Here is a 141021-nt window from a genome sequence, read left to right as displayed (position 1 = left end):
AGGGAGAGTCAAGGGGCATCTACCAGGACACATGAAACACAGATCCAGAGACAAGGTCTGGAGACCTAGCCAGAGAAACAAAACTGCGATGTTCACCATCCTGCCACAATCCTGGACTCTCGTCTACCTAGGAACTTTTCAGAGGCCTCTTTCTCCTCTGCAGAGTCTTGGAGTGCTAGTTCCCACCCCATTAGCCTCCTCTACTTCCACCTCCCACTTCCCCTGATGAGAATGACATCAGCTCTAGTTGCCACTGTCCTCAGAACCACTGCTGATGTACTCTCCCAGGAGTGCAGCAGAGGCCAATCACCCCGGCCCTACCCATTCCTCCTCTAGTCCTGGAGGGAGCTGGAGCTTGAGGAGGCCAGTACCCTGCAGTGGGAGTGGGAGGAGGCTGTACTGGGAAGGCTACTGCAGGACATGGTGGGAAAAGAGGGGCAGGGGCACCAGGGGGAGGGAAAAAGAGAAGCCTGAGGGGGACACGTGAGGAGAGAAGCTGCTGCAGTAAATCACCCTGTGGGGAGACTCCCTCTGCCTCAGCTCAGTGGGGTGAGGAAAGGAGAGACATTTGGGGGGTGGGGGGAGAATGGGGAATCGCCACATCTGGCAGGCAGGTGTCTGGCACTGTTCAGGCTGTAGTCACTTTCCCAGCCAAAGTGGATGAAGGGAGAGAAGAGAGGAGGGGCCTCTCCTAGGGTTCCCTTGGGGAGAAGGAAAGGCTCACAAACAGAAAGACAAGCCCACAACCAGACAGAAAAAGACCAGTGAGGGATATCATCAAACTGCTCTCTGTCTCTGCTTCGGTCAGTGCTGAGTTTATTCATAGTCCTGAAAGAAAACTGCTAACCAGAGGACTAGGCAGACCAGGGGACCAAAGTCCCAGTCCTAGCGGGAAACAGAGGTAGAAGAAACTGGAGCTCAGAGAATTTCAGGTTTGAGAACTGGGTACAATTCCCCACTCCACACCATCATTGAACACAAGCCCTTGATTTCAGCACAGACACCATCTTCCCAAGGCCATCCTAGGCAATAAGAAGCAGGTTAGGACCTTAAGGCCGGCCCTGCTTTTCTGTAGCTCAGAAAAGCAAAAACAGAAGGGATCCTAGCTCTTCTCCCACCCCTGTACACCTGCTTTCAATGCAGGCCTGCAAACAAGGGTGGCTCCGTCGAAAATCTTTTCTATTTGCTGAGAGGGATCTCAGGCCCAGGTGTCCCACACTAGCTGAGCTTAACCACGTTCCCATAAAGGAACAGGCAAGATTGGGCAACTCTAGGCTTTGTGTACCGCTGCTGAAGAGGCTTTCCCATTCCTGCACCTTCTTCCCTCATTCTTTCCTATTTGAACCACTAATTCCATCTCTTGTGCATTATCCTGGAATTGCAGACCTATTTCAGGAGCAGTAGAGGTGACTAAGGAGACCCTTCAAATTACAGTGGAGAGGAGGACTCCCCACACTCCCCCCTCCTTAAAATCCTGCAGAGGAAGGGGGAAAGAAAAACCAAAGCATTCTCCTGTCGCCGCGGCAACCATAAAACCCCCAGCTAAATCCATCTTGTGAGCTCACCGCCCCATTAAGATGCAGGGCCAGGCTCTGCGCCAGCCCAGCCACATTCATTTGTGCGAATAAAGGTGGAGGAGGGGGAGGGGAGCAGGCTCTGGAGGGATGGGGAAATGGCGAGAAGAGGTTATTTACACCACCGTCCTGACCTTCTGGAGCAGTGCTGGCTCCGATAAATAACCCGCTCAGCGCCGTTTCAGAGCAGGAGTGGGAGGTGCAGGAAGGGAGCAGGGGCTGGAGGAGAGCCCCCACGCAGGTGCGCGTCTCCGGGTTACTAATGGCTGAGGCGGGAGCAGGCAGCTGGCTTTGGGGGTGGTGGTGGGGGGGAACTCTGTTCCCTGAGACTCCCACTGAGAAAATACCATCCCCACCCCACCCCTGGCGCCAATTTCCAGGCGAGGGGACGGAGAGATGCCAAGGAGGCAAACAGCCCCGTAAATTAGGGATTGGGGGGGGATTGCTGGGGAGTCTCTGAGGTAGGAGGGAAGAAATATAAGATGGAAAGTTGGGGGGGGGGAGCTGGAGGAATAGGAGTAGCTGCCAAAAAGAGAGGAAGAGGAACAGAAACATCACACAAAGGCAGTTTGGAAAAAGAAATATTTTATTCGTCTTTGCACAGAGGGGTATAGGAAGGTGGCCATCTCGTAACTCTGTACATTTCTTGCACAAAGATGCCCCTCAAATATGCCCAGCTATGTGCTCCACTTCAGTGTTGGAGAACTGGCAGTTATGGTTGGAGCAGAATACTTAAATCTCAGGAAGGTTTTTCTAAGACATTTTTGTAGGGAGGGAGTTTTGGGTGAAGGGCACAGAACAGGTCCAAGAGTAAGTGCTGCATCCCCTATCTTCCTGGAGAAATCCCAATCCCAAAGAAAGGGCACCATTCTCAGACACCTAAGTAGGAGGGAGCCCAGCCCTCTGCTGAGGCAGACAGGATAGGGTTAAGCAGTCCCCAGGCTGAGAAGCAAGTGCATGTGGGAGAGTTGAGGGGGACGAGAGCCTCAGGCCATTCCTTCCCCAGCGCTGAGCAGAAACTGTTCTTCTGAAGACTAGAATATAGTTTTAGTTTCAGGGATTGGCTTTGCTCCGGGGAACACAAAGAACAAACCAGACAAAGAGCTCATAGGTAGTAAAGGTAGAGGTAAGGTATAGACCAAAACATTGACAGTCTTAGAATGACCACTCCCAGGCCACAGCAAGTTTTACATTATGTACACCAGGATCAGGGTTGAGAATGCATTTTATAAGTTCTGTCCAATAACATCTAAATCACTGTTTTCCACCATACTGTCCCCTCCCTATAAACTGTTTCCAATCTCTTTTCCACGGCAGAGGACAGGGCAATAAGAAAAAACAGGAGAAAACACTTAGGCCAGTAAGTGGGGTTGATGCTAGATGCATCCCTAACCATACCCCCCCCCAAGTCATGCTACAGAAAGAATCCTCCCCCATGTTGCTGGACATATGCGCTGCTGGGATGAAGGCCCGGTAAAGGCAAAAGGAGGAAAACACTCAGCACATTCTTTCTCCTGCTTTGATCTGAAGTGTAGCTACAGCAAAGACAAAGAAGTTGAGAAAATATGAGGATAAGAGAACATGGAGCATAATACAGTCTGGGAAGGAAAAGGGTGCTTCCCCTTCTTGCATCCAAACCTGCTGGAATTTTACTCCCAGAAGAGAGTGCAAAGGAACAGGAAAGAATGGAGATTTAAGGATCCCTTATGATCCCCAAGATGACCCTGAGAGCATTGGTTGGGGACTGGATGAGAAGTCATAGCAGACATGCAGATTTGGGGGGGCGGGGGTGAGGAGGAGCCAGCCACGGGGAGTCTTCACCGAAGGAGGGACCACTTGATCTGTTCTTTGGCTGACTGCAGCACCTGCAGAGATAAGGGCAGCACTGAGGGAGGCTTGCAAGGGGTAGGGTGGGAATTGGATGGGACTTTCCTTCCCCTCACTTGCCTTCCCTCTCCTTAGAAGAATGGGGAATAGAAAATTCCCGAGTTTAGAAGAATAGGAAGAAACTCTCTAAGACCCTAGAGGATTGTCAGTTTGGGAAATTCCCCCAAAATTCAAATCCACTGGGGGGATGAAGAGAGAAGAGGTATACCTGGGAGGAAAGAAAAAAAACTGGGAGTTACTGAACATATGTTAAAAAAAAAAAAAAAGAGAGAGAGTTATACATACAGATGGTCTCCCTGGTGAGGATTCCAGGTGAGTTAAAATTAGCACCCCTCCTTTCCCCACCACATCAGGTAGACAATCTACTTGCAGTCAAAGTACCAGGATGGATTTGCAAAACCTGCATATTCTAGAATACGCATTTCCAGTTTAGCCCTCATTTGAATAATAAGAGAAAAGAGAGCGTGCTCACAAGCACAGAGACCATCTGCTTAAGGCAAGTCTCTGCTGGGGAATAAATCACTGAATGAGGCATCAGGCAGGGAGGGTTTGAAGGGTACAAGGCAAGGCTGACAGACGCTGCTCACAGGAAACTAGGAGGGGAGTGGGGACGGAGGACACCAAGCCTTCCAGGTGTTTCGAATAAGGGGGAGCCAAGGAGGACAGACAACTCATTCTGTAGTCTCAGACTTGGCGGGTTGGGGTAAACTGCTAATCTAGCCTTTTTAGTAACCCTGCTCATCTGGAGAGGAAGAAGGGAGAAAGTCATACCTGAGACACAGTCTGCTCCGTAAGGGGGACGTCTTCACCCTATGACAGAGAAACATAAGCATTTAGATTGGAGTCTGGTAGTGGATAAGAAAGAGGTGGTCCTTTAAGCCAAAGCAAAGGGCATATGTCCCTTCCAGGGACTGAGCCACAATTTTGCTCAACCAGAGGAACTGTGAACACAAAAGGGTCATTTTATCCATCCTCCATTTTAAGGCAGGAGGACTTCTTAAAAGATTTATTCCATTCCAAGTAATCAGCAGGTTATCTGATCTTCAACTCCCTCAACTTGGGGGTGGGGGACCTGATTCCCTAGTCAGAGAAGACTTTCCCTGAATATCAATATCACTGGGGAAAGGACGAGGGGGAGCTAGGGGTAGTTTAATGGATCCCGCAAGGCCTGATGGGTAACGACAGCATGTTAATTTGAAGAAATAAACTGCTGCAACAGCAGCCTGGGAAGAGAAAGGGGGAGTCAATGGGGGAAGGGGACCCTCTCTCTTGCCACAGAGACATATGTTAGAGGAGAAGATTAAACTATGCAAATGGAGCCCACAGCAGTTAAGGGAGAAGATTTCCCATTACCCAGCACTGTAAGCTTTTACTCTGTGGAGGTCAGAGCTGGGACATTCTGTGAATGGAGGAGATCTGCTTTACTCAGACATTTCTGTACCCCACAATTTGCAGGTGGCCTGTCTCTGCATCTCTGCACCCACCATGATCTCCCCAGCAGATTCAGAGTCTTCTGTAGTTAAGGCAAAGGCTCCTTTCTGGTATCACTAGCACCAAAGAGGACTGAGGTGCTGGCAAATAAGTATTTCCTGATGGATTACATAAGACTTTAAAAGACAGAAAAGACACTCCTCTGCCTAAGATGATTTCTCAGAGAGGGAATAAGCCAACCTCAAGTTCCTTAAGAGTTTTGGAACTATGAATATTAAAGTTTTTAAAAATTTCATCATTCATTCAGTATGTGTACACTAAGGGTTCACTTTGTTTACTATATGAGATGCTAAGCACCATGTTAGGGGGAGAAATAAATTCCTCTGCTTCATTCTTTGGGACACTGAGATGGAAAGGGCAGAAGGTCAAATGTATTTGACAGGAAAAGAGAAAGTAGTATATATTCTATGAGCCCAAACCCTTAAGACACATTCATTAGGTCTGTCTCTGGAGAACGTTTACAGTCAGATAGGAGATGCAGGGAAGCATATTCACACTTACCCTTAATGCCACCCGATGTACCACTTGCTGGGGATCATTCTCTAGGATCACTCTACAAAAACAAAGAAGAGATCATTGTTCACCCTCTCCTGAAGAACAAACTTACTATGAAGACAGGACCTCTGGCCACTCAGCCTCCTTCACTTAGGACAAAGGCAGCCACCCTGCCTCCCCACTCCAGATCCAGGCAAGGCAGAGAACTCACCCTCCATCTACGATTTCATCCACAGCCAAGAAGAGCCCCTCCATGTTCTCCAGCAGAGCTCGTTTTTCTACATTTTTCCTGAATCCCCAAAAGAGAAAAACCAGCCTGTGTGTGAGAGGAATTCTAGGACATTGTTTGGATAGAAGATCCTAAACTAGACCAAAAAATGTCTCCACCAACTCCATGAGAGGTAAATAAGGTGAAGAACTTTTCAACTAATTACTCTGAACCTCTTCCTATTCTTGTTTGATGAGTAAGGATTAGGAATGCCAAGAAAGGGTTGGGGATACAGCTCAATGATAAAGCGCTTGCCTAGCATATCCCAGGCCCTGAGTTTGATCCCCAGCACTGCAAAAAAAAAAAGGTCAGGAAAGAGATTCAAAATATACAATTTCCCACAATTCAACTATCCAGCGTTATTGTTTCTTTTCTACCTGTCATGATGCTGCTTATGACATTGCTTATAAACACAGACATCAGTAGGTAGAAAAAAGAAAATAAACAGAGCTAAAACTCAGTCTGGAGGTGGTGGGAGGTGGGAAGGGTCTGAATGCATCCTATCTGCACTAAAGCCCTGACAAACCTCCTAAGTCTCTCTGTCTCTCCTCATCTCCCTGCCTCACCAGCTTAGCTCAGGCTCTAAAAAGAAGTCCAACAAGGGAGCTAAGAAGAGTGAGGGTCCACACCCACCAGCCACAGATCTGGTGGTTGGTGCACGTGGCCTGTCACATCTGTCAGTTTGACTCTTTCACTAGATTACCCAGAATTAAGTCTATTCATTCACCTAGCCAAGTAATAAATCATCCCTCTTCCTGAGGAAACCTGAGCCTTTGCCCTGCTGGTTTTGTGGGGCTGACAATATCTGCTGTTCTGCTACGGATGGCTGTCTGAACTGAGTTCACTTGGGAGCTGCTGGAGGGATGAGTTCAGAGCCCTGGATTTTTTTTTTCTTTTTTTTTATTTTATCATGTTTACATTTACTTACATGTGTATACATTATTTGGGACACCTTTCCCCCCCTTTCTTTCATTTTTAGTATTATACATTCATTGTACAGGGGGATTCATTATGCCAATTCTAGATAGTCTTACATTGTACATTGGTTAGATGGTCCCCCTCACCATCTCCCCCCTACATAATCCCCTCCCCACCTCATTAAAAGAAATTGCAAGAGGTTTGCCCTGGATATTTTCAGGAAAAGTATCTATATCTCTTTTCTTGCCCGTGTGCAAGCGAGGACATGGAAAAGCAGGAGAGGGCAAATGGCACATTCATCCTCCTGTTCTATAGAAGGGAAAACTAACAGCTAAAGTGGAAATTGAAAGTGTTGCCTACATTCCTTCATTGCCAAGGTACAAATGTTTCATCTGGGACACTTACTTATTGTTTGCCCTTCTAATGCAAAGAATGAAGCCCAGAAAGCACCTGGTGAGTGTTGAAAACTCTGACAGCGCTGCTGGGGATTACAAGAGTAGATATGGAGGTCTACTGTTCCTCAGTAGGGGGCTCTCCTTCCTTAGAAGGGGATTATTCTACAGGAGGGATATGCTCTCTATCTAGTCCTCCCCCTCAGTATAAAACAGTAAGCCCAACTTCTTAACTAAATCAACTCCCCAGAGTCTCTGCCAATCCCCCACAAATCCCTGGATCTAAAGAATACTTTCTCAGCCAATCACCAATAGTTCATGCCTGTAATCCTAGCTACTTGGGAGGCTGAGATTAGGAGGATCACAGTTTGAGGCCAGTCCAGGCAAAAAGTTTGAGACCATATCTCAACCAATAGCTGAGTACACGGTCGTATGCTTATCATCCCAGCTATACAGGAGACTAAGATCAGGAAGATCATGGTTCCAGGCAAGCCTAGCAAGAAGTTTGCAAGACCCCATCTCAGTGGAAAAAAGCTGAGCATGGTGGCACATGCCTGTCATCCCAGTGATGGTGAGAAGTTTATAGTAGGATCGCAGTCCAGGACCAGGGTCAAAAAGCGAGACCCTGTCTCAAAACTAACCAGAGAAAATAGGGGTGACAGCATGGCTCTAACAGCAGAGCGCCTGCCTGGCAAGCAGGAAGCCTTGAGTTCAAATCACAGTTCCACTCTCCTCCTGTCCCCCTTCCCCAAAAAAGGATACTTTCTCTTCCAAACCAACATCAAGAACGGCTGCTTACCTTAGCATCTGGCTCAAAGAGTCAAAGAGGCAGTTTAGAACAGCCATAAGCATCAGCTGTTGAGAGACAGAAGAAGCAAAAGAAAAGGTTCAAGTTCCTTGAAAACTGCTATTCACAAACAAAACTCTCCAATTCATTAAACATCAAAACACACAGGCTTTTACAAAGGACCAAAAATATAAGGTATGAGCACAACAGGAAGAGGATCTGTGGTTTCTTTCTTTCTTTTTTTTTTTGTGGTACTGGGGTTTGAACTCAGGGCCTTCACCCTGAGCCACTCCACCAGGAGCCCTATTTTTGTGAAGGGTTTTTCAAGATAGGGTCTCGTGAAACTATTTTCCCGAGCTGGCTTCGAACTGCGATCCTCCTGATCTCTGCCTCTTGAGTAGCTAGGATTACAGACATGAGCTACCAGTGCCCGGCTGTGGTTTCTAACAGAGATGAATCCTTGCCAGACTTGGTGGTGTACATCTGTAATGCCAGCAACTTGAGAGGCAGAAAGAGGAGGATCTCCAGTTAGGGGACTAAAGGTTGAAGGCAGGGAAAAACTTAGTGAGACCTGTCTCAAAAACAAAGCATAAAACAAACGGGCTGGGAGTGTGGCCCAAGTGGGAGACTGCTTGCCTAGCATGTATAAGGCCCTGGGATTCACTCCTTGGTACTGAAAAAAGAAAAAAAATAGTGAATTCTTCTACATGACCCCTAAATTTGAGATCTCTTTTAGCCAGACGTTCAGAGAGAACTTTGGTATCATAGTCTTCTACATGTCTTCACCAATCATCTATTTGTTACCTAATGTCTAAAAAGAGAAATCATTAACCAAGCAACAGCTGACATCAGGGAAGGAAGCAGAACTAGTAGAAAGAGCATGAGCTTTTTTCTTTTCCTTTCTTTTATGTGGTGCTGGGGAGCAAACCCAGGACTTCAAGCATACTAACTGCAGACTCCACTGGGCTATACCTCCAGCCTGAGCATGGGCTTTTGAATCAGAAAGGTCTGGGCTTGAATCCCAGCTAAGCCATTTTCTACATGGGTGACCCTGAAAGGGTTATTAGGCTAAACCACATGAAACTGCTACTTTTGTAATTTAACAAAAGTTAAATACAAGCAATTTCATATGGTTTCTTGTGGTTTGGTTTCCTCATGGGTAAAACAAAAGTTTTAATGCCTTCAACTCATAGAAGTGCTGCAAGGGTTTTTGTTTGTTTGCTTTTTCTTATTTGTGCTGCAAGGTTTCGTTTTGTTTTGTTTTAGCAGTACTGGGGTTTGAACTCAGGACTTCAGTACTTGCTAGGCAGGTGCTTGATGCTTGAGCTACATCCCCAGGTAGAATGCTTCAAGGTTTAAATAACAGTAATAATAATAATATACTTTACCAAGCATGCACAACAATAAGAACTCAGCAGGAGGTGGCTCTCTCAAACTCTTACTTTGGCATAAAATTATCTGGGGGTTTATTTTTACCTTATCTACTCCCATGGAAGTTGCTACCACCTGAGGTAAATAGTTTTTCCTTCCTTTCCAGGAAGCAGGTAAGGATTTATACCCACAGTTTCATTCACACTGTATGACTTTATCAAGTGACCCCTTCACACAGTATGGCTTCAACAAGACCCAGAATATCTGCTAACTGGCTCAAATTCATCAGCAGAAGCTAGTATCCCACCATATCACTGACCACACCTCAGAAATCTACCTTAAACAGTATGCAGGGAAGGGTATTAAAACATATTGTGTCTTCTACAGAGATAAAATAAAAAATAAAAATTTAAAAAAGAACACTAAATCTGATAAAACCTCCTTTCTACGCTGATTCATTTGCTGGGCCACGTTTGTGAGGCTGGTGGAGAGTTTTGACCACTTTAATTAGCTTGGTCAGAAGCCACATGGGCCATGCACTAGTGGCTCACGCCTGTAATCCTAGCTACTCAGGAGGCAGAAATCAGGAGGATCACAGTTCTAAGCCAGCCTGGGGAAATAGTTTGCAAGACCCTATCTCGAAAAATATCCAACACAAAAACAGGGTTGGTAAAGTGGCTCAAGCGGTAGTGTGCTTGCCTAGCAAAAGTAAGGGCAAAAATAAGGCTCTGAGTTCAAGCCCCTGTACTGACAAAAAAAAGAAGCCATGGGTTGTGGCTCTGCAAAGCCCCAAATCAATGGCTATGTCCTGCCTGTGGTTTAGGAAGTGCATCAGAGATAGCAAAGAGGGGTGGCAATTCTCACCTCGTTTTCATAGGAGCTTCCAATCACATAGAAGTAGAGATCAATACTGCTTTTATATACCACTGTCAGGCCTTCCAAGAGGGCAATTTCACCTGGGGGGTGTGAGGGAAACATGGAAACAGTGAGTAGCCTGAGAAGAGGAAGTAGAACAGAAAGAGTTACCATGAACTCCTGGTGTCCAGCTCTTTGGGTTGAAGTAAAGCAGGCTGTAACGACCTACAAAACTGAAACTGACCTGTTCTTTTTGGGTGGCAGCACAAGGGATGTATAAACTTGGGGGAGTCTAAACATATCTTCTCCTCTAACCTCCCTCCTCCATTCCTGCTCAGTACACTTATTTCCCTCCGTGTATATGAGACAGGATACTAGTCGATCCTTCGGAGGTGAAAATGCAGAGCGGTCACCTTTACAGACTTCCATTTACCTGCCCTAATGGATGCGGTACAATAAGCAGAGCTGCAGTTAAATTTGTCAAGTGAGGCTCATAAATCCAGGGACTAGACAGGTAGCTAACAGCCAACCTTCCAGCACGGTATTCCCGTGTGAGGTACACTCACCTCCCCATTACATTTCTGAAGAGTTTATTATATGAGGGGAGGAGGAAAAAAAGAAAAAGGAGACAGTCATTTTATCCTTTTTCTGTAGCCCTGTTGTCATCCACAACTCTCCATGGTTCCTCCTAACACAGGGGTAGTGAAAGGAAAATGACCTACTGTCAGTCCGATGAGTCTTGTTGAAAATGTTCTTCTCAAAGGCCTTTTGCTCCTTGACACTGGGGTAGGTGTCATCATAGTACTGGTCAGAGAGAAAGGAGACAGAGTTGGGTCATTAGAGTTGGGAGCTCAGAATGATTAGTGACTATGTTTTGCCTTGGGATCTTGGATTTCTCTCCTTCAAGACCTGGGACAAGGAAGAAATATTGACACGGAGAAGGAAGGACTGCAGAGGCTAGGAATAGGCAGCAAGTAATCAAATTTTTAAAAAAGAAAAGAAAAAAAAAACTAAAGGACTATGCTGTAAGTAACCCTACTTCTTATTTCTAAGACTATTTGAAGGCAGAGGTCTACCAGCCCTCTGATGAGGCTCTGCTCATGTCTGCATTTAAAGAGAGCTCTCCTAAGAACAGTCCTATCAAGTGCTTCCTAGGAGCTGCCCCATGTGAGGGACTAGTGCCAGAGAAAGCAACAAACACTAGAAGCACAGGACACTTCCTAAGACCCTCTCTTACTGCACAAAGACCCATTCTTCACTCACTGAAGAATGGAAAAGGGCTGTAAAAATCTCCTGTAAAGCAAGGCAAGTCCTGCCCTGTGGGCTCTCCTATCTTAGCTTTCATTTCTGCAAACTGAAAAAAGCAGGGGGCAATCTAGCACATTGCTGAGCCCACTCCCAAGTGTTCCCTGCCAAGGGGGTGGAGATGCAGGCTGCTAAATCGTTCTGCTCTTTAGGGGCTAATCCGTCGCAGTCAGCTGAAGACCTATGACAGGTCTGGCATTTAGTAACTGGATAACTGTTTCAAAAGGTGTCCTGCATAGTTACATCCAATTACAGGGAGGAACAGCTGGTGAATTCTAAACTAATCTCTACCTGCTGATTGATTTATGCTACACTTGCCCAGAGTTAATACACCAGGGACAGAAAGAAATTTCTACAGGAGGGGGAGAATATGGAGGGAGGAGAAGGGTGTTTTTCTGCTCTCTTTCAATAGGTCCAAAGTTAGACACATCACAATGGGGAAATCAAGAAGTAAGAAACTTGGTGAGTATTGCAAACCTAAGGCTGGGACCCTGGAACTACAAGAGAATTCCCTGGAAAAACCCAGGAGGGAAAGGGACAGGAGTGATGGACATGGGTAGACTGCTTCTAACATCTAGATAATGCTTTGTTCAGGAAGCAAGGTTCCAAAGTTTTTCTCTGTTCTGATAAAGGTAACAAAGGAGGTCAAAGTATGAGGCTAGCAAGCAGGGAAGCAGTACAACTAAGAGACACAAGAAAACTTAGGTTTTGTTGGAGTAGTCAAAGTAAGATGGAAGAATTCTCAAAATTATACTACTGAAGAATGTGAGCTAATAGAGTGAATCCCAAGACTCAAATCTAAGAATGTCTTTGTTCTGCTACTAAACTAATTTGAAAGGAAATCTCACCTTGGCAAAAAGTCGATCTCCATCATTGTCCAGAATCAGGATGGCTTTGACAGTATACAGGGACGGTTCCTAAAGAGATATGAACATATCTTCAGTCTTGAAAGGTCCCACCACCACTGGCAAGCCAGATAACTTCCCCTAGCCACACTGGGGCTGCAAGGGTTTACAGAGGGGCCTCTGTATGTCCCCTATCCCAATATAATTGGATTTTAACATTTTCCATTAAGGATGACTAAATAGTGGGTGAACAGAAGGAGGGTGCATTTCAACAAAGGACTCCAAAGCAGCATCAGAGAAACAGTGTCTCTCACTCATGGAGGGCTTAATCAAGGTAGGTCGGGCAGGTATTTCCAAATATTATGCTGCAGTTATTTTCCAAGTTGCCCTCCCTCCCTCCCTGATCTCCCATGCATAGGTGAGTATGGAATGTGACTATATTAATTAATAAGCACTGCACCACGTGACTTGAAAATAAGATTAAATGTCTTAGTATACTTAGAAGTTTCTGCAGTCCCAATGCAGGAGCAATGCAGAGGCATAAAGCAAGCCTTTTCTAAACCACCCACACACTGAGCAGAGGAAAATGAGTGTTTACACAGGCATGCATGCAGATGGACTCACATTCTCTCTCTCTCTCCCTCCCTACCTCCCTCTCTCCCACTCTCCAGTTCTGAATGCAAAGAGACAGACATTATCCAAATCTGTCCTATGAAACCCAATTCCTCCACTATATTCTAAACACTACCACTTAACCTGTTAGAACAAAAACCATGAATTTTGGGGGTCGTAAGCAGTAAGAAATATCCTGGGGCCTGGAGGTAGTGAGCAGGAAGGAGTTTTATTTCACTAAGAAACCTTCACTAACAATCAAACTGAGGGGCTGGAGAAACAAAAAACTGAACGGAGGATACTGGCTCTCATAAAGGAATCACAGCCTCAACTTTAATGGTTACATTTAACTTCCTTCTTCAACTACAAACAAGCAAAAGCTGCAGTGACCTGGTGCTCTCCTCTACCCCTGCAACTTCTAGGGAACCAGCTAAGAAGGACATGAAAAGGGAAATAAGGGAAGGCAGTGGTAAGTGAACAGTTGTCTCACACTCCTTGTCTCTCTATTCAACATTCATTTGCAATGAATACCCAGTATGCTATGAGACAAGGCTGTTGCTTTGCTACTCTCTTTCCTGGTATTATTTAGGAAGTCCAGTCTTAAAAGGGCCCAAACACATTCTGCAAGCATGTGTTTAACAAAGACCCAAAGGGAAGAGGAAAGAATCATTGCTAAGGATCTAGAAATTGCAGGCCCTAAAAAGGGAGGTTCCAAGAGGTGCATGGTTCTATGCAAACAATCAACCCTAGCTTAAACTAAGAATAGGAGGAAAGGCACTAGGGAGGTGGAGGTAGGAAGATTAAAAGTTCCAGGCCATGTAATTCTAGCTACTTGTAAGGCTGGGATCAGGAGGATCATGGTTCTAGGCCAGCCTAGGCAAAAAAGTTTTCAAGACTCCACCTCAACCAATAGCTGGATGCAGTAGCATGCCTGTCATCCCTGCGATGGCAGGAAGCTTAAAATACTAAGACCAACCTGGTCCAGGCTGGCCTGGGAAAAAAGGGAGACCCTATCTCCAAAATAACCAAAGCAAAAAAGGCTGGAGGTGTGGCTCAAGTTTGCAAGTATAAAACCCTAAGTACCACCAAAAGAGTTCTACACCAGCCTGGGCTATTGAGTAATACACTGTCTCAAACAAACAAACAAACAAACAAATGGGAGTAAAGTGAAACCCATTGTTTTCACAACAAGGCGATAAGTAATGTAATCTTTCCCGATTAGAATTCTTGGGGATAGTGATTGTTGTGTTTTGTTCACTGATTTATCCCAAGTGTCCAAAACAATATCTGACACATAATAAATGCTCAACTGAGAGAAGGAAATTTGAGAATAAAATAAAAATATCTTGATGTGATGACTTATTATAATTAGATTTCACGAGTCGATTTTGTAGTGTGACCATTTGGAGTGATACTACCTAATTCACCTGTCCTCTGCCACATTCATTAGAGCTGCCCATCCTATATACACTCTGAAATAAACAAGATGGGAAGACTCCCCTCTCCAACTCAGGAACTCTGCTATCTGGCAGAAGGAAGTCCTCGAGTCCAATCTAAAAGTTCACAAATAGAAGTAGCTCTTCTAATTCCTAGTTCCTCACAGAAAGATCTTCCTGTAAAGCTGGCTCTGTTCTACAGCACCTTGGCTCTTCAATTTACCAAAAGGTAGACACAAATGGACATGAGTTCTCTTAGCAGAAGGAAAATAGAAATAGAAGGAAATTAAAAAGAAATATTTTTCCTTAACTTTTTCCCTAAAAATCCATGGTTTTGTCCCTCTATCCTAATTCATAGCAACCTTAGAAAGCTGCCCACCAGTTCAAACAAGGCCTTAATCTGGTATAAATTATTGGTTCTTGCAGCCAGAGAATCTGGAATCCCTAGAAGGAACAGGAGCCCCTGAAAAAGAAAAGCCCTAAGGGCTACCAGCCAACTGGAAGAGCCAACAATGTTCTTGTGGCCAACACAGTGTGAATGCCTAAACAGCCATGCTGGCAGAGAGAAACATCCCTGGGTTCTGCTCCTGGCTTTTTTCACTGTCTTCCTAGAAGACATGACCAAAGAAGTCCCCAAACAGAAGCACTGTGTCTTCTTGGGTAAGGTAAAAGATACCCCAGGAAGACAAGGAATAAAACCAGATTTGAGATTTTAAAGCTCTGGAAGAAGAAGGAAGGCATTATGGAAAAGGCTATTTCAAACTTCCAAAGAAGCAGATTTTAAAAAGCTGAGAATGTAGGCCACAGCATATAAATGCTGTGTGATTGCTACTGTAGCAGGAACCAGAAGCTTCTCCTTTACGTCTCCTGCCACCTCCCGACTGCAGCTGGTTCCACTTTAGCCTGGGGCCTTTACCTCTCAGGAATGGGGATGGCCAGCAGTTCCCCTCATGCCATAAAACCAGTCAGTTTAAAGACCTCAGAAGCCCTTACAGATAATGTAATTTCACTTCAAGTTTTTGCAAAGGGTAAGTTTATAAATAACTCCCAGCTACAGAGAAATGGGCTTCCTGGACAATGGAGTAGGTTTTGCCCTTGTAATGCATTAAATGCTGATTGTTGAGAAAGATCCTACATGCTTAGGGCATTATTCAAAGAATTTAAAAGATCTATTCTTTGCTCCTACTCCCAAAATGGGTAGCTGCTAGAAAGCTTTCGAGACAAAGTTCTGTGATGCACTGACTTTCAGAGAGCCACAGCCTGAGTGTATAACAGAACTTCACCTCAAATGCTAACGGTGCCTGGAAATGATGTATAGGCAGATTGCTTTGTGGGAGGAGTGATTCAGATAGATTTTCATGTCTGTTTTTATTATCAAGAAAACTAGAAAGCTGTCCTCAAGATAGCTGAAACACCATCAAACAAACAACTAGGCTGCTGCAAATGGGTCTTTGATCTCAATCAAGGGCTTCAGAAGTCTGGTAAGAAACATCTCCCAGAAGTCCCTCCTGTGCACACAGAGGAGAGGGGACAGTCATTCCTAGTGCTGCCCCCTGTGGGCCTTCTGGGTGACCTGCAGCTTCCTCAGGATTATTGTCATTGGCAAAATTATCAAAAAGCCAGTTCTGCCTTTTTGACTGCAGCTATTTGGGCTGCGGGTGTAGCTTGCTGGTCCCATTCCCAGCAATGGAAAAAAAAAAAAAAGTTATGTGTGTGCCTTTTAAATAAGACTAGGAGAAATAGGTAAACACTTTGAGGTAAGATCTTGAAATGCCACCAAAGGATTGGAGGAAGTGCTTATAGCAAGTAGATAGGATATTTCTGAACTATTTGATTCATGTAGGAGGACAAAAACCAAGAAGCCTTTATGGAGTTAGATTTTTATCCACAGATAGAGCACAAGTAAGAATAGGTAAGATTCCTGGAAAGTTCTTCATTCTCTACTTAAAAAGAAATCCTTAGGGCCACACCAAAAGGGGCTACCCTGGTTTGGCAATAGGTCTTGAACAATTAGAAACTGCAACATTGCTTTTCTGGCCTTTTGGCTAAGATCAAGTGTAAAAACTGTAACAAGATCCTCCTCTCTCAATTCTATTTATAAGGTAAATAAAGTAAAATTACTACAAGAGTCTGACATGATGGTGCACACCTATAATTCCAGCACTCAGAAGAATGAGCAGGAGGATCAGGCCTGGGCTTTTTTTTTTTTTTTTTTTGCAGTAATGGAGTTTGAACTCAGGACCTCATGCTTGCTATGCAGGTACTCCACCACTTGAACCACTCTGTCAGCCCTTTTTTGATTGCATATTTTTCCAGATAGGGTCTCTTGAACTTGCCTAGGCTGGCTTCAAACCATGATCCTCCATATCTCTGCCTCCTGAAAAGCTAGGATTACTGATGTGAGCTACTGGCACCTGGCTCAGCCTGAGCTTTGTAATGAGTTCCAGGCCAGCCTAGGCTACATAAATGCTGTCAAAAAAAAAAAAAAACTAGAAGAGGAAATTCCTAGGTACCACTCTAAGATACACATGGCTAAGCAGGTATTTTGCTCCCTGACTCTTTGCCAACATTTTTAAAGTTACAAGCTCCTCTGGGGTTGAAGACTCCAATTTGCTAGCCAGAAGCTTATGGAATTCAAATGAAAAGAAAAGAAGAAGTAGCTAAAGGCTTTGATAAGGACAAGCAGTTAAGATTCCAGAAGCATAGTTCAGGGGTTGGGGATGTAGTTCAGTGGTAGAACATGTGTTTTGCAGGCACAGGCCTTGGATTTGATCTCCAGCACCGAAAATAGGGGGAAAAAAAAAACACACCTCAGGAAAGAATAGGACCCACAGGTAACACAGAACATTACTTAGCTGACATGAGACCAAATCTGGTCACAAAGAAACTGAACTGATGGCAGAAGAGACACAGAATGAATCTTCCTAGCCAACATAGACACAAGACATGGAAAGCAAGGCTGGTGGAATGGCTCAAGTGGTAAGAGTGCCTGCCTAGCAAGTGTGAGGTCTTGAGTTAAAAAAAAAAAAAAAAGACATGGAAAGCAGACACCAAGAGTTCTTCCATTACAGGAGAAAATGTCTCTGAACTCCTTCAATCCCTTTCTCTGAGACTCAGCTTCCTTGGGAGAAATGAGATACTTGATCAGTTAAGGTTAATACCTTTTTGTTGTTATTGTTGGTACTGGGGCTTGAACTTAGGGCCTCACACTAGCTAACCAGGTGCTTTACCACTTGAGCTACTCCAGCCCAAGGTTAACACCTTATTTGAGTTACAACAGATCCCCTTTGATAAGCTGATGAAATCTATGAACCTTGTTTTCAGCAAAATATGCATTTACAAATTTCAAGTTCACAGACTCAGATTTTGAATCAAATGAATTTCTCTCTGCAGATAATTAATATGGAAGGGAGAAAAACAAGGGGAAATGAATGATACTTTTATAAGTTACCTCCTCTTCCCTCACACCCAAAGACTGTAATAAATGCATGTGGCCTTCATAAATTAAAACTATAACTGAGAAAATTAATATAGCCAGCAGGGGGAGTAAAGGTCAGCACCACACCCCTCCAGCTTTCAATGGCTGATTTTGGTAACTGAAATAGAATAAGAATGACCAAACCTCAAGCTCTTCAGGAATGCAAAGTCTCAGGTCCTTTTTCTTATTGGCGGTATTGGGGTTTGAACTTAGGGCCTTGAACTTGCTAGGTAGGTACTCTACCACTTGAATCACACCCACACCCCCAGCCTTCTCAGGTCCCCTTTTTTTTTTTTGATGGGACTGGGGTTTGAACTCAGGGCTGCACCCTTACAAATGAGGCACTCTATTCCTTGAAGGTCCCTATTTTTTTTTTTTTTTTTTTGGTGTGGTGGTACTGGAGTTTGAAGCCATGCCTTCTTGCTTGGTAGGCAGCTCTACTGCTTGAGCCATCCATGCCTTCAGCTGAAATTCTCTTTTTTTTTTTTGGTGGGCCTGGAGCACCATACTTGCAAAGAAGGTGCTTGAACACTTAAGTCACATTAATCCATTTTACTCTGGTTATTTTGGAGGTGGGGTCTTGGGAACTATTTGCCCAGGCTAGCCTTGAATGGCAATTCTCCGGATCTCAGCCTCCCAAGTAGCTAGGATTAGAAGTGTGAGCCACCAGTACCCAGCTGCAGGTCTTTTCTTAAAATTCAGAAAGCCTGTCGGTGGGAGAATTTTTTGCCCAGTGGTCAATAGTCCTTAACTCTTCAATTATCACTTAAGTGAAAGATTCACAGAAATGAGAAGCAGCACTGCTGGGAGGAGGTGAACAGAACAAGCTGAAATCAGACTGAATTCTATATCCAAGCCCTCAAGAAACACTAGAACCTCCTGCCATCTGAGTTTGGCAATTCAGAAGCCCTCACTTGAGTATCTTGAGTGATACTCAAAGAAAAAAAAAAAAGGGCCTAGATCTACTTCTTTTGTTTTGGGACAGGCTCTCACTATGTAGTCCAGGCTGGTCTCAAACTCTCCATATCCTGTCTCAGCCTCCAAGAGGCTCCTTAGCCTTACTAAGCATCTAAATTTGAAAGTTTAAACTTTTTTTTTTTTTTGTAGTACTGGGGTTTGAACTCAGGACCTCATGCTTGACTAGGCTAGCACTCTTATCACTTGAACCACTGTGCTAGCCCTTTTCTGTGACTTTTTTTTTTTTTTTTTTTTTTTGAGATAGGGTCTTGTGAACTATTTGCCCAGGGCTGGCTTCAAACCTTGATCCTTCTGATCTCTGCCTCCTAAGTAGCTAGGATTATAGGCATGGCGGCCTGGCAAGTTTAAACTTTCTTTTTTTGCAGTACTTGGGTTTGAAATCAGAGCCTACACCTTGAGCCACTCCACCAGCCCTTTTTTGTGAAGAGTTTTTTCAAGATAGGGTTTCATAAACTAATTTTGTCTAGGCTGGCTTTGAACAGTGATCTTCCTGATCTCTGCCTCCTGAGTAGCTAGGTTTACAGGCATGAGCCCCAAATGCCCAGCTAAGTTGAAACTTCTTAAAGTGAATTTCACTTTTTTTGAGACAGGATTTCACAATTTTGCTCAGGTTGGTCTCAAACTCCTAGGCTCAAACGATCCTCCCACTTTAGTCTCCCAGCACCACACACAACTTAGATCCATTTCTGATGAATCCTTGTTCATAATTTAATTGCACTGTCCCCACTCCCATTTATTCCTGAAGACAAAAAGCTAGTCTCTGAAAGACTGAATTGACAGCCTCTGTGTTATCTTTCAGTCTATTTATACCTTCAAATCTGCCAATAGTGAATTCCTCTCCTCTCTGCTTTGTCTCCCTCTAAAGCTACAAAATAGAAAAGGAGTGGGAAGCCAGGGCTGGAGGTCCATGCCTGTAATTCCAGTGCTCTGTAGGCTGAGGCAGGATGATCTCAAGTTCAAGGCCAGCCTGGGCTACGTAGACAGAACCTGTCTCAAAAAAAAAAGAAAAAACTGGGTGCTGGTGACACACAGCTGTAATCCTAGCTACTCAGGAGATCAGGAGGTGAGATCAGGAGGATTTCGGTTCGAAGCCAGCCCGGGAAAATAGTTTGAAAGACTCCATCTTGAAAAACCCTTAAAAAAAAAGGGCTGGTGGAGTAGTTCAAGGTGTAGGCCCTGAGTTCAAGCTCCAGTACTACAATAATAATAATAATAATAAAGAAAGAAATTGGTGAGTATTGGCTGACAAGAGCTATGCAACTGGCTGTAGATGGGGACATTTGCACTGACTGTGGGAGGGTTTAAAAAAAAAAAAAAGCCAAATAAAAACACAGGCCTTTACCTTCAGCATATGTGGTTTAGATTAAACAACATAAAGGACTTCCTGAAGGGATGGAGGTGGCCAAACACCAGCAAAGGTGACAGAGACTGGACAGTCAGTCTAAGAACAGGAGAGACTCCTCTAATAATTTGAAGTGAGAAAAAAACCATTCTGCCCAGAAACAGGAGAGGCAAACAGTGAGAGCCCTTTCCAACATGGGCATCCCAAAAGTGTGCAGATTCAGCCTCAACTTTCCCAGCTGTCCCATGGCACTCTTCCTAATTATCCCAGCTTAAGTGGGTTCCTGTTCCATCTTTTTTTGGGGGGTGGGGGTGGGAGGTGTTACTGGGGTTTGAACTCAGGGCCTATACCTTGAGTCACTCCACTTCAAACCACAATCCTCCTGATCTCTGCCTCATGAGTAGCTGGGATTACAGGTGTGAGCCACCGGTGCCTGGCTGTTCCATCTTTTATTTGCCTCCTCCAGTTCCCCTTTCCACTAGCCTTCATGTTAATATCCTGATTCTAACCAAGTCATGTCAATGGAATAAAGTAAGAAACAGCAGCAAATACCCAGATGAGAAAGACCCTACACCTGCTAATTGGCTCCCTCAAATATATAAATAACTGCATTCATCTTCTGCCTCCTGTGGAGGTCCTGGCTTCTCCAGGGTCTGGTTTTCTTCATATGGAGGCCTCCTCCTCCTCTTTTGACCATGTGATAGCTCCCCTAGACCTTTGATATAATTTATACCTTGCCAGGGACCAACACTTTCCCACCACTATGAAAGAGAGGGAAAAAATATATATATAAATATGTCGGAAATCTATAACAAGGTCTTCTTGGAGGGCAAGACATGGGGAGAGTTAGAAGCAGCGTCAATTGCTCTTTGGGGGTTTTAGTTCAAGCCAAGGTCTGCTTCCAACAATCAACCATTAAAACAAGCCGGCCAGAGTAACAGCACAGTTTATTCTGATCATTTAATTTGAAGCGTCAATAAATTAAACTTCAATCAATTAAACTAGGTGTGCAATAACCCAGATGGACACCCCGACACCAACATAATCACAATAAAAATTTTTATGGCTGCCAGGGACCTCACCGGGGGCAGTGCTGGCACTGCTCGCGCCCTAGCTGAGAAATATGTCTCCACAGCGCACGGACGAGGAGATTGCTTCTCCTAACGAAATGGAGGGGCCAGGCACCGGCAAGGACGCAGCTGGGAGAGGGGCACAGGGGACTGCCAGGAAGGAGATGGGAGTGCTTTGGGGACTTAATGTAATTGATACCTTTGCCCAAAGCAGGGGGAGGGGGCATTTAGGCCAAGTACCTCTACTGTTAGTGCCAAAGGAATTTAACAAAAGCCCCATTAAGATGATTCAGGGAGCAAAGGCCATAGAGCAATATCAACCTTTAAGAGTCACTGATGTATTCTGCAGTTTCCTCCTCCATATATACACAAATCCTTGTGCACTTTGGATAGTCTGATTTTTGAATGAGGCTTTAGAAATCAGGATTTTGTCACTGTTTTAGTATAAAATATTAAGGGGAGAAAAAGGATAGACGTCTAGTCTGTAAAGCACTGGAAAAGTACTCAGAAGGTGAATCCAGAGAAGACTAGGAAAAATGAAACCTAGGTATGAAGATTTTTAAGGTTCTAAACTGCTAGGGTAATTCAGCTTTGAGGGGGGGAAAGGAAAGGAGGAAGGAAAGGATAAGTCATTATCTTTAAGATCCCATAGATTATTACGGAGAATGGTGACCTGCAGAGATTCCTTTCCATTCATAACTAAAAAAGGGAGAAATGGCAGGAAAGGGAAGCTGAGTCCAAAGGCACAGCTGAAAGCACTATTATTAAGCACTGGGAACTGGAAGAGAAGAAAGGGTCTCTCCTTTAGAGACTACTGACAAATCTGCTTGAAAGCTAAAGCTGGATTACTTAATTCAAGAAAGAAATGTAACCCATTGTAAAGTGCCTTAATGAAGGGAACCTACTGTTATTTAGAAATTCCCATAATCAGAGCAAATTTTTATTGACGTTTCTTCCTGACTCCCTCTACCATACCCTTCCCTTCTCAACACTGTGCCTTGTAGACTAGAGGCATGGCTAAAGTGGTAGACAACCTGCCTAGAAAATATAAAGCCCTGAGTTCCAACCCCAGCACCACCAAAAAAAAAAAAAAACCAAAACAACATTGTGCCTTATAGAGATCAGGATAAAAGATTGCTTTGATCAGGTTTTCCCACAGGTCTAGCCAAACCAGCAAATAGAAATGTGAAAGTCAGGCTTAGTGGCTCACACCTGCAGACCTAGCCACTGGAGAAAAGGTTCAAGGCTAGCCTAGGCAAAGACTCCAAAAGACCCCATCTCAACCAATAAAGAGCTAGGTATGGTGATGCACACCTGTCAGCACAGCTACATGGGAATCATAAAGAGGAAGATCACCCTCCAGGCCACCTGGGCATAAAAGCAAGACCCTATCTGAAAAATAACTAAAGCAAAAATGGCTGGGATGTGACTCAAGTGCTCAAGTGGTAGAGCACCTGCCTAGCAAGTAAGTGTAAGGCCCTGAGTTCAAACTTCATACCACCAAAAAAAAAGAGTGAAAGGATGAAGACTAAAGAAACTTCGGAATTTGCCCTCTCTAATGAGTAGCTTGCTAGGGCTGGCAGAGTGGTTCAAGAAGTAAAGCACCTTCCTAGCAAGTGTGAAGCCCTGAGTTCAAACCCCAGTACCAAAAAAAAAAAAAAAAAAAGGGATTAGCTTGCTAAATGCTATCTGGGTACTGTAAACGCTGACTCAGTAGTGATCTAAGGGATTCCTTATACTTTTTTTTTTTTTTTGGTGGGCTTGAAATCAGGGCTTCACTCTTACAAAGCAGGTGCTCTTCTACTCTTGAGCCACATCTCTAGTCCATTTTGCTCTGGTTATTTTGGAGATGGGGATCTCTCAAACTATGTTCCCAGGCTGGCCTTGAGCTACATTCATCCCAACCTCACCTCCCAAGTAGCTAGGATCACAGGTGGGAACAATGGCACCCAGTTCCTTGTACTTTTCATAATGAAGATGAAGACCTAAGAAACAGGAAATACTGCTGTGTAGATAGATGAAGGATGAGAGAAAAAAGAGTAGTGTGGAAAGGTGATTCTGGATCAGATGGAGCTGAGTTTTGTGGGCTAGGATGAGGGGTAGTAAGAGGTAGAGATTTAGAAAGTATCATCTAATTCTCAATTAAGGTTCTTTATCTGAACCATAGAATATAGAAGAATATTTAAATAACCATTTCTTACTTCTCCCAAGGATGGTACAAAAGAAATACCATAATACAGAGAATACTACAAGGCAATAAGGCTTATTTCTATCACAGAACTCCAGTTGAAAAAGGCTACAATGGTGAGAAAAGGTCTATAAACTCTTAATTGGGAGCCCAAAATTAAACTGAATTGTAAAGAGAAAAAAATGGCCACCAGCCAGGGCACCGGTGGCTCATGCCTGCAATCCTATCTACTCATGAGGCAGAGATCAGGAGGATCACGGTTCAAAGCCAGCCTGGGCAAATAATTCACAAGATGCTATCTTGAAAAACCCTTCACACAAAAAAAAGAGCTGGTGGAGTCCCTCAAGGTGTAGGTCCTGAGTTCAAATCCCAGTACTGCAAAAAAAAAAAAAAGTTGGAAAGAGCTGACACAGAGGAAGGACAATAATAGTTTAATAATCTAAGAACTCTGGAGATCAGCACAAGAACCGATGTCTGTTGGGACTTTGTCCCCAACAAAAGTTTTATATAACTGATGATTAAAAGGACAATCCTGTATATTAAAGAAGTATAAGTCCATGATGAGAGAACCTATGGTACTTTGATAAGGCAGGAGGATCTAGAGTTCAAAGCCAGCTTGGGCTACATAGAGAGACCCTGTCTCAAAATAACAAAACAAAACAAATAAACAAAAGCAGCAAAAAAAAAAAAAGAGCTGGGCACCAGTGGCTCATGCCTATAATCCTAGCTACTTGGGAGGCACAGATCAGGAGGATTAGGTCAACCCAGTAAATAGTTCAAGAGACCCTATCTTGAAAATATCCAAAACAAAAGAGGGCTGGCAGAGTGGCTCAAGTGGAAGAGTGTCTGCCTTGTAAGTGTGAGGCCCTGAGTTCAAACACAAGTACCTCAAAATAAAACAACAAAAACCCCAGAGACTTAGCCTGGGAAGATGAGTTTAAAATCTAAACCTAGTTTTAACAGTATGCTCCCTTGAGCAAGCCCTTTTCGCTATACCTTGGTTTCCCTTAATTCCATTATATAGGCTCCTCATGAGAAAAAAATCAGTATGGCTTTTAAAGCAAAGGTAAGGGGTATCTGACCAAGTTAGCAGGTATCTGGGAGAGCAGCATCTTAGGTACAGATTAAACTGAAGGAATAAGGAAGAAGAAGGCTAAAATAGACTATAATGAAGTGCAGACAGAGAACTAAGAGAAGTGAAAATGTGCAGGAGAGACTATCCCATCTAACTTCCTAAACTCACCACTGTACACAACCCATTGTTTGTTTATTTATTTATTTAGCGATACTGGAGTTTGAACTCAGGGCCTACACCTTGAGCCACCCCACCAGCCTTTTTTTGTGGAGGGTTTTTTTTTCCAGATAGGTTCTCGCAGAACTATTTGCCCAGACTGGCTTTGAACCTCTATCCTCCTGATTTCTGCCTCCTGAGTAGCTAGGATTGCAGGCATGAGCCACTGGCTCCAGCATTTGTTTTGTTTTTGCAGTGCAGGAGAAGCACCCAGGGGCTTTAGCATGCTAGGCAAGTATTCTACTTCTGAACTACACCCAGCCCAACAGACCAAGAGTTTACCTGGGCTGAGGCTCAAGTGGTAAGAGGCTCAAGTGATAAGAGTCCCAAGTGTAAGACCCTGAGTTGAAACCCCGTATCACTAAAATAAATAAATAAATAAAACCAATAAAGGTTAAGGAACAATCTAAAAATTTCAAAGAAACAAATTCCTTAGAATCTATCCTAGTCTGTTAGCTGGTTAAGAATACTCATTAACTCTCTAGTACAGAAAATATTTAAAACTACTCAGATTTTAAGCTTAGAGCTAGACTTGACCAACACACATGATGAGGAGAAATTTTCTTTGACATTTTGAAAGAGGGGGAAGTAAAAATCTACTATTCTCTTTTATTGACAACGGTCTGGATGTGTACGTGTATGGGATCTAAAGGAAATAAAAAAAGCAAATTTACAAAGAGGCCTAGGGTTCAACTCAAATAAGCAGGCTGGAAGCTATACACGGAGACACACATATCTGCAAACTGCTAAACAGTGTGCTTTTGAGAGAAATGCTCTCCTCTGGTTCTAAAGAAGGGGTAAGTGTTCAGTCAAGTGTTTTTTGACTGAATAAGTAAAAAGGATCATATGGACATATGCATTCTTTTAGCCACCACAATTCTCATGTAACTAAAGAGGGAAAAATTAGTATCCTAGATCCTACAGTTAGAATTCCTAAAGTCTAAATGAGGAGGAGAAAAGAACAGAATAAGGAGCCTGGAAAAATATTTCACGATCCGTGTTAACTCTACCAGGGATTCCAGAACTTTGATGGAATGCTGATTCTTTATAATGACAACTATAAAACAGGGTTTAGCAGGAAACGGAAGAGAAAACAGTTTTTTGAAGGAAAGTGACAGGGAATTATCCATGGAGAATGAAACTCTGAAAATCACCAAAAGGAGCCTGTAACTCTTATTTTCACAATTCTGGGAGAGTATGGAAGTTTCAGGAAATTCAAATCAAGATATCATCCATTAAAAAAAAAAAAAAAAAGATATCATCCATAATGATATGGATGAATCGGTGGAATCTGAAGGACTCTTCTTCAACACACTTACAACTGTACGGATCCTAAGGACACCATGTGCTTTCTTCAACTTTTCTGCCCTCTACTCTATAGCCCTCGCCCGGCAGGACTTTATACTCTAAACCGCGGCCTTAGGTCCTGCACTAGGCCACACACTTATTCCACAGGCCAGCAAAACCTCCGATCACCAAAGATTGCACGGAACTCCCCTTCCTTCCCCTTCCCAGTTAGCTGAACCGTGACTCCCGGCCCCTCTGGGCACCGCAACGGCTACACTGCCCCTCCGACTCCTACCAAAATCAGCGCCTCCATCTTGCCCCGCAGCTGGTGCCGACGTGGAGTCGCGAAAGCAACGCCACTACTGATTGGCTCTGAGTCCTCATTAGGCCCCGCCTCAAATAAGACTCATTGGATAAGGATAAGCCGTATTGACCAATCAGTGTACTAATTTGCTTAGCGGAAGCAAGGTGTCCAGCCAGAAGAAGCAGGTATTTGATTGTCAGCTCAAATACTCAATAAAATGCCAAAACCTCACCACTAAATAGCAGGGGGTCAATGGGACTGGGTTGTTTCCATGGGGAACGGAGGAAGCAATTGTTAATTTTCAATTGGTAGGCTGAGGGTGAGATCGTTGGCTTGATTTATTGGCTTTAATCCTCACTCCCTTTTGGGGGCGCTATGTCTCCTTAACCCTTAACATTGGCAGAATCCTACTCCATTCCCTATTCCCCGATTAGGTCCTACTTGATACTCACGAGTTGGCTCTCTGCTCAGGCTCGCTCAAGTCACTCCAGCATCCTCAAGCTGCAAGATATATTACCACTAATTTAAAATCAAGAGATGCCCAACACAGTTAACTAGATTAAACAAAGTCTTTGCTTGGCCCAGAGATGTACGAGAAGCCAGTGAGTTTCTAAAAGCAGATTTTCTTTGACTCAGTATGAAATAGGGTGTAATTAGAGCTTTGGAAAGAGGCCAGAGAAGGAGGGGCCAAGGGACCAAGAGATCAGAATAGGTGTATTTTGAGCATATGAATAGGGTCTGCGGTTTTCCAGTAGGGACAAGCCGTTGCAAAATGAAAAGAGAGAGAGAGAGAGAGAGAGAGAGAGAGAGAGAGATTTACTGAATGCTGGGATTTCACAATAGGGAAGGACTTTAATGAAGCCTGGCTTTTCCCTATGCCTAGTTCATTGGGCCCCCGTCCTTCTTAGATCAGGGACACCTATTACCTTAATAATCCCAAAGGACTTTTCTCCCCATCTCTGACAATATGTCTTTAGGAACTCTGCAAGAGAGAATTCAAACTTTTCCAGAAGTGTTTCTAATAATTTCAGAGTAGAGGCAGAGAAAAGTATAAAACAACACAAAACAAATTACAAAACAAATATATACTAACAAGAAAAGAAGGTAATTTTTTTGTTTGTTTATTTTTTGAGGTCCCAAATGTCAGCCTCATATCCAGAAGATTGATGAAGACTTGGCCTTCTTTCCTAATGGAGAATTATCCAAACATTTAGTACTGTGCCTGGGCATCAGCCAGTGGGGGTGTCCTTGGCTTGGCAGCTTAATGACAATACTAATATTTACTGCCCATTTGTTATGTGCCAGACATAACACTAACTCTTTAAATACAATATTTAATATATTTTGAGACTTTTTTGTTTGTTTGGTGGTAGTGTTTTATTTCTTAATAGAGGGGTTTTTCTGACCAGGCTGATCTCAAACTCCTATAGTTAGCTACTTAGGAGGCTGAGACAGGAGGATCACTCCAGCCAGTGAAATCCTGTCTCTTAAAAACAAAAACCAGTTAGGCACATGTGGCTCATGCCTGCAATCCTAGCTACTAGGGAAGCAGAGACAGGAGGATAAAGTTTTGAGACTAGCCTGAACAAAAAGTTAGGGAGACCACATCTCAATCAATAGCTGGATAGGTGGCATGCCTGTGTCAGCCCAAACTACTTGGAAGACAGATGTGGAAGATCTTGATTCCAGGCCAGCCCTGGCAAAAACAGTTGCAATACTCCATCTCAATGTAAAAAAGCTGGGCATGGTGGTGTACCTGTCATCCCAGCCACAACAGGAAGTGTAAAATAGGCGGATCAGGGTTCAGGAAGGCCTAGGCAAATAGTGAGACCTCTATCTCCAAAATAACCAGAGCAAAAAGAGCTGCAGGTATAGCTGAAGCACTAGAGAGCTTCCCTAACAAGCACAAAGCCCTGAGTTCAAACCCCAGTTCTGCCTAAAGGAAAAAGTTTTTAAAGTACAAAGTAGGTGGTTATCACTCTCATTTTACAGATGAGAAAAGTAGAGCCCCAGAGTTAAATAATTTACATTAGTTCATACAGCTATCCACTGACAGTCATATATGTAAGCTCAGAGCTGGTTATAACACCATGTTCTCCCCCATAGTCAACTCCTCTGGTTTGTGGTACAGTCTCTGTTGCATCTCAGTCCTACCTGAAGGATCCTACATCAGATATTCTACAGAGACCATGAGGAAGAAAACCATGTGATATGGTTGGTTCATGGAGAAGATTAGCTCCTATTTCTTTGTGGAATAACTGACAAATTTTTCAGTCTGAAATTGTTCCAGAAGATGGCTAATTCTTAGTTCCCCAACTGTTAAATAATTGTGCAGGGAGTAAGGGGAGACTACTGATTGGATTAGAAACATTAGTTTCTTTTTGTAACTTTGCTTTAATCAGTGGGAGTTTTTTTGTTTTTTTTTTTTATCATTTTTACATTTACTCACATGTGTACAAATTGTTTGGGCCACCTCCTCCAACAGGGTGAGATTTTTTAAACAAGTGTCCATATTTTTTCTGAATGGATTACAGTTGTCACTTCTGAAAAAGGGGAGCCTCGGGCTAGAGCTTCCTAGTGCTCTACCTAGCTTTAAAGTTCTACCATCATAGCTGTTCCTTTTGCTATCATTTCTCCTTCACCTGGAAAACTGTTTCTCAACCTTTAAGACCCCATTCAAATGGAAAATGTTTATATCTCTTTATCTATCTATATATACATATTTATGAATATATGATTACAACCTATTAATTGTGTAAATGTGTGTAGAGATAACACTGGAAAGGAATATGTCAAATGTAACCAGTGGCTATGAGCATTCTTGTAGCAAATGTTTGTGGGCTGGGGATGTAACTAAGTGGTGGAGTGCTTGCCTGACATGAGTGAGGTACTGGGTTTGATCCCCCAACTCTGAAAAAAGAAATTGTTTGAGTACCTGCGTTCAGTTCTTTCATAGGAGTGATAATTTTATGTTTAACTTTGAGCACTGCTTGAACTACTTTCCACAGTAGTTGCACCATTTTATATTTCTATCAGCAATATATAAGAGTTCTGGATTTCTCCATATCTAACAGTTGCTATTTTTTTAGTTTCTTGTTTTTGTTTTTGTATTTTTTACAACCATCCTAATGGGAATGAAATGGCATCTCATTGTGGTTTTGATTTGCATTTCCCAGATGACTAATGATTTTAGCATCTTTTCACGTGCTTGTGGTCCATTTGCATATCTTCTTGGGAGAAATGTCTATTCAAGTCCTTGATCCATTTTTAGGTTGGGTTGTCATTTTGTTGTTGAGTTGTAAGAGGGTTTTTTTGTTGTTGTTTTTGTTTTTATATTCTGGGTACTAGACCCATAGATTCTAAATATTTTAATAGAAGCAATTGGGGGGAGGAAGTACTGGGGTTTGAACTCAGGGCCTTGAGCTTTCCAGGCAGATTCTCTACCACTTGAGCCACACTCCCAGTCCTAAATGATGGGTGTTTGTTTTTGTTTTGGCAGTACTGGGGTTTGAACTCAGTGCTTCATATTTGCTAGGCAGATGCTCTCCACTTGCACCAATTGCCCAAGCAGTTTTTTTTTTGAAATGAGATTTCAATCTGTTGCCGAGTCTGGCCTCAAACTTTTGGTCCTCCAGCTTAATCTTCTCAAGTAGCTGGGGTTACATGGAAGCAATTTTTTTTTTTTTTTTTTTTTGGTGGGACTGGGGTTTGAACTCAGGGTTTTGGTCTTGCTAAGCAGGTGCTCTACTCCTTGAACCACACCTCATACCCTGGAAGCAATTTTAAGAAGATTAATTTGAGAACTTTGTATGCAGAAAGGATTGAAAGAGATAGGAAAGGCAGATAGATCAACTAGGAAGTCATTGCAGTTCTTCAGCTTAGAGTGAATACAAAACAGTAGAGTTAGAATATGGTCCCAGCCAAGTGCTCACACCTGTATTACTAGCTACTTGGAAGGCTGAGTTCAGGTGGATTAAAGTTCAAGACCAACCTAGGCAAATAGTTCTCGAGACCCCATCTCCAAAACAACAGAGCAAAATGGACTAGAGGTATGGCTCAAGTGGTAGAGTGCCTGCTTTGCAGCATGAAGCCCTGAATTCAAACCCTACTCCCACAAAAAAAGAAAAGAAGAAGAAGAACACAAGATTGTGCACCACATGTGAAATTGGGAAAAGTCAAAATGTAATAGATCAGCCATTTGTAGAAGTGGCAAATCATCTAATGTAGTTTCAGGAAAGCATAATTCTATCAACATATCTAAAGATCTAGCAACCTAATCACTTAAAGTAAAATGGCTGGAGCACTAACACAATCAAACTCTAACCCAATCAATTATAATAACATGGCTGAAGGGTATATAACAGAATCAATTATATTAACTTGGATAGAGCTGAAACCCAATCAGTTGAATAGTACCTCATCTTCATTTCATAGAGGGTGAGTGATAGTCTGCAAAGAATCTTCCTTCTGTCCCCAAAACTGTCAGTGTTATTTAGGGGAGAAGATTCCTGTTTAAACAACATGAATGAGTATCTTATATCTTTATAAAGGTGATGGATACAGTTCTACTAGTCATGAAAATATGTAACTAATTTCACTTGCATTTGCCTTCCAAAGTAGCCAACTACTTTGATCAGCCAATAGATTATCTAGGCCACTGTGTTTCATGTAGAAATATGCAACTCAACCATATCACTTATATATTGTGCTTCCCCTTCCCCTCAGGATCTTTAATTTTATTAGCAGCTACTGAACTATGAGATACAAGCCAATCAAAAACATCAACATTGCTCAAAACAGGTATTTGCAGAGACACTATACAAAAGCAAAGATCATATCTTCCAATACTAAAGCCAACCCCATGGAAAGGATAGCCTTAGCTAGGAGACGAAGAAGTACTTGGTTACAACACTAAGAATCTTATCCACACAACAAAGTGATGCACTATAGCCATTTGGTCATTAAGATTTTGAGATCAAGCCAGGTACCAGAGGCTCATACCTGTGAATCGTAGCCACTTGGGAGTCTGAGATTGAGAGGATTAAGTTTCCAGGGCAGCCCAGGCAAACAGTTCCTCAAGACCCCATCTCCAAAATAACCAGAGCAAAACTGACTGAAGTGTGGCTCAAGTGGTAGAGTGCCTGCTTTGCAGGAGTGAAGCCCTGAGTTCAAACCCCAGACCCACCAAAAAAAAAGAAAAAAGAAAAGAATTGAGATCAGTTTTCAAATAAAAACGTACCCCTTTCCAAAAAATACAGTTTGGGGGCTGGAGGAGTGGTTCAAGTGGTAGAGCACCTCCCTAGAAAATGTGAGTCCCTGTGTTCAAACCCCAGTACCGCCAAAAATAAAATAAAATAACCATGTTATTGCTTTCCAGCTCATTACCTAAGAGATTTGAGTACTACTACTAAGGCAGCTGGAAGCCCACCCTATGCTTGAGTAGCAACTTCTGCCCAGTATGTGGGCAGTATACCCAATATGTGCTAGCAACATGCTATGAAGAAAAACAAATTTCTATCGTGCTGTCCTCTGCTAAAAGGGAAACATGACACTTAAAGGCTACAGTAGACTCCCTAAGACTCCAGCAGAACTAAAGAGACCAACTTTTTTTCCAAATGAATTTTTTTTCTTTTTTTCCAGTACTGGAATTTCAACTCAGGGCCTTTGAGCCACTCCACCAGACCTTTTCTGTGAAGGGTTTTTTTTTTTTTTTCCCAAGGTAGGGTCTCCCGAACTATTTGCCCAAGCTGGTTTTGAACCGAGATCCTCCTGATCTCTGCTTCCTCAGTAGCTAGGATAACAGGCGTGAGCCACCAACGCCCGGTTTCCAAATGAATTTTGCAACTGGATTTAGGTAAGATGATGCCCTACAATGAGGAGTAGCATGTATGCCAACAAAGAAGGCCTAGCTTCCAGAAACCACTATAGTTGCTTCCTGAGCCACTTTCTCTCTCTACTACTCATCTGAGTGTATGAAAACACACCATGGCCTGATTCTCACGACAAGCTCCCTGTGCAGAGGGATTTGTTTCCAAGTCGGAACCTCAGTGGGTGAGACACTTCACGTGGTGCTTTCTTCCCTCTGTTCAGCCGTATCTCCCCATAATGCTTCATTCCTCTCAGTCTCCTGGGGAGGGACTGAGATCCTTCTGCCAGGATTCTGGCCTCAGATTCTGCAATCATTAGTCTTTTAGCATCACTAGAGAACTAGAAAGCCACAGAATTTGGTAATGGATGAGAGCTCCAAGAAAGAGTTTGCACAGTGATGGTTAATAGATGAAACAGAATGATTCTTTTTTTTTTTTTTTTTTGCGGTTGCGGTACTGGGGCTTGAACTCAAGGCCTTCACCTTGAGCAACTCCACCAGCCCGTTTTTGTGATGGGTGTGTCCAAGATAGGGTCTCATGAACTATTTCCCCCTGCTGACTTCGAATGGCGATCCTCCTGATCTCTGCTTCCTGAGTAGCTAGGATTACAAGCGTGAGCCACCAGCGCCCAGTCATGGAGATTCTTTGTTCCAAGGAAAAGCTTCTGTCTCAATTCTCAGAACTTGGGTTTTCCTAGTTGAAGAGGCTTATGCTTTCTTTTTCAGCTCCTTAAATCTCTGGGAAAGAACATCAAAGTCTCTGTCTTTAGATGCTGAGATGCTGGTTCCAGCTGATGCAGTCTCTGCTGTGGAGGTACAAAGTTGTTATAGTTATCCACAAGTCTGCAAGGTGGCTTTGCTGAGGCTTCCAGCTTGGGTCTAAAATCAACAACCTGTGCAGAAGAGACATTTTTATCGGCATTAATGTCATCTAACTCAGACGACCGGGGAGTTGCTGGCATCTGAGGTAGATGAGTATTAGAAGAGGCCTGATGAGTGCCCATTGGTAATCCACGGAAAGCTGATGGCTTCTTGGGCAGTGGCTATGAGAAAAGAATATTTGGAGAGGATATGAGCATAGCATGGCTATGAACGTTGGTTCTGTTCTGTCAGGTCCTGTGTGAACCTGCCCCCTCCTCCTCCTCCTCTAAAGCCACCTCTCTTCACATCTGTGAATCCAATATCAATAAGATCTGTCTCTACCCCAGGAAGAGTTTTTGCCATGACCACAGAGTCAAGTTCATTCTTGCCAATTTCCATCAAGTATCTCTCCACCAGGATTGTGGGTGGGGCTTCCATATTCATTTGTGCGTTAGCCTGTGATTCACAGTTCCAATCTGGTTGGTCCTACATAACCTTGCTATACTGGACACAGAGCTGATCAGCACTTTTCAAATTTTTTTTTATTTCTTTATTTTTGGTGATACTGGGGTTTGAACTCAAGGCCTCATGCTTGCTAGGCAGGCATGCTACCACTTGAACCATTCTGCCCATGTGTTGGGTATTTTCAAGACAGAGTCTCAGAAACTATTTGCCAGGGGCTGGCTTCAAACCATGACCCTTCTTATCTCTGCCCCCTGAGTAGTTAGGATTACAGGTGTGAGCCACTGACACCTGGTCAGTGACTATTTTCAACTCAGTCACTTATGACTGCAGCCAAGGAGCAGCCCAGATAAGTGTAGACACAGAGTCTGTCAGACCAGAATCTAGCTCTTTCATAGACTGGATGAGGCCCGAGAACGTCATAGTTCAGTTCTAGGAGCTCCATGGTCTCCATAAGGTAGACTTCCTGGATAAGATATTCCACGTGTATATGAGCTCAGTCATTTTTCTCAGCAACTGAGAGTTGGCAATCTCCTTTCTTGCTTTCAAGACCAGTTCCACCTTCTTTCCTTCCTTCCTTCCTTTCTCCTTTCCTCTCTTTCTTTCTTTCTCTCCAGTAGTTTTAGACAATTTATGTCCAATCTCAAGTTGACTTATACATGTTCAACTTTAAATCCAGAATGCAGTATGCTGTGTGGTTTCTCCTAGCCTAATCCAGGTGTAAAAATGGAAGAGACTGACTTTAGAAATGACGTTCAGCATCCTATCATGCACTTTTAAATTTAACCAGTGTGAGTACTTTTGAGGTGAATTAATTCACCAAAATTGAATTTCTGAGCATTCAAGCCGAAGCCTGGATCTTCTTACAGAATACAAATCAACAATGTTTCTATCTCTTGTCACCAACATCAACCCGGGGATAGAAGGAACCTTATTTCATGCACTCAAAGAGACAGAAGAGTTTTTTGGTTTTCATCCTAGAGTGGAACTAGAAACTAGGAAAAGCACTTCAAATTGCCTAGTGCCTCACAGTTTTCACATAGCTTAGGCTCCACACTAACTCCATCCCAGCCTTGTTCTGCCTCTTACTAAAGCCATCATCCGTTGGTCTACTGCAGCCACTGCAGAATGGGAAACAACACAAACAGTGGACAGCAAATTATGCACAGCTCCACCTGTTGACCTGGAGATGTGGACACATCCCCTCTACAATATGACTGATGAGGACACTCTGTGTCTTGTATTCTCAGAGAGGCATTCCTGGCAGTAAAATTGGTCTTAGAGAGACAGTGGAAGAAGATTAGCATCTTTCTGACCTAATAACACTTGGCTTTGTCTCTGAGGTATAAGAAGGGTCTCTACAACCTAGTGCTAAGACAGGACTTAAACCACAAGAAGCTGTGGTGGTTCATGCTTGCAATCATAGCTGGTCAGGAGGCAGCGATCAAGAGGATCACCGCTCGAACCCAGTCGTGGGCAAAAAGTTGGAAAAACCTTATCTCAAACCCATCGCCATGGCTCAGGACGTGACTCAGAGGTAGAGCAGTGGGCCTTCATGCTCACGGCCTGGGGTTTGAGCCCTCGCACCATGAAATAAATAAATGAACAAATCAATGAATAACTTTGTTATCTCTATTAAAAAAAACAAACCCATCACCAAAAACAGTTGGTGGAGTGGCTGAAGCAGTAAGAGCACCTGTCTAGCAAGCATGAGGCCCTGAGTCAAAACCCCAGTGCCATCCAAAAAAATAGGTGCTATGTGGATGAACTGTGTGTGTGTGTGTGTGTGTGTGTGTGTGTGTGTGTGTGTGAGATGCTGTGATTGAACCCAGGGCTGTGCACATGCTAACCAAATGCTGCTGTACCACTGATCACCTGCATGACCCTGTTAGAGTTCTATGAGATTCAGAGATTCAGCCTAACCTGTGAATTACTTTGTCATCCTTTGTCGGAACTGCATTGTACATAGTCAGCTATGTAGAGAACAACACTGCTGTGGGGCAGAAAGGAATGCCAGCTGTGCACTCAAAAGAATCTAGTTTTCTCATCCCTTCACAGAGCTGAGAGGGGATGGCCTTAGGAACAGAGATACTTCTTTCATATTGATCTTTTTTTTTGGCAGCACAGGGGTTTGAACTCAGGGCCTCATTCTTGCTAGGCAGGCAGTCATACCACTTGAGCCACTCCACCCGCCCTCTCTTTCATCTTAATAAGCTCAAATATTCAAGAACAGATTCAAGTAAACTAATAGCCTTGTCTTTCTTATTTTTTATTTCTTCTGTTTTTTTTTCTCTTCTCTCTCTCTCTCTCTCTCTCTCTCTCTTTCTTGCGCTCTCTTTTGTGATACTGTGGGATTTGAATTCAGTTCTTGCTAAGCTGGTACTCTACCACTTGAGCCACGCTTCTAACCCTTCGAATTGTTTCTTTTATCAATGAAGTGTGGGCAAGGTCATCTGCTCAGAGGGAAGCGGAGATAGCACGGTGATTTTAGACGAGAGAAGGTGCTTTTGTTAGAACTGGGGTTTGAACTCTTGCAAAGCAGACCTGCTACCACTTAAGCCACACCTCCAGACTATTTTGCTCTGGTTATTTTGGAGATGAGCTCTCCAAACTATTTGCCAAGGGAGAAGAACCTTAAATATAAACAAGAGATTTTGGGAGGGGCCGAGAGGTCAAATAGATGATCTCTTATCCTTCGTTCTATGTTCCATATGCTGTACATGAGACTTGGGGCATCACAGAGGCCTGGGCCTGGTGACCATGGTTAAGATAAACCTCCAACAGCAAGATGTGGTAGACTGCACCTGTAACCCCAGCACTTGGGAGGCTGAAGCTAGAGGATCCAGAGTTTGAAGCCAACCTGGGCTGAGACTCTATCTCAAAAATGAATAAAGAAATAACTAATAAATAAATAAATGACAACCTCAGTACTCCTCCTTCTTATTAGTTTTGGTCAAGATAGTTACTCAAAAAAACTGAAAATTCCTCCCTCTGTCAAGCCCTCTAGTTCCCCCATAGTAGATCAGCCCAACCTGCCCCAGGAACTTGAATAGAGAGGACAACCTGGGAAAGTGGATAGGCAACTCAACTCCTGCCAGGGGGTGGTGCCTGAGCCCTGTCACCATGACCTATCCACTGTCCCAGGAGACTGGAAACTTCCTCTCCCCCCAAACCTGCTTTTTCAAAGCTGAGGCTCCCCTACAACAGTACATTTGTCTCTTCTGCCCCATTTTTCTCCCTAGAAAATTCAGCTTCTTCCCTCTTTCAAGATGAGCTGAGGGCTGGCACTGGCAGAGTGGCTCAAGTGGTAGAGCACTTGCCTAGCAAGTATGAGGCCCTGAGTTCAAACCCCAATATTGGAAAAAAAAAAAAAGAGTTGAGAGACTATCTCCTCCCAAGGTCTCTCTTGAGGCAGCTCGTTGCTCCGTGTTTTTGTTTTTTTGTTTTTTTTTCCTCAAAAGAACTTAATCTATGCCAGGTGCCAGTGAACCGAGTTCAAACCCCAGTCCCACAGGACACAAAGAACAACAACAAAAACATGACTAGACCAGGCGCCAGCAGCTCACACCTGTGATCTTAGTTATTCAGGAGGATTAAGGTTCAAAGCCAGCCCAAGCAAATAGTTTGAGAGACCCTATCTGGAAAAAAAAAAAAAAACACAGAAAGGACTGGTGGAGTGGCTCAAGGTGTAGGCCCTGAGTTCAAGCCCCAGTACTGAAAAACAACAACAACAACAACAAAAAACCACAACTAGACATTTTGAGCTATACATAAAGAGATAAAGAGATAGCCAGGCATGGTGGTGCATACCTATAATTCCAGAACTGGAGCGGCAGAAGCAAAAGATACATAGTGAGAGCCTTTCTCATAAAATTAAAAAACAGGGCTGGTGGAGTGGCTCAAGTGGTAGAGTGCCTGCCTACCAAGCATGAGGTCCTGAGTTCAAACTCTGTACCAAAAAACAACAACAGCTGGGTGCTGGTGGCCCATGCCTGTAATCCTAGCTATGCAGGAGGCAGAGATGACGAGGATCTCAGTTCGAAGTCAGCCAGGGCAAATAGTTCACAAGACCCTATTTTGAAAAAAACCCATCACAAAAAAGGGCTGGGGGAGTGGCTCAAGATGTAGGCCCTGAGTTCAAACCCCAGTACTGCAAAATATTTAAAAAATAAATAAAAAATAAAAAGCCCATAAATTTAGCCATTCCTAATATGTTTATCTATTAACTAATAAAATTTAATATTGATATATGTTTAACATTTATTTAATACTTACTACATCCCAGGTATTGAACCACTGAACTTAATGTATATACTCATTTACTTTTTTAAAAAATGTTAGGTAAGCATTGTTATTATCTCTAAATTATAAATGAGTAAAAATAAACTCAGAGATTGAAGAGTTTGCCTGAGATCTCAAAGTAAATGCCAGACCCAATGTCCGAGTGCAGGTATTTTTTACTATGAAACTTACACTTTTAACCATTATTCTATGGTGCCTGAGACAAGTTTTGTACGATATAGTTTATATATGCATTGATATGGGAAGATATAATAAAACACAAAACAAACAAAAAACATAGGTGGCAGAGTGGCTAAAGTGGTAGAGCACCTTCCTAGCAGTCGTGAGGACTTGAGTTCAAACCCCATTGCTGGTGGGCGGGGAAGGGGGAATCATATGATTCACTTAGAAACTATTTAAATGAAGTTGTTTGCAAAAGGAGGAGTTAGAGAAGAAAGAGTAGTAATGTGTGTACAAGCTCAAGTAGCCAGAAACCATACTGTGGAGCCAAAGCTTAAATTGAACTGGGCCTTGGAGAATAGATGAGGAAGGGACCGACATTAGTGGACTTTCAGTAATAAGCACTGTGTGTACTGTATGTGCATTGCCTCATCTGGTCCCACACGCCCTGTGACAGAAGCTCAGTTTTCCCCATTTAACCAAGGGGAAGTTGAGACTCCAGTCCATACTGCTAAATATTGAGCTGAGACTCAAACCCTGATCTCTCTTCTACTCAGATTGGTAGAAAGGCCAAGTAAGGCATTCTGGGTAAGGAGAGCAGTAGGAGCAAAGATGGGAGGCCATGACAAGCAGGATGCCTGTGAAAAGAAGTAAATAGCCAGGCATCCTGGTGGCCTTCCCTCTCTGAGGGTGGGACTTCCTTGGCAGCTCCGCCCTCTGCAGAGGATTGCAACAGTGGGGTGGAGTAGAGGTTCTGGGTTCCTGGAAGGTGACTGAAGCCCACAAGACTGGCACTGTGCCCATTGTGTGGCTAGTACTGGCCCTGCCCAGCAGTGCTGAGATGGGAGAGTTACGGCCTGAGGGCTAGTTCCTGGAAGTGTAGCCACCAACACTGTGGATCCTAGGTCTTGGTTCCCTCCCAGAATCAGACTGCCTCCAGACTTCAGTCCTTTCTTGAATCTGGTCTCCAGATAGGGTGTCTCAATTTCTTAAGCCCCAGAGGCCTCTAGCCTCCAGATATCTAAGCATTCATCTCCAACCAGTAACAGACTCCCTTTATTTTTATTTCGTTTATTTATTTATTTTTTTGGTGGGACTAAAGCTTGAACTCAGTGCTTCACACTTGCAAAGCAGATGCTCTACCACTTGATCCTCACCTCCAGTGCATTTTCTCTGGTTATTTTGGATATCAGGTCTTGAAAATGATTTGCCCAGACTGGCCTCAAACTTCAATCCTCAGATTTCAGCCTCCCAAGTAGCTAGGATTACAAGTGTGAGCCACTGGCGCCCACCTTATTTTTTATTTTATTTTATGGTGCAGGGGATCAAACCCTCAGCCTCACATATGCTAGGCAAGAACTCTGCCACTAAACTATTCACCAGCCCCACACTCACTTTAAGATTCATCCCATTTACCTTTCTAACATTACCAAGTATGTATTATCATCACTATCTTCATTTTTCAGGTGAAAAAATAAGGCTCAGAAGGTTGGATTGCCCATGGCCACACAGGAAATGACTGCCCAGACTCAAGCACATGTGTTATGGTTAAATGTCCCTTGCTGGGTGGTGTGATGGTGCACATCTATAATCCCAGCTATTCTGGATGTGGAGGTAGGAGGATTGCAGTCTGTGACCCACTGGGGAAAAAATTTGAAACTCTACATGAAAAATAACTAAAGAGATAAAAGTATGGGGGTGGGGGTGGGGAGTGTGGTTCAAGGGGTACAGTGCTTGCCCAGCAAGCGTGAGGTCCTGAGTCAAAAAAAAAGGCCCCAGGGGATATTTCTTCTGGAATATTCTAGACTTCAGGCTCTGCTACTAGGGCATAACTCTGAGATGTCAGTGTCTAAGAACCACAGGCCCATCCAACTCCCTTGAAAGCGCCAAGCTCTTTTGGCTCAAGAATGGAGTTCAATCTCCCCTCACCTTCTGAGTCCATCTTCTAAGAATTTCTCTCTGAGGAAAAGAATCTCTGCCAAGACTTTTTATAAATCCTATCCTGGGGAAGGAAGGGAGGACGAAGGACAAAGATGGAGGGGGTGACTCTAATTAAGATACATTGTAAGTATATATATATATATATATATATATATATATATATATATAAAAATATAAGTATTATATACAATATAAAATATGTATAATATATAATACATAATATATATAATATATATGTCATAATGTATCCCCCTGTACAACTAAAATATGTTAAAAAAAAATCCTATCCTTACCCAAATTGGAATGCAAGGAAAAATGAGTGGATAGCTCTGGAGATTAGGCCTCAGTTTCTACTACTCTAGCAAGAGGAGGACTTAGTATTCCCTGGTCCCAGACCTCCTCCACCACCTCCCCCATGGGGTAACCGCCTGTCTCTGCAGCTTAGGATAACGCCCAGCCCTCCCTTTGCCCCCTGTGGCTGCCTCCCCTTTCCGTCTGTTGAGAGAGGAAGCCAAGGGGTGGCGGGTGCAACCCTGCTGGGCACTGATAAAGGGCCAGTGCTATCCCCGCCCTCTGGGGCCACTGCGGTCAGACCAGTAGGCAAGCAGGCAAAGCAGGCAGTTCCCTGCGGGGACCCATGGCCCTCCCCTGGTTCCACCTCTACTCACCCCGCCCTTCTAGCCCTTCTCGGGAAGCTGGTTGCATAACCCGGTGGGGTGTTTGGCAACATTGCTGTGGCTTGACCTGATGCTGATGGTGGTGTGCACACACGTAGTGGGGGTGAGGGTGGGGTGGGCAGGGGTGACAGGTTAACCTTTCAGGGGGTGGGTGAGGAGCAGCATAAGAAGAGAACGACAAGATAGTAAAGCTTTGTGGCCCTGTTTCTCTATTCCGTTTCTGCTAGCCTTGGTTGAAGGGGGAGAATTTTGGAGACAGAAAAATTGTAGGCATCATGCCTGGCCAAACCACAGGCACTGTCCAGCCCATTCAGGCTGGCACTCACCTAATGCCCTGTGGATTGTAAATCAGCAAAGGAGACTTAAGGTAGAAGGACATTGACTAAACTTGAGGAATCTGAGAGGAGGAGGTTAAAGGGGCTCCCCTTTTCCCTGGGGCTGAAAGGGGTGCTCTGGAGACAGGACATAGTTGGAGCACCACAAGAAAGGCCTCTTTTACAGAAGGGTAGCAGTGAGGTGAGTGAGGTGGGAGAGGCACTTCCGCCTAGCCAATTGTCTAAGTAAAGACGGTCACTTCACTTAGCTCATCCTACATGACCAAGTCTGTTCCTACAAATAAGTAGTAAAAGACTTCAGCCCTTCTATGAATCCTTATTGCTTACAGAATGGAATACAGTTTCTCCTTAGGTTCACTTTGAAGATAGTTTACAATCCAGCCCCCAATTTTCCAAGCACATTCTCCCACCAGCGGAATCTGGAACCTAGGCAAATGTTATCACTGAGCTACATCCCCAGTCCCTAGCCCCTAAGGCTTATCTTCTACTATTTATGATTCCATAGGGATCCTAGGAAGCCCAAAGTATCACTTGTGTTTTATGTCTCTGTGCCTTCAGACCTTTGCTCAGAAGATTCTTCCCTCCATCCTCTGTGAAACCTTTCCTGAATTTCACCAGGTAGAATTTATTCCCTCTTCCACTCCATAGCACTTTTTGTTTTAGTTTGGTTTTTAAGACAGGGTCTTGCTATACAACCCAGGCTGGCCTTGAACTTGCAATTCTCCTGGCTTAGCCTCCCAAATGCTGGGATTACATGTGTGTGCCACCTGCCTGGCTCTCCATAGAACTTTATGTGAACCTTAATTAATGTAATTCCTCAATAATACTGTCTTATTTATCTTTGTTTATGGAGCGTAAAAATAGTAGACATTCAATAAATACTTGTTGATTGAATAACAGCAACTTTGTTTGAGTTGCTGGGGATTGAACCCAGGACCTTGTGCATACTCAACAAGTGCTCCACCACTGAGCTACATCCCCAGCCTGAATGAATGGTAAAGTGTTATCTATAGTTGTATCTGCAATGCCACATACTGTGTCCTGAGCTGGTAGTTCTTGTTCAATAAATGCTGTGGACTGTCTGTAACCTGATATCATTACATAATCAGCCATGCATATCATATCGACACACTTCATCCCCTCTGAGGGACCCAAATAAGTATGCAAACGCAAGAGCTGTATCTGAATGCCCATGTATGTGACCCAGATTCATGCTCAGGTCATCAAGAGATCTGAGCCCACATGTAACATGCAGTAAAGTCATTGTCCTACATAAACCATGCACGAACAGTCGTGATCTCCTGGGATAGGGGCAGAATTCAAAGCATTCAATCATGGGTTTGGCATGGGCATTGATTAATTCCAGCACACACAAGCTTGCACAGGAGGCTCCTGTGGTATCAGCATCGCCTCTTTACCTGCTTGATTGTGTTGCTGGGTTGTGGGGGATTTGAGGGGAAAGCTGAGGGTGGCCAAGGCATTGGCATAGTGCTAAAGGGACACTTGGAAGACTTATAGCACTGTTGTTCATCAGCTGGGACAGAATATTTTCCATTATTTTAACTGTGAACACAGTCCTTTCAGATGAGTTGGCTGAATGCCAGTACTACCTTGGGGTGGTACCTGTCTGCTTTCCAGTTTAATTGGAAGAAAAGTTAGAGGAAAAAAGTGTAAGCTGCAGCTGTAAAGACTGAAGCAAGACATATGAAGGACTTTCCTTAGAGCTGAAAGCTACTAAGAACTGGGAGGAAAGAAGACTCTCCTCCTAGTCTCTATAGAGAGAGAGCCGTTTGGCTTATGGATTGGACCATGCGGCTTGAAGGCAAAAGGATAAATGAAAGATTTTTGGAAGTAAGCACTGGCCTGACGCAGAGCTGCCTTGGATACTAGGGGGTGAACCTGATATTCTACACATGTCCTGGCCTGCCAAGGGTCCATGGCTGCTATATGGCTGTGGTTCATTGCCTGGAAGAAAGGACAGAGGACACTGGGGGTGGGGGGGGGGGAGGTCTTCTTTAAGGGAAGTGAATAACCTTCCAGCTGGGCAGCCCCTCACCCCAACCCCCTCACACATTGACAAGGAAAAAAAAAAAAAAAAGACTGACAAAGAAAGAAGCCTTTGTCCTAGGACATCTGAGGCTGAGGGGGAGGGGAGAAGGCTACAGGTGAAAGGACACATCAAAGCAGTGGGCAGCCCCTCCTCCCTAAAATCGCTCCCTTACCCTATTCCCAGAGCCTAGGCTTTCTTAAAGGAAGGCTGTGCCCTAAATGCCCACCTGCCTAAACAATTAGGAAGGTAGACACTTGGTCTTTAACCTTCAGCTGTCCTCCACCTTGTTATGACTCAGTTTCCCTGTCCCTAAACAGCCACGGGGACGAGAGACGCTGCAATCGATATAAAGTTTAGAGGCCCTTTTGGGGTGGACCGTTGGGTTGGAATTCATCACACGCACGGGAGAAATGCAGACCTAGCTGAGTTGAAAAGAAGGGCTGGGAGAGGCTGGGAGTCCTGGGTGCCCCCGCTGGCCGGGAGCAAGGCGGGGGCGGGGAGTGGGCAGAAACCACACCGGGCTCAAGTTTCCTCTCTTGGCCAGAAGGGGCAGGAGGAGAGGAGGGCCACGGGGAAAGGGGAGGGCTGGAGGAAGGACTGAGAACTCAGGCCGAGGGCTGCAGAGAGAAGTGCGGTGCGCCTGCCTCAGGGCTCCCGTCGCCCTGGCCCGCGGGAGCCTCCACACTCAGCGCTCAGCCATGACCCGGGGGCGGGGCTCGGCGTGCGCGGGTGCTCAGAGGTAGTAGGGCTCCTCGCCCTGGAGGTGTCAGCTCGGACTCAGCCTCCCAGAGACTACACTAGCAGCCTCATCTCCTCATCCTGCTTGGAATCTGCCACAGGTGCCTAAAAGGCGGGGGTGGGGGAGGGGTGGTCCCAATGGGATCCAAGGGGCAGACTGGGGAGGTGGAGGGAGGAAATAACCAACTTTGAGTATGTGTGTTGCTAAGAGACCTTCCTTGACTGCCCCTGGTTTAGGAATTTGACGTCTTTGGGAACTTCTCTGGGAGAAGACCTAGATGGCTTCTTGGGTGTTCTGGGATCTTTGTGGTGGAAGGCTGTGGATGGGGATCATTCAGTGGTCTCCTGAGGCATCCTTGAGGGTTTGGGGAGTGGCCAGGAGGAATCTTTCAACTGTTCCACTGCCTTGGGGGTATCCAATAGACTCCTAGATATATGGCACCACCCTTTCCCCTTCCATTTCACTCTTCCATTCTTCTGCCTTGTCCAGCCAGCTGGGAAGATTGGGGTGGAGGGAGAAAGGAGCCGAGGAATTGGAGACACGGGATATCTGGATGTCTGAGAAGTGTTGTTATAGTAAAATGGGGTGGTTGCAGAAGGGAGTTGGGTTCTTGCCTCCTATTGCCTCTCCCTTCTCTAGACTTAGGAGCCCAGCGGGAAGGGACAGGAAGGCATCCCAACCCCAGTATAGTTCCTTCAAAATGAATTCTTGGCTGCTGGGAAGGTAGGAGGCAGGGATGCTGGGGAAGAGAAGGGGGAGGTATCAGATCTGCTGGGGCAGGGAATCATTGGTACCAAAGAACTGGAGTTTGGGGTCTAGGGGATAGAATAATAGGATAGCAAAAACTTTTCCTGTTCTCTCCTATTCCCACAAACCATTTGAGACATGTATGTTCCCAGGGGACTGAATTTGTTTGTTCTGCTCAAATATTCCTTTTCTTCCCTTTTCATTCTGTATGTTTCTCTGTCTCACCCCCGTGAGCCCCTACTTCTTTGGGAGTTCTCCTGAATCTTGCTTTCCTGCCAACCCATACCCTCTTCATCCTTCCACCATCTGCATTGACACCTGGGGAGGTAGGGTAGTGTAGTCTCAGAGTAGGAACCCGGAGGCAAGCCCTGTTTCTATCACTCTCCTTCTCAAAGAAGAGTCCTGGGACAATAGAGGAGGCCACATGGCTTCTTCTCCCCAGCATCCCTCTCTAAATGATCCTGTATCTCTAAGCATAAAGCTCCAGATCATTCTGTGAGTACTGAATGACTGGTAAGATCTCAGGTTAGAGTGCTTGCCTAGCCTGCATAAGGTCCTAGGTTTGATCCCTTCCACTGGAAGAGAGAGAGAGAGAGAGAGAGAGAGAGAGAGAGAGAGAGAGAGGGAGAGAGAAAGAAAGGTATTTTTGGGTAGGACCATCAGGAGGTGAGGGAAGAGGATGGATTTTAGTCCCTGAAAATAGCTCCAGTTCTACCTAATCCACAGTTGAGGAATAAGAAAAGAATTGCTAGCCAGGCTAGCTACTCAGGCAGAGATCAGGAGGATTGTGGTTTGAAGCTAGCCTGGGCAAATAGTTCTCAAGACCCTATCTCAAAAAATCCTTTACAAAAAAAGGGCTGGTGGAGTGGCTCAAGGTGTAGGCTCTGAGTTCAAGCTCCAGTACTGCAAAAGAAAAAAGAAAAGGAATAGCTAACTCAGTGAAATATGGTGATTAGATGCAGGCTGAAAGATAAAAACAAACAACAACAACAAAAAGATATAGACTAAACTGTAAAGTGGGAGCTGCTAGTTGTAAAAGAAAAAGTACTCATGGATGCCTAGTCCACTTTCCCAGTTTCTGCACTTTCTATGGTATTCTGTTTGATCCACTTCTGACTATACCCTCCTTTTTGATCTAGCCCACTGGCTGCTACGTCAGGGGTCTGCTGAAAGAGAGGCTCCCAAGAACCAAAAGGGCCTATGCCTGGTTATAGACCTCCATCATCCCTGAACATCTAGGGAAAGCATCCTTCTTCTTCTTTCTCCCCCTGTGGCCTGGTGCAAATGTACTGCTGCACCAGCAAGCATGCTAGTCCAGAGGTTCTCCTCAACTCCCTGCACCCAGTCTTCTGCCTCCCCCTGCTCTCCTCCCATCTTCTCATCTTCCTATCCCTGGGAGAGGTAGAGACTGAGCTCTAGGTCTTTATGGGAAATGGCTGATATCTAGGCTCAGAGATAGGGGCCACCTGGGGCCCAGCCTCATCAGGGTCAAGAATTTGAAACTAGAAAAAACCTACAAAACATCTGCCAGTCTCCTTTCTGGTTTTGTGTTCTTCCCTGCAAATCCACACAATTGGGCAAGTTAGTGTTTCTTGAGATTGGCCTATTGCAGTAGAATCTCCAGGGCACTTGTTAAAATGCTGGTTCCTGGGTACCTGCACTATCAATTCATCAGTTCTAGGCAGCTTTCAGGAATCTGTTTTTACATGTACCCCAGGTGAATGTGGTGCACAATAAAGTTTGTGACTCTCTGGGCTAGATGCAGTCTATTTCCTCTCACAGCAATGAGGTTCTCTAATCCTGTTTCCATTTAATAGAGGAGACTATCAAGCAATTTGTCCAAACTTATGCACCTTGAAGGCTGGAGAATATGATCTCCTGCCTCTTAGGGTGGAATTTTTTTACAGCACCTTAGAGTGGGATGAGTGAAGAACTATGAGGCAAGAGTCATGGTCCCTGCCCTCAAACCCCTTCTCCATTCACTTTGCCTTTAGGCAATTTCCGCCAGAACCTGGGTGGGGAGGGAGGAGTTCCGGTGTTGAAATGGCATCCTGGACAGACATAAACACCCCACCCACTCTGCCCACTGGCCATGGCCTGTGCCTACACCAACTCCCAGCTTTGGGGATGGCAATATAGGGGGTGGAGGCAGGATTCAGGGAGATCCTCTTTGAAAGGATACTTTTTCCAGTGCCCACCAATTTTGTGGTAAGTCCAAGAGTGATTCCATGTTGAATGTCTGTGATGGGTCATCCTTGGCGTGTGTGATCTAAGGTCATGCAATTTGAGGTCATCCAGTTCTATCCTTTGTCCTGTAAGTTTCCTTTACTCCTAGCCTGCTTTCCTTTATTTATATGGTGGTGGTGGTTGTGTTTTCACATGCACGTGCAGTGTCTGGCCCTGAGAGATCAGGAGGCTTTTGTCCAATCTACCTGGAATGTCTCGTTGAAGACAAGAACAGATGCAGGGAGAGAAGGGTGTCAGGGAATAGGGAAATAGCATGAGGAAAGGGGCTGATAGAAAGGGGAAGATAAAGGAATGGGTGACAGTGCTAAGAACTCTCAGCTGTCCATGCAGAAAGGGATCTCCAAGTTCAACTTGTCCATCTCCCTGGTTTTATAAATGAGGAAACAGGTGAAAAGCAGAGAGATGGCTTGCCCAACATCACACTACTGTGTTGTAGCAGAGCTGCAGCTAGAGCCCAGATCAAAAGAAGGGGGGCAGAAGGGGTGGATGTATTCAAGGTCCTAAAGAGAGATAGTCCAGAAGAAGAGAAAAGGGACTGAGACTCCACAGAAAAAACTGACTGAGGCAGACTGCCAATAGAGATGTGGAGTATAGAGAGCTAGAGGTGCAGGTAGAAGGTATCTGGTAGGCATTATAAGCTAGTAGAATCTCATTCTGCCATTTGTCAGCTTGGGCCTCAGTTTCTGAATAGACTTTACAGTATTTTTGTGAAAACTGATCTCATAAACTAATACTTAGAAAACACCAGCACAGTTCTTGACAAGTTCTTAATAAGTTTTTGATATGGTTGTTATATTTCCTTGATGCCTGGAGGAAAGATGCCTGGTTGGGGTATGTCTAAGATGCCTCTGTGGAGCACAGGGTAGAGGTCCAGTTCTCTGGAGCCCATTCCTCCTCTGTCTCTACTGCGTGCAGCTGATAAAGTTCCTATCTGGCCCAGGCAGGGAAGCCCAGGGTGAGGATAGGAGGAGAGGGCAGGGCTGCTATCAACACCAGGCCTGGGTCATATCTCAGAGAAGGGGAGGGGCTATCTGCTTAGTATTTCCCATAACCCGCTCCTTAGGGATCCCCAACTACTCACTCTCATCTTGGGAAGAAAAGACTGAGACCCTAACAGTACACAGGAGGAAAGCAAGGATGACTTCTAATGTTTTTCTCTCAAACAGAAAACAAAACTAACTAACCCAAACAAATAAACAAAAAACCTCAGAAGATCTGACTCTGTCTCTGTGCAGGAACACAGTTTTGGAGAGTAAGAAGCAAGCAAATAATCTGAAAAAAGGGTAATGACCCACTAGGTTCCCAAAGAAACTGACCATGGCCTGGCTGCAGGAAGTAGAGACCATACCACAAAAGAAGACTTTCCAGTTTAAAGGGTTAATTGGTGGGCCCAGCACGAGTAAGGGGCAGAGGTCTTTCTTTCCCTCAGATGAAGGTGGAGGAGCCCCTCCACGGTGGCAGGACAGACTTGCTGACAGTAGCAGGAGCAGTTCTAACACTTTTCCTCCTTTGACACAGGTTGCTGGGGCCCTTTGGGCTTTAGGGGAACCTGGACGCAATCCTGGCCCAGTAGGATGCCCCCGTGTCCTCCCCAGCAGAGCAGGAACAGGGTGACACAACTGCCCACTGTAGAGTTGGGCGAGATGGAACTGACTTGGCAAGAGATCATGTCTATCACTGAGCTGCAGGTAAGCAGGAAGGGGGAGGATGGAGAAGCAGGGAGTCTGGCCTGGATCAAAGCATGGGGTGGAGGAAACAGGGCTCATGGCTGGATATGTTGCAGACACTGGAAAATGAAATGTTGGAGTGTGTAGGAGGTATGGACAGAAACATTAAGAAATGTTGGGGAAAAGGGAGGTGTGGAGGAGCAGGGGAAAGGAGTGGTGGGGAAGAAAGGATCTGAGTGAGGTTGTAGGCTCTTCTCAGCAGCTTCTCTGCTCACTTCTCTACCTTTCCTCCTGCTCTGCCCTCCCTTTTGCCCTCTTCTCTTCTGATTTCCCTTTCCTCTAATCCTTCCCATCCTTCCTTATTTCCTTCCCCTGCCCTTAGCAACTGGGCCCCTATCCCCCAGGTAGCAGAGCAGTAGTTCAGGGGCCTTAGAAAGGGGAGTCAGACTGTGCTGGGGTCCTCTCCTGCATATTGGACAAAGGGGTGTCTGTTGGCCTAACAATGATGCCTTTGTCCCCAGCTGGGCTGGAACAGGGTGGCTCCCCTACATGGGTTGGGGGCCTTGTTTCCAGCATGTTCTCTCCTCACTGCACCTGACAGAGACAGAGGGACTGAAGAGATTGCAGAATTGTGTGGGTTCCCCAAGGTACTTCTTAGCCCCCAGCCTCGGCTTTGTACCTGCCCCCTTTCCCTCCAGGCCTGGCACCCTCAGGATCTGCCCTAGGCCCTCCTCCCACACAGCAGCTCCCTCTGCTGGGTACACAGGGCATGGCCAGGGACTGAACTTGACCCTTTGACCTAAATAACCACAGCAGGAAAGGGCTGGAGGGTCATCTTGGATAACAATGTCTCCTCTTCCTAAAGGAAATAAAGGAGTAGGGGCCATTTCAACCCAGTAAGAGCTGCTCCTGAGCAGGAGGTTCTGTAACTGTTACAGTGCTACGATGTTTTCTCTGAAGCCTGACCTCAGTGACTTTTATTCCTGCTTAAGCTGCTTTCTTGGAACAGCTGTGTCTCCACTTCCAATGATTTTTGGCACCCTTTCTGGTTCCTTGTTATTGTTCCATTGGTACTTTCAGAAGAACCTGGCTTGATCTTAACATAGAGCTAGCTGGTTTCTCTTCCTCAGTCTGTCTCCAACCCTCCTTGTGTCTTTCTTTGCAGGGTCTAAATGTTCCAAGTGAGCCATCATTTGAGCCCCAAGCCCCAACCCCATACCCTGGACCTTCACCAACTCCAGCTTACTGCCCCTGCTCAGTCCAGCCAGATGCAGGCTTCCCCCTTCCTCCTCCTCCTTATGAGCTCCCACTATCCACATCCCATGTCCCAGACCCCTCATTCTCTTATGATAACATGGCCATACCAGTGTCTAAGCCACTGACCCTCTCCGGCCTGCTCAGTGAGCCCCTGCCAGACCCCTTAGCCCTCCTGGACATTGGGCTACCAGTGGGGCCACCCAAGCCCCAAGAAGATCCAGAATCCGACTCAGGATTATCCCTCAACTACAGTGATGCTGAATCTCTTGAGCTGGAGGGGACAGAGGCTAGTCGGCGACGGAGCGAATATGTAGAGATGTACCCAGTGGAGTACCCTTACTCACTTATGCCCAGTTCCTTGGCCCACCCCAACTATACCTTGCCACCTGCTGAGACCCCTTTGGCATTGGAGCCCTCCTCAGGCCCTCCGAGGGCTAAGCCTGCTGCACGGGGGGAGGCAGGAAGTCGGGATGAGCGTCGTGCTTTGGCCATGAAGATCCCCTTCCCTACGGACAAGATCGTCAACTTGCCGGTAGATGACTTTAATGAGTTGTTGGCACGGTACCCACTGACAGAGAGCCAGTTGGCTCTAGTTAGGGACATCCGACGTCGGGGTAAGAACAAGGTGGCCGCCCAGAACTGTCGCAAGAGAAAGCTGGAAACCATTGTGCAGTTGGAGCGAGAGCTGGAGCGGCTAGGCAATGAAAGGGAGCGACTTCTCAGGGCCCGAGGGGAGGCAGACCGTACTCTGGAGGTCATGCGCCAACAGCTGGCAGAGCTGTACCGTGACATTTTCCAGCACCTTCGGGATGAATCAGGCAACAGCTACTCTCCTGATGAGTATGCTCTGCAACAGGCTGCAGATGGGGCCATCTTCCTGGTGCCCAGGGGGACAAAGATGGAGGCCACAGACTGAGCTGGCCCAGGGGGAGGGGACTGATGATGGGGATTTCCCTCATTCCTTTCTAATAAAGGTACTCCCCTAACCCCTAAGGCCCTGAGTCTGTAGAGAACAAGGGAAACCCTGATATTTGGAAGCTTCAAGATGTGTTCAATGAGGCTTGCCTTGAGGGCAGGAGAGGGATTTAGCTTTCCAGGCAACCTACCTCCACCTCTTGTCTAAGCTTTGGTCTATAAAGAGCTCAACAGAAATAGCTTTCCATGTAGTCTTCCTTTAGGGAAGATATGTGAGCACTCTTCAGAAATCACTGCTTGTTGGGTGTGGGGAGGAAATCCTGTTTATCTCAAGTACACACAAAATTTGGGCTTGAGTAGTGTGGAGGTCTACCCACCTTCATCCCACTTTTTAGTCAGGGGCTGTTAATAGAGCTGAGGAATCCCACACTCCCAGATGGTCCCCTATTCATGCCAGAGAACTGCAGAAGTTGGCTAGATCCTCTATGCAAGGTTAAAGTTTAGGTCTCACTTCTGTAATTGGAGCACAAAAGCCTAAAATGCCCATTAGGCCTTTTTCTAATATTCTCATGCTCACTTCTCAGCCCCGGTGGGTCCTGATAGGCCAGGGCTCTCAGAAGACAGCTGTTCATGACTGGAGTGTTTGATTAGACATCAAAATTTCAGAGTATTTCACACCTCCTCCACAGTGGAGTAAAATACTCCTGTACAATTTTATTTTTGTGGTGTTGTGGGTGGAACCCAAGGCTTCAAGAACGCTAGCCAAGGATGCCAGTGGTTCACGCCTGTAATCCCAGCTACTCAAGAGGCAGAGATCAGAAGGGTTGCAGTTTGAGGCAAATAGTTTACAATCCTGTTTCAAAAACACATCAAAAAACAGGGTTGGCGGAGTGGCTCAAGCCCTAAAAGTGCCTGCCTAGCCTTAAGTTCAAACCCCAGTGCTGCAAAAAAAAAGTTTTGCCAGGAGGATAGTGGTTCAAGGTCACCCAGGGCAAAGTTTCAAAAACACATCACAAAAAAGGAGCCCTTTATCACTGAGCTTTGTCCCAGCCCTTTCTGGTTGCTAGACAACCACTGCCCAATTCATGCTTGGACACTGAGTCCTTGAAGATCTACTTCCTCATAGAGAACTTTTCAGACTTGCATTTAAGTAAACCAAGTAGTCAAATACATGGCATGTAATAGGAATGTACTTTCTTAAAGACAGGGTCTATGTGGCTCAGACTGGCCCCAAACTTGACATTCTCTTGTTTCTGCCTCCTCCTCTTCCAAAGTGCTGGAAATATGAGCACATACCAACACTACTGGCTTTCAATTTAAAACTTTTGCGGTTCTGGAAAGTGAATCCAGGGCCTTACCCATAGCAGGCAAGTGCTCTACCACTGAAATTCCCAGCCCCTTCAGTTTTTCAGTAAGAAACATTTTAGCCAGCTGGACACTGGTGGTTCACCTGTAATCCTAGCTACTCAGGGAGCAAAGATCAAAGATCAGGAGGATCACAGTTCGAAGTTAGCCTATTTTGAAAAAAAAACATCTCACACACACAAAGACTGGTGGAGTGGCTCAAGGTGTAGACCTTGAGTGAAACCCCACTACTATAAAGGAACAAAACAAAACCCCCATATTTTAGCTAAGTGTGGCATCCTGTGTTGTTCTATCCTTTCAAGAGCTGTACAAGCAAATCTTTCCTAGCAAATTCAAGTTTTGAGCAAACAGACCTGACACTAACCTCTTCAAATAGGTGTGGCTCAAATGGTAGAGCGATGGCTTTGTAAACAGAGTTCAAACTTCAATTCTACCAAAGTTCACTTTTTAACTCCACCTGTGGCTCCTAGCTACTTGGGAGGCTGAGATCAGGAGGATCAAAGTCAGCCTACGCAAATAGTTCATGAGACAATCTCCAAAATAATCAGAGCAAAATGGACTAGAAGCCTATTTCAAGCAGTACAGCACCTGCTTTGCAATCATGAGGCAGAATTCAAAATCCCAGGACAGCATATATCTGTGACTAGGCCACATTATTCCTGATACCAATACCTTTCTCTATTTTCACCAAACCAAATTGAATGGGATAGTTTTGTGTATAGCAAGTGTTAGAACCACTTAAAGGAACTAATCATTTCGACACACGCTTTCATTTAAATTTTTTTTTAACCTTTAGGATCAAAGGAAACACACTGGCTAGGAATGAGTAAGGGGACTGTCTGCTTAATAAATTCAAGCTTACTGGCCAGTGTAACGATATCTACATTTTCTACTTCCAAATCTGTATAGGTACACAGTATCATTTACCTGTATCACAAAGGGAGACAAGGAAAACAAGAAGCAAAACTAAGTGCAGTTTATTTAAAAATCCATTCACAAAACTGAATGATTAGAGCTGCAGAGCAGCTAAAACCAACTACATGGCAGTGAGAATGAAGTATAGTGGCTCAGAATAAAGGTTGTCCTCACAAGGATGTCCTGCAAAAGGAAAAGAAACCATGAAGTGCATACATAAGCAGAGTGAAGGACTCTACAATTATATCCACTCTCATTAAGGGGGACACCCTGTTTTAACAATGGCTAACAATTGAACCAGATTATAAAACCTTTGGTTTTAAGTGTAGTAGGTCATTCTTTTTGGGAATGCAAATCACCAAACTTACCTTTTAGCCATGAACTTGGACCAAAGTTTTTTAAAAAAAGAGCTGAGAAGCCTGTAGTAGCAGTATCTCCCTAGAAAAGTAAACAACCTTTAGAACTAGATCTTTTGTGAGACCAAGTCCCAACTTCAAACTATTGCCCCCCCCACCTCCCCTCAATGACCCATCCACCCTCCCACCACTTGGGGGAAAGGATTCTAAAATTACTTTGAGCCATTATTTTAAGGAAATGGGTAAAAGAAATAATTAAAGGGCAAAAATATATCTATCTTTACAGAAATAAATTTTACATCTCCACTTCCTTCAATTGGGAGCCAATAAAAATAGGGTATCAATTAAGACAATCCATCTCCAGAAAAACTTAAGTTCAGCTTAACTGGACTAGTTTTGGCTCAATATATTAAGGAGAGAATGCAACAGAATACTGGATTTTTATATAGCTATACAGATGGAAGTAAAATCTGTTCTTACCTACCAGTATAGCAATAAAACCTTTTCTCCTGGTTCTGACTGCTAGTCCTAAGAGTCAGGTGTGCCTTACTCTTGTCTGCCTCCTTCCTTGCGATGGTCACTGAAACTTCACTCCCTCCTAGCTTTCATGGAGCGTGCCGTGGCCTGTCCCTGGCTTATCTGTACTCCACATACCACAAGTGTCTACTCTCAGCTGAAGAGTGTCTGAGCTCGGAGCCATTCGCGCTATACTTGCTAGCAGTTCCTAGTAGCTGAACATCTCCTGGATCTTTAAAGGCATTGTCACGAATCCTGAGGTATCTGCAAACTCCCTCAATAGTTACGGTTCCACCTGCTGTTGCAAACTCAGCCAGTATCATGTAACTATCAACCATACTTTCCCACCCTCCCCCCACCTCCCCCACCTCCCTCCGCCCTCCTCCCCAAACTTCCAAGTTACACACCCATGGGATGGAATATACAGTCCTATTGATAAACAAAGTATCTATGCTACTATGTACAATGGCACTAAAATTAAGGAGGCACCAAAGAGGCTTGAAATAATCTATGTACAAACAGTTATTGGGTATCAAAATTTTTGAATTCATTTTCCTATACAATTAACACTAGGATAATTGTGTGATCTTGTGCCATATTTAAAGGAAAACTGCAGTTAATGTGAAATTATGTAAAAATGTTTTTTTATTTCTAGTTCAATCTCCAAACTGGTTGGCTTATAATAAAACCTTAAGAGACCCACCCAACCATGACCCAGGAAAACTGCAATTTTCCTTTAATGTAAGCCTACTCTTAATTAAAATTCCTACTGATACTTGTAATTTAAAAAAGGTGCCTGAAAACACTTCTAATCTGTGGATTTAAGGGGGTGGTATTAACCAGCAGCTGGTTTCTATTCTCTGGCAGAGCTTTGAACTTGCATTGTGATAGAAACATTCAACATTCATCAAGGGGTAGTGTGTAGGGGAAAGTCCAAATCTCTGCCAGGCCCAAATCCATACAGTTGTCATTCCATTCAAGAGAATTAAATCGTTTATTGATTACACATGATAATGGATGATACACAAGCTTCATTCCCATCTATCATTTTATCTGGTACCATTATCCAATTTAGATATTGCATAGGATGTGCCAACAATTGCTTTTAACCAATAATTCAGTGACTTTTCTTGGGTGACCCTTTCAAGAAATTCCTAAGGTCACACTCTACACCAAGGTTTCTGAAGACAATGCTTCTCTCCACCCAAGCAGTTGCAAGTAAATTTCAAGTGGAACTTGGCATCACCCTGAAGGAATTCTAACTTTACACTGTTAGGAAGTTTACCAAGATGGCTTCAGAGTAGACTAACTTTACACAGCACATTTAAAAAAAAAAGACACATTTATTCAGCGTCATGATCAGACTATTACATTTAGCAATCAACAGCATGGGTGCAAAAAAAAAAAAAAAAAAAGTCTACATTAAAACCCTTTGTTGGAATGCTTTACACTTTCCACAGAACAGAAACTAAAATAACCTGTTATACAATTAGTCACAAATACAGTCCTCGAGTTTTTTGCCCATACACATGAGTATTGTCTAAAACATGTCTTCTTTGTAGCAGCTAGGCCCTGCCACCACTGTGCTTGGCTGAGTTCACAAATCTGTTGTAACCTGTAGCTTCCCTGTCACTTCTCTGGCTCTCCTCTCCTGCTAAGCTTTGTTTCCTGTTGAACAATATGGAATAAAGTTGTTAATCTAAACACATTAAGACTTAATGCTACAATCCAATAGCAAGTTGTTTCCCACAAATTTTGCTGATCTGAATATTAACTTAATAGCCACAATTTTACTGCAATTATAATGTTAACTATGTTGCACTGCTCAGCTATATTAGGGTTACTGGGTTTATCAGCAATTATAAAAAATTAAGTCACACAAAAAAGGTGTTTTCTTACCTGGCAATTAAAACCTTCTGCCGCTGCCATAGCTACTGCTGCTGCTGGAACCACCATAGCCACCTAAAATAAAACTTGTTTTTAAAGTTTTGGAAGTAACAATAGCAATGGCTTCTTATTTGAGGTTATAAAGCCCTAATTTAAGTTCAGATATTAGAATGAAGGATCAAAATGGCCCTTGCCATGTTTTTTCATGATTGCAAGCCACTTAAGTTTTCTTCTAAGATTTTAAGTTGTCAGCTTTTTATTGCACCCACCGCTCATACCACCTTGAAAAGCTAATTTACTCACTCCTCACTAGTACTAAATATAAATAACCCTCTATAACTATCCAAATTGCATATACTGTACCTTGGTTTCGTGGTTTAGCAAAGTATTGGCCTCCACCACCATAAGGGCCAGAGCTTCGGCCTCCAAAGTTTCCTCCCTTCATAGGTCCAAAATTTGAAGATTGATTGTTGTAATTGCCAAAGTCATTGTAGCTTCCACCACCTCCAAAATTGCTTCCTGGGAATGGAAAGAGGGCCTCTGTGTGTTACTTGGGGAAGATGAGTGATAGTGCTCAATTCTGTTCAGTAGCCTTCTGCCTGCCTTCCTCCCAAACTGGTAGCTCCAAATCTTTGTATTTCATTCTCTGGGCAAGGCATTCAGTTGAATAATCCAGCAGTTAAAAATCAACCTGAACTCTTCTGACAATTCAATTTTTCTTAGTGGCACTTGCAAGGATTCTTCAGTCTTGAAGGCCTTTATACACCCAAGGGTAGTGCAATAGTTTTGTTGGATGTATCAACTAAGTGCCTAAGATCCCAAAGGAATTTAGGTACTAAATCCTGCCATGATGCTAATTGATGCTAACTCAAATTGAAGACACTACTATCCACTTACTTATTTGGGAGTGAGGCGGCCCCAGCTTAAAGCTAGGAGGAGGTAGCACAACAAGCCTGATTTTAAGTGTACCATGCAGTATACCACACAATGCTTTAAAAGCTTCCAAATCCAACACAGGAATAAACTCTAAGAAACTAATCTAGCTATCAGACCAAATGCTTGGATCACTGGATACCTACCACTACCACCGCCAAAGCCGCCTCCGCCTCCTCCGTTGTTATAGCTGTCATAGCTGCCACTCCCGCCATAGCCACTGCCCTGGTTTCCATAACCCTGTCCACCACTTCCATAGCCTCTGCTTCCTCCAGAGTAACCAGGGCCGCCTCCTCCATAACCACCTACAAGAATACAATTCTTCTCAATAAGACAAAAGTATTTAACAATAAAAATCTGTGCAAGTGTAATGGCTAAAAGGCCTAACAGCATGCGTATTATGGGCCAAGTTGAGCTTATCATGCACTACAGTTTTAGTCTCTACTAGCCTATTCTAAAGGTACAAGATAATCAAAAATTTTACTTACACATTCCTTAAATAACTTACCATCATTACCAAATCCATTGTAGCCATCCCCACTGCCACCATATCCACCACCACCACGGCTACCACCAAAGCCACCTAAAAAAAAAACAAACAAACAAACAAAAAAACTTTGGAAATATAGGCCAGTAGTTACTAATGCAAGCTGAAAAAAAAAAAAAACAAAACCAAAAAATCTAGAAAAACTTAAGCCCCCAAATTTTAGCAAACCTTGCATAATACATACCTCGACCACTGAAGTTTCCTCCCCGACCAAAATTGTCATTGCCACCAAATCCACCTCCACGACCACCACCAAAGTTTCCAGAACCACTTCGACCTTAAAAGTTAAGTTTGAAAGTGTTAAACCATAGTTCCCAACATTTCAAATTTTACCTCAAATTTGTTTGAACAATAAATATACCTCTTTGGCTAGATGAAGCACTAGCCATCTCTTGTTTCGACAGGGCTTTCCTTACTTCACAGTTGTGGCCATTCACAGTATGGTATTTCTGAACTAAAAAAAAATTAAGACAAGTATCTTAGGATTTAGAACACCACGAGGATTCCGAAATCCTTAGGAAGAACCAATGATCTAATACTTACTGACAATCTTATCCACAGAATCATGGTCATCAAAAGTGACAAAAGCAAAGCCCCTTTTCTTTCCACTGCCTCGGTCTGTCATGATTTCTATCACTTCGATTTTTCCATACTGTTCAAAATAATCTCTCAGGTGATGTTCTTCAGTGTCTTCTTTAATGCCACCAACAAAAATCTTTTTCACAGTTAAGTGGGCACCCGGTCTTTGAGAATCCTAATTGAAGGGAAATCACTTCAGCTGTTTAAATAACCACCCCACATCAAAAGAATTGTTGAGTTTAAAACACTCCCAAATTTGAAGCATTCATTAGCAGCACACTACCAGATGACAATAATTTGGGGGTGGGTGGGTCCGGAAGGAGAACCTCCAGTTACTCACTTCTCTCGAGACAGCTCTTTTTGGTTCCACAACTCTTCCATCCACCTTATGTGGCCTTGCATTCATAGCTGCATCCACCTCCTCCACAGTGGCATAAGTGACAAATCCAAAGCCCCTGGAGCGCTTGGTGTTTGGATCTCTCATTACCTGAGAAGAGTGTTAATTCCATGATTACAGCCCAAACCTAGAAACTAATTTCATTTCTACGAAGACCAGCAGGAAACTTTACACAAGCCCTGTGTACAAAGCCCTTCAAGTTACACTATTAAACATGCAGCTCTAAAAGATAACGCCTCAGACACCTTTTCCAAATTATCCTATCAGCCACCTTCATAAAGCTTTCAGAGAACTACAGAAAGACAAGCCAAGGAACTGATCTGATTCTCGTGTCTATTGTCCCTCCCATGTCTTACCACACAGTCCGTGAGGGTTCCCCATTGCTCAAAATGGCTCCTCAGACTCTCATCGGTCGTTTCAAAGCTCAGCCCTCCGATGAAGAGCTTCCGCAGTTGTTCGGGCTCTTTAGGAGACTACAGTGAGGGTGAGGAGTAGAAGGAATCGTTTAGTGGCGGGTTATACCACGAAAAAGTTCCCATTTATGAAATGAAAAGCCATACACCAATATACAGCAGCACTTAATAAGTTCATACTGCAAAAAGCCACGTGCTCGTCTCCCCATCCCCGAAGGTGGTGTTGAGAACTGCCGAAGTCGAGTGCGCATGCGCCCCAATTTCACTCCGTACGCAGGCGCAACAAAGAGCTAGGCGGGAGGGCGCATCGCTAGAAAGACATCTAATCATTCTTTAGGAAACTCGCCCACGAGAATAAGTGAGTAACAGGCCACTTGTGCCCAGGAGTTTTCCCATGAATAACGAGCCAGACCTAGTAATAAAGTGGCTGGCGGATAGCAGCCGCATGGCGACGACGAAGACAAAATGGCGACCTGAACTTTGGGAGGAGTAGGCCCTGGCAGCGACCAAAGAAACTGCCGAAAACATTGATGCAAGCAACAAAACCAGGCTGCATCCTACCAAACTCAGTAGGAAGTGAAGCTGGAAATCAGGTTACAAGCCGCGAGTAACTCACCTCCGACTTAGACATAACGGCAGTGGGAAGAGAGACTTAAGCGATGCTTCCTCGGCCGCGTCCACGGACAGAAAGGAGTAAGCTAACGAACGTATCCGCCAGCCTACCTTCAGCATCGCCCTTTTATCCCGCCTCCTCGCTTTCGGCATTGGTAGACTCCGCCCCTTCCTAGCTCTGATTGGGTTTTTGAAATCCTTTCCCCGATTATTGGTCTATGTTGCGGCGCTGCTCTGAAACGTCATCCTTTTGGGCGGTCTACGTAATCTCCGCCCCATTGGTTCCCGAGCAATGTTATTCTTAAACAGTCTGGCTAGTCCACCGATCATTCATACTTGAATGGACCTAAGGTCTTTAAACTTTTTTAACTATCCACATCCTAACATTACATTCCATTCCCTTTGCAAAGCACGGTTAATGCTGCACATTAGAAAAGTAGCCTATGACTCTCTGCAACGTCCACTTATTGAGCGCATGTGTAGTAAAATGGCGAGTTTACGCAGGCGTATTAAGAAGTTCCGCCTGCTTGGAACACTTGAAATGGCGGGCGGGAGCGGGCAGTGAGTCTATGGCGCCTGCGTAGTGGCGGGAGTTGTGTCCCGTTTTGCGCAGGCGTTATGGGCGGAGAAAAGGTCCAGGCCCAGGATTGGTTGCGCAGGCGCAGGGAAGGGATCCGTTTTGGCGGGCGGTTGGCGTTGCGCAGAAGGCGGCGGTTGCGGAGGCTTGTGGTGCGGCCTCACCACAGAGGAACAGGGCAGACGTTAGTGTGAGTGATCATTCTCGATCTTGGGTAAGTGGCAGAGGGTCTTGTCTATCCATACGAGGTCTTGAATCGGCTCCAATTGGGCCCGTTATTGTGCGAAATGAATGGACTACGGGATGGTGGGGGGGGGGTAGTGAAGGGGCAGCGATGGATCAGGCCAACCAATAGAAGAACAGGGGGCGGGATGTTTTAATCCCTGCAGGTTCTTTGGAGCTGTGCAGCTAAAGAATTTGACTGGCGATTGTATAGGCCAATTGGGTCTTCCTTGAGCTGCCGACTGATCGGCCCTTGGGCCATCGGAACGTAGGAGGCCGGTTTTCCCCTCCTGAGCAGCATCTCACTGAGCCAATGAGGACGAAGCGCGCGGTAGGTTGGCCTCCTCCAAGAGGCAGCAGTTAGACTCCAGTGGGAATGGAGGAAACCTGGAGCCAGTAGATAGACAGGCTCTCCATAAGAGGGAAATCTTAGACTTGGAGTTGTGGAGGTGTGTAGTGGGATATTTTTTTCCTTTGATTTCTCTAACGAAGCCTTTAGGCTTCCTTCCCCATATACCTCCTTGTTAGGGAAAGCGTAAAGTTTCATTACATTCCAGCATCCACCACTTTAGGTTTGGGGAAGCAGGGGAGGGCATTAGACTTTGGGCATTCACTTTTTTAGAAAAACTGTTAAAATGTTGGAACGATTAGAATAACTCTGTGCTGTCATGGAAGGCATTCAAGAAAAACCTACATCTTAATGCATATTTCCGCGGTATGTTTATAGGACCACAAAAAGTTTTGGAAAGCTACACGTCAAAATGTTACTTCTAGGGACACAGTGGGAGGAGGCAGATTGGGTCTCTAATGTTTAGATCTTTGCAGAGCTAATTTGTCATTAAAATTAAATAAAAGATGAAATCAATTGTTGTCGTGTTTCCAGTCACCATGTACTTCTCACCATCCCTTTTTTCCTTTTCATTATTTATGTCTCCAATGCTTTTATCTCAGTCTCTTGTTCTCTGAGGAACTTTTCCTCCTATAAATGTATCTTTTTTTACACCGTTAAAGACTTCCTAAGCCCCTCTTCTGTTCTTTTGAGGATGTCTACCTTTTAATTAAAATGAGAGAGATATTTAAGGTATTAGGGACAGAAGTCTCATCCTCCTGGATCAGCATTTGTTGCCTTTTGATTAGACTTCCTTCTAAATGTATTTTACATGCAGTCGGTTTTCTGTTGGTAATGCCCACTCTTCTTATTCCAGGATTTTTTTGGGAAATATATAAATGTCATTTATTGGCAGTATCAGTGCTTATTGTTCACTGATTTACTTTATTAGGCTAAGTACTTAAATGCCAGTTATCAGCATATGATGAGTGTACATATGAAGTATTATGAAGTACATATGAAGATTAGAGACCTTTCTGACTTTGTACAAAAGACCAATGATCTTAGTGAAGCTTATAATGAACACACTACCGTGTTCACTGGCACTTATAAGAAGACAAGTGTATATTTTATAACTAGTTGAAAACCTATTTATAGAAGTGCTAATGCAGCTGCTGAGCTAAGAACTAAAGTGATACTAGGTATGAACATTCTTCTCTGGTGGGGAAATTTTAGTGGTAATTTTTCATTGAATTTCTGAGACTATCACACTGAAAACCCTAAGTAGCACAACTTAAAGCACTTGTGCTTAGACACTACTATTGCACTGTACCCAAAAGGACTGTTTAGTAACAATGAAAAGAACACATCTTCACTGGTCTACATGGCTAGTATGTAAACAGAATGTTCATTGGGGAAAGAGCGAGAAGTGATTGGATTTGTTGTGACTAGGAAAGTCCTAGAGAGCCTCAGCCCTTGGCAGTATTTCAGAAAAGAGAAAGGCTTGATAAAAAATACCTGAGAAAAACCAGTGAATCTTTTATTTATCGGTACTGTTTTTGTTGTTTTGTTTTTTGACAGGCCTTGGTCTGGAAGCATGGCTGAAGTGGTAGAGTTGCCTAGCACAAGTGCAAAGCCCTGAGTTCAAATCCCAGTACCACTAAAAGACAAAAAAAAAAAGACAGGGCCTCATGTAGCCCAGGCTTGCCTTGAACTCATTGGCAATCCTCATCCTGCCTCAGTTTCCTATGGTGCTAGGGATTGAAGCCATCAGGCCCTCATGCATGCTGAGTACAAGTTCTATCACTGAGGGCCCCCCCAGCCCCTCTTTTTTTATTTACTCTAGGTATTTTATGTAACCATATAGCATGATTTCCATGTCTTATTGGAATCACCCATTTCATAACTTGATAAAGCATTTTCTAGCTTTATTTTGTCCTTTTACTTGATTTTTTTTTTTTGTTCACATTCACCTTACCTGAATTGGGCCTAAAGCTGGACTATGGATATTGATCTTAAGAGTAATAAGTTACAGTGGTACATATCACTTGACTCAGTATGGCTGTTTACAGATTGTTATTCATGAACTTTATATTCTGGGCAATCATCTTTGTTCCTTGGCATAAACTTTGATTTTCCTTCCTTGCTCATAGAAGATGACTTTAACTCATAATTATGCTAATAGGAAGAAGTCTAGGTCATTCTGAGAAGTGTTGGCTTCTGCACAGTCCAAGGTACAGATTTGTTAGATTTCTGGAAGCCACTTGAAGCCACATATTCATTTCTGATGACAACTTTACACTTGGGCTGGCAGAACACCCACAGTGACAACTGCTGCCTATGTTTAGTCTGTCCAGGAGCTCAACCAGTTCATGTGTTTTCTGTAAAACCTACACTGTTCTTGTTAGCAGCTATGTAAATATTAGACCTCTCTTGAGTGTGTCTTCTTAGGTCTGCCAGTTTATTTTGGGGGAAATTGTATCCTGCCGTTGCCTCATTTTATCCTTTGAAATGAGAGATTAAAGGTCTTTAGACATTCTTTGAGTTACGTGAAGCACTTTTTTGTCTTGCTGTGTAATCAAAGCTGGCCTGGAGCTCACTGTTCAGCCCAGGTTCAGTAAATGGTTTTATGTATGTGTGGTTTATTGCTTTTTTGTTTTGGTTCTGGAGATTGGACCAGGGCCTTGAGCATGCTAAGTACATTCTCTTGCCTACTGAGTTGTACTCCCAGCCCCTAGTTTATGATCCTTACATGTTTACAGACTAGGGGTGTGGCTCAAGTGACATAGAGCACTTGCCTAGTATGCTGAAATTCCCAGTTCTGCCAAAAAGAATTACTTTTTTTTTTTTTTTTTTAACCTTGGCTCTTGTAATAACCCACTGCAGACTTGTTAACTTAAAACAACAGGACTTTATTCTCAGGATTCTGAAGACTAGAAGTCTGTAGTCCAGGGATTGAGACCCGTATGGGGGCTCCAAGGAAGAGTCTAGTTCTTTCTTCATCCAGCTTCTGGTAGTGGTCAGCATTCCTTGGTTTACAGCCTCATCTCCCTCTGCTCTGTTTTTCTCAATGTCTTGTCCTTTGTGTGTTTGTCTTAAAACTCCCTCTGCCACCTCCTATAAATATGTATATGATTTCATGTAAGATCCCACTTGAATGATAAATTTCTCTTCTCATCTTTTAATCTCATCTTTTGCTATATAAGATAATCACAGATTTGTGGGGTTGGGATATGACTCTCTTTTTGGAGGGGCCTCCATTCATACCAGTACACTCTGGTTTCCAAACCAGACCTAATTTAAAAAAAAAAAAGATTATGGTAGAGTACTTGCTAGGTCCTAAGTACAAACCCCACTACTGCCAAAAGACATATAAATAAATAAAAATAAAAGTGAATGAAAGATATAGGAGAAATAAAAGGCTCAGAAATCTGGATTCTTCTGCTATTTCTGCCTTTAGTGTGTCACATTGGGTGGGCTATTTGCCCTTTTTGGCTCATAGTTTCTGCATCTTAAATGGAAGGGATTGACTAAATGATAGCTAATAGGTTTCAAGACTAAAATTTATATTTTTTGCTATGCTGGTCCAATTGAACCCAGGGACTTGTACATGCTATGAAAATTGTACCACTGAGCTATACCCACGTTGTTGAAACTAAAACTTTTATGAAGTGACTCTAAGTTGTCTCGGAGATTGTTTTGTATCAATAGTTATAGATGTATAGTAGTAGTAGTTCATCCAAATAAACACTGTCAGGTTTTTCTACCTGAAATTAGGTCATGGACAGAGTAAAATTTTTCACGTGCAGTTTTAATCTTAATATTTACTGAGTCCCTGTTCTATGTGCTTCATTGTTAGGAAGGATACTAGAAATCATGAGACCATGGTGGTCTTGAAAGGACTGTTTTAAGATCATGTTTTACAATATACTGCTCATTTATTTCTTTCATGGAGCAGAGGAACCAAGTTGAATTCAAGTATTTTGCCGATTATAATCTTTGTTTCTTAGAATAAAGCAAGTTTATATCTGAGCCAGCGGGTATAATTATGTCGGAATAAAATGCCCTGTGCTAAAGAGGTCAGCTAACAAGCTGGGAAATCTGAAGTTTTGTTTCTGAAGCAGATCTTTGAACTTTGTGTGCCTTGTTTCTCATCCCTAAATCAGTAAGACTAACTTACCTCACAGGGAGTTGAAGAGGATAATATACTGCTAATTTGTTCAGTATCTTACAGTAATAAATTATGTCTAAAGAAAGATCTGATAAAACATAGTAAACCTCACTTACATGAGTAGTTGGAGACAAGCATAGATAAACTTACAGATAATTCAGTAAATTGATTAAAGTTATTTTTTAATTTCCTCTATTGTCAAACATTTTACTTTCTGCTTCCTATATATTTTCTTGTTCTTTTTCCATAACAGACCTATGAGATAGGTAGCGCAAATAACAGCAGGTTAGGTAATAAAGGAATCAGTTCTTTAAGAGGACATAATGATCCTAAGTGTTCAAACAGCTAATAATAAAAGCTTCATGGACTGGTGATATACTCAGTGGGAGAATGCTTGCTTAGCATGTGTGAGACCCTGCGTTCTGGGGCACCAGAATGAATGAATTTTTAAAGGTGCAAGCTTTATAACACACAGTGGAAAAAGATAGATAGGAAACAGTAGACATCTGTAATTGTATTTGGAAATTTCAGTACCTTTTGGATTGATAAAACAAGTGTATAGGAAAATCCATAAGGAAATAAAAGACTGGACTGGGGGCATAGCTAGAGTAGTAGAGTATCTGCCTAGCAAGCCCAAGGTCTTGAGTTCAAACTCCAGTATCAGAGCTGGGTGCTGGTGGCTCATGCCTGTAAACCAACTACTCAGGAGACAGAGATCAGGATTGCAGTTCAAGGAAAAAATACCCCAAACCATGGGCTGATGGAGTGGCTCAAGTGGGGTAGTGTGCCTGCCTAGCAAGTGTGAGGTCCTGAGTTCAAACCACAGAATCAGGAAAAAAATATATACTTAAACAACATTATCAACTATCCAGATATAATTGACATTTGCAGAGTAGTTCACACAACAGCACAATATTTTCAAGTGCACGTGGAATATATTCATTTACAAAGATTATCTTCTAGGTCTTAGAATAAGTCTCAGATTCAAAAGAGTTATATCAGCGGGGCGCCTGTGGCTCATGCCTATAATTGTAACTATTGTGAGATTGGGAGCATCTCGGTTTGGGGCCAGTCCAAACAAGTAGTTCTTGAGACACCTCCCTCAATGTCCAAAATAACCAGAGCATAATGGACTGGAGGTATGGCTCAACCAGTAGAGTACCTGCTTTGCAAGCGTAAAGCCTGAGTTCAAACCCCAGTCCCACCAAAAAAAATAAATAAATAAAAAGATGAGATCATCCAGAGTATGTTTTCTGACCATGGTGGAATTAAATTAGAAATCAATAACAGATGTTCCAAATACTTGGGAACTGTACCATGCACTTCCAAGTAACCTGAATCAAAGTGCAATCACAAGTTGGGGATATAGCTCAGTGCCACGGTGCATTCTTAAGATGTGCAAGGGCCTGGGTTTGATTCCCCAACACTACACATACACAAAAACTAGAAAATATTGGTTATGCCTGGTGATGCACACCTGCAATCCAGCACTCGGCAGACTGAGGCAGGAGGATTGTGAGACCCTATCTCAAAAACAAAATATATGTGTTTGCTTCGTATATGTTTTGCTTTAGTATATGCTTGCTTTGGCACCACATATACTACAATTGGAACATACAGAGAAGAGTAGCATGGTCCTTACACGAAGATGACACACAAATTCCTAAAGCATTCCATATTTTTGGGAAGCCCCAGTGCATGCTAATAAATACTGGTACCACACCATAAAAAGTAAAATCAACGAAATTGGAAGTTTTTGAGAATATCAGAAAAAAGATCAATATGTGTAATAAGAGATATCAGTTCTAATTCTATAGGCATTTGAAAAATGTAATTAAGAAGCAGGAGACTAGAGACATGACTCAAGTGGTAGGGCAGACCTTTGAGTCAAACTATACCACCAAAAAAACCCCAAAACCAAAAAAAACCACCAAGGAGAAAGCTGCCAGGCATGATGATACAGGCCTATAACCTCACCACTAGGAGGCTGAGGTGAGGCAAGAGGATAGTGAATTTGAGGCTAGATTGCTACAAAGCAAGACCCTGTCTCAAAAAAATAATAATAATAAATATGAAAAACTATAACCACTTCCTTGGAAGACAACTACCAAAGCTCACTTTAGAAACAGTTTCACTAGCCACTTACCTGTTAAGGAAATGAAATTTGTGGTTAAAAATCATCCTAAGGGCTGGCAGAATGGCTCAAGTGGTAGAGTGCCTGCCTAGCAAGCCTGAGGCCCTGAGTTTAAGCCTCAGTACTGAGAAGAAAAACCTAAAAAGAACCCCAAAATGTTTTGTTCTTTTTCCATAGCAGACCTATTAAATAAGTAGAGCAAATAAATAACACCCTTAAGGTTAAGGGTGACCTTTTAGTGATCTTGGAGTAGGACCCACATCTACTTACTCCCAGTCCTGATCTTTCTTTCCACTGTTAAATTGTCCTTTAAGGGGGTGAATTCAACTATGATACATTAGAACTTTTGTAAATGTTATAGTGTACCTCCAGTACAACAATATGGTAATTTTTTAAAAAGGGAAAAAAATACTCCTTCAAGCAACTTTTTTGTAACAACCTTTGGAGAAGGTACTATACAGTCCTAACTGACTTAACCAAGGAGAAACTTAAATCTTCAACCATTAAAGGCTGGAGTAGATTTAGTGCATGCAATGGTTGATACTTATTGGGCCCTCAATAAATATCCCATAACCAACTAAACAGTTTTAGAGCAAGGAACAGATGACTATATTAATCATCCCTTTGGCATAGTATTTGAATTGGGAATGTAGTTGGAAACCGGACAAAAAGAAAAATTTCAGTTGGTCTAAATAACACATCAAAACACTATTGGAGAGCTGGGTGGTCTGAAATTGGCTATCTCTAGCTTTTAATCTGATGGTGGCCTTTCTTTGCATTTAACTATCAATATATCTGAAGTGTAGAGCACACTTTTATGATATTGTGGCATAGTAACTCACACTTAAATGTCAATAAAGACACTTGGAAAGACCTGCAAGGTTCAATAACTTCTGGTGTGGGTTTGTTTCTCCTGTCATCACCCATTATGTATTTTTTTTTACAGCTTTTAAATTGCCATAGAGCAAAATTGGTCAGGATCATAATAGATGGCCTAGGAGCGGCCAAGGATACCCTTGTTTGGGATGGGAAAAATTCAATACTGACTTGATTTTATTTATCTAAATCGTAGGCTATGACTCGAATATAATTCATGTTGCAAATACACCAAGGTGATGGCAAAGCACAAAATTACACCATATGTTGGAGGAATGCTTTCTTTTACTTCTGAAGTTTTACAGTCTGAGATATTTTTTATTCCCCTTACATAAAATTCCTTTCTTGTCAGCATGTATTAATCAGATTTTAGTATATCAATTTAAATAAACCTCAGCAGTAAAATTAGAAATATTTTAGAGTGCAAGTTTAAAATGCAAGTTAATTTTTATGTCTCTTGAATATCTTTCCTAACTAAGACTATTGAGTCCAAATTGTCTTAGTACAGGTTCTTCTTGAAAATATATGGTTTGTGACTGGGGACATGGTTTAGTAGTAGTTTGCCTGCCTACCAAGCATGAGGTCCTGAGTTTAAACCCCAGTATTACCAAAAAAAGAAAAGGCAGAGATGATTTGTTGAAAAGGGCTTTATAACCCTTAAGCTGCTGATGTCCAAAATCTGTTAACATAAAGCCAGGGTAAGGACTGACTTAATTTTAATTGCATCGTGACTGCAATTTCATTTGGATGGTAGTAAGCATTTAACCCATCCATATTTTGTGAGCATGTCTGCCAAAGTGGTATGTATATATCTAAGATTAGTGGTAATCTTTTTAAACATTGCTATTGCTCATTTTTCTTGAGATTTATTTACGGTGAAATTGCCAGGTTCTTTGTAAAAGGTGACAAGGTCTACAAGTTCATGGTTCATCACATTTAATTAAGAGATGAGTGGATGTGAGATTAACACCCACCTGAGAGTGGGGTTCCTTGACACTAGTTCAGAGTTGTTGGAAAGCAGCATCTGGAAGACATTTTCCCATCATAGTGCGAAGTTCCACTTTCTCATATATCTTGGAACAGTTGGATATCTAACCTCTTGCCCAGTGGTTGGAATCAGTGTGCTCTACCTAAATTTCAAGACGACTGACACTTGAGAGAAGAAATTCAGTAGATTTAAATAAAAGGGGAAACTATCTCATATGAAATTATTACCAGATAACAACAATTTGTGTATTATTCCTTAGTATATCTGTTTGTCAGACTGAACTTCAAGCAATTCTGAGAACTGAGTTCCGTAGTCCACTCATTTTTTTTATTAATGTATACTAATTGTATAAAGGAGTTTTATTGTGGTATTTCCATACATGCATGTAATGTGCTTTGATCCTGTCTCCCCCATTACTCTTTATTATCCCTCCCACATTCATTTATAATACAATTGTGGTCAGAGCTGGGGGAAAAGGGACATACAGCCAAATGTAATTTATAAGGCAGCCTTTTTATATCCACTTAAAGTGTTGTGTATAGTCGGGGGCTGGTGGGTTGCACCTATAATCCTAGCCATCAGGAGGCAGAGATCAGGAGGATCGAGGTTCAAATCCAGCCCGGGCAAATAGCTGATAGCTTTTTCCAAGACCCTATCTTGGGAAAACCTGTCACAAAAAAAGGGCTGGTGGAGTGGCTCAAGGCAAAGGCCCTGAGTTCAAGCCCCAGTACTGCTAAATAAATAAGTTGTATACATTTTAAGCCAAAAATCAAAAGGTCCTTTACTCACTTGCTCACGATAGCTGGAAGCTTGGAAAATCAACACACAGAATACTTTGCCCCAGGGTAGTCCAGTAGTTCAGTGGCGGATTGAAATAGTACCTTAGCTTGGGTTTTCTTTTTTTTTTTCTTTTTGTGCTAGGGATTGAACCCAGGGCTTCACACTTGCTGAACATTTGCTTTCCCACTAGGCTATACTCCTAGCCCCTTAGCCTGAGATTTAAAGAGTCATGAACTGTATAGTCATGCTAGCCAAAGGGAGAACATTTCCTTTCTAGACACTCCTCTCTATTAATAAAGTTTGTGTTGTCTGTATGTGGCTTGTTAATGATAGGGGTGTTAACAACCACAGTTAATCTTCCTCCTCTACTCTTTCCTAATTCAGTCTCTTAAATAGACATTTAAAAAGCTTTTAACTCCTCTTGAATTGGGTGCTCTTGGGCTTTTGGTAGAGGTGGAGTGATAGTTATCAGCCCATTTAACAAAACCTGAGACAGCCAGGACAGCTGTAATGTGCATCTTTATGCTGTGTTTTTGTTAAAATGTCACATGGCTAATACTTTGGAAATCATAAATCCAGTGCAAGAAAACATCTTTATAGAGTATTTTGGTTTTATGCTGTATGTATTACATACCTAAGACCACTGGTACTTCAATACCCATAAAGAGCAAAGAACATTGAGCAGATTAAAATGATCCTATAAATTTGTTTTTCTTCTGTTTTATTTGCTGAATAGAACTATATAGAGGACAGTTAGAAGACAGTCGTATAGCTTACAACTTAATCTTCCCCTAAACTACCATCTTTTCCCAAGGACCTTAAGGGAGAAATGGGAATTTCTCAAGCCGGGAACACTCATCAATAGTATATGTAATTAATCCATGTGTTGGGGGGAGCTTTGCATATGCCCTCTTCCTTCCCTATTCTTCAACCTAGGCTTGCTTTCTGGAGGATTCTTCCCACTTAGTGGGTTTACAGAACTCAAACACAAAGAGCTCATTGGTTATGCATCTTGACACAACCACTGCTAAATAATTCAGGGAGTAATTCAGTGAAGCAGTTTATCAATTGGTTTTCATCCTTTTTAAAACAATAAAAGAAAACTTAGAGGAAGTCTAGAATTGTTATATGTGCTTTTGCTCATTAAGTGGTGGTGAAAATGAAATGTGCCACACAGAGGTCTAAGAAAAGCTAGGACAGCTAGTATTGAAATGTAGTTGGGGGAGGAAGGGCAGATGGGGAGAACAGGACAAATGACTAGAGCAGTTTGAGATGGACAGAGACCTGGTGTGGTGGGTTTCTGGTTCTGTGATTGGTTTAATGCCAGGGTGTGGTTATTACATCTATTGTTCTGCCCTTTCCACCATGGCTGGAGACTGACAGTTTTTTAAACATTTTTCTTTTTACTCGAATAATGTATAGAATTCTTTTCCCTCTTCTTCTGCTTCACCTCCTCAGCCTTTCCACTCCCCCCCCCTTTATTTTTTGGAAGATTCATCTCTTAAAATGAGTTCCCTGTCAGCAGCTTGGAATGTGGGTTCTCACTGTGCCTGACCACAAGGTTCTTTGATGTTTTTCGAAGACCATCTTTTGTCCACATCCCTGGTTTAGGTATTTTTCTCAGCATTCGGAGGACTGCAAGGTGAATTTGCTGTGTGTTGTTGATATGAAGGGTTGTTGGTGCTGCTCTGTTCTGTGTCCTTATGGGCTCTAGTTGCTGCAACCTATCTTAACGATTAATCCTTTTACCAGAGAGTTCTATCTGTATTCAGAAAGGACTGAAAGCTGTTTTGCTTGAAAGACTCTCTAGAAACTTGAGAAGTTGATCATCCCTTCCCATGAAGATTTCCATGAGGATAAGGTTGTGCTCAGAGAGTCGTCCTCTCTTCTTCTGTCATGGTATCAGTATTCCACCTTTAATCACTCCATCATAGTGCCAGCCGTGTCTCATTTCTCATACCAGAACACTCCCTCCTCCCAGTCTCGTGTGAACCACTAGTCTTGAGGCTTTATCTGGTCCAGGCTCTAGCCCTTAAATTGTCCGACTGGCTTTGTGTTTCATTTGACCCTAATACATTGGGTCACACTGTCTAAGAGAGAATTATGTCCCCTCCCATGTCTCAGTGCATTTCTCATTTCTTATTGCTTCTCCAGAGCAGATCTGTAACTTCAAGGTTAAGATAAGACACATTCCATCAGAACTATGTCGTCATTCTTGCCAGCTTCTGATCTGTGACTGTCTAGGAGATTTACAAGACAATTGTGTGCCATTCTTTAAAGAATATTATGGTTGGTGTCTGACTCCTGGAGTCAGGCCAGTTTGATTTGTCAGCTCTTAAAAAACCCACTTCCCAAAGAGAGAAGGCCCTCAGCCCATGTGCTCTTTTGGCTATATTCTTAAGGATGGGGAGGAGGAAGTTGAGCTGAACCTTTATTTCCTGATGTTTTAAGGGGAAGGTAGACACCAGAATGTTTTGTCTCTTGCTGAATTGATTTTCTTTTCTTCTTGTTTTTTTTTGAAATCAAACACAGGACCTCCTGAATGCTAAATATGCATTTGTTGAGTTACATCTTCAACCCAAATTCAGTTTTCTTTTTTTTCTGAGTTTTCTCCAAAATGTTGGTGTTCCTGCCCTTTATCCCTTCTTCTCATTCTGCCTTCTCTAGTGCTATTCTGAGTTTTAAGGTATGAAAATGAGTACTTTACTTGTGAGAGAGCATACCTACCCTGTTCTCTGAAGACTTGTTAGTTTTCTAGGGGATTCACAAAAGCACAGTTCCTCCTTTTCTTGCTGTCTACTAACATGTTGGGAGTTTTGAAGGTCACATTTCTTTCTGCTATAATACTCTGCCCTAACATTTTTACAAAAGGTTCTATTTGGGGGACATAAAAGTTCTGGTTTCAACAGAAGCTCACTCTTTCTCTAGGAGGTAGGCAGTGGGGATTTATTTGTCATGTTTTAGTGATGCTGGGGTTAGATCTAAAATTTATTTATTCAACATCATACATGACAAGTAATCCCAGAATCATTTGTTTGGCATACTCCTGATCACAGACTGAACCAGCACCATTAACAGTACAAAAGCAAAAGCCTCTGGCACGTTAAGCAAGCACTCTACCACTGTGCTGCATTCTAGCACAATATAGTTTAGAACCAGAGCTGCTGCTGCCATATGATAGTAAGGAAGGGGACATAGAGTAAGGGAGTTTCATATCCCTTAGTTACTAGTTACAAAAGAGTGGAAGAAGGCAGTTCTGGGTTTTTTTTTGTTTGTTTGTTTTGTTTTTTTTGTTTTTTGAGACAAGGAAGTTCTCATGGAGACCAGGCTGGCCTAAAGTGTGTGAACCTTTTCCTTCCATCTCCTGAATGGTGGAATTATAGACTCTGTGCTGCCACCACACCTGGCCTTTGTAAAGGGAAGTTTTTACTTAGGTTTCCTGATGGATTCTTTCAAATCTGAGGAAATCCCTTATAATTTAAAAAAAAAAAAAAAGGGGGTGTTGGGGGTTGTGGCTCAAGTGTGAGAATGCCTAATTAGGAAGATGAGGCCCTGAGTTCAAATTCCAGTGCCATCACCACCAAAAGGAATAAGTAGAAAAATCTGCTGGGAGTTGGGGGATAGCTCAACTGGTGGCCCTGGGTTCAATCCCGAGTACTGCAATTAAAAAAAAAATCTACCTTACTCTCATATCTTATGGTTTCTTCTGTTTGATAGTTAAAGTTATCACCATTGTCTGCTTCTTGTTTAGTTGGATTCTTTGCTTCTGGTTGTCTCCTTCCTTACTCTCCTACTGCAGCAGCAGCTCTGGTTCTAAACTCCTGTTATGCTGGAGTGCACCACAGTGGTAGAGTGCTTGCTTAATGTTCCAGAGGCTTTTGTACTGTTAACGGCGTTGATTTAGTCTGTTATTAGAAGACTTCCAAACTCTTGTCTGGAGGGGAAGAATCCATGGCAGGGCACATGGGTGTAAATAGAGTTTATTAAAAGTTAGGGAAGGGAAATACAGAGGGGAGCATGGTGGGCTCAGGTGGAAGCCAGAAGCCTTGAGAGTGTCTTTCTGCTCTTCAGGTGCTTTTAAAACCTACAATAGGGAGAAATGACCTAAGCCTTGTATGCACATATGAATTAAAAAAAAAAAAAAACCCTACAATAACCTATCAATGATTGGGGAGGGGCATGGGCAGTTCCCAGCCAGGTGAGGGTGGTTCCTGAGAAAAAGCATGGTTAATCTAAGGTGTTACATTTTTTCTATGAGTCCCTAATTTAGCCTGCCTCAGTACCACCAAAAAAAAAAGTTCCCATATGTAAATCAGAGTAGGGTTTTGGAACTCTAAAATGTTTGTTAGAGCCAGGTGAAAGGAAATTTTTTTTTTTTTTTTTTTGCATATTGGGTATTGAACTCAGTCCTCAGAGCTGCTAGGCTGTTTTCTTCATGCCAGTGCTCTTTTTCTCAAGTATTAGGGATTATTGGTATAGGGAATTATATTTATGATCTATCAGATGAGTAGTAACTGCTAAGAAATGTTTCATGATGTAACATTTACAAGAACTAATGAGATGAAATAGTTTTAACAGTAATGGTTGTGGTCAACCTGCTCTCTTCCTTTTTGTTAACTACTAAGAGATTAATTTCTCTACCATCTATAATTTCAGTCAAGGTTCTTTGTCAATGTTTCAGGTTTTTAGATTCCACCTCTGCCTCTAGTAATCCTCCCAAACAAGGAAAGTTATATAGTATCCTTAAAATACTTCCCCTTTTCTGTTATTTTCCCCCTCAAGCAATTTTAATTAACCTTACAGTGACAGATGGTGAAAAAGGCTTCTGGTGGACTAAAATGAGGGGTGGGTTTGTACATATCTGTTGTGGAAGGACCCCTCCCCCTTCTAGTGAACTGTAATCTTGTTAGATGGTCCTAAAATACTATTAATTCACAGTGCTTTTAGAGGAATCAGCATAAGTTTTGGACTTTAAACGAAAAGAACCAATTCCCTTGAACTCTGAATGCCTTAGCCTTGAGGCCTAGGAGGCCCTTTCCAACTCCTCCACCCAGTCTTCACTGAAAAGGAAAGTTAAACCTTTTAACTTTTCCATTTGCCTCTCCCTCCTAGTCTAGTACGGCTGCGGTTGCCATGGCAACGGATTGGGACAGCTGCGCAGTGGCGCTCAGGCAGCTGGGTGGGGGCGGGGGAGCTGCCAGCCCGCCAAGCCCCAGACCTGGGAGGGGAGGCCCCTCCTGTTAGCCCAGAGGGAAAGAAAGAACTGGGGCGATCCGGTAGGTAAAGGAGGGAACCCCCATTTATCTTCTACTTTGGGGGCTTCTCTTCTGCATGAAGGTATAAAGGAAAATTTTCCTTTTCCCTCCCTCAACCCGAGGAACACATATGTAAATCCTTGTTTTTCCTGGAGAGGCAGGAGGCCATAGTCACAATGCTTAACTGCAAGCATCTTACACTGGGCTGGTTTTAACCCCAGCGCTCTGACCTAAACTGCTCAGCTCCCGGAAATTCCAAGGTGAGTGGGGGTGGGGGTGGGGTACTCTCCCTGGACTATGACATTTCCTGTCTACTGATGTTGGAGGCTGTTTTTATTTTCTAAATCTAATCAGATATATTTTCTTGAAGCTTAGGAGTCTCATCTGAATTCTTGTAAAGATTATTTAAAAACCTCCTACCTACATTGTCCCATATCCTGTCTTCCAAATAAAGTATTTTAAAGAAAACTTAGTTTTATTATAGGGTAGTTTTTTAGGTCGGCATACCTATTGCTAGTACGTTCTGGAGATAATGGTTTCCAACAATATATTCCTGTAGTGATTTCTTAAAATTCATTTGCAGTGAATTGATAAATGCAACTTTCATGCTTACTTGAACCTAATTCTGAGATTATTACCTTTCCTGTTTCTGGGAATGTTTTTCTGATCAAAATGGAAATATTTTACAGAGTGCTGAAAAACGTCTTTAAAGATCATAGCAAAATAAAAGTGGAGTTCAGATAAGAAAACAATTCCTGCTCGTCTACAATCCAGACTGCAGGCACCATTTAACACGGTTAAGGAAGAATTCTTAAAAAATGATTATGGTAACACAGTGTGGGAATTTAAAAAACTAGATTCTCTGTTGAGCACCCCCTGATGTGCATATTTCTGAGCTTAACTCAATTTCCATTTGTGTTGCTTTCCTTGGGCCTATGAATGGTTCCTCTGTGTTTTGAGGAGGCTTAGTGTTGATGCTGAGTCTGGGGCCAGACTTTTTTTCCTCCTCCTCTTCCTTTGGCCCACAGTCAACTTCAGTTAAGAGGAGAGGTTCCTCCTTAACTATTTGGGTTAGTTGAGCACTGGGAATTACAGAACAATCCAGTGAGTAATTTTGAATTTTAGGACTAAGATTTTTTTTCTCCTCCTGCTTTCCTCCCATCCCCATATGAGCTTGCTTAGTGTGTTTGAGATGTCAGCTTTGCTATTGTGAGCTGATGGATGCTCTGAAGGGACAAGCTCAATTTGTTTAAGGGAAATGTACCGAGTCACTGAAAATGTGGTGAAAGATGCCTAAGCATGCCTCTTTTGTACTGCTGAGAGACTGTTTAAGATGTTCACAGTACACAAAAGTTACATTTTGGTGGTTTTTCTTTTTTCATTTTTATAAAGACCCTTAATTCACCTTGGAGGGAAAGGTTTTCATTCAATCTTTTAACTGAAGGTTTTCCACATTTCTCTTTTGAGTTCCTGCTTGTAAATAGAAAAATAGGAGTAATATACCATACTATTTATCTTTTGGAATATCAAATTAGCGGGGCTAGACAATTGTGTCATCTAATAATTTTTTTGCTTTTCTTCAACTGAAAAGAAAGTTTCATTGGGGAAGTGAGGATTGACCTTTTTTTGTGTGTGTGTGGTACTGGAGTTTCAACTCAGGGCCTACAACCTTGAGCTACTCCACCCCCTTTTTTTGTGATGGGTGTTTTTTTTGGGGGAGGATAGGATCTCCCCAAAAACTCTTTGCCCAGGCTGGCCTCAAACCGAAATCCTGCTGATCTCTGCCTACTGAGTAACTAGGATTACAGGTGTAAGCCACTGGCTCCCGTCTGTGACCCATTTTTTTAAATTAAATTCTTAGGATTGTCTGTTGAATGATTCTATAATCATACAACCCTGGAGAAGGATACCTGGCAACTTTATGTTATGCCCTGTCTGTCCCATCAAGAACTGACAGTTTGAGCTGGAAGCATGCCGCAATTGGTGTAGCCTGCCTGCCTTCCAGGCAGGAAGCACTGAGTTCAAACCCCAGTACCACAAAGGAAAACAAAGAAGTGACAGTTTTTAATCCTCACATGGATTGTAACCATTTTATTCTTTCCTTTTGCAGGAACCCCAGTGGCCTTAGCCCTTCAGGTGGAAAGAGTGCGACATGGGAAAGAAAACCAAGAGGACAGCTGATAGTTCTTCTTCAGAGGATGAGGAGGAGTATGTCGTGGAAAAGGTGTTAGACAGGCGTGTGGTAAAAGGGCAAGTGGAATATCTACTGAAGTGGAAAGGGTTTTCTGAGTAAGTGCTTCTTTTCAGGTTTTAGGACTCCCTAGAAGTAGACACCTTTGGTTTACTTACATATAAGCCATCACCATCTTTGTCTTTTTCCCCAACCTACTCAGCTTTCTTAAGAATCAGAAGACATGGCAGCAGACTAAACAGTCTCTGCTTGTAGAATGATAGTGCTTTTGAGAGGCAGTAGAATGAATTGGTTAGGAGCATAGACCTGGGAGCCAGCAAGATTTCACTTATTATACAAACTGGGTAACCTTGACACTAATTTCTGTAATAGTTTTCTCAATAAAGGAAGGATAAGAGTCTATAGTTGTATGTAGCTCAGTGGTTGAGTACTTGCTAGCATGCTTAAGGCCCTGGGTTCAATCCCCAGCACCACAAGAAGAGAAAAACACAAATAGGGATAAGAAAGAGTACTTACATAGAATTGTTGGAATTATGTACAGAGCCTGACACATAAGCTTGGTATAAGCATAAATTTATTGTTAGTATTGTTTTGGATTCATCTAAGCTAAAATTTATACATTTAAGCAAATTATAAAGAGAAGTTGATCCCATAGCCCATAATTCTCCAATATTGGACATTAGAATATTGGATTGGTTCAGGTGGATTGGTTTCAAGTTGCCTAGCAGGCACAAAGCCCTGAATACCACCATTAATGATGATTGTAGAATGATCAGGATGAGTGCTGAGTGTGACTCAAGTGGTAGAGCATCTACCTAGCAAGCTCAAAATCTTGAGTTCAAATCCCAGTACCACCCAGCACTCATCCTGGTTGTGCTGTGGTTTTGAACTCAGAGCCTTATCCCCAAGCATTCTACTTGAGCCACTCCCCAGCCCTTTTTTTTTGTGTTGGGGGTCTCATGAACTGTTTGCCTGGGGTTGGTTTCAAACTTCGATCCTTCTGATCTGTGTCTCCTGAGTAGCTAGGATTACAGGCACAAGTCATTAGCACCCAGCTTCCTTTGGTTATTTTTGAGATAGGGTCTCACTTTATCACCAGTCAGCCTGAACATGATCCTATTTGTGCTTCCTGGTAGGGATGGTCTGCACATGTCACCACACACACCCAGCTTTTTATTGATTACATGAGGTCTTACGAACTTTTTCTTGAGCTGGCCTTGAACCTTGGTCTAGGATTACAGGCATGAGTCACCACACCTGGCCTGAAGCACCCATCTTAACAAAAGATTTAAATCTGAGACCAACATTTCATTTGTAAAAATTTTCAACATAGCTGGTGTGGTGGTATAAGCCTATAATCTCAGCATTGGAGAGACTGAGACAGGGGGATTGCTGAATTTAAGGCAAGAATGGACTACATACTGAGATTCTGCTTCAAAAAAACCAAAAAACAACAACAACAAAATTTTCCCCACAAACAGAGGGGAGGTAAAACAAATTTAGAGTGTACACTAAGATACATAATGTCTAGTTTTTTTTTTTTCTTTTTTTGCAGTACTGGGGTTTGAACTCAGGGACTACACCCTGAGCCACTCCACTAGCTCTTTTTTGTGATAGGTTTTTTGAGATAGGGTCTCTTGAACTATTTGCCCTGGACTGGCTTTGAATCAGGATCCTCCTAATGTCTGCCTCCTGAGTAGTTAGGATTATAGGCATGAGCCATTCATTGGTGCACAGCTAAGAGCATGTCTTTTAAAAAAAAAAAATGTTCTAAATATTCTAAATGATTTAATGTTTTGCTAATAGCTTTGGATAAAATCAGGAACCTTCAGAACATAATGAAGGTTATTCATTACATGAACTAAGGTTTCTCATCTGGAGCACTGGCCATTTCAGGTGAGACCATTCATGCATTGCAGGATGCTTAGCATCTCTAACACCCAAAGTGCGACTGGGTAGTACAATAGTGAGAAAATGTCCTCTTTTTCTAAAGAAGAGTGGTATCACAACTTTCACTGGCCGTAAGAACCAAACCCTCATATACACTATATCGTTTTTTCTATACATTGCATACCTATGATAAAGTTTAATTTATAAATTAGGCACAGTGATTAGCAGTAACTAATGATAAAGTAGAATAATTACAACATACTATAATTATAACAACATACTATAACAATATACTGTAATTCACCACTGTGAATGTGGTCTTTCTCAAAATATCTTACTACATTTTACTCAACCTTTTTGTGAAGATTTGAGATGACAACATAGTGTAGGCTACTCTGTAAGGGTTATTTGAATATAAGCACTGCAGTATCATAACAATCAGATAATGGAGACAAGTACTAAGAGGCAGGTAGGGTGTGGATGGTCTTGACAAAGGGATAATTCACATTCTAGACAAAGTGGAGTGGTGTGAGATTTCCTCACTACCCAGAACAGCATGAACTTTAGAATGTATTAATTGTTATTTCTAAAATTTTCTAGTTAATACTTTTGAACTGCAGCTTACCAAGGATAACTGAAACCAGAAACAGGGACTAACAGATAAGGGGAACTACTGTATGTACTGGACAATTGTCAGATTCTACCTCTTGTGTTCTTTTCAGTTCTCATAAAAGCCTTTAAAAGTATTTTCAATTTCCAGATGAGAATCTTCCCTAAAGATCATATAGCTTACAGATAGTGAAACAAGGCTCTACTATCAGGTATATTAGCTCAAATGATTTAGAAATAAATTTCACCTCATTCTTAAGCTCCTTTTACAGAAAGTTTTTAGGTGTAAATGGCTCAGATTTTCCTGTTATTTAGCTTCCTATTTAAGTCAGATTATTAGATTTTTTTTTGTAGTACTGGGTTTTGAACTCATGGCTTCATTACAAAGCAGGTGCTCTACTGCTTGAGCCACACCTCCAGTCCATTTTGCTCTGGTTATTTGGGAAGTTGTATCTCACAAACTGTTTGCTCAGGCTGGCCTCAAACCACGATCCTCCCAATGTCAGTTTTTCAGGATTACTGGTGTGAGCCACCAGTGCCTGGCTGAATTTTACTTATTTTTTTTGGCAATAGTGGGATTTGAACTTGATTTTGCACTTGCTAAACAGATGCTTAACTACTTGAGCCATGTCCTAGCTCTTTGTTATTTTAGGACAGAGTCTTAACTGTGTAGCCCAGGCTGATCTCAAACCCTCAGTCCTCTTGCCTCAGCTTCTCAAGTGCCATAGGAGTCTCTTGATTTAAGCTTAGTTAGAACCAGTTATTTGGGCGGGTTTTGTTTTTGTTGTTTATTAATATAAAGTATTTTTTGACAGCCTGGTGACAGTAGACTTGAGTCCAGAGCATTTGAATTAAGGTACTTCAAATCCTACTGGTAGAGAGCACTTGCCTAGCATATGCATGGTCCTAGATTTGATCCCAAAATCACAAAAATGAATAAGTGAAATAAAGTGCTAGATTTTATCCCGTATTCTTTTACTTTTCTCTCTGTTCTTCTTGCCTAGGGAGCACAATACTTGGGAACCTGAAAAAAACTTGGATTGTCCTGAGCTAATTTCTGAGTTTATGAAAAAGTATAAGAAGATGAAAGAGGGTGAAAATAACAAACCTAGGGAGAAGTCAGAAAGTAACAAGAGGAAATCCAATTTCTCAAACAGTGCTGATGATATCAAATCCAAAAAAAAGAGAGAGGTAAGTAAGCTTCCTTTCCATTTTCTTCTCTTACTGTTCTTTTGCCATCTCCACTCAAAAAGCGACCTTACTTTAGTTATGTCTGTGCTAAGGATGGAGCTACAAGGTAAATTGAACAAAAGAGCTTCCAGGGAGGTATGTTGATTAACTACAACGCCCCCTCCTGGTTGAGTGAGAAATGTAATTTATGGCACTGAATTTGTGTTAAAGTGGCAAAACATTAAACCCCTTGGCCTTCTCCACACATACAATGTTTAGTTAGGGAGTATCTTTGAGTTTTTTTAAGGATGGATGGAAAAGAACTTTGAAATGTTTATGACTTCACTTTTACTTTCTGTTTTCTTTTGTTCCAGTGATAACACTTATTTTCAGTCCTTTGTATTCTTTGTTCTTTTTATTTGGTAGGCTTCATGCTTGCACAGCAGGTGCTCTACCACTTGAGCTACACCTCCAGTCCATTTTGTTCTGGTTGTTTTGGAGATGGGGGGTCTCATGAACTATTTGTCCAGGATGGCCTAGAATCATTATACTCACAATCTCAGTCTCCCAAGTAGCTAGCATTACAGGTGTGAGCCACCAGAGCCTGGCTTTATCTTTTAAATTTTTTTAATATTTACTTTAGAAAGTGTGTTTATGAAATTTTGGTTTGATTCAGTTACATCAATCTTGCTGATCTTTGGCTAATGCAGCTAGCATAAACATTGTTATTACCTCTTCTTTTTTGTCTGTGTTCATCCCCCACACACACTCCATCTCATAGCTTTCAGCTTTCCATTTATTTCAAGGTTATGAAGCCTCTATATTGAAGGATAATAGTGTACCTTTAAAATGTATTTAAGTAAAAACATAATTCCACTTTAGAATCTTCTATCACTGCCACAAGCAATGCTTTGTATTCTTACTCGGAGCATTTTCAACTCTGCCTACATATTAGATTCACCTGAGTGGGGGGATGCTTTAAAAACGCTCCATTGTTGGGGCTGGATGTGTAGCTCACTGGTAGAGCACTTGCCTAGTATATACGCAGGCACTGGGTTCCATCCCTAGCGCTGCAAGAAAACAAAATCCAAAACTTTTTGTCTGACACATAGCTGGATGTGGTGGTGCACGTTTGTAATCCCAGCACTTGGAAGGCAGAGAATCATATGTCCCTGGCTAAGCTAGGACTACATAAGTAGTCCTCAGGCTCAAGGCCAGCCTGAGTTACATAGTGAGACCGTCTCACACCTGTAATCCTAGCTACTCAGGAGGGAAGCATCAGGAGGGTAGCAGTTTGAAGCCAGCCCGGGTGAATAGTTAGAGAGACCCTGTCTACAAAACAAAACTCTCTCTAGTGCCTAAGATAAACCCCAGACCAGTTAAATGAGAATTTCTGTGAGGTGGACCCAGGCATAAGGGTTTTATAATAGCTTACTCAGGTGATTCCTGGTCTCCATGTGTGGAGGGGAGGGGAATGGGAGACCAGTTTAAGAAAAAGAATTGAAATTCGAGTGAAAGATTAGAGGGTGCAGGTTAGAGTGGACTCTTAATTTGTGTCTGTATCCTTATTTGTTTCCCTGATTAATTTTATTTTTTTAATAGCCTTTTTGTTTATTTTTGCAGTTCTGGGGCTTGAACTCGGGGCCTACACCTTGAGCCATTCCACTAGCCCTTGTTGTGATGAGTATTTTCCAGATAGGATCTTGTGAATTATTTGCCTGGGGTGGCTTTGTACCATGATCCTCCTGATCTCTGCCACCTGAGTGGCTAGGATTATAGGCATAAGCCACCAGCTCCTGGCTACAGCCTTATTTTTAAACTACCCTATTCTACTGCATTCTGTATGTCATTATGATATACTATATCGATAAAGGATTTGAAAATGCTTTCCCTTCTCTAAGGAGCTAGGACTTGATTATTTTTTCTTTTTCATTAGTCCTTTGTATTTTGTTTTTTTTTGTCATTTGATTCGTTTTCTAGCTATGTTAAGACAGCAAAAAAAAACCAGCATAACTTTTTTATGTAAGATTTCTGACTGGGCATTTGTGACGGAGAGTGTGTATTCCCTCAACCTAGGGTGTCTGTCCTTTTAAAAGGAGCAGTCTTAGTATTCTAGTTTAGTTCTGCTGGCCAGAGCAGAGATTTGTTCCTAGGCCAAGTTCTGAAGCTGCTGACCTTGAAAACAACCCCCATGTTTCTCTCCTATCACAGTGTTCATCTGGGGCCCCTAATAGCATTCTCTACAGTACTGGTGGCTGTCAAGTAGACAGCTGGAAAGATAGGTGATTCCATGTTTTAAAGGTGTGTGTGGTGTGGGGCAGGGCTGGTGGGGGGGGATTACGTTTTGTTAGAACACTGCAGAAGAAATTTGTTAGTCGGCATTATGCCTGATTTAGGATTACTGCCTGTGTGATGATTTTAGCATTTCCTCGCCTCGGCTCCTTTTCAGCAGCTTGAACATTTTTCTTCTATTCCTCCCCTGCTCTCCCTATGTGGCAAACTATTTTCAGCCGCCAGCAGTAATTTACTACTCAGTCCATGCGCCAGCATTCCAGCTGTGAGCAGCTGTGTGCACATCTGGGAACCTCTTCCCCTTTAAGCGCCCCAAAAGAGGCTGTTTTTAAAACTCAGTGTCTCCCCTTGATCCATGCATGGAATGTCCTTCCTATTGTGCCTTCTGGTATCTTTGGGGACCACCTGGACCCTGCATGCTTGTTTTATTTCTCAGAGGAAAGTAAGTTGAATTTCAGATAAAAAAGATCTTATTATTAAAATCAGACACTAGAGATTTCATTCATTTGGGCAGCCTTTTTTTTTTTTTTTTTGAGGTACTGAGGCTTGAACTCAGGACCTTCACCTTGAGCCACTCCATTACCCCTATTTTTGTGAAGGGTTTTTCGAGATAAGGTCTGTGGAACTATTTGCCTGGGCTGGCTTCAAACCAAGATCCTCCTGATCTCTTCCTCCTTAGTAGCTAGGATTACAGGTGTGAGCCACTGGAGCCAGCTAAAGAGAAACACCCATTTACATTTTTTTTTTTTTGGGCGGGTGGGGCAGCACTGGTGTTTGAACTCAGGGCTTGCTAGGTTGGTGCTCTACTTGAGCCACTCTAGCAGCCTTTCTAAGTTTTTTTTCCTTTGTGTTGCTACTAAATAAGCTTGCATTTCTTCTGCAATAAAGTTTTGCTTTGTTTTTTTGTGATGGGGTTTTATTTTTTTTCAAGATAGGGTCTTGTGAACTATTTGCCTGGGCTGGCTTAAAACCCTGATCCTCCTGTTCTCTGCTTCCTGAGTAGCTAAGATTATAGACATGAGTCACCAGTGCCTGGCTAAATTACTTTGTATAAAATTTTGCCTTTTTCTCGCCATCAGTGAGTATCATTACACCTGGATCAGACTCTCTACTCTGTATCTAGATTGTATAATAGCCTAAGATCAAGTTTCAACACTTTCCTTATGAATTAAGGTATTTGGAATTACAGTCCAGTTTTGCTTCTAATGCTAACAACTTACCTACATTGGGAGGGGATAGGCAGACCAGGGTCTTCTCTCCAATGAAGTACATGAGTATTACTGTTTTTAATCTTTGAAATTCGATTTTTTTTTTTTTTTTTGCAGTGCTGGGGCTGGAACTTAGGGCTTTCACCTTGTGCCACTCCTACAGCCGTTTTTGTGATGGGTATTTTTGAGATAGGGTCTCGCAAATTATTTGCCTGGGCTGGCTTCAAATCTCAATCCTCCTGATTGCTGTCTCCTGAGTAGCTCGAATTGCAGGCGTGAGCCACCAGCCCCCAGCATGAAATTTACTGTTTTTGTAATATTGACCTTGCATCATTCTTATCTCTGTTTCTTTTAAGACTGTGAAAAGAGGTCCTAAAATTACTGGTCTACAAAAATAAAGATTGAGAGACATAATATGTTTGAAGTTTAGAAAGTAAAAACTAAACACAGACTTGTGCATCATCTGAAGCTACAGCTAGAGGTAGTCATTTACAATACTGAGGAGATTCCAAGCGAGTAGGAACAGAGGAATTCCTAGATAATGATTCCAGCATACCTTACAGGATATTAAAACTTTTAGCGGTCACTCCTAATCTTTTGAAGGGAATACGAGGGAGAATGACTGCATCTTGCAAAATTATCTTTTGGTCTCACTATAACTGGCTGATTTAGTGTACTGTATTTCTTCAGTTTGAAGAAATTTTCTGGATTGGTGACACAAATTGTATCAAGCAATATTAATGTAGGCTGTGCTTTGTTGAGCTGAAAGCTGAAACTTTTTTTTTTTTAACCCTTTCTTGAAGTTGTAACCTCTTTTCTGTTCATAGCAGAGCAATGATATCGCTCGGGGCTTTGAGAGAGGACTGGAACCAGAAAAGATCATTGGGGCAACAGATTCCTGTGGCGATTTAATGTTCCTAATGAAATGGTGAGAGAGATTGGGCCTCACTTTACAATTGTGTTTCTTTGTCAGTGATTTGACTTTGTATAGAAGATAGGGTGGCTACACTGAGAATTCCCAGACTAAAAGTTTTGAATGCCAGAGCTCCGTAACCAATTTCAACTGCCAGTATTAAATGAGAATTACAGTTTACAGTGAATTTATGACATTCTCAAGCTTTGGTACTAAGCCAAATTATAATAGCCCACATATCAGAAAAAGGTAAGTTTGGGATTGAAAACATACAAACAGGACCTAAACATCTGTTAGTATAGTATCGAAGCATTTGCTCTAATACTATGAGCTGATGACCATGACATAGGAGTCCACTGAAGGTTTCTACCATCATTGAGGGCCAAGACCACTGAATGAAATCTAAAGGAAAAACAGTAATTTCAGCAATAAACATTAAGGTTAATACTGATCAAATTACAAGTTATTTTATCCAGTAGAGAGAATAGCTTTTAGAGGAGAGTTGAGTACTTTCCTCCATTTTGTTTTTGGATGCACTGGGGTTTGAACTCAGAGCCTCATGCTTGCTAGGCAGGCAGTCTTATCACTTGAGCCACTCTACCAGCCCTGTTTAAACATTGTTTGTTTGTTTGTTTTTGGGGGGCAGTGTACTGGGGCCTGAATTCAGGGCCTGTACCTTGAGCCACTCCACCAGGAAAGTGAAGGATTTTTTCAAGATAGGGTCTTGAGAGCTATTTGCTCAGGCTGACTTTGGACCATGATCCTCCTGATCTCTGCCTCTCTAGTAGGTAGGATTACAAGTGTGAGCCACTGGTGCCCAGCAAGCATTGAGATAGGGTCTCATTATACCTGTTTGTTTCCAGGTATTGAGGCAGACTAGACGTAGGAAAAGTTTGGGGCTCATGTAGGTTGTCTGGGGATGGGCCAAACCACCCTCACCTGTCTGGAACCCCCCATGCCTCTCCCCACTTGGTCAATTTTGGGTGGGAACCTCCTGGGCCTGCCCTCCTGTGGGGTAGTGTAGGTTTTAAAGACCTGGAAAAGAGAAACACGCTCCCTCTGCCGGTGGATTCCACCTGCACCCACTGTGCCCTCTGCCTTTTCTTCCTTTCCTCGCCTAGCAGAACAGGTGACTCCCTTTTCCTTGATAAAGCTATCCTACCTCTCCACATCCATGTGCTCTGCTTGGATTTTTCCATTTGGAGCACAAAAAACCACGATCTTCTGATCACAGACTGCACCGTTGCCAGTAACAGTATGATACAGAGAGGGTTCATATTACAGTGCTACTAAGGAAGCTAATTACCCTAGTTGTAAAACCAAAGACTGGGTTTTTGTTGTTTTTGTTTTTTGTTTGGTGCTAGGGATCAAACCTGGTCCTCACATTCTAGGCAAAAGGCTTAATATTTTATCTTAATCTGAATACTGTTGACAAATTATGTAGAAGTCTATATTTGAAGACTTAACATGCTGTATCAGAAGAAAGGAACCATATTAACTGCTTTTTTCCTCATCAGCCATATGTGTTCCTTATGACTTACACTCACATATTAAGTAGCTTTTCCACCGTAGCCCACAATTTAGGTATTTGCTGTAAGCTGTGTTTCCCCTCTCACCTATAATACTTTTATGAATTTCAAGTACTCAGTTTTCTAGGAAAGGAGGTGGTTAAGTTTTTTCACATCTCATGAGAATTTTAATTATTTTTTCCTCTTGATTTGTAATCATAATTAAGTGTGTTGCAAGATATTTTTTTGTGGTTGTAGGTCTGTGTAACATGGATAATTGAAATATGCAGTTAAATTTCTATTTTCTTACTGTTCCAATTCTGACTAAAGGAGTAATGAGTATTTAAAAGGTCACAAGGTGAGAAGGATTAGGACCCTTTCACTTAGGCGATCCAGAAACTCAATTGATCAACTTATATATAATCAATTTAGTTGAATGTAGGTTTGATTCTGTTTGTTCATGTGCTCATACACACAAAAATAATGGAAGTAGAATAAATGTAACTTGTTATTCATTTTTGACCTTGCCTACCATGTTTTGCATCTGCACTCTAGCTACAGACTTCTGTATCTGTCTGACATAGTTAAGTGACGTTCAGTCATAATTTAATTCATTTAAATTTCTCCTTGCAAATATTGAACTGTTAAAAGTCTTTTTGTTTTTTGATGCTAAGGATGGTACCCAGAGCTGTGCACATTCTAAGCTCTACTACTGAGCTATTCCTCCAGCCCTGTTAAGGGTGCTTTTCACTTGAAATCAAGGTATAAGGAGGAAATCAAATCAACTAAAGTCAAATAATGCCATAATGGACAGATTCTTTCATTCTTATTTCCTCTCCTTTCTTTCTTTCCTTCCAGGAAAGACACAGATGAAGCAGACCTGGTTCTTGCAAAAGAAGCTAATGTGAAATGTCCACAAATTGTGATAGCATTTTATGAAGAGAGACTGACGTGGCATGCATATCCTGAAGATGCAGAAAACAAAGAAAAAGAAACTGCAAAGAGCTAAAGGAGGGGGTGGTTTCTGTCATTTCTCTTTGTACATAATACATTCACCTCCTTGCCTCCTCTCCCTTTTGCCCACCCCCTTCTATCCTAAACACATCCATAAAAAATGTGCTTATCACTGTGCTCCACAGGAGAAATGTTGGTATTGGTTCTCTTGTAACATAACTGATGGTCTGATTCATGATAAGTGTATCTCTGTGAAGACCAGGCATTTACATACTGTGTATAATTCCCACAGTTTTTTCCTATGCCCTGATCTTTTCCTTCTGCTCCCTTGTGACCTCAAGATGAATTTTAACTTTTTAATCACCTTAGAGTCTTGATCTTTTCAGGGTTGGTTGATTTTTAGACTGGGGGATTTTATTACAATGATGATGAATTTTGGTTCCTTGCTTTGGTTATTAGGACATGTTGATGACCAGCTGGCCTTTGTTCTGATGTGTTGGGATGGAAAGGATGTTACTTGTCTTTTAAGAAGCCTATAGCAACTGCTTACATTTAGGGGCTTTCCCAATCTTGTTTAGCTCTACCCAAGAGAAGACAGGGTCTCTGGTATGATCGTCTGAGCCACCCTCTGCTGTTTATCCTTATTCATCCTCCCAGAATAACTCAGTCCTTAAGAGGGCTTGAAACTACATTGAAATTTGTCATAGCACTCCTTTTAGCCCCAGGACTTTTGGCCTTGTTCTTAGCATTCCCCAAGTGTGCTTCTGTAAGGTGGTGTCAATTTGTCATTAAATGACAAGGTAATTATCTGTGGAGAGTCTTAAGCTATATATTGCAGGAGGGTGATGGGGTAGGGGCAGGATACAGTTGTTTTTATTATCACATAGGGTATGTTTGTATTCTTTCCTTCCATTCCTCATATTTAGACTATGTATTTATGTAGGCGTGAGTGATTGCCTGGTGCTTGCTTGTGCCAAGGTGCTAGGCACCCTCCAACCCTGCCAACTTTTGTGGTCTCCCAAAGCATTCCTGTTAACCAAAGAGGCTTCAGACCTGACTCTCACTTCTCAGTGGACCCAAGTTTCCCTTCCATGCCATTATTTTCAGTGGGGAATTCTGGGAGAGGAGCCATTGGCTTCAATGTTAATTTTAAATAGTCAGCTTTCTTGACTCCTGGATTTGCCACCAAGAGTCCCCAGAGTATTAATGCTCTTCCTTTTTTCCACCCTCAAACTTTTAGATTTTTCATGTTTTTCAAAACACATTTCCATGGAAGACTACCACCTCAGAAAGTGATGATCCTGGTGTGCTGACACAACCTTTTTTCTCTATTCAGCAAAATGTTTCTCTTTTGGTTTCCTCTTGTCTTGCTACTACATTAAGAGTTTTTTCTGATCATATCCTTTTGCTTTTGTCTCCTAAGAAGTGCTGCCCTACTTCTTTGTATCCTTTTCTTCTTGTAGTTGAGGGGGCTAGAGAATTAGGACTAAAAGTAAGGAAACAGCAGGGTTTTGAGCATCCTTGTCCCAGCCCCAAAGCTGAGGAAATAAGAATAGATCCTTGAAATAGCCTTATTTCTAGGGTTTATCAGCCACTGAGGTTTTCTTTGTGTGTGTGTGTGTGTGTGTGTGTGTGTGTGTGGTTACTTTTGATTTTTAAAACATATAGCTGTCTGGCCAAGGGCATCCAACCATTTCTAGATTATTCATAGTAATGAGGGGAATGGATGGATTGCTCCAGTACACAGATGAGCCAAATAATATGCAAATCATAGACCCATTCATAGCATTTGTTAACATTGCTTCCCTGCTCAGCTGCTGATTGAATTCTGTGTGCTTGTATAAATTATGTCAAAAATTATACTGCACAGTTGAGAAGACAGCTGTTGCTGCAGTGACATGGCAGACAGAATAATGAAGCTTTTGGTTTAACTCAGCCAGGAAAATCTTTCTGAATGGTAATGTGGTTGGGTAAGCACTCATAACCTATAACCCTACATGGGTGGGAGTTTTACCTTCATATTCCATTGTTCTCTGAAGGAATTAAAGGCTAGATCAAGTTCTGGATAATTGACAACTTTTTGTATTTAATCTGATGAGCATCAAAAAGAAGGAAAGGATAGAAAGCAGATTTATCATATAAGTAACCAAGGATATCAGTTAGGGTAGACAAGTATAGGAGAAAAGTAGATCAGAGCTTCTGAGGATGTGATCAGAGTTTCTTGATATGCAACTAGAGAAAATGACACCCTATCCAAGTAGTCAGTGTATGCCTTTTTGTAGTACTGGCCATGTAGACTGCATATTTTAAAAGCAAAAACTTAGCATGAGGGCAAAAAAAATCAAAACAGCAGTATTTGGTATCTGAGAGACCTGGGATACATGATTGCTGTGATACAGGTAATGTTTAAGACACTCATAAAAAAATGTGATTTTCTTTCACTAAAATAACCCTAATATCATGTACTACTCATCACCTCTCTTAATACTCTTCATTACATTTTTTTCTGTTCTCAGTTTATAGAATCATGTTTTTCTTTTTTGTTTCGTTTTTTGAGACAGGGTCTTCCTGTGTATCACTGCCTAGGCTGGCCTGAACTTCCCATCCTCCTGCCTCCTCAGACTCCTGAATGCAGGTGGTGGTTCTCTACCGAGTACCACCAGTAACCACCCTGCAGACCATTTTCTTTATATTCCCCATATATATATATATATATATATATATATATTCTCTTTGCTACCTGCAACTGGTTCAGAAAGAAAGAGAGCAGAGCAGCAATACTAATTTCAGCCCTCAGCATAAAGGAAACCAGATGTCTGCTTATGCCTCCAGCGTTTGTTACTGCTGAGTAGCTGTCCTTTCCTTTAGAGAGTTGCACACCCAAACAGAAAACTCTTTCATGGAGCATTCTTCCCTCTGCAGACTTAGTAGCCATGGACAAAACACTCTGAAACTCTTCAGTTTCAGGTGCTTAAAGTATAATTTTCCTGTGTTTAATCTTCTTTCAAAACATCTTTCCAATGCCGAATTTCTTCAATTAAATGATATCCCTTTCTACCAAGTTTAGCAGAGCTTTCTATAGTAGAGTTTACCAGGGACAGCTTATCAGGCTTTTCAGTCCTGGGGCATTTATGGTATAATCAGTTGCTAGGAAAGTCAGCCAGGATAGAAGTGCTTATTTTAAGCCTGGGGACCTTTTGGACTCATGATGCTCCGAGCACTGAAAAGTCTAGATGGTCCTTGGCTGTCCTCAGCCAAATCTACATATTATTTTTTGTTGTTGATGAAGAGTTGATCCTGTTCCAATAGTTTGGGCTGTCATTATTCTTAACTCTTTGTTCCTGTTCTGTTGCCACCCTGCAGGACATTGTCCTTTGTTCAGGCCAAATCATGAGGCATTAGAAGGGTTGTAGAGATTTTTGTCAAGATTTTATTGGATATGTGGGTTAGCCCAGCTAAGGCACAAATGATAGATCTGTTTTCGGGCTAAGGAGTGATTGTCTCTACTGTTAGGATTCAGCTTTAAGGGCCTAAAATACTACTTTGCCCTGAGATGAGAACCACATTAGATTTGAAGAGAGAAATCTTTTTATTTTTTTGCAGTACTGACCCTGAGATATAGGACCTACCACTTGAGCCAGCCCTGAAGTGAGGAATCTTTCACAAATCAGGTTAAAGGAAAAGCTCATTGTTGATTCATGACCCCATCCCTTTTAAAAATAGTCTTGAGGTCTGTGCTTTTATAATCAGACCACCAGGCATGCCTATGGCAAGGCAGAGAGAAGAAAGGTCTAGAGCCAGTATATTGCAGTGTTATGTTGTCTTCTGCCACTAACAAAATGATGTTTTCAAAATTAGAGATGTTGTCAGCTTTACCTGCAAAAGCAGGTGCCCCTTTTAGCCAATTTTGCATTGAGCCATCCAAATTCCACCTCCATTATCATATATCAGTATTGGTTTCATTCAACACACTCATTTTTTTTTTTTTTGGCTTTGTATACAAAGTTAAAAAAGTACCTTCACTTAAAAAAAAAAAAACTTTCTTAGTGATACGAAATGAGCTGATCATTAGTAGTTTTGTGTAATAAATGCTACAAATGGTAATAAATTCTGACTTATGGGGAGATGGTACAGTTTGTGGCTCTAGAATAGGGGAATGAGTCTGGAGGTGGCTTAGAGGTAGAGTGCTTGTGTTACATGCATGAGGCCCTGGGTCGACAAAAAATAAAAATAAAAAATATTAGGAGAATGACATTGATTGGTTCATATGTGGAAAAGATCCTGTGGCCTTGGATGAACTGAGCTAATTGGCTATGAAACACAACAAGGACTTATTTTATTCCAGAAAATGAAGCTGAGAGTTATAAATGCTATCATTACTGAGAGAGCAATCAAATGAGTAGAAATTGAGAACCCCAGAGTTTGGTCCCTGGTTTGGACTCTGCCAAAGTATCTAGGGGATGTAGTTAATGTTGGCTTGTGGAAAGCATTAACTATGTTGCAGATCCAGTTTTGGGTTACATTGTGGGTCTGTAATGCTATTGATTCCTCATGGACATTTTATCAGAGTTTCTCACACCTTTTTCAATTTCTCATCCCTTTTGGAGGAACATGAGGGTGGCTTTAAGTACCTGAGCATTTGTCTCTGGATAGTATAGGTGTTTTTGTTTTGTATTTTGACATTACTGGGGTTTGAATTTCATGCTTGTTGGGTAGGTGCTTTATCACCTGAGCCATGCCCCCAGCTAGATAGTGTAGTTTTTTCCAAAAGGGTGAGTTCTAAGCAGGGACTTAGCATTAGTTATATGGAAATGTTTCCCAGAAATACACCTATCCTGGAATCTCAGACTAAATCGGAAGTGAAACCTAGCTCAGTTAAGAAATAATCTTAAGAAAGTTCTCCATTCTTACTGAGAGTGGTGCATTTTTGTAATCCCAGGTCTTGGGAGGCTGTGGCAGGAGGATCATGAGTTTGAGACCAGCCTAGGCTACATAGTAAGACTCTGTCTTAGGAAAAAAAAAAACTTCTTCATTCTGACTCATGTGATCACAAGTAAAAGATAATTAGCTCTGCCTGGGTAATTGAGAATTGACTAGCTTTGAAGTCATAATTCCCAGGAATTAGTCTAACTGCTCTAGAAAGTTAAAATGCGAAGTTGTTTGTATAGTTTTCATAAAAACAATTCTAGCTTCTTTTTTTCTTGTGCTAAATTTCTTGAACTTTAATCTACCTCATCTTGTCTTTTTAGAGTTACTTCTTCCTGTCATTGCCACTTGAACATCACACTTGACTTTGGGTGTTTTCTAAGCTGGAATTTCTCCAGTACATTGAGAGCTTATTCTCTTGCTTTTTGTCCTGGTCTTCATTTCCCATAACATCATCTCATATTACTCCCTCTGTAAGAGACATATTTTAAATAGTTTTAAAGTCTTGTTTTATGGGAAAGAGTGATCTTTCAATGCTATTTGTCACTGAGGTCAGTAAAAGAAAGAGTTAAGAGGTGGGGGAGGGGTCAGATCCTGCTCTAGAGGCAAAAGCTGACAAGGAAAAAGCCATTAATTAAGGCAGTTTCAAAGTCAACTGATTTGTGATCATTAATGTCACAATAGATCAAAACCTAATTATCACAGCCTAGGTAAGAGCCATAAGTATTAATCGGAAAATCTAATAGGAAACTATTATCAAGAAATTAGGCCAAATTGAATGCAATGAACTTTTTATTGTCATCCTTTTATTTATTTATTTATTTTTGTGATATCCCATGGCATTGGCAGGTATGACCCTAACGGCACACTTTTAAAGGAACTTTCTCTCTCTCTCTCTCTCTCTCTCTCTCTCTCTCTCTCTCTCTCTCTCTCTCTCTCTCTCTCTCTCTCTCTCCCTCTGTCTCCCTTTTTGAGACAAGGTCTTGCCACATAGCCCAAGGCTAGCCTTGCCTTCAACTTGTGATCTTCCTGCCTCATCCTCCCTATTGCTGGAGTTGTAGGCATGTCCCACCATGCCTGGCATTAAGGATTATTTGGTGGGGGAGGGCGGGGGGATGATTCCAAACAGCCTGAAACTGAACTGTCATTGCCAAAAGACTAGTTTTGAACTTTATCATCACCTGGATTTATCCAGTGTGATCAGTCATCAGCACATTTAGGTCTTAGGATGGTTTTTGGAACGAGAGTGTCCCTGTGTTGTGTCACAACATTCTAAGGCTTAAGTCAGTGTTTTCTAGTTACCAGTAGCTTTAGAATTTGATTCTAAACCAGCACTGGCTGTGGGTTTTTCTCCACCCACTCACTCTCTGCTCTAGTTTTAGGATAAGGGACTTAATGACTTTTACCAGAATCTAGAATAAGACTAAAGGCATCAACTGATTTTGTTTGTTTGTTTGTTTTTGTCTTGTGTTAAAGAACTATGCCTCTGCAGGAGGAAGGAATAGTATAAGAATCCATATGTAGTTGTAGTTACACAGAGGTCATCACTTACGTGCTTCATCTTGAGTTGTTTATGGAGATACTGCTGCCCTCTGGGTGTGGCACAGTGGGATATGAGGCAGTAAGAGGGTGTTTGGTGGTGCTGGGGGTCCTGTGCTATGAACCTTGCAGCCCTACAGGAACATTAGCAAGCCCACATTAGGGCAGTACTTATTAACTAAGAGTGGTCTTGCTTCTTTCTGGATTTTGGGAATTTGGGTATTCAATACAAAATTTTGAGAAATCAATGTAGCTTAGTCCTTCACCTTTTAAGTGAATCTTTTTTTTTTTTTTTACAAAATCATGTTTTTAATGTTTAAAATGTAATTTTATTTTCAAAATATCCATTAACACATGATTTTTCAAAAGCAGGTATTTTCTCCAAGGTTACTCATATTATACTGGGTAAAAAATAGGCCCTCAGTTAATAACTGTGGGTTGATTGAGTTCATCTAGTTTGTAGAGTAAGTTATACCTACCAACTCTGAGAAGTAAATACTCTAGGAAGTGGAAGAATTGAGTGGATGCTTACTATGTGTGCCAACCTCCTCAACTGATTTATAATTGCCGACCTTGGGCAAGTCATTCCTTTCAATGCCTCAGTTCCCCATCTGTCAAATGGGGGTAATAATACTGACCTACCTCACAGGGGTGTTGTGAGGCATTGGAAATCAAAGTTGATAGAATACTTTAGGGTCCTTTATGGAGGATGCCTTGAGCCGAAGCTTAAGCCTGACACAGGCTTTAGTCCTCACTGAGCTGGCTCCAACTTTGGAACTACTTAGTGATCTCGGCTAATTCTCTGCCCCCACCCCTCATCAAAGCTGCTAGTTCTGATGTTGACAGTGTTTTTGTGAATGTTGGAGTCTTAATAGTCCACACGTTCTTAGGATGTCATGGGGGAAGGCACTAGTATTTTCTTTGTCTTGCATTCACAGAGGAGTCTATTTCAAACCCAGGAGCAATGATTAGGAAGTCAGGAGGCAGGGATGTTGCTGCTTGTCTTTCTCTGCAGGTTGGGAATTGAGATCCTATTCCCCATGGACTTGGAGCCCACTTAAGACTGTCTCAGGAGCAAAGCAACTCTAGTGGTTTTGATTTATGTTGTTGCTTTTCATTCCTCAAACAGATCCCAAGCCAGCTAGGTCATTGCAGCCCTTTGTGCTCCTAAACCTCTGGCTCCTCATAAAAGCCAGATGATTCAATAAACATAACCACTTCCTCAACCACTCCCCCCCCCCCCCCCGCCAAGAGCTACATTAGAATTTTTTTTAGAAATAAGTATTATACTCAGAATTGGGCATTGGTCCTTAAGACTTCATCCAGTTCACTGTATTCAGTAGCTGTCATCTCTTTCTCAGTGTCCACAGTCTGAAGCTGACCTTGAGAAAACCTTGGACACTATTTCTATTTGCCCAGGTATGGGTTCAAGAGCCTTACTGTCTCCATCTCAGTTTAGGGGCTCAGCCAGCTCCTCTTCCCAAATAGGGCTCTTTCTTCTTTCCCCTCTTTGGCCCATGAAAAAGCACAAGATCCTGGCTCCTTGCAGTCACATTCCAGATCTCTGTATCTTGTGGACTTTGCTCCCATGTTTGCTGGCACTGGCAGTATCAGACAGTTCTGTGGAGTCCTGGAGGATGAAGAGCACAGTCTCAGTACTGCTAAGTAGCCAGGAGTTAACTGGCCTATGGCCTTCTGGCCTTCCCACCACTTCCCACAGGATGGAATCTAAGAGACCCAAGAGGCTGGGTTTCTTCCACACTGCACCATCCTGAGTAGCAAAGCAAGTCACACTTTATAGTCAGATATCTGAATGGAAATGAGACATTGAATTCTCCATGGACTTTTGGTTTGTGGGGGAGTTTTGGTTGTGTCTCTTGATTTTATTTCAGCCAAACATGTCTGCTTTTGGATTTTTAAAAAGATTTTATATATGTATATATATACATATTACATATATATATATATATATATATATATATATATATATATATATAATGTAAATGTTTAAAAGTAGGCATTTATGTGTTTCCACAACTGACATCCAAATCAGACCTCATTCTCTCTCCCCCTCTTCCGCCCTCCTCTTCCCTCTTTTCATACTCTTGTATTGGTTCTAATAAACGGTTGCTTTTCAAATATGCACGCATCTTGAGTGGTGGTTTGAAGATGTGAATCATAAACCCCTTTTTAATTTGGGCCCTGGAATGTTAGTCATATATTTGCCTTTGTGAAAAAGCAGTGAGAATTGGAGCAAAGGGTCTTTTTGTCCAAAAGGTTGTTGGTCTCTGAATTTCTACAAACAGCCACTGGGTGGCGCAAACCCAAGGGAATGAGAACACCCAGTTCCTATTCTGTTCCCTGCATTATTTCAGTTTATATGCCTTTCTGGGTTCCCTGCTCTTCTTGCTTCCGGCAGTTCAGAGAGTAAACATGGGCCTTCAGGAGCCCAGCACACTCTTGTCAGAATCAGCTCATTGTTACTAGAATTTAAGAAATAGCACATCAAGCAAACACAGTCTAAATCCGGTTTAAAAATCCCAATATTATGTGCATTTATAAGTATATGTTTGTATTTGCTCTTACTGATTTGCTTCACAAATACCCAAGAAACTTTTCTTGTCTGAGGACCAAATGCTTGTGGGCCAGGAATGTGGTGGAGATCGTTGGAAGTTACATTAGGAGAGAGAAAGTATGCTGAATAATCAAGGATTTATTGGGTTACGTGAGTCTGATGCAGCTCTGAATCTAGCGGACATGGACAGAAACTCTCACAGAAGAGTGAGGAGGACGCAAGGATCCCAGAGCCCAGGTGTGCTCTCACTGAGATGTGACCTGAAGTCCTTGATTCTATCAGCTCATATCTGCAGTTCTCTCTTGCTTTCCTTTCTTGCTGCTGAGTTATAGAGTCTCCCCAGTCTAATCTCGTAAAGTCTTATGAAGACATCTGTAGGTTGGCTGGCTTAATGGTCCATGACCCCATAAACATGGGATAGGAGAGCCATTTGGTCCACTTCAGAGGCAGACCCTTGTGGACATTATTTATTTCCTACCTCTGAGGCCTAGGTCTGCTTGCCCTCTTCCTTTTCGATCTCTTTGTAGGTCCTGCACCATCCTGCCAGTTTGTGCCTGCCTCAGGCTAACTGGAAAGCACAAGTCCGGGTTTGAGGCTGCATTCCCACCCCCAAGCAACTGTGTCTGATTTTTGCCTCCCTCCAATGAGGGAGAACGTCTGCATGGTGCTCATTCAGATGAGTTCTCATCGCACATTACTCTTTCCCCAGGACTCCTACCTCAGACTGCTGGAAAAGTCCAGAACCAAGCAATTTTAACTTTACTAAAGGGCTGCAGAGCTAGTGAAATTGACACAGCACTGGCAGCCTGGGGAAAATGGAAGCTGTGGGGTTCTGCTTTGCTGGATTGCGGAACACAACTAAATCGCCCTGTAGAGTCAGCAACCCCCAGGTAGCCACTGCCCTTTGGAAGGAAGTATGAGCTGGGGCTGAGAGCCCTTTTACCATGGCTGCTGAACATGACTATGCAGAGGGGAGTCCATTACAGCCTGTGGACATACCCAGGAGCTACCCAAGCCTTAAAGGGTGACGTGTGAGTGTGTGTTTTGGAGAGAGACAAGGTTGAAAGCTGGGGCCAACCTGTGTGTGTGTGTGGATAAGCTGCACAGGCACTGTGGCTTTGTTCAGCAAAGATGAGAGCTGGGGGAACAAAGAGTGAGTGAGAAAACCCTGTAAACTCATCTGCTTAGAGTCATTGACAAGTGGAAGACAGGTGAAGGAAAGAAGCTGGCTCTGAGCTCTGGCTCTTGCCTTTTTTCCCTCCCCTTGTTGCTCTCCAGCTTTGCCTCTCGCTCTGCAGCTGTAACATCTTGCTTTCCAGGTGTTGGCTCCCTGCTCTCAGCTTCTATTTGTACCGCTGTATTTTTTATGGCATCTCCCCTTTGTCTACTATATTGTGTGTATTTTTCTTGTTTCTTTGTCTTTTCCCCCCACATGTCTGCTTTCTCCCCCCCACGTTCTCTCCCTCCCCTTTAAATTCCGTAAGCAACCTCAATTTGGACATTTAATTTCAACCCATCAAATTATTATCTTTCTTACAGCAATCTGGGACTCTTTATGAGCTCTTTCTACCCCATGCCACCTCTGGAAACAGGTGCACATTTTTCTGTGTGTAATGTGATGCCCCCTTCCACACTGGAAGAAGATGCCAGCCCACCAGCCTTACACATTCTTTCAGCAAAACCTTGTTTGACCATTTGGTTATGAGTCAGGGAAGAAGGGAGAGATGCTTAGAATAGAGCTTGCTAATAAATTTAAATTGGGATGCTGAGATGAAAACTTTGGGGTTATTGTACCCCTTTTCTTTCCCCTTCCTGCTGCTGCCTTCTGGAGAAGGAAGCCAGTGGGGAGCTGCCATATTGGCCACAGCTGCCGTAATTTAGGAAATTCTGTTTCTACATCTGCAGCAAGGGGGTTGTGGGGGCAACTGAACTGGATCCCTTCTTTGCCATGTAGGAATGGGATGGGCCATTCATTCATGCTGTTTCCAAAACCACGTAGCACCTCTCTGTGTAGTCTGCTTCCCCCCCACCTCCCCAAACACACACAACCTCATGTCTAGCTATTACTGGCAGAAGCCAGGGGAGGACAGCCAGGTCCAAGGGACACTGCTCCTATGTCTTCTATTACATAGCCCCTTTCTCTAGCTCCTGCCTCACCACTCCCTGTGATCAGGTCTGTGCAGGAGGCTAGGTTTGATGTCCTCAGGGAAGAGCAGTGCTGGGGCTCCCCTACTGGGGGTGTAGTACAGTCAAATCCCTCCTGCTTCCAGACCAGGACAGGGACACCTCCTCTCCCATGCTTTCTCTGTCTTTCCTTCTGTTTCCCTCTCTCTAATCTTTTTTTTTTTTTCCTTGCTCATTGTTCTTTCTCAATTACTGTGTTTTCACTTTCATGTTAGCTAATAAGCAGAATTGAGGGAAGGGGTTGGGAGGGAAAGAAAAGTTTAGATTTCTTCTCCTTTGGCACTGTGGGGAAGCAGGGAGTCGCCATCTTTCTCCTCTTGGGGAGTGTCTCTTCATCTTCAGCACTCCTGATTCAATGATGTGAAAAATAGGAATTCTTAACCTTGAAAAAAATAGTTTCAGGGCTGGAGGTGTGGCTCAGTGGTAGAACACTGGCCTAGCATGAGTGAGACTCTGGCTTTGATTCCCAAGTACTGAAAAAAAAAAAGGGTGGGGAGAAGGGAGCATCGCTCAAGTGGTACAGTTCCTACCTAGGGATAAAGTCCCAAGTTCAAACCTCATTACTGCCAAAAACAAACCAAATAAAACCAAAAAACACCTTAAGCTAATCAGTTTCAAGAATTTTATAACCCTCTTTGGGAATGACTGGAGCCATCCAGAGTGTTGCCATAAGACTGGAAGTCACTGACTTTTTGTGTCCAGCTAAACCAGTTGCATCCTTATTTTTTATTTACTTAAATTTTTGGTGGTGGAGCTAGGATTGGAACTCAGAGTCTTATGCTTGCTAGGCAGGTACTCTATCACTTGAACCATGCCCCTCGCCCTGGATCCTTATTTCTGTCTGAATTTTGTTTGGTTGTTTGAGATAGGATCTCTATAGCCCAGGCTAGATTCAAACTCATGATGCTCCTGCCTTCTGAGTGCTAGGATTATAGTTGTGAACACCTGTCTTCTTAAATTTTTGTTCTCTTTGGGGAGAGAAAAATTTTGGGGTTGGCAGAATGACTCAACTGGTAGAGTGCCTGCCTAGAAAATGTGAGGCCTTGAGTTCAAACCCCAGCACTGCTAAAAATTAAAAAAAAATTTTTTTGCTCCTATTTAGCATAGGAATAAAACCTTCTTTAGAGGGCTTCCATTTTTTTCAGCAGCTTAAGGGATCATGGGTACAGGTAAAAACCATTTTCCTGATTCCCCTCCCTTCCTGCCTAACAGCTTACCCGCAGAGGAAGGGGAACCATGTCTGGACTTGGAAATTGGCTCTCTCTTCCCTACATTTTACTTCTTCCACTCAAAGAAGAAAAGATGGGTTTTGGTTTGGATTAAAGAGCTGGGTCAGGGGTGGTTTGAGGACCAAGTTGCAAGCTTGGAGAGAGGTGGAAGAGAGAAAGAGGCACAGGGTTGTCCTTGTGGAAAATTGGGAGACTGGGTTGAAATGAGGGAAGGGAGGAGATGAGAAACTAGGAAAAACAGATGATGCATAGGTGATGTGTGTGCAAAAACACAAATAAGAGAAATGTAGAAACCCATGAAGGGGCAGTGGGTCCTCTGAAGCTGTGTGTCCTCTGCTTCCAGGCAGTGTCTTCTCCCAACAAACACAGCCAGCTGCAACTTCACCTCTGAAAAAGCTCTGGGCCAATGAATCAATCTACCAACCACCCTCATGTGTTCTGAATTAGAATAGTTTTTGCTCTGAACTTGACCTTCCTGGAAATCAAAAATAGTTGAATTATTTCAGAAGGCCCCTTTGCATCCTGAATAACCTCAACTCCCACCCTAGTGTGGGGAAGTTGGAGCCAGGAATGCTGATATTTTCTTCCCTTGGTCCCCAGGCCTGCTTCAAGTGATCCCAGAAAGGGAATGAGGTGGTGGTTGTGCAGAACAGCAGGCTGCAGGGAAAGATTTCCCAATCTCTTCGGGTTCCTGTGGCTCAAGCCTGTAATCCTAGCTACTCAGTAGACAAAGATCAAGAGGATCTCAGTTCAAAGTCAGCCCCTGGCAAATAGTTCTAGAAACCCTATCTGGAAAATACCCAACACAAAATAGGGCTGGCAAAGTGGCTCAAGTGATAAGAGTGCCCGCCTAGCAAGCAGAAGGCCATGAGCTCAAACCTCAATGCCGCCAAAAGAAATAAAAAATAAAAAACAGATTCTCCAATCTTCATTAGAGAACTCGGAACAAAGTATTGCTGTGTCTCCCAAGAAAAGATGGAGCAAACAGCTCCCTTTTCCCAAGGAAAAAAGGATAGGTCTGTGCATATAAGTTGGAGGGGTGTATTCATTTGAATGTTTGTGCTCATATGAATATGTTAAATTTTACTGAGTCCAGGTTGAGTCACTTTAATGGAAGTTAAGCAATGCCTAGATAATTCAAAGCATCAAAGAATCCCCAAATTATTTATGATATAAGTGGAAGGTGCTTGGATTGGTCCTGGTGAGAGGCTTCAGAGGTGCCCCATGGGGTTCCTGGCTTCTCTGGGGAAGAGGAAAAAGGAAAAGTCGCTCTCAGATCTGCACCAGGACAGTTATATAACTCAGAAGCAGAAAATTGCAGACAATGTGTCTCTTCAGGTGGAAAGGCAGGAGGCTAGAGAGAGCCTCAGGTTAGCATACTTTTGGAAGAGCAGCAAGGATGCTAGAAGACAAAGGGCAGGCAGAGAGAGTGACAGATAAAACGGGGTCAAGAGAGTTTAGGAGGCAATATAAACTCACAGCTGACCTCTCTTCAGAAGTACCCAGTACACTAGCCCAGAACAGCCCAGGCACTGGGCAAATCATTAGGAAAGAATTCAAGTGTGAGACTGGGTATAGCTCATTGGTAAGGCACAGGCTAAAGATGTGCAAGGCCCTGGGTTCTGTCCCTCAGCAATGCAAAAAGAAGAGAAAACAAATTTAAGCTTGGCTTTTTAGTCCACAGGCTGTGTGACATCAGATATCACTTAAATTAATCCTCTTTGAGTGCCAGCTCAGATATTCAGTAATGCTTTCATTTTTCACAAAATATGTTATTGTTTTTATTGTAATCGCAACAAAAATTGATAAAAGAAGAGGTGGGATCTAGCTCAGTAGTAGAGCACTTGTCTAGCATGTGTGAGGTTCTGGGTTCGATTTCCCAGCACCACAAATGAAGCTGATAAAAGGAAAAGTTGGAAAAACCATAATCTTATCATGCTATTATAGTACATAATTTTGTCTTTGTATGCTTAAGCAGATTTTGTCCATAGGAGACAAATTCCTATTTTTATATAATGTGCTGTTTTGTGGGTTTTCATTTGCTTCTTTGTTTTTGTTTCTTTTGGTGGTACTGGGGTTTGAACTCAGGGCCACGTACTTGCTAGGCAGGTGCTCTGCCTCTAGAACCATGCCTCTAACTCTTTTGTTTTTCTCACTAAACATTCAAAATAGTTGTACAGCACTATGTATTCTTCAAAAGAAATTGTTATTGATAAGTTATATATATTTATGGGATACAAAATGGTATGTGTATACAGTGTGGAAGGATTGGATCAAGCAAATTAACATGTTCATCATATCAAATACTTATCACTTCTTGTCTAATGGGAACTTTTGCATCATTTGACCATGATCTCCCCATTTCCCCACCTCCAGCCTCAGTAACCACTATTCTACTCTTTGCTTTTGTGAGTTCCATTGTTTTAGATTCCACATGGAAATGAGTGTTTGTCTTTCTGAGCCTGATTCTTCTTTCTTTCTTTCCTCACCCTCCCCCATACCCCCCACCTACTGGGGTTTGAACTCAGGGCCTGGCCACACCTCCATCCCTGGCTTTTTATTTCATTTTGTGTAATGTCTTCCAGGTTCATCCATATTGTTGCAAATGACAAATGGCAAAGTTTCATTGTTTAATTTTATTTATTTATTTATTTATTTATTTGAGGTGCTGGGGTTTGAACTCAGGCCCTACACCTTGAGCCACTCCACCAGCCCTTTTTTTGTGAAGGTTTTTTTTCAAGATAGGGTTTCTATTTGCCCAGGGGTAGCTTCAAACTGAGATCCTCTTGATCTTTGCCTCCTGAATAGCTAGGATTACAGGCATGAGCCACCAGGGCCCAGCAAAATTTCATTCTTTTAAAGGCTAGATAGCATCCCACTGTGTAGATGTACCATATTTTTTTATTCACTGATGAACACATAGGTTGGTTCCATAACTTGACTTCTATAAACAGTGACCATCAGAGTGCAGATGTCTCTTTGATAAATGACTTCAAGTCCTTGGGTTATATACCCAGAAATGGGATTGCTGGATCATAAAGTAGTTCTATTTTTAGTTTTTTGAGGAACTGTCACATACTTTTCAATAATGGCTGTGCAATTTATATTCCTACCAATGATATACAAGGGCTCTCTTTTCTCCACATCCTTGTCAATACTTATCAATACTTGCCTATCATCTTTTGTTCATAATAGCTATTCTGACAGGTGTGAGTTGATAATGTCATTGTGTTTTTTTTTTTTCCTAATGGTTACCTTGAACATCTGTTTTGTAAATCTGATGGCCATTTTTTGTGTGTGGGGGTGGTGGTACTGGAGATCAAACCCGGGGCCTCATGCATGCTAGGCAAACACTCAACCACTGAACTATATCCCCAGACCCCAAATGGCCATTTATATGCTTTTTGTTTTTATGTCTTTTTATATGTCTTTTTTTTTTTTTCTTCAAGAAGTGTCTATTCAGGACATTTGCCCATTTTTAAAATTGGGTTATTTCGGTTTTTTGCTATTGAGTTATCTGAGTTCCTAATATATTTTGGATAATAATATGTCAGATATATGGTTTGCAAATATTGTCTTCATTCCATAGGATACCTCTTCACTCTGTTATTTCCTTTGCTGTGCAGAAACTTCTTTGTTTGATGTAATCCCATTTGTCTAATTTTGCTTTTGTTGCTTGAGCGTTTGGAGTCAAATCCAAAAAGTAATTGCCTAAACCAATGTCATGTCATTTTTATTCTGTTTCCCCTTGAATGTTTTTACAGTTTTTTCAGGTCTTACATTTAAGTCTTTCATTTTGAGTTGATTTTTTTTATATGAATGAGATAAGGGTTCAATTTCCTTCTTTTGCATGTGGACATTTAGTTTTCCCAGTACCCCTTATTATGATTTTTCTTTTTTGTTTTTTGCAGCACTGGGGTTTGAACTCAGAGCCTCACGCTTGCTAGGCAGGCACTCTACCACTTGAGCCACTCCACCAGCCCTCAGCACCCTTTATTGAAGAGTCCGTCCTTTCTCATTATTTTTTCTATTATTGGCAACTGTTGAAAATGAACCATATGTTGAGAATAAATCAATGAACCATAAGTGAGTGGGTTCATTTCTGGGCTCTCTATTCATTTGTTGATGTATCTATTTTTATGTCATGCTGTTTCGATTACTATAGCTTTATGATATACTTTGTAATCAGAGAGTGTGATGCCTCCAGTTTTTTGTTTTTATTTTGGACAGGGCTTCACTATGTAGCCTAGGCTAGTCTTGAACTCATGATCGTCCTGACTCAGCCTTCTGAATACTGGAATTACAGATGTGTGTCATCACATCTGGTAATATGGTAGTATTTTATTATGAATTTTTGTGTCTATGTTCATCAGAAACACTATATGTTCTTGATAATCATTCTTTAACATTATTATCAATATGCCAAGTGTGGTGGTACATGCCTGTAATCCCAGCATTTAGGATGAAGAGGCAGGAGGATTGCAAGATTGAGGCCGGCCTGGGCTACATGGGTCAAGATCAATCTGGGCAACACAGTGAGAGCCTGCCTCAAAAAAAAAAAAAAAAAAAAAGAGCCAGGCACCAGTGGCTTCCTAGCTACTCAGGAGGTAGAGATCAGGAGGATTGTAATTTGAGGCCAGCCTGGGCAAAAATAAAGTGAGACCCATTCTCAAAAATACCCAACACAAAAAGGGCTGACAGAGTGGCACAAGTGGTAGAGCACCTGCCTAGCAAGTGTGAGGGCCTGAGTACTGAAAAAAAAAATCAATGATGTGCTATATAGATTCTATCAGGACCCATGGTCTGGAAGATCCCCTTGTACTTGGCGCTTCATCTCTTATACTTTGAAATAGCGGTGGTCCCAGCATTCTAGTGTCTTCTCACCCCACTTCGTTTTCTTCTTTTGCAGTAACGCACATTATGGGCATATGACCCCAAATCTATATTCCTGGGTCTCAACTGTTTCTCTGTTCTTTCCAAACCCACTTGGCCCTTGTTGCCTCTTCCCAAGACACTTGAAGACTTGTCAACTGTAGATCATAGAACTGTACCCCTGCCGCCCAGTCCGTCCTGTGTATTTCCAGGGGTCCCTTCCTCCTTGATGCCTTTGTGGAGTCCTCCCAGCAGAGTTATACCTTTCCTCTTTGGAGCTTCCACAGTCTCATCTGTATTATAAAATGAACTGTAAGTCCTATGGGCAGAGTACATTTCTAGATCATTTCTGGATCTCCAGTTCCTGGCTCAGTGTGTAGCACATGGCAGTTGCTTATTAAATATTTAGGGATAAATAAATGAATGGTCAACATCATGGTTACCACTCGATTCATTTTCTTTTTTTTTTTTAATTTCCTTTATTCATATGTGCATACAATGATTAGGTCATTATTCCCCCCTTCCCCCACCCCCCTTTTCCCCCCACCCCTCAATTCATTTTCATAGTCAGCACCCTCACTGTCACATCATTAGGTCAATCCTGGTCACTCTATCATAGCTATCATCATTGGTCCTGTGGCTCACACTAGCTCATCAGTCACAGCAACCCTCCAAAACTTGTATTCCATGTCCATTCCCAGGGCATAGTGTGTAAAGAGTTTCTGCTGGAGTTACACACATGCCATCTCTGCTTTCCAGAGCTCCAGGTGGTGCTAGGGATTGTCACTATAGACTGTCTTCAAGACTGGCAGTGAACAGGATGCAGAAATAATTTAAAGAATGACATGTTAGGACATTAAGGGAAGTTAAACTTGTCTCCATCATCATCAACAAATATCAGACTTGCCAAGAACACCAGCAAGGTTAGCAAGACCTTCACTGCCCAAACTATGCAGCCACTCTTGATCCCCGCCTCTCAGTCCTCCCTCCTGCCTTCCTGCTATTTCAAGGCACCATCTTGGTCTCAATACCCTTATTAGTGAGGCTGATCCAGCAGTGAGTTTGCACATTTTGCTCTTTGAAGCATCAGAAGATTGTGTGTGTGTGTGTGTGTGTGTGTGTGTGTGTTTGGAATCTCCAAAATGTGGGTTACAAGTCGCAAGTGTGCTTATGGTGCTTCAGGCTGTGGTGGGGAGAATCGACATAGAGGAGAATGGAGAAAAATGGAGAAATGGTGGTGGTGGTCTTAGGACAAAACACTTGGGATGGAGACAGGATAGGACTTCTAGAGGCTGAGAAGGATGGGAAGATACCAGGCCCTAGAAGAAAAAGGAGAGAGGAAATGGGGCTTAAAGAATGGGTGCATAAAAGAAAAGGAAAAGAAAAGATAGTGAAAGGTGAGGAGGATGAGGTGAGCTGTGGTAGGGAAAAGAGAAAAGGCACTGTGTGGAGGCAGGCCACTGGAGTTGTGTCCAGGCACCACTGTCCTGAAGGAAAGGTCACAAGCATCCCTGTAGTACATCTTCACCCAGCCCTCCTGTCTGTGGGATGAGGGTGAGAGGTTTGCTGGTCCCCTGGTGGGCAGCCTCTGGGATGTCATAATCCTTCATACACACAAACACATGAACACACATGTGTGCACATGGAGGTGGGGGTAAGGAAGAGAGAAAGAGTCTCTTGTAGGGTAATTGGGTTGGCAGTTGCCTCACTCAGAAGGGACGCCTGGTGGGACTTTTTAGGTGAGTGTGAAAATACTGTCTATTCCCTCAATAGTAGGTACAGAAGGCTCTGGCTTGAGCAGGGGTTAGGGTGAGACCTAGGTGGAGTCTGAGGGGACAGTACTTAACCAAACAAGCCCAGAGCAAAATGGCCCTTTCCCGGCAATGAAAGCAGTTAACACCTTACAACTCAGAGGAAACAGCCCAGGAAAAGGCTGTGACATTTCCAAAGTGTCATAATTATTACTGGCTGAGTCAGGCATGGAACCCATGTCTGTCTCCCCAGGACTTCCATCTGTGCTCTGCTCCCTGAGGCTTTGGGTGTGGGCCTCTCAGTCCCCAGATACCACTTAGGACATAAGTGGTCATGATGAAAGCAGGCTGGACAACTAAAAAGCCCACGTTAGCCAAGAAGCACAAAGCTACAGGAGAAGACATGAGGCTTTATAGGTGAATGGGATACATCAACCTGGGGGGAAGGGAGAGCCTGGTAAAGATCTGTAGATGGCCACTCCATCCTCAGAGGAAGGTGCAGAAAGGCCCTTGCCTCTAGCCCAGTTAGGCAATGTGAGTGATTTTGGGGTTTGTGCTGCCCCCTGGTAGCCAAGGTGGAAACAGCATTGAGGACCACTACAGACAAGCAGGTACAACCTGGTCCTATTTGATGAATGGCTTGCTGCCCCACACTGTGGTGAAATCCCTTAAGCTTCCCTGGCCTGGATTGTTAGTAAGCTGCTCTCCTCTCCACAGACATGCTCATGTCATCTGCCTGAAATTTCAAGGAATCCAGCACTTTTTGACATGTAGTAAGCACTAATTCATTTGCTCATTAGAAAGGCTCTGTGGGACTGGGGGTGTGGCTCAAGTGGTAGAGCACCTACGTAGTAAGGCATGAGGCTCTGAGTTCTAACGTCAGTACCGGAAAAAAAGAAAGCATCTATGAAGTAGTATTATTCTCATTTCACAGTTGAACAAAATGCTTTGCAGGGAGGAGCGTACTTTCCAGGGTCATGCCATGTCAAAGTCAGAACTCTAGCATTCTAACTGCATCAATCAGCCTGCACTGCTAATTCCCCAGATTTCCCACCCTCTCACAGTGTTAGGGGTGCCTGGAGAAATACGTGAAAACCCCCAAAATACTGGGGAAGAGATTCTCCTATGGGCTCACAGATGTCATGGAAAGGCTGCCTGGGACAAGCAGGGGGCCCTGAGGGTCTGTGTGTGTCATACTCTGGGTGCTTTTAGAAGGATCACAGCTTCACTCATTCATCCACTCACCCAGGATTTCTGAGTGTTTCCTGGGCTCGAGACTGTGGAGTGTCCCAGAAGTGGGACACAGGAAAGAACAGACATGATTCCTGCCTTCACTGAGAGAGCTCACAATGTGGAGTGTGCAACTGACCAAATATTTATGCAGTGCTGACAGACATCATTACTAGTGGGGGGAGGTTGAAATTTAGGAGAACTGAGTGCTCATTTTCAAAGGATGTTTGTCAAGCAGGTAAGATGACAAACAGCAGTCCAGGAGCAAGGTGCAGCTAAAAGCTGTGCAGAGAGAGGAAAGGAGAAGAGGAGTTTAGGGAGTCTCCAGCCATTTCTTGTGACTGAACGCCCTTTCTTTCTCATGTGTCTGAGCCTGGTGTGGATGTTAGCAGAATGTGAGGGAGGGGCTTTCTTGGTTAGGGTGAACAACATTAACTATTCTGCAAGCCTGGGGAGTCCACAGATTTTTAGATTACCCTTGATCAGATTCCTTTTTTAGCTAGGTAGCCCTGGAGACAGGACTACCACCACCTTGGAGACCATGCCCCAGTCCTGCAGAAAAACCGACGAGTAGTCCCTGGCCCAAGGCGTAGGGAAAGCTGAGCACTCTCAGGAGACATTGACCAGGTCGAGTCCAAGAGAGATGGAGGAACCGGGGACCTTGGGTTTCGAGCTTGACCTGCAGTTGTGAGAGGCAGACAGATGCCCAGAAGGTGGCGCGAGGCGGAGGACCAGGTCGGGGTAGGACCGGCCCCGCGGCTGTTCACCGAGGCGTGAGAAGCCGCCAGCACCCAGAGCGCGAACAGCCGCGGCGGAGACGCACAGACAGAGCGCCCGCCCCGCGTGGGGCGCGTTCGCCCGGAGCCGCCAGCCACGAATTTATGGCCCAAAGCCGAATGCAGCTGTGCGCAGCTGGGTATGCAAATGTATGCAAATTACACTGCCCTAGCGTGGGCCCGGACGCAAGCCGCGTCAAAGGGTGGGGGAAGGGGCGCAGCATTGCTTCTGCTCTTTGGCTTCTTAAAGCAGTTGAGACGCGGCGCGGGGTTGGAGGGTGGGGTTCGTCCTCCCTGTCCTGGTGGTCCCGCCCCAGGATCTTACCAGTCTCTTGGGACGAACGAATGATCCCTTCCCTGTCCCCAACGACCTGGGCTCAGTGCCCACCAGGGCAAGGTGCAGAGAGAAGGCTCCTGACAGTGAAAGTACCTAGCCCCCCAGGTGGTAGAGCTTCCTCGCTTCACCGTGAGCAGGAGGCGCGGCAGGGCAGTGAATGATAACCTCACACTCTCCGCGACTAGAGAATCCCCTCTCGCCATTCCCAGAGAATGTGTCTGAAGACCTGTCTTCTTTCATCCTTTCGTTACGATCTGTCTTCCTGCTTCCCATCCGATTATTTATTTATTTATATTCTCCTTAATATTATTTTGGTGGGACTGGGGTTTGAACTCAGGGCTTCACCACCTGGGCCATGCCACCAGTCTATTTTGCTTTGGTTATTTTGGAGATGGGGTCTCGAGAACTCTTTTCCCAGACTGGCCTCGAACTGCAATCCTCCAGATCTCAGACTCCCACCGGGAGTAAGCCACCAAGGCCCCGCTCCCATCCGATTCTTGAGAAGTCCTTCCAGGAGTCTAACCGCAGTAACAGTTGGTGCTGTTTTATTTTTCCCTGTGCTTTAGCAAGAAGACTCTATTCTCCAAGTTAAGGTTGTTGGGTTTTGACTGTGTGGGAATGGGTTGATGGGTTCTGGGGCACAGCTAACTACTAAGAACCTCCGGGAATAAATTTCTACCCCAGACAAGAACCAGGAGTCTGGTCTAGGGACTATCATCTAGCACCTCAGACCAATTTTCCTTGTCTGCGCTTCCCACAATGGCCACAAGGGGTCTTCCTTGCGCCAAGAATGGGCAATCCTGCGCAAGGCTTGAGCGCAGAGAGGGGCTGTCTGGCACGGTTTCCTCTCCGTAGTCCCCAAACACCCAAGCGTGCGACTGTCCCCGTCCCCGAAACCAGTGGCTTCAACTAGTCGCCATCGACCTTCACCTCTCTTCCCCTCGTTCTAGATTTGGAGTTTGACACTCTTGGATCTGCCAGTCCTTTAAAGCCTAGAGTGCAGTGGGAGGGCTGGGAGCCGAGGCAAGAAACTTAGACTGATACATAGTAGGCACTTAATCAATGCTTTTTGAGATGATTGAGAGAATGTGGTAGTGTCTTATCAAGAAATGAGAGGAACGACGAGATGACTTGGATGTAGTGAATCATGACAACACCCCCCCTCCCAAAAACAGAAAGGTCCACGGGAGAGTGTTCAATTCCCTACGAGGGAAACTGAGGCTATCTATGGGCCCAGCTGCATGGGACTTACTTGGATATTGACACAGCTGGGGAGGTCATGGAGAGACTGGGAAAGTTAGAAGAGAGGGGACAGCCAATCAGAAAGCAGCCTTGGATTGCCCGGGTGACGAAAGGGGGATGGGGAATGAAAGATCGGGACCCCTAAGGGAAAGCCTTGCCAGGATGAGGAAATACCGCGAGTGTGGAAAGGGGGCTGGAGGTTTGGTTCAGAGGAGCAAGTTAAGGTACCCACTTTCTCTTGTGAGAAAGAACTTGTTAAATTTGCTGCAGTTGCAGCTGCAGCAGGAGGAATTGGTGGTCAGATACCAGGAAGGACGCCCCATTGGATCAGACTGGACGCACGGGGTGAAGTGGTGATAACATCGTTCCTAGAGGGGGAGGGCTAGAGGCCAGTAACCTGAAACCCCTTAATATTGGAAATCCGACCTGGGATGTTGGGCGGGAATTACAGTAAAGGGTTAGACACGGTGAGAGGAAGCTCAGGTGGAGTCCGCGGCCCTTCCCCCACGGAAGCGGTACGGGATCGCGGGCCGAGAGGCGTCTGACCAGGTGCTCTCTGACCGCCCACCGGGGCGACACCCGGGTGGCCCGCGCCCCCGCCCCGCCCCCGCCTGGGGCTTGCAGGGCCTCTCCGCAGCCGGATGGGGCCGAGCCTCGGGCGGAGCAGACCTCCTCGGAGACCCGCACCGGGATTCCTTACGTGTGCGCTCAGGACGGCTCCTGAGATGTTCACTCCCAACCCCAGTCCCACGCAGGCTCCTGCTGGAAGCTTGCCCTGCCCTGGTCAGTAGCCCGATGTGCTCCTCTAGTTTGTGACTCGGGTGACCTGGGTGAGTAGGGACCACTCTTTGATTAGCGCAGAGTAAGGACAACAAATACAGCTTTGGGTTAAGCCTTGCACGGACTGATCATGCGACCTGGGTCTGAAGTCTCCGTTTCCCCATCTGCGAAATGGGGAGGAACTCCTGCCTCGTCCGCTTCTCAGGCTGGTGGCAGATTGCGTGAGGACAAAGGAGGGCGAGCATTTTGTTGAATGCAAATATAAGCCGTGGACGTCCGAGCGACGCAGATACCTGCGTGCGAATTGAGGCTCTGGAAGGAGCTGGGTCTGCATCCCATAGGAGACCAGCAAAAGCTGGAGAGCCAACTATCAGAGGGGCTAGAGAGAGTGGTGCCCAGAACTGGCTGCCCCAGACCCAGGATTCGATTCTCCAGAGAATCCCAGCTTGCTCCCTTGGGGATTCTGAGTGCCACCCAGTGGGTTTGAGCCCAGAAACCCGGGACAGGAGACCCCACTTTGGGAGCCTGGAGTCGGGTTTGCCCAGCCAGTACCCAGCAGAGGGCGCCCGGGCCCAAACGGCCACAGCGCTGAGCAGTTCCCCGGCGCGGTCCGTCTCCCGCGCGCCCTCTGCTGGCCGCGGGGGACACCGTCGCGCGGCCCCTCCCCCGTAGGGACCAAATGGGTGGGCTTCTGCTTCTGCAGGTTCTTCTGGCCTTGACAATTCCTGCTGAAGCTGGATGGAACTAAGACGGCCGATTCCGTAGACAGGCCTGGCTCTAACTAACCCCATCTTCGCCTCATGGTGGGCTCGGCTCCTCCCTATCTCTCAGGAGTGTGTGTGTGTGTGTGTGTGTGAGATCTAGCTCTGCACTCCACTGGATGAGAAGGGTTGTGAGAGTTCCAGCAGCCTCACGCTGAGGGTCTCTTTATATCCACACCTGGAGGCTTGAAGTCCAACCTGCTCTCAGCTCCCTGGCCTTGCCACTGTCAGTCCTCAGGATGTCCCAGCCTGGGCTGTTCCTCCTTCTTACTAGAACTTTTTTTTTTGAGACAGGGTCTCACTATGTAGGTCAGGCTGGCCTGGAAGTCTTGATCCTCCTGCTTCAATTCCTGAGTGCTGGGACTAGAAGCATGAGCCAGCATGACTAGTTTAAGACACAAATCAATGCAGGTCAGTTTCTACTTTAACACCCCTCCACCTCACCAGCCCTCCATTGCCTCCAGGAAGGATCCCCACGCCTGCTCAGGACAGCTCCATCCTTTAGGATTTGGTCAAGTCTGAGCTTGGGTCTCACCAGGCTCTCACACACAGTTTTCCAGATACATCCTGCTCTTCTTCAACTAAAGCTCACGTCTTTAGTTTTCATTTGGCAAATTCCTACTCACCCTTCAATGACCATTTCAAAGTTCCCTTCTCTTTGATTTGCTTTCTCTGATACCTCCAGGAAGGACAATTTTGTGCTACCACAGATTTTATATGCACCTCTTTTTTGGGGGGGTCTTTGATTCTGGACATTATCTATTTACAAGTCTGATTCCCCACACCCTCAGAATGCTAGCTTCTCTTGGGCAAGAACTAGTTCTTATCTGTGCTGGCCACTGCTGGAAGCCCCATTTAGGTCCTCTCATCCAAGGACCAATGGGGGACTTCGGCCCTAGATATGGAGAAGCCATGGTGGCTTATGTCTGCCCCTGAGCCTAGAATGTGACATAAATGCCACTGCTTGTTTAAAAACCTATGGGACAAGCCAGCTCTTTTCTTCCTTGATCCTGGGATGGGCTTCTGTCTCCCCCCACCCCTCCTAAAAGACCAGCTGTCCCATTTCACCTTGCCATTTGCTTCTCTCCCTACTAGGAGAGCCTGCTTTAGACCTTATTGGTTCTGGGAACCCAAATTTAAGTCCAGTGTAGAGCCTCCAGAAACAGATAATGGGGGGGGACTTCTTCCCCCTGTAGAGTCCTGAAGACTCCCCACTGCTTCTTGAGCCCCACCCCAAGTTACCCCACCCCCACTCAGTCTTCTCTTGTCTAGCCTGGGGCTTGGAGACAAAATCATAAATTTGGGAGACAAGAGGCAAGATAAAGATCATTTGTTGAAAATGGTGTCATCAATCATTTGCTAGAGAGAACACATCCAAGAATTGCCCAAACCTGGGTGCTCAGACCTATGGCCCCAAGCTCTCTGTTAAGCACCTCCACCCCAAAATGTCCACAGTTCCCCTAGTCACCTCCCTTCCTGGGCTTGGCCTCCCTTGCTAAGCCCACCAACTGTGGTGTCTCTCCTGGGTCCTTCCAGTTCCCATTCTCAGAGAGCCTTTTCATCTCCCACCTTGGAGGGTCTCTGGTTTGTGAAGTCCCATCCCCCACCTTTCCTCCCTGAGTTAATGATCGTATTTCTGAAAGAGCCTGGAGGGGAGATTCCCAAACTCCTACTTGCAGAATTTCAGACTGAGGATGAGCAGATAAATAATGGCTTGCCAAATTAATTAATTATTTTATTAGCCTGAGTAATTATTAATCAGGTCATTAATCACCCAGCTGTGTCCTATGAATAGTAATTACGTGGTGGTGGTGGGGCAGTGGTACAGCAGGTCATGGCTCTAAAGTCTGGCAATATCTGTCCCTTCTCTGGGTCCTAGGAAGATTTGGGAAGATTTATGGGCCCCATCTCTCCCCTCACCTTCATACCCAGGCTTGGAGATTAGGAAAAGAATGGGATCTACCTGGATCCCTTTGCAAGGTCAGGCACCAATTTTATCCTTTCCTCCTGACTTCAAAATGGAGATAGGACATCCAAATGGAGGTGAAAGGAAATCGAGGAGAACTTGCGCTTGGGAGTGTGAGCATGTGTTTAGGCCTGTGTGTCTGTGCATGCCTGTGCATGCGTGTGTGTGTGTGTGTGTGTGTATCAGGGTGGGACTGGGTGGGGAGAGAGAGATGGAGGCAAGTCCTATGTGTGCCAGGTGTCTCCACAACGGCAGTTGGTCCACTGGTACAGGAAAGCAATGTGGGGATTGATTCAAAATTTTGCCTTTGAACCTGGGCTTTAGGAAGGTATAGGTGCCACCAACAGAGGCTGAGAACAGAGAAGGGAAGAAGAGCAAGGTGAGGCAGAGCAAGAAGAGAGAAGGAAGGAGAGAAGGAAGGAGGGAAGGACTGGGAACCCTGCTGACCCTCTTTTCTACCCCCACCCCCACAGGACTCACTCTCCTGTGGTTTGGAGTGGGCTTCAGCTTCTGAATCTACCCTTGGGCTGTCTGCTGGGACTTTTTCCATGTCCTGTGGGGTTTAAGAGGGCTGTGAGTATAAAAAGGATGGTGAATGGGGGAGGGGGGAGAAATGACCCAAACATTGTATGCACATATGAATAAAAAATAAATTAAAAAAAAAAAAAAGGATGGTGAAGTGGTGCCCTTGACACAGGAAGTCTCCATCCTCCTGCCCTTCAGGTCCCTGGAACCTTTCAGAGGGCAGCAAGTCCTTGGCCCTTGCGGGGCAACTTCCCCAGGCCTCCTTCCTCTGGACCAGGTGCCCCACAGAGCCCCTTTCTGTCCCCTCACACTTGGGAGGGGTCAGCTAGCTCCTCTGCTCATGGCCCATTTCCCTTTCTGTTTATGGCAAATTCTCTCTTTATTTACAGTAGGCCCTGCTTTGTTTATGACCTGTTTGAGGTCAGCTCCATTTTGGGATCTCCAGTTCCTCTCCCATGCACTGTTTGTTTACTCCTCTTCCCTTGCAGGGCCTTCCCCAAGACTTGCTGTGGGGGTGCAGGGGAAGGAGGCCTGGGTCCAGAGACCTCTGCAGCTCTTGGAGGTGGTTAGGCTGAAGAAGGGTCAAGGGTGGAGGGGGACAGTTCCGACATCTAAGCTAGGCCTAGGGGGTAGAACATAGGCATACCTATGAGGGCAAAGGAGCAGAGACAGCCCCTAGGTCCTAAGAAGGACTTTGAGAAGTCAGCAGGGGAAGAGACCTCCACGCTGGGCCCCACCTGTTTTGGGGCTCAGGCTGCTGTGAAAATATGGACGGTTTGTGCTCCTCAGGCCACAGCTCCTGGAAGATCTGTCAGTAGGCGGGCATCCCTGTTCAGTGTATCTTCTAGGCAGAGCTCTGGGGGCAGGGCAGGGGGTCAGCAGCAGGGGCAGCTTCTGGCACGACAGAGCCTGTCATGAGATAAACATGGGCCTGGGACCCAGCCTCTTGTTTGGAATTCTTGGCGGCTGGGGCTGGGGAAGTGGCGGGGAGGGTCGGTTGGACAGGTGGTGGGAAAGGGAGTGGAGGGGGCAGAGCAGACCTCACAGAGGGTCTGGGGATGCAGAGGGGACCACAGCCTTGCAGCCTATGACATTGCTCGAGGACTTGTTACCAGTAGCTTTCTTTTTTCTTTTTCTTTTTTTTTTTTTTGCGGTACTGCAGCTTGAATTCAGGGCCTCATACTTGCTAGGCAGAAGCTCTACCATTAAAGTCACTCCACCAGTCCTTTTTTGTGTTGAGTATTTTCAAGATAGGGTCTCATAAACTATTTGCCGGGGCTGGCTTTGAACAGAGATCCTCCTGGTCTCTGCCTCCTAAGTAGCTAGGATTACAGGTGTGAGCCACTGGGGCCTGGCTACCAATAGCTTTCAAGAAAGCTCTAGTACCCAAAGTCCCTGGAGATTGACTTACCCACTTATGGGATCACCCAGTGCCTCTTCTGAGTGGCACCTGAGAAGTGGCAGAGGACAAGGAGAAAGAGTTGCCATCCTCAGCCAGTTTCTGAGCCCAATCGTGGGAGCTAGCTCTGGCTGCAGAGCCCTAACCTTACCAGCAGGGAGACTCGTTGACCAGCTCCCACCCTTCCTCTCTCTGTGTGTGTGTGTGTGTGTGTGTGTGTGTGTGTGTGTGTGTGTGTGTGGTACGTGCTCTCCATCTCTGGTGGTCTCTGGTTTTTATGGGTATCACAGACTTTCCTGTGTTTCCATTTCTTCCAACCTCCCTGGTCTTTCTCAGGCTAGAAAATCTGTAGAAAAGCCATGTCTTCTACTTTCTGTCCCTCCCCCACCCAACATGGTTATGCATCCCTGCAATCCCTTCTTCAAGTCCCCCCTTCATCTTTTCTCACTTACCTGAATATGCTTTTCCTTAGAACCCGGGTCCTACTCTGCAACCTCGCTGAACCCTATTGTCTATGGCTCCTTTACATATTCCAAGGTAAATTCTCAGACACTTGTGGCGGTGGAGAGGAACTTCCCACCTCCCTCCTTCCAGCCGGGGGTTTCCAGGCTGCTCAGGGCAGGGGAGTATGCAGTTCTCCCCACTGCCAGCAGGGGGCAACACACACAAGCCCAGGCAGAAGGGTGGGGAGGATGAGCTGTGTCTCACAGAGGTGGCACAGAGGAAGCTTGTTGCAGAAGGACTGTCTTAGGGCATAATGACCGCTAGGACCGCTAAATGGGGGTGGGAATCACCAGTTCTTTGCCTTATTTCTAAACTCTGTAATAGCTAATCATGTCAGTTACAATTTGAGGCAGGTGGTTTGTACCTAATACTTCAAATTCTCAAAGTAACCATTTTCTGAAAGGTAAACTGAAGCTGAGGAAGGTTAATTCATGTGAAATCACGTGCCCAAGGTCATACAGAAGGAACTGGCAGAAGTGAGCTCCGGTGTTGCCTGGTGGCCCCTGCCTGGGGGGTCTGTCTGCCCCCTCCCAGACAGGCAGTGAGCAGCCAGGAAGGGCCTTTGGTGGCGCACCCAGCCCCCTCCTTCCGGCTCCCAGCAGGGTTCAAAGGAGGGGCTGGGCAGGGGACCCCTGCCCCCACTAGCCTCCCTCAGCCTGACCAGATGCCTTTGGGGCCTGGAGACAAGGGCCAGAGAATGGAGCTGCCATAAACAGTGTCCGGGCTGCACCACAAGGCTGTAAAACCAGCCCAGCAGAGGCTGGAATGTGGAGGGATCCAGGAAGGATTTTCCGGAGGGTCTGGCCTGATAGCATCTTTGGGACCCTGGGGTCAAAGGGGAGCCCCCCTCCCTTCCTTACTTCTTTCCAGCCAGAGTGCTGCTCTCTCCTTTCCCATCCCCACCCCCTCCTCTATCTCCTTCTCCTCCTTTCTCTTTCCTGTCCTGGAGACTTCTGTCATGTTTCTGGAGCTGGGTCTATGTATTCATTTCCACTTGGTCTCTTTCAGCGCCTTCCTCTGAGCCTTTTCCCCAAGAAGGGGTACTGTCCCCATTTGAGCTTAGTGACTGGGTAGCTTCTCTGCCTTGCTTCCTTCGCCTGTAAAATAGGGACTCATGTTAGTACTTGTGTCAGAGAATAGACTGAGGTGAGATCTATAAAGCACTTAGAACTTGTACTAAGTACTAAGTGCTATCTGTTAATTTAACACATATCAGTGTGGTTCTGATTTCTTCCCTGCAGAGGGATTGGGGTCAGCTGATGGATTTTCTTTTACTCATTCCTTTTCATAGCCTTCACTTGGGTCTGGAAAAGGATGGCTGGGTGGGGGTAACCCTAATGACAGGGTGAATGCTATATATTCTATCTTTCATCTCCTACTTCTTACCTCCCACCAGGCCAGGCCTCCCCCCAAAGCCTAGCAACACAGGCCAGGCAGCCATGCCTCCTTTGGCCAGCAGGGGGAAGCAGACACCTGGCCTGTGGAGCGCAGGAAGGGGCTCAGCCAGCTCACCTACCCCAGGGGAGGACAGAGACCAAAAAGGGTGAAGGGCCAATCCCAGGGCTTGTGTGTCTGCAGTAAGGTCAGGTTTAATCCTAGGTGTTCCTGTCCTCATGCCTCTGCGTGTGTGAGAGTGAGGTGGGAAGGGAGGGTCTTGCCCCATCATTACCCACACTGTGACGTGCACAGATGCAACTGTGTGTTGTAGAATGTGTCAACCACCAGAATCAGCATCATATGGCTTGAAAGGACACAGAGATCGTGTAATAGTCCGATTCCCTTATCTTCAGATGAGGAGGCTGAGGCCTAGAGATGGCAAGCTGCTTATTCAGGCTTGCACAGTGTGCTTGTGGTGTGCATCTGTGCCAACGTGAGGTAGGTATGCACACCCACTCCATTAGGAAACTCAGGACTCAGAACAGATGCCTGAAGCGGGGAGAAATGACCCAAACATTGTATGCACATATGAATAAAAAAAAAAAGTGAACAGATGCCTGCTTGGTCCCCCATCACTAGGGCTGCCTCCTAGATATGGTCCCATTGCCTGCTCTTTGCTGGCTCCCCTGCCTTTGTTTTGCCTTGTCCTCATGGCTTAGCTGACCAGCTGCATGAGAGATGTATACCTTCTTCCCTAGAGTCTAGGAGTCAGGGGATTGGGGATCCTATAATAATAGTGGTGTACACTACTATCATTAGGTAATGATGGTCAGCATCATACCGTGATTATTGCTATGCACCTAATCATTTAGTTACCAAATCCTCCAACAACCCTACAAGGGAGGTTCTGACTACTTGAATTCTTCACATGAGAAAGTGAGGGACAGAAAGGTCAAGGGTCTTGCCTGAGATTGCACAGCCATCAGGTAACCAGGCTGCCCTGACTAAGCACCAAGTACCAAGCACACTGCGTCCCATACAGCGGTGTTAGCCACAGTCCTGATACCCACTCTCTGTAGTTCCTGGTATGCTCATCTTGTGCCAAGCACTGCCTGAGCCTTTCTCATTTGCTATTGGCTCCAATCCTCATGACAGTCTGATGAAGCACTTTTCAGTGAAGTGACAGAAGCCTCAGTTGGTAAGCAGAGGAGCCAGGAGAGCAGGGCCTTTGACCCTGGTCCCTTTTGAAAGTCACAGAGCATGTGGCAGTAGATCCAGAACTGGAACCCAGATTCTTGACTCCCAGTCCAGTGCTCTATGCTCCTCTTGAAAGAGCCTCGAGTGCACTAAGCAGTCCCTGGGGAGGCCCAGCTGTTGGGCAATAAGCTTGTTGAGGGATCTCAGGTGACACTAAATGATGAGTCCTTATTATGGGCAAGTGCTTCAAAGGGGACAGTGAAGGACTGACAAGCAGACAACCCTCCTCTCACTGGTCCCATCCTGTCTTGGTTTCTCTCTTTCTTCCTTCTCTCTCTCTCATTCTTTCTCTCTCTCTTTCTCTCTCTCTCTCCTCCCTTTCTCTCCCTCCCCTCTCTTTATCTTTCTAGGTACTCGGGATTGAACTCAGGGCCTCAAGTCAAGTTTTGGTTTCTCTCTCCTCTTCCCTTAAACTCTCTGCTTCTTGCTGTCTCTACTCTTTATCCCCTGGCATCTCTTCCCATCTCTCTTCCCAGTCTGCCAGCACTCAGTCACAGGTGTGACTTTGAAAAGTCATTGACTAATTTGCAAGGCCAGCTCTGCTCACTCTCCCTTTCTCCAGCTCCGTGTGATCTGCCTGTGATCTCTTTCCTCCTGGCTTTCTGTAGCAGCAGATCTTCAGGACAGACACCCCCCAAGACTGACAGAGGGGGGCTTCCCTACTTGGAAGAGCTTAGAGCTGGAAAGTTAGGTCCCATCCAGGCTCAGGGGAGGGACCTCCTAGAGCAGGAGCTCTGCACCCAGCAGCAGCATTCATGTTGCTTTCTCCCTCTTTCCATTCAATCAGCATTGCCTGGCCTGCTGGGGATCTGCCAGCCCAAGTGTTGGCATTTACCTGGAGGATGAGTGGACCAGCTGCTCACTGAGGCAACCACACCACAAAGCTGGCCTGCAGAGCTAGGTTCTGTGGCTCTCCTGTCCCCAGGTGGCTGAGGAGGAGCTGGAAACCCATGTACCCTGGATCCCAGCTCCTGGAGGACTCAGATTGGAGGGAACAGGAGCAAGCTGCTCTCTCCTTGCCCTTCCAAGGAATTCTAAGGCTGCTCCTGCTCCCTGGGGAAGGCCACAAGGGACTTATGGGAGTCATTCACTCCACAGTTGCCTACTGAGCACTTCCTGTGGGCCATGTACTGGGCAAGGCATCAATTCAGGTCCTGGGGACTGAAAGGGGATGGGTCTGGACAGAACCAGGGCATAGAAGGTAGGTCCAGGAGAATCAGAACTGAGTAGCCAGGCGAGGGGCTCTCTGGTCCAGGGCCGAAGAGGCAGGAGGAGCAGTGAGACACCTCCCCGCCCACATGTTGGAGTCCAATCTGCAGGTGGGGACGTGGGCAAGGTGCTCTGTGCTACAAAATGACAGCCTGAAGCTAAGTGAACAGGTGTCAGGAGATGATGTGAAATCACCCCCGGGGAGTTAAAAAATCAAACTCCTGGGTCCCTGGTCCCGGAGCTCTGGGTAGGACCTGCCTGATTTTGAGGGGCAGTCAGGGCACAGAGAGCAGGGCTGGAAGTCAGGAACCTCCCAGGCCTCTCCTGTTCTGATTTGCTTGCCGGCCAGTGTTTGGCTTTCTGTAGGTAAGGTATTGAGTGACAATCATTGGACCCCAGACAGGCACTGATCCTCATCTTGGGAAGAGACTGAAGCCCAGAAAAGTGAGGAGACCATTCTGGCCTTTTCTGCTTGAAGTCCCCACATTCCAAGTCTACAGCTTTTTCTTCCACTATTTGCGTGGGTTTCTTCTCTTTTGATGGACACAATTCTTCCTTTTTCCATCTCCTGCCCTTTTTCCTTCCTCTCTCTGTCATTTCCAGTTTTTAATAATCTAAAATATTTTCAGAGAATGGTCTTGTCAACACACTTTTCTGGAAAGTCCTTCCTGCAGTCTGCCCCAAGTCCCTCCTCCTGGGGAGCCCATATTCCCTGATCCTTCTCCACAGAAGGTAAGAGGGTTATAAACACCTCTCTGAGGGCCACCTGCTCTGCCTAACTCCTTTTTGCCTCCTGATCCCTTCACTGGCTTTTGCCTCTCCTTCTTCTTTGAGGTTTCAGAATTATTTGTATGACTTATAAAAGGCAACAAAGCCAGAATAATCTCCAGAGAGGAATCTTCCTCAATCACAGCAGGAAGGATTGAGGTTAGATGCCAAGAAGAACTTCCAAGCAGTCAAGAAGAGCAGTCCTGAAAGGAAGATGTGGATCCAGGACAAAGACTGGTCTTCTCCAGGTTTAGAACTCTTTCTCTCCCTAGTTCCTCCTTGCTGCACACTCCTGACCCCTGTTGGGGTGCCTTTGTCTCATGCCATGACCTCTTCACAAATGCTGGAAGAAGGAACAGAGCTCACAGTCTCATCAGTTGCACGATGACACTGAGGGGTAGGCCAGGACCCTTCTACCCTGGGCTGCCCTTTGTCCCTGCTTTGGGGCCTATACCCTCACCATCCACTCCACCCTCTAATCTGAGTTGTGTTGGCTACATCTGTGGAGGGGACTGTGTGTGGCTGTGCACCCCTGGGTGGCCCAGAGTGGTTTTTTCCTGGCTCTTTACCCCAGAGTTCCAGAAGGTCCCTCTGTTCTGTATCCCATCCCTGACCCTGGGGCCAGCTGGTGAGTGTGATGACTTTGTGCTCATATAAACCCAAGAGGGCCACTGACACTGTAAAGCTTCCTTGACATCATGTTGTCCTCCCTGGGACCCCAAGCCAGTCCTGCTGGCTACCGTTGGGTTAAACTGACCCTTACTGACCAGTCCCCCTTCTGCAAGAAAACAGTGGTGTCCTGGGTGTCTGCTGTGAGCTCTTTTTTTCCTGTAAGGCTTTCAGTGCCCCCAGGGAATCTTTAGTGGTGGGTTTATTTTTACTTTATTATTATTATTTATTTATTTATTTGGTGGTACTGGGGTTTGAACTCAGGGCCTCATAGTTGCTAAGCAGGCACTCTTACCACTTAAGCTACTCTGTTTGCTCTTTTTTTGTGATGGGTTTTTCTCAAGATAGGGCCTCACAAGCTATTTGCCTGGGGCTGCCTTCAAACCAAGATCCTCCTGATCTCTGCCACCCCAGTAGCTAGGATTACAGGAGTGAGCCGCCAGCGCCCGGCCCCTAATGGTGGGTTTAGACTAGCAGAACCCACCAAAACGCCAATGATCAGCCCGGAATCCCTCCCACAGGCCAGTTCTTGACCCTGTTACCATATTGAGGAGTCTTAAAAACCATGCAGAGTGGTTCCCAAATAGAACATTACTGCATTTGATTTTTGCCACACTCCTATAAGGTAGTGGTGACTTGGGTGGTGGTGGTGTGTTGGTGGTTTTGTTAGTTTGTTTGTTTTATTTTGAGTCTTGCTGTGTAGCCCAGGCTGGCCTGGAACTCACGATTCTCCTGCCTCAGCCTCCTGAGTGCTGGGATCCCAGGCCTATACCACCATGCCCGGCTCAGGGGGAGTTTTGATTCCTTTTAACAAATGAGGAAACTGAGGCCCAGTGTGGGTATGTGTGCCCAGGGTCCCCTAGCTGGGGAGTGGCAGGTTAAGAGCTGAATGGGGTGTGCCTGTATCCCTTTTGACTGCTCCCTCCTGGCCATGCAGCTCATCTCAGGGCCTCTGACAGCCAGTGGGGCTGGGGCCACCTCCCCTGCATGACTGCCCTGGGCCCAGTGCAAGGCTGGGCTAGTGTGAGGCAGTGCTGCCTGTCCTGCCCAGGAGTGGCCACAAGGGGGCTCTAGAACCAGGTTTTTCTCCTCTGGGCAGGAGCTGCAAGGATTCCCAGGATTCCAGCACACTGAGCTTTTCTGGAAATGCTGGTTATCCTCCAGCCACTGAGGGGTCTCTGCCAGCCTGGGAGGCTGCCAGACAGGGCGCAGGCTTGCATTTCATAATCCTGTTTCAGAATATCCTTCTCCATCAGGAAGTCCTTCCAGTTGCCTGCCCTCCATTTCTACAGCTACCGGGAGGAGAGAGAGGGCTATTTCTTTTTTTTTGTTTTTTGTTTTTTGGGGTTTTTTTTGCATTACTACACCCCCCACTCAAGGCTTGAAGTGAAGCACTGTTAGAGATCAGACTCTGCTCTCCTGCTGCTGCTGTAACCTGGATAGATGTAGCAGTAAAGATGTAAGTTAGACATCAGGAAGGACTTCCTCACAGACAGAGCTGGAGGAGGCTGACTGCAGGAAAATCACCTGTTCCTCTGGAGCGAGGCTCTGGTTCTGTGGGGTTGGGGACAGTCCTCTGTAATACGTGGCTACCACTTACCCTTTGGGAGAACGGGAGGCAGGGACCTAACACAGTTATTTGCCACTGTGCATCTTTGAACCTCACAAAATCATGGATATTGCAGGACCTTGGGCTTTTGGTTTGCAGGGTGGAAGAAGTCTGTGTGGAAGAGAAGCACCTGAATCCTTCCTTCAGTGGCTGGAAGAAGGAAGGGTGACAGGAGGAAGTAGCTTCTTCATTCACTTCAATGCACTTTACTCACTCTCTCTCTCTCTCTCTCTCTCTCTCTCTCTCTCTCTCACACACACACACACATGCTTACTGACCACACGCACACACTGCTTACATGCAGTAAGCAGTATTACAACCTCCTACTTGCCCTTGGAGTGTTGGGTGTGGAGTGTGGAGGGGGTCAGACCCCGCTGCCTCCTCCACCTCTACTGTCCCAGTGAGGCCTGAAATGTCACCCGCACTACTGAGAGGGCCCTGGGTCTGGGGGAAAGGCCGGCTTTTGGAGCCAGAGCCCACCTCCTGGAGGCAGATGATGGGTTCCTCAGTCTCCACCCCATCTCCCAGCAGGGAGAAGTGAGTAATCCCCTTTCTCTAGTGCACTGCCTAGGAGGACCACTGGGCTCAGTATAGTGGTGCCCCTGATGTCCGCCCTTGCCCAGCCCCACTCCCTCCTGGAGGAGAGATGTGTCCATTGCCCGGACAGAAAAACAGGGGCAGGAATGACGCTGAGGTCCAGGCCGGGATCTCTGTTGCAGGTCTGCTGCCTCCCCCATCCCAGCTTGGTTCCTCCCTTCCATCCATGCCTTGCCTCTTTTCTTCCTTTTGTTCTTTTTATTCCTCTTTATTTCCTGTTTCCTCTCTATTTCCTGTTTCTTCTGTCCCTCCACCTTCCCCTCTTCATTCATTCATTTAGTAAATTGGGCAGAAAGAATGATTTTGAAAACAAAAAATGTGCACACTGTACCCCTGGATCCTCCTGAACCTTCTTGCCAATGTTCCCTTGACTTCTTAGTCCTTGTTCCTCACCTTTCCCAAAAGTTGGTGCTTCTGTTCTGTGGGCCTGGGAAGCAGAAAGAAGGTGGAAAAGAAGCCTGGCTCAAGCCCGGCATTATGGCTCATGCCTGTAATTCCAGCATTCAGGAAGTAGAGGCAGAAAGATCCAGAGTTACAAGCCAGCACTGCCTACATAGTGGGTTCCAGCCTGGGCTATGAGACCCTGTTTTGCATTTTTTTTTTAAAGGCAGTTCGCTTCAGTTGAACAACCTGTGCCTCTGTCTCTGAGTGGGTGTGCTCTGAGGAGGAGGCCAAGAGCACGTAGTGGTCCCTGCCTGGGAAGGACCTTAGGGAGGCCAGACAGAACAACTGGGAAGGCTTCCCAGGGGAGGTGATGGTGAAATGGATTTGAGGGATGAGCTGGAGTTTACCAGATCCCTGGGAGGGGAGGGGAGCGGGTAAAAGAAAGGTCCCTCTTGGAGGGACCACCATGGCCAAAGACCTGCTAAGAAGGGGTGAGGAGAATCTGGGAGACAAAAAGCTCTGTGTGGCTTTAACCTGGGGAGCTCTTGAGAGACTAAACTTTTGATCAGTTAAGAAGTTGAGCAAGAATACCTCAGGGCTAGCTCCCCAAGCATGTGAGAGAGGTTCAGAACAGGGCATTGGTCCCTGCTAAGTGAGTGACAAGGGGAGGGTAGGAGTTGGAAGGGCCCTCATATCCTCCCTGCTTGCTGGCTGTCCTGGCCCCAGAACCATACAGACTGATCCTGGGACTCAACTGACCCTTCTGTAAAATGGGTAGGGTGATCTTCCTAAGACAGGAAAGATGGACCTTCTCATTGCTTGAGGTGCCTTTCAGTATCACTCTTCACAGAAGAAGAGGGCTTGGGTGCCTTCCTTGCCTTAAAGGATGGCTAATAGGGAGCTTAGTAGATGGGCTGAGGAGGGCTGGGGGAACCAGGGGGGTGAAGGTCAGAGGTAGGAGGAGTGCATGTGATTGACACTTGGATTTCAGCCTGGCTGTAGGTGGGAGAGGAGGTGGTACCAGGCAGGACAGGAGTGTGACTTGCGCTGTCAGGAGGTGGGAGAGTGGAACCCTTGGGGCCAGAATGAGCTAGAGAGAGCATGGAACGGAGGGTCCTGGTCTGTGGGGATGACTAGGAACTGGGGACATGCAAATGAAATGCAAATAAACAGCCACACCCCCAAGCCCACTGCCTGAGGTCTGCTCTGTCTGGGTTGAGCCACATGGGGGGAAGGAGGCCCTCAGCCTTCCCCGCTGGGCTCCTTCTGCCTCATTGGCTAAGCCTGGACAGGCCTGGGGACAGCCTAGGACCTGTCTCCTGCTCATTCCTGGAGGGCTGCCTGGTTCCTCCAGAAGGTTTCCAAGGCTCCCAGGAGGTGTCTGAATCTCCCCCCGAGAGAGAAAATGAGGGACAGACTCGGTGACCAGGAGGGGTCGCAGACAGGGTATTGAAGGGCAAGGGACAGTGAATAGAGAGATCCAAGGAAAACAAATTTTCAGCAAAGTGGCTAGACGCAGACAGCCAGCGAAAAGTACCCGGACCTGGGAGACTGGTTCTTGCAGACCCTGAGTGACAGAAGCAGCCGGACAGGGCTCACGCGTCCACCCAGGGCAGGACGGGTCTCTGCCGGCCTCCTAATGCCTGTCCACTTGTCTGCCTGTCCCTGGTGGAGGGTCCCTTTGTCTGTCTGGCTCTTTGTTTGTTCTTTGTTTGCCAGCGTCTTTCTGATTCCTTTCTTTCTCCTCCTGTCTGTTGATCCAGACTTTGCTGTCTGTCACTGCCCTCCGCTTATCCACCTCTCCCCAGAGAGAAAACTTCCTGCTGGGACTCTAGGACACCTGGGTGCCTGTCTCCTGGTCTTGGACAGGTTCTTGCCTTTTCTCCTTGAGTTTGGGTCTCAATTCCTCCTTCCTAGGGTGGCCCCACTCTCTGCCATCTGTCATGTTTGTAAAACTCAGGAGTTTGGGCAGGTGAGCATATTTATCTTTGCTCGGCATCGTAACAAAGGATTTAATGCATTTGAGGGGCAATACTGCTTTCATTCATCTAAGGACAAAGCAAGAGGACAATAATGACTACAGCATGATACACAGTGGTCAGACTTTCAGAGGAACTTCCCAAAAGATACAGGAAATATTAGAAGAAGTCCACTAAATGAAGTTAAACAACCCACCTTCATAACCTCCATGGCAGGAGTATGGCTAACCTGACCTTCCCTAGTCAGGTTAGAAAAAGGAAAAGACCTTTTTCACTAAGAAAAGGTCTTTTGATGTTGTGAGGTAGCAAGGACTTGTATGTGGAGGCCAGGGTACAACCCTTCCCATCCCCTGTGCTAGACCCCAACCTGCACAACCTCTTAGGTGTCTGGGGAGGCCCCTGAGGGAGAAGGGGTGTGGAGGAAGTGCTATTTCTCGCCCCACCTCCACCCTGTTTCCCCACCATCTTCCCAAGCTCAGGACCACCCCGCCCCTCCCACCCCCCAATCCATGAGAGATGGCTGCTGGGGACGGAGTGATGTATGTAATGCAGATAAAATGTCAGCAATTCTAAATGGGTCCGGAGATGCAGCGGTGGGGGGGTGGGGCGGGAGAGAGGGCGGAGCAGGGGGAGAGAGGAAGGGAAAATGAGATGCGTGTCCTCACCAGGGATGGCAGCAGGGGCCGACGCCCCCTCCCCCAGCAAAGGCCAGAGGAGGGGTGGGCCCAGGAGGCGGGAGCCCAAATGAGATTTTGAAGAGGGAGCTGGAGGGTGGGGGATGGAGGAGAGAGGCGGCGGGCGGGGGCAGTGGGGCCGGAGCTGCTGATGTATAGCGGTTTCATAACTTCCTCAGTATTAAAGGCAGGTTCATGGGGAGGGCAGCGCCATTAATCACCAGGCTGAATGGGGCCGGGATTTGCTGAGAGGCGCTCTTGCTGTCTGCTGCGCCTGCCCGGCTCGGGGAGGGAGGGGGCAGGCCGGGACGCCCCTCCTGAACTAAGGGGGAAGACCCCGGGACGCTATTCTGGGTGTTGGGCAAGTGGATCCTAGGTGTAGGCGAGAGCAGGACCTGAGGACCCTGAGAAGAAGAAAGAGAAGGAGGGGGAAGGTGTGGCAGGAGCTAGAATAGGGCTGGGGGTGATGATGGGGGCGGTGGCAGAGGCTGAGGGGAGCCTGGGAGAGGAATACTGGGGAGGGAGGAATGGGAATTTGAACATGAAATTGATCACATGTAAATATAATGCAAATGACATGCAAACGAGCATAGGATTTCTCTGGGTCTACAGCTCTGGCATTCTCTTTCTTGGACTGAGAATTGGGGCCAATTTACATCCAGTTCTATGCCCAGTACCTTGTTTCTTCATTATTCAGGTTTCTAAGGCAGAACTCAAGGTCTCACTTGTTAAGGGAGTGGGGGAGCCAAGATGGGGCTGGTGCTCTAGGGTCCATGGGAAAGGGTAAGGCCACACCTGCCGGAGAACTGACAGGCCTGCGTGACACAGGAGGGAGGGAGACAACGACTGAGTGATTAGATTTGGGCCTATGAACCTGAATTGATGGAGCTCAGAGAGACAGAGTCTCAGCAGTGAGGCAGAAAGATGGGAGAGAGACAGACAGATACCCACAGCTTATCTGACAGACCCTGAGCAGGTACGTTGAGAACATGTCCTGTGTCCTGTGAGGTAGGCATTGTCACACTCTCTTCTAAGTGAGGAACACAAAGGGTTGTCTAAGATTTATTCTGCTGGTGAGTGCTAGACCCCAAGTCCAAGTTTCCTTCAAAGTCAATGCTTCTTTTTAGACCATTCACGAATGAGATAAAACAAAAGGCATTCATGTCTTCCACAGTTTTTATTTATTTGTTTGTTTTTTGCTATGCTGGGGATAGAACTCAGGGTCCGGCATGTGTTAGGCAAGCACTCTACCAGTGCTTGCCTATACTCCAGTCCTCCACTGCCATTTATTGAGCACCTAATAGGTACAGGCCTGAACTCCAGACAGAGAAGCCTGAGTGCTTATCTTCCAGGACTTGCAGTCTAGCAGAGCCACAGGCATTTCAGCAATAAGTGAAACACTTTATAGTTGGTGACAAGGGTCCCCAAGGGAGGTACAAGCAAAGGGTGGATCAGGGGATGTTTCCAAGGAAGGTAACATTTGACTTGGGGTTTGGGGATTGGGTAGGATGTGTTCAATAGCAGAAAGGGAGTGGGAAGAATGTTTCAGGCCAGGGGCAAGAGAGGCCATTGTGCACATCAGGAGAGGATGAGAAAGTTGCACTTCCTGATGGGTTGGAGGGTGGACAGGTGTGGGGAAAGTCAAGCTGAGATCGGAACATGCAGGGGCTGCAAAGCCAAGCCTGGAACATGGATGCTACCTGGAGGCCAGAGAGGAGTAGGGCATAGGAAAAATCATTCAGCTGATCAGACATTTATTGTCTGCCAGCCAGTGCCAGAGCTATCTAGGTAGCTCAGAGGCAAAGCTGGGAAGGATGTAGTCCCTCTCTTTAGGAAGTTCACTCAGCAGCAATGTCCTTATCAGTCAGTCACATGGGGACAAAGTAGGCCCCTCAAAGTGTGACTGTGAAGACTAAATGTGAGGCTCCCCAAAAGCGTGATATGGTGTCAGGTATGGAAGGAACACTCCGAGGGGGTTAGTCATTGTTGCCATAGTCCCTATTCTGGGATGGGTGGAGTGGAGGACAGGACAGGGAAGGGTCAGCAGTATTTTGCAAATCTCCATAGGAGGTGGATGGGGCAGGATGGGTGGAAAGGAGAGGACAGGGTCAAGAGGTATGTGAGAAGAGATAGGCAAGAGAAGGCAAGTGACTGGACGAGAGGCAGGGGCAGGGAAAGTGTGGACTGAGCACACGTGAGCCCATCCTGGCTGGGTTCAAGTCTCTGCTCTGCAGCTGGCTCAGGAGGTGCAAGCAGGACAGGCTGGATGCTGGGATTCTGGGGTCCCATTTCCCACTTGGCTACTTGGCTACTTGGCCACTCTCCCAGGCTCATCTTAATTCAGCTCAACTTACAGGAGATGCTCCTTTCACCAAAATCTGACTTCTATCCTTCCTGCTGCAGGACCTGGGGATCAGTACAGTCCCTGAGTCTGTCTGTGCGATGTCTGTGTGGGCTCCTCAGGATAATTGTTCTGGACAACTCTAACACCACACAGACAGATTGTCCAGTCTCCTGGCCCCGACATTTCCCACCACTGCATCAAGCCAAATTACTCTTCTCCCCCCTCCCCAGCCCGGGGCTCCTGAAATCCGATTAGTGAGGAGAGAGCTGCACTGAGCTGACAGCTCCTCCGATAATTGCTTCCCAAGTAAGCGATGCAAATCAGCCCACCCTGCTTGGCCCTGCTCATCTCCTGGGGGCCCAGGTGTCCAGCCCCGGGAGATGGAGGACACCTGAGGTGGAAGACTGAGATGTTGCCATCTGTTTCCAGGTAAGCGGGCATCAATCTGGAGAGCTGGGCTGTGCTGCCGTCATGCTGAGGTGGGGGGGTGATGAGGTAGAGAGGTGGAGTGAGGGAGCTCTACATTTCTGTTTTCTTACCCCTTGGAGAAGAATCCTATGTGCCCATTTCCCTGTAAGGTAGAAAAAGGCAAACATAAAAGACAGAAACAAGGAGATGGCTGAACATGTTAACAAACAAATGGATGAACTCACAGCCTACCACCCCCACTCTCCAGTTCTGGGAGGGAGGTGGGAATGGGACCTGTGGAACCTACAGGCAGCTTCTTCTATGGTGAGACTGTTCCCCACCAGGCTGAGGAGAGGCATGGAGGGTTAAGTGGAATGAGACTCTGGTACACTATATCTCTGGAGGCTTGAGGAGTCTGATCAAATCTTGACTTGTGAGCCTGTGCCAAGGACAAGTCCTTGGGGTGCAGTGAACTTTTTGAATCTCACACATGAAAGACACTCACCTCTTCTTAAAAGCAGTGCACTTTTTTTTTTTTTTTTTTGCAGTACTGGGGTTTGAACTCAGGGCCTAAACCTTGAGCCACTCCACTAGTCCTTTTTTGCGACGGGTTTTTTCGAGATAGGGTCTTGTGAACTATTTGCCCCAGCTAGATTTGAACCACGATCCTCCTGATCTCTGCCTTCTGAGTAGCTAGGATTATAGACTCTATTGGCCAATGACCCACCAGTGCCCAGTTGTTTGCTGTTTTTTGAGACAGGGTCTCACTACGTAGTTCATTCTGACTTGAACTCATGATCCCCCCTGCTTTAGCCCCAAATTTTGGGATTATAGGTGTGTCATACCTCTCCTGGCAAGCAGGACACTTTTATGGGCCCATTAATGCATCTTCCTTTATGCCTTTTTTCTTACACACACACACACACACAACTTTTTGGAAGCTAAGGATTGAACCCAGGGCTTTGTGCATGCTAAGGACATGCTCTACCACTGAACTATACCCCAGCTTCCCTTCCTAAATCTTCACCTGAAGCGCTTCCTTTTTCTAACCTCTTCATCCCATTCCCTACCGATCTTGGAAACCTGAAAGATACTTTCCTGGCAGTCCTGAATTTCTACTCCCAAACCTAGCCCATGCAGGCCACCATCTCTTTTGGCCAGTCTTGAGCTTATGTGTGTTAAGGTTCTATGGCCCAGATCTTGGTATTCAGTCCAGCATCTGTCTGAGACCCTGCCTGTTGTCATAACAACTATAACTAACCTTCACGGAGCACAAATTCTGTCCTAGACATTGCATTAAGCATCTTATCTAATTAGGTCATTTAATTATCACAAAAGGAGACATAGATTGCAAAGATTATCCCATTTTACAGAAGTGATAACTGAGGCACAAAGAAATTAAGTAACTTGTTCAAGGTCACCACTAGTAAGTGACAGAGATGGGATACAAATCCAGGCAGCCAGGTTCCAGAGCCCATACTTTTTCCTCTCCAATGCTCCTCTAATGTTTGTTGGACTGACTCCAGTGTAGTAGAGTTACAGGAGGTGGCTAACACTAGAAGTGAGACACCCTTTGGGGTTCCTCAGGGAGTTGACCAGGGTGACACCAGGTACCCAAGAGAGGGGAAACATGGCCCTCACTTTCTCCAATATCCAGTCTTTCTTTTCAGCAACTAGAGGCCCTGCAGCTAGATAAGGCTTTCTCTACTCAGAAGCATGGAGATAGGGGAGGGGCTGAAAGGCTTGCCTAGAGCCTAAATGAGCTGGAGTCAGAGCTAGTACCTCCAGAGGCCCATAGATGGCGCTCATGGCCCAACACAGCCCCAGTAGTCCAAGGATACCTACAGAAAACAAGTAAGCAGGTTAACCCCTTCTCCACTGGACTCAAGCAGGAGGAGCAGCCTGCTGGACCAGCCCAGGTGATAAAATTTTCTAATGTCTGCTATAGGTCACAGCCTGGGTCTGCTTCTGCTTCTGGCCCACAAGGCCCTTCGCCTAAGTCACAATTAGCCAATTCCTTGAAGACTTCCCAGAGGGTCAGCTAAGAAATGGACAAGATGGTTAGGAGGGCCCCACCTAAACCCATGTTTCTGGGTCTTAGTTTTTAAGCTTCAGGAGAGCACTTCATCTCCATTTTCCCTGAGAGAGACTGACTAGGCAAGGGAGGAATGGCATAAAAGCTAGAGGCAGAGAGGGCCCCAGACCCCTCTGGAGTCGGCAGTTCCCTGTGTGTTGATCAAGCCTTGGTTTTCCTTTATATATGGATTCCCTATCTCTGAGCTTCCTGTAGAGACAGAATGAGTTATTCAATTTTTTCAGGAAGTTGAAATTATGGGTGGGACCTTTGTGGGATCTATTCAAGCGCCTGCCACTCATTTAACTCATTATTGTCCTGCCAGAGGTAGACTTGCTAAGATGATAAACTGTAAGTGCTGGGGCAAACAGTGATAGAAGGGTGGGGTGGACAGGAGTGCGTCCAAGGGATGGTTGAGATCCTAGAATTCTTACATAATGAGAGGACACTACAGTGAAGTCTGTCTTCTCTTATTTTTTTTTCAGAGGTACACAAATAAAGAGACCCATTGAGGTAGAGAAGCTTGTTCTAGAAGCTTACTCTCATTTTATTCATTCCAAAGAAGCAAAGCCAGGGAGATATTCACAGAGGGAGACAGAGACATAAAGATACAGAGAGAAAGCTATGTAACCCTATAGATAAGAGATAAATTTGTATAGGCAGAGAGATGCAAATATACAGAAAGGAGAAGAATCTGGTACAAATTAAAGCTCAGGAAATAATGGGCTTCATGGGGTGGATGATTAATTCAGTTTCTGAAGTTTTGCAAGGGTAGGGGCTGTTTCTCACCTTGATGTCAGGGGGCACTGCTCAGACTCCCTGAAGCTCCTGCTGCACCCATTAAGTGTTGGTCTGTTGATAGGAGATCAGAGGCTTGGAAAAGGGGTAGTATCCTTATTCTCTCACTTCTTCCTGTTCTTAGGTTCACTGGTCTCCTTGCCTACTACCCATAGGGAGACCTTGCTTCAGTGATCAGAATCCTGGCTGTGCTCAGGCATGTGTGCAGGAGCCAGGGTGGGAGAAATTCAGAAAATAACTAGCCTTAGGAGGTTTCCAGTCTAATGAAAGTCTTATAGTCAGGACACAGAAACAGATCCAGATAGAGGACAACAAAACCAGGGATTGAATAATTTAGGAAATTGGTACTGAGATGGGGAGGTGGGGGAGTAAACCATTAGATGCGGCCATAGGATTAGGATTTGTCAGGGATGGCTTCTTGTGCAGAATATTTGAGAGGGAGGATTTGGAAAGATGAGAGATGTGATGGTTAATTTTATGTGTCAACTTGCATGGACTAAGGGACACCCACATAATTGGTAAAACATTTTTGGGTTTGTTTGTGAGGATATATTTGGAAGATGTTAACATTTGAATTGGTAGACTGAATCAAGAAGCTTATCACCAATGTGGGTGGGTATCACCTAATCCCTGAGGGCCCAATAAAACAGAAAGGCTGAAGAAAAGCAAGTTTGTTCATATTCTTTCTTTCTCTCTCTCTCTCTCTCTCTCTCTCTCTCTCTCTCTCTCTCTCTCTCTCTCTCTCTTTCCAGGGACTCCCTATGTACCACAGACTGGCCTTAACTGATGATCTTTCTGCCTCAGTATTCCCAAGTGTTGGGATTACAATGTTCACCACCATATCTACCTTTCAATTCTCTCTTTATAAACTGGGACATCCATCTTCTCCTGCCCTCGGGCATTGTTGGAGACCTGTCCAAAGTCTGTGGTTCTCAGGCCTTTCAGGCTTTGGGACTTAAATCAACAAGCTTCCCTGCAACCTCCCTTCAGACCCAGACTGAATTACACTGTGGATTTTCTTGGTTCTCCAGTTTAAGATAGTAATCAACAAATTGTGGGACTTCTTGGCCTCCATACTCTTCTGATTCAATTCTCATAACAAATCTCCTCATATAGAAAGATAAACAGATATCCTTTTGGTTCTTTTCTCCTAAATTAGGTTATAGGACTGAGAATACAGCATGGCAGAAGAGGGAGACAAATCAAAATGGCAAATTTGTGAAGGGAGATGCTGGTTGCTAAAGAATAAGGAGATGCCAGAAATGTCTTCGTGGATGTTCTATATATAATGGCCAATGTCCCCAGGAGGCTGCAAAGGAAAGGGTCTTTGCCATTGTCAATACCCTCAGGTAGTTGTGGGGATTGGAGATGGTTGGAGCTTCCTGATAGTTGTGCATGAATTTCGGGGTTGGGGCATTACAGAGTCTGGCCTCTCACTTCTCAAGACTTTTTTATTTAGCCCTGATGGTAAGAATAAACTACAACCTTCAGAGACACTATGTGCTAATTTAGAGCGCCTTCCGGGGATTTGAATATTTCCGGCGGAAGCGGCCACGGCTAACTAATCTCGTTCGCTACATAATGTGGACTACGACTCCCAGTGCCCTTCGCGCCAGGCGTGGAAAGGAACCGGAAGCTGCGTGAGTAACTGGACGAGGTGAGGGAGTGGAAGCCTGGAACTTGGGTGTTAGGGCCTACTGGGGGCTTCCAGGGCTCTTCCGGAGGAACCGAGCGGGCAGTCAGGATGTTGGGGTTTCAGGTTCTTGGCTGGGTCTGGAGCCTCGGTGCCAGAGAGCCGAGCCCGCGGAACCACCTGGGAGGCCTGCGGCACGGAAGCGTCCCTGTCGCGTGGAGTCCGCGGGCGCAGGCGGAGGTTTTGTATCGTGCCGAGGTCGTCCGCTCCTTCAGAACCAGGAGGAGCGAAATGGCCTTTTTGAGTTTATGCTTACTGTCCCTGTGGATTTCTGGATTGCCTCCAGAGGACGGGTGTGGATACTGTCTTGGATGCCTAATAAACTTCCTTGAGTTAATAATATCAAAAAGGTCTATTGTAGCTCTGGCCATATTTATCGCTGGGTCACCCTCTGCTGCTTTTGTACCTAATAAATTCGATACTGTGTTTTATAAAGCACTTAAATGTCTTAAGCTTCTGGTTCCTGGTGATTTTAGGTAGAACTTGGAAATTCCTCCTCTGGGCTCCTCTAGTCTTTTGTGCAGGATGTTAAAGCTCAGATTATGCTGTATTATAGTCAGTTGTGTATCTCTTCTTAGAGATGAAACCAGGACTTGTATCCAAGTCAGTTGATTTTCAGTCTGTGGTTCTTGCTATCAGATCGGCTTTGAAACTCTGGAACACTGAAAATAAGGTCTCATCACTTTTGTCCACCCCTTTGCCATTGCTGACTTTAGTATAGGGCAGCTTAGACCTGAGAGAGAACTTGGAGCTGGAGTAGCCCATCCTCTGGTGTTGGTGTTCCATAGGGAAATACAAAGCAAGGTCCCAAGAAATATTGGAGTTTGCCACACTTTCCTTCTCAACTTTCTTATGAGCCCAGTCAGCCCCGGGTACCTATCTGGAAAGATCAGGGAAAAGACTTCTTAGTCACGGGAAGTTCTTCTCAAGATTGGCCTCTGACTCTTTTCCCTTCTTCTACTTCTAGGGTCAGAGAATAGATTGGTGGACCAAACTGTTGTGTCAATGTTAATACAACAGCCTCATCTGGGGGAAGAGGTCGCTTTTGACCTGGACAGGAGGTTGAGAAGGAGGAAGAACAATGGTCTATGTCTAATGGAAGGCCCAGATGTGATGGAAACATACCCAAAGCCTGGCAAGCCCTAGAAAGCAAAGTGCTGAGAAAGCAACTAAACCTTGAGTGAACTCAAGATTTGGAAATAGAGAGGAGGCTAGGTGTGGAGGAACACACGTATTATTCCAGCTACTTGGGATGCTGAGACAAGGATCACAAGTTTAAGGCAAGCTTGGACAACTTACACCCAGTCTAAAACTAAAAATTAAAAAAGGGCTGAAGATGTAGCTTAGTGAGAAAGTTCTTGCCTAGCATGCTTAAGGTAGAGCACTTGCCTAGCATGGGTGAGGACCCATATAAAAATGTGGAGAAGAGTCCATCAGAAATGGTTTCTTGGGGCTGGGGATGTAGCTCAGTGATAGAGTGCTTGTCTAGCATGCTCAGGGCTCTGGGTTCAATTCCAGCATTGAAAAAAAATGGTTTCTTACCCAGGCACCAGTGGCTCACGCCTGTAATTCTAGCTACTCAGGAGTCAGAGATCAGGAGGATCGTGGTTCGAAGCCAGCTGGGGCAAATAGTTTGCAAGACCCTATCTTGAAAAAAACCCATCACTGAAAAGGGCTGGTGGAGTGGCTCAAGGTGTAGGCCCTGAATTCAAACCCCAGCACTGAAAAAAAAAAAAAAAAAAAAAGAGTGGTTTCTTGGTGGAAAGTACTTTTAAACAATTGATAAAGGAGGATGGGTAGATCTTAGCATGTATTTATTGAGTACCTGATATGAGCTAGGACTTTGGAGGTATGGAGAGAAATTGAATAGGGTCTGGCCCTTGATCTGTCCAAATCTAGTTGTGAATTCATGAAGAAGCCACTAAACATGGTGACTCACAATGGCTTTCACCCTTCACTCAAATCACCTTGTTTTAAATACAGATGCCCAGGCCTCACAACAGACCTGTGCTAGTAACTTCATTGTTATGACAAATACATGAGAAAAAAACCTAAGGGAGGAAAGGTTTATTATTTTGGCTCATGGTTTCAATCCATGGTTGCTTAGTTCCATGGGTGCAGGCTTGTGTTGAGGCAGAATAACATGGCAAGGTGAAGCAAAGCTGCTCACCTCATGGGAGCCAGGAAGCAGAGAAAGAGACAGACAGAAGGGGCCAGGGACAAGATATATCTTTCAAAGACACTCTCCCACAGATCTACTTTGTCCAACCAGGCCCCATCTCCTAATTTCCCATCCAGCTATGAACTTATCAGTGGGTTAATTAATAATTAATGAGGGTAGCATCCTCATGATCCACCTATCTCTTATTAGGAACACCAGCTGGGGACCAAGCTTCAACACATGAGTTTTTGGAGCCATTTTATATCCAAATCATAACATGCGGGACAAGGTAGGGAAACCTTGGCAAGTGCTTCTTTATCAAAGGGATGGTTTGAGCTGCATCTTAAAGGATGAGCATGATTTGAGTGTGTGAGGAGGTGGGGCAGTCACTGTCCTGGTTGATGAGTAGATGATGTACTGGTTATTTTGTAGAAATGTATGTGCAGATTTTTGGGAGATAGAGTAGGAAAGGCACTGTGAAAATTTGAGTGGAAGGACCAGGTTGGAACATTGGGTTTGCATGGAAGTGGTGAGAAGGAATGGCTTTTACAGTTTATAAGGCTTGCTGTCAAACTCCATTCCCCTCATCTTCTCATCCTCTCTCCTCTCCTCTTCCCTTTCTCCTCTTCCTTCCCTCACCTAAACATAACATCTCATTCCATCTTTATGTCAGTATTATGAAGTGGGAATTGTTATTCTTAGTATTTAGATGAGGAAACCAGAGGCTCTGGCCATGGTTGCATGGCTTGCAAAGTCAATTCTGTGTCTGGTAATCATCCTACATATTGCTGAGGATTCTTGAATGTGGGAAAGAAACTGGTCTGGGGTTAGGAGACTGTAGAATCAGTGGGGTGGCTGATCAAACCATCTAAGACAAGATGGTATGGGTAGTTAAGAGCATAGCCTTGAGTCAGATAATGTGGGTTCAAATCCCAGCTTTATTACCTGCTGTGTGACCCCAGGCAAGTTGCTTGATCTTGCTAAGCCTCGGTCTTCTCACTTGTAACATGGGAACAATAATACCCACCTCATGGGGTTGTTATGAAGATCAATGAGATGTACCTGGCATACAGCAATTGCTCACCACCTGGAAGCTATTGTAATTAGCTTTCCCTGGTCTCTGGGCCATGGCTGTGCACCTGCATCTCATTCGTTAGTGCAATGGTTTCCAGGACACAGCCCATCTTGGCCAGGCTTGTTATGTTAAGGATGACATTATGCGGAAAGGATGCCACTAGTAAATATGTATTGAAAATGTGTAGTATGTGCTCAGCATGGCTTAGGAACTAGTGATTCGGACACGTCTGATGGAAAGGAGGTTTGGGAGGAAGGATGGTTGGCGGTTATTTTTATTCTCACTAGGTGATATATGAAGAGGAATGATACTGGAAGTAGGGAGGGGAAGGGCCCTTCATTACCAAGAACCAAGATGATTTGCCCCACTTGGTGTTTGATGGATGACTGACTTGGTTCCCTAGGATCCCTTCTTAGCTCAGGAAATGGTAGTAGGGGCCCTAGCCAGTACGGATCCTCCCACTCTAGGGTGAGGCCAATGGGACTTTGTCTACTTCTTTTCCAGGTAACAGCAGAATGGCTGTGCCTCAGACTTTCCCTCTGGGGCCGCTCCATGATTCTGCAGGTTCTGAGATGGAGCCCCAGCCCTGCACTCGAAGCTTGGCTGAGGGCTTCCTGGAGGAGGAACTGCGACTCAATGCTGAGCTGAGCCAACTGCAATTTTCAGAGCCTGTGGGCATCATCTACAATCCGGTGGATTATGCTTGGGAGCCACATCGAAGTTATGTGACTCGCTACTGCCAGGGTCCCAAGGAAGTGCTATTCCTGGGCATGAACCCGGGACCTTTTGGCATGGCCCAGACTGGGGTAAATGGCCTGGCTTCCCTTTGTGTGTGGAGTGGGATACTCTAAGGTGAATGCTTGGCTGGATATGTGGAGGAGGAGCATGCACATGGTTGTGTACGTGTGTGAATGTTCCCCCCATGCTTCTATCCCTCCCCCCAGTGCACACACTGGCTCCTGTGGTCTCAGACACTCTCTTGGCCTTTCTGACTGTAGTTAACCAAGCACATTAATGGTAGTTCGTTTCCTCTGTGAACTGTCCACTAATTGCTTCTGAGAGCCCTTTCTTCCGCCATCTCCCATTCTTACCCCACCTTGCCGGATCTCCCGTGTCCCTAGAGTATGGTCAGGAGAGGGACTAGGACTGTGGGGTCCTCAGAAACTCTGGTTGTCAGAATTGGGTGTGTAAGAGATGCAGGGCATTTTGGCAACTCAGGTTCTCCCTCAACTTAGCAAAGCTCCAGGACCTGCCTGCTTTCCTTTCAGAGCTCAGGATGAGTGACTGCCCCACAGTGGGGGTTCTTGGTAGGTGGGGGAGGGGAAGAGGCCTCAGGGCAGGAGGCTCAATCGCTTTTATTGATCCCAACTGGGTGATGAAAGATGATCAATGATGATCGATAAAATGACAGCCTGAGGCTTGGGGGTGGGAGGGCACCCAGAGAGCAGTGGTCAGCTCAGTCCTTGTGCCTCCTTTAACCCTGACTACCTTTCTATCTCAGGCTATCCATCTGTCTCTACTATTAACAATCATGCCCTGGGTAGGACCATCTGTCCCAGTGTACTCTCTATACTTGGTCCCTGAGCCTAGTGGTGGTAGAGGCAAATAGAGCCTGTGGACCACAGTTCCTAATGAACAAACTGGAGGAAAAATGGACAGGATCAAGCCACAGGGACAAGAATCCTTGCTTCAGACCTCTGGGTGAAGGTGGGGGTTGGAGGAAGGGCTCAGGCTAGATCATCATGGAAGATGGAAAGGGGTCAGTTGGTCCAGATGGCTCAGGTGTCAGGGCTCCAGTTTGAATCCCCTGTGTTTCTCTCCTTCCCTACAGGTACCTTTTGGGGAAGTGAATGTGGTCCGGGACTGGTTGGGCATTGGTGGGCCTGTGCTGACCCCTCCCCAAGAGCACCCTAAGCGGCCAGTGCTGGGATTGGAGTGCCCACAGTCAGAGGTGAGCGGTGCCCGATTCTGGGGCTTTTTCCGGAACCTCTGTGGGCAACCTGAGGTCTTCTTCCGTCACTGTTTTGTCCACAATCTGTGTCCTCTGCTTTTCCTGGCTCCCAGTGGACGCAACCTCACCCCTGCTGAGCTGCCTGCAAAACAGCGAGAACAGCTCCTTGGGATCTGTGATGCAACCCTCTGCCGGCAGGTGCAGCTGCTGGGGGTGAGGCTGGTGGTGGGAGTGGGGCGGCTGGCAGAACAAAGGGCACGGAGGGCTCTGGCAGGCCTAATGCCAGAAGTCCAGGTAGAGGGACTCCTGCATCCCTCTCCACGAAGCCCACAGGCCAATAAAGGCTGGGAGGCAGCAGCCAAGGAAAGACTCAGTGAGTTGGGGCTGCTGCCTCTCCTATCAAAATGAGTGCCCTGGGGCCTGGCATAACCCCCACTCAAGGCTCTCAAGTCATTCTTGACTACACAAGAGTGCACAAGCAGATGACTACACACCTGTTGAACTGGAGCAACCAGGGCTTCCTGGGGCTCTCTTGTCAAGGACCTTGTTCTTTGTTCTGTTCCACTGTCCTCTGACATGCCGAGGCTGTGTCTAATCACATGGTGGGTGATTACCAAGACACTACTGCTTGCCATCCTGCTTCCTGCACCTTCTTTTGAGCATTGCCCCCTTCATCTTCCAGTAGTAGACTCCACAAGTGCCTCAGCAGAAGGTGGGCTTTGTGTGACTGCCCTACCTCATGTTTCCTTGGGCACCTCCATGCAGCAGAGGGAGTCCTAGACAGGGACCTCTAAAGTCATATTTGCTGTTTCAGAGGAAAGCGTTTTAAGATTTTTTTATTGACACTTTTATTTTCAGTGCTGTAGTTTGAACCCTCAACCTGTGCACACTAGGAAAGTACTCTATCACTGAGCTGCATTCCTTGTCCCATTGACATGGATTAATTGTACATATTAATGGGGTCCCATACACAAGTACAGAATGCACCAATTGAATCTGGCCTCTCTGTCCACCTTCCCCCATCCTCACACCCTTCCCAACCAGGAGGAAGTTCTTGCCAGGATCACTACTCATTTTTAGAGAACAACTTCCATCAACTGCCCAGGATAAAGCATGGGACATGATGTGAGGAGTGCACTTCTTATGGAAGACTGAGGCTGAATCACAGGGAGAACTCAGTGTGGCAAACTAGGAAAGTCAGAAGAGGACTGGGAATGTGGCTCCCATGGTAGAGCACCTGTCACTAGTGAGTGTGAGACCTGAGCTCAAACCCCAGTACCACACACATACACACACACAAAAGACGTGAATTTTTATCCTAGTTTTGAGACTTGGGAACTTTATTTTATTTTTTCTTTTTGAGAGGCTTGTGAATTCTTTGGCTAAATTAATTAACCTTCCTAAGCCTCAGAATCCTTATCTATAGGATAGGGATGCCTCCCTCATGAAGTTGGTGTGAGGATCAGCTGAGATATCACTTAAAAGTGCCTTGCAAAGGCCTGCTCACTACATACTCTTCTTGTTTTCTTGCTGTGGGCTGGGGAGTCACTACACTACAAGGGAAGCCTCTCCCTACTCTGAAGACCTACTGGAGTGAGTCTAGGCCTCAACTGGTGGCCTGGACGAGGGGAAAATCCTGCCAGAAATGGACCAATGACTTTATGGAAAACCCACCCTGTGTTTTTTTTTTTTTTTTTTTTTTTTTAGTGTAAGCATTAAAAGTGCCTAAACTGTTTGTGTTTGTTACTTTTTTCCCCTTCTGCATGCTGGGGGTGGGAGACAGTTGTTTGGATTTTTCCCTTGTGTACCTCTACTCTTTGCAAAATGGGTTCTCTTTTTTGGTGGTACTGGGGTTTGAACTCAGGGCTCATGCTTGTAGGGCAGATGGTGTGCCACTTGAGCTACACTTTCAGCTCTCTTGGGTAGCTGGGGGAAGGATAGAATAGTTCTTTAATTGGCTTTGCAATTAAATTCTTTGCAATTAATGGTCTTTCATAGGGGCCTGTCCAGTAGTTTATCTGATTTTTGGAGCATCATGGGGAACAGGTGACAGAATGGGTGCCTGGTCTGACTTTTTCTGAATGGCTGGTTGGGTGCTCCTTGGTAAGGGTGGGAAGATGAACCAAGTTGGGAGCACAGATCTTGAAATTACCTTAATGAGGAATACATGGTTTCCCGATCTCCTGGGACACTGGTCATTTCCAACAATCTCAAAATTAAGATTTTTAGCCAGGTGCCATTGGCTTATGCCTGTATTCCTAGCTATGTGGGAGGGTGAGATGAGAAACTTGCAGTTTGAGGCCAACCCCGGCAAGTTCTCAAGACCCCTTCTCAACCAATAGCTGGGCATGGTGTCATGTGCCTGTCATCCCAAGCTATTCAGGAGGCTAAGATCAGGAGGATTGGGGTTCCA

General features: G+C 44.6%; 5 protein-coding genes, 1 non-coding gene and 1 pseudogene across 17 annotated transcripts in view; 4 read left to right on the top strand and 3 right to left on the bottom strand.

The window, feature by feature from the left end:
* Positions 1-2142: 2142 nt before the first annotated feature.
* Positions 2143-26252, bottom strand: Copz1 (COPI coat complex subunit zeta 1). Its single transcript, XM_020164081.2, has 9 exons — positions 26166-26252; positions 12192-12260; positions 10761-10842; positions 10048-10139; positions 7825-7880; positions 5659-5736; positions 5454-5505; positions 4233-4271; positions 2143-3439 (listed from the first exon to the last, which is right to left on the bottom strand). The coding sequence occupies exons 1-9, from the start codon at positions 26181-26183 to the stop codon at positions 3392-3394; spliced, it is 534 nt and encodes a 177-aa protein (XP_020019670.1). The 5' UTR covers positions 26184-26252; the 3' UTR covers positions 2143-3391.
* Positions 26253-32748: 6496 nt separating this feature from the next.
* On the bottom strand, positions 32749-34461 carry LOC109686641 (IST1 homolog; annotated as a pseudogene).
* Positions 34462-43360: 8899 nt separating this feature from the next.
* Nfe2 (nuclear factor, erythroid 2) lies at positions 43361-53790 on the top strand. Of its 2 annotated transcripts, none has more exons than XM_020164079.2 (3): positions 43361-43666; positions 48079-48248; positions 49393-53790. In XM_020164079.2, the coding sequence occupies exons 2-3, from the start codon at positions 48135-48137 to the stop codon at positions 50398-50400; spliced, it is 1122 nt and encodes a 373-aa protein (XP_020019668.1). In that variant the 5' UTR covers positions 43361-43666; positions 48079-48134; the 3' UTR covers positions 50401-53790. The 2 variants fall into 2 exon arrangements, with proteins under 2 accessions (XP_020019668.1, XP_020019669.1); XM_020164080.2 differs by lacking the exon at positions 43361-43666 and adding an exon at positions 46174-46521.
* On the bottom strand, positions 52725-59081 carry Hnrnpa1 (heterogeneous nuclear ribonucleoprotein A1). Of its 3 annotated transcripts, XR_002212420.2 has the most exons (12): positions 58924-59081; positions 58251-58367; positions 57838-57984; positions 57462-57672; positions 57280-57372; positions 57103-57195; positions 56880-56954; positions 56518-56676; positions 55802-55957; positions 55451-55513; positions 53048-53117; positions 52725-52862 (listed from the first exon to the last, which is right to left on the bottom strand). XR_002212420.2 is itself a non-coding variant. In XM_020164076.2 (11 exons), the coding sequence occupies exons 1-10, from the start codon at positions 58936-58938 to the stop codon at positions 55458-55460; spliced, it is 1122 nt and encodes a 373-aa protein (XP_020019665.1). In that variant the 5' UTR covers positions 58939-59081; the 3' UTR covers positions 54527-55219; positions 55451-55457. The 3 variants fall into 3 exon arrangements, 2 of the variants coding, with proteins under 2 accessions (XP_020019665.1, XP_020019667.1); XM_020164076.2 differs by lacking the exons at positions 52725-52862; positions 53048-53117 and adding an exon at positions 54527-55219; XM_020164078.2 differs by lacking the exons at positions 52725-52862; positions 53048-53117; positions 56518-56676 and adding an exon at positions 54527-55219.
* A 472-nt stretch (positions 59082-59553) lies between these two features.
* Positions 59554-95605, top strand: Cbx5 (chromobox 5). 6 transcript variants are annotated; one of them, XM_074083545.1, is made up of 6 exons: positions 74255-74271; positions 74373-74510; positions 76361-76539; positions 79945-80131; positions 84438-84538; positions 86890-95605. In XM_074083545.1, exons 3-6 carry the CDS (start codon positions 76403-76405, stop codon positions 87038-87040), a joined length of 576 nt encoding a protein of 191 aa, XP_073939646.1. In that variant the 5' UTR covers positions 74255-74271; positions 74373-74510; positions 76361-76402; the 3' UTR covers positions 87041-95605. The 6 variants fall into 6 exon arrangements, with proteins under 6 accessions (XP_020019664.1, XP_020019663.1, XP_073939647.1 ...); XM_020164075.2 differs by lacking the exons at positions 74255-74271; positions 74373-74510 and adding an exon at positions 59554-59710 and having other exon boundaries at positions 84441-84538; XM_020164074.2 differs by lacking the exons at positions 74255-74271; positions 74373-74510 and adding an exon at positions 59554-59710.
* Positions 65799-65900, top strand: LOC141410514 (U6 spliceosomal RNA). The gene has a single exon (XR_012435377.1). It is a non-coding gene; the product is annotated as a U6 spliceosomal RNA (small nuclear RNA).
* A 37646-nt stretch (positions 95606-133251) lies between the features above and the next one.
* Smug1 (single-strand-selective monofunctional uracil-DNA glycosylase 1) overlaps positions 133252-141021 on the top strand; it is a 7843-nt gene continuing 73 nt past the window's right edge. The window contains exons 1-6 of one of the 4 annotated variants that reach the window (XM_074083541.1): positions 133252-133385; positions 134389-134701; positions 135793-135871; positions 137162-137463; positions 138489-138821; positions 139653-141021. The exon at positions 139653-141021 is cut by the window's right edge and continues 73 nt beyond it. In XM_074083541.1, the coding sequence (XP_073939642.1) occupies positions 137173-137463; positions 138489-138821; positions 139653-139688 (660 nt within the window). In that variant the 5' untranslated portion in view covers positions 133252-133385; positions 134389-134701; positions 135793-135871; positions 137162-137172 and the 3' untranslated portion in view covers positions 139689-141021. Of the gene's footprint in view, positions 133386-134388; positions 134702-135792; positions 135872-137161; positions 137464-138488 lie in introns of all 4 variants that reach the window. The other 3 variants (XM_074083538.1, XM_020164062.2, XM_074083539.1) reach the window with 3 other exon arrangements.

Source organism: Castor canadensis, chromosome 8, assembly GCF_047511655.1.
Source record: "Castor canadensis chromosome 8, mCasCan1.hap1v2, whole genome shotgun sequence".
In the NCBI taxonomy this organism is placed as follows: Eukaryota; Metazoa; Chordata; class Mammalia; order Rodentia; family Castoridae; genus Castor; species Castor canadensis.
The sequence above is the reverse complement of the archived record's forward strand: the minus strand, read 5'-3'. Positions and strand labels throughout refer to the sequence as shown.

Excerpts from the sequence above, each read along its gene's own strand:
- Cbx5 (XM_020164074.2), top strand. The coding sequence starts at position 76,403 with ATGGGAAAGAAAACCAAGAGGACAGCTGATAGTTCTTCTTCAGAGGAT. Across the intron at positions 76,540-79,944 it reads AAGTGGAAAGGGTTTTCTGA|GGAGCACAATACTTGGGAAC; the intron begins GTAAGTGCTTCT and ends CTTCTTGCCTAG. Across the intron at positions 80,132-84,437 it reads AATCCAAAAAAAAGAGAGAG|CAGAGCAATGATATCGCTCG; the intron begins GTAAGTAAGCTT and ends TTCTGTTCATAG.
- Copz1 (XM_020164081.2), bottom strand. Across the intron at positions 7,881-10,047 it reads GAAGCTCCTATGAAAACGAG|CTGATGCTTATGGCTGTTCT; the intron begins GTGAGAATTGCC and ends GTCTCTCAACAG. Across the intron at positions 3,440-4,232 it reads CGGAGCAGACTGTGTCTCAG|GTGCTGCAGTCAGCCAAAGA; the intron begins GTATGACTTTCT and ends TTATCTCTGCAG.
- Nfe2 (XM_020164079.2), top strand. The coding sequence starts at position 48,135 with ATGCCCCCGTGTCCTCCCCAGCAGAGCAGGAACAGGGTGACACAACTG. Across the intron at positions 48,249-49,392 it reads TGTCTATCACTGAGCTGCAG|GGTCTAAATGTTCCAAGTGA; the intron begins GTAAGCAGGAAG and ends CTTTCTTTGCAG.
- Hnrnpa1 (XM_020164076.2), bottom strand. Across the intron at positions 57,985-58,250 it reads GAACCCTCACGGACTGTGTG|GTAATGAGAGATCCAAACAC; the intron begins GTAAGACATGGG and ends CACTCTTCTCAG. Across the intron at positions 55,958-56,517 it reads CGGCTTTGGCGGTGGTAGTG|GAAGCAATTTTGGAGGTGGT; the intron begins GTAGGTATCCAG and ends TTCCATTCCCAG.